This window comes from Polypterus senegalus, chromosome 9, assembly GCF_016835505.1.
Source record: "Polypterus senegalus isolate Bchr_013 chromosome 9, ASM1683550v1, whole genome shotgun sequence".
Lineage (NCBI taxonomy): Eukaryota > Metazoa > Chordata > Cladistia > Polypteriformes > Polypteridae > Polypterus > Polypterus senegalus.
In genome coordinates, this window is record NC_053162.1 from 84684155 (window position 1) to 84785088 (window position 100934).

Sequence of the window (100934 nt, forward strand, 5' to 3'; positions counted from 1 at the left end):
ACCCAGGTCTCCTAACTGCGAGGCAGCAGCGCTACAACTGCGCAACCGTGCCGCCCCATCATTATACATATACAGTATCATAATATATACATATTATTGCACCACTTTTAATCATCTTTCTGTAATGCTAAATATGTACATGCAGCCATCCATTGTTCCTCCTTCATTCCGCTAGGTGAGGCACTAAGATAAATTTTCTCATTTGTGAAGCATAATTTAGGCAGACCAGCCGGCGTGTTTAAATTAACAGTACTCACGTTTTCAGGAACTGTGCAGACTTGATCCAAAAACGCTGCACTGCAATGACGCAACCATACGTGACGTAATATCCCCGCCCACTTTTCGATCATTGATTGGTTTTCAAAGTCAGGGGACACCTCATTGGGTTATTCATATATGCGGATGTGGCGGGTTTTAGGTGAGTCGCTTTCCTTCTTGGTTTATACAGTTGTTGCGTCGTGGAATGTTACTTTTAAAATAGCGTTTTTCACAAAAAAAAAAAATCCTCAATTAGTTACATAATAGTAGGACTCGCATAACGCAGTGGTCTGCACATTCACATAGAGGGCGTTGCTAACGTGTGTTTTCTTTTAACTCTGTTGGAACAGACCTTTGTTTCTTTGTTTTTTTTTTATTTATTTACGTGTTTTTTTATTTCAGGTTTTACAGGAGGTTAAACAACACCCCTCTGACTTTCACGGACTTAAGTGTTATTTCTCATTTAAGGCTTTCACATCTTTGGCTTTCAATGGAATACTCTGTGTCAAAATTTTTACAAAAGACTTTAAACAAAATCCCAGTCTCTGGCTTACGACGCATTTTGGAAGAATGGGACTTCCTAAGCACAGCGCAGCTCCGTTCCTTGGATTCAGCCAAGTACGGTCCGGCTCTACGGCTGAAAGTGCTTGGACTCTGCGAGGTAACAACTTTATATGATGCTTTGGCTCTAAAGATGGAATGTCAACGACCTTCCATAGTTAATTGTGTACATATGTCCATAAATGCTTTATAATTTACTTAGCTGCCTAATGTTTTTTTTTTTTTGTGTGTACGCTTAAATTGTGAAATGTCGAGGCATACAGAAAGCCGTACTGTTAAACAAACTGTTCTTTGTTTTAAGTACATGATAAATAAAACTAATTTTCACCCAGCTCCCTTTTGGACCTTTCCCCTATTGCTTCACGGAAATCCGTTCGTTCATTTTACAGCAGGACTCTATCCAAATTGGACAATTGGGTCCGAAAATGTGGTCATCGTTCAGAATCCCAGTGAGCGTATGTCTGCCGTGAAGAATCGTCTTTCACAAATAGTACTGCCAGAAAATGCTTTACAAGGTAGTAATTGGCGTCTTCAAATCCATGAAACGTTAAACTATATGCGAGTTTATTTGCATGATTTCAGTTTTAGTTCTGAAATATACCGTGGTGTGAAAAACTATTTGCCCCCTTCCTGATTTCTTATTCTTTTGCATGTTTGTCACACAAAATGTTTCTGATCATCAAACACATTTAACCATTAGTCAAATATAACACAACTAAACACAAAATGCAGTTTTTAAATGATGGTTTTTATTATTTAGGGAGAGAAAAAAAAATGCACACCTACATGGCCCTGTGTGAAAAAGTAATTGCCCCCTGAACCTAATAACTGGTTGGGCCACCCTTAGCAGCAATAACTGCAATCAAGCGTTTGCGATAACTTGCAATGAGTCTTTTACAGCGCTCTGGAGGAATTTTGGCCCACTCATCTTTGCAGAATTGTTTTAATTCAGCTTTATTTGAGGGTTTTCTAGCATGAACCGCCTTTTTAAGGTCATGCCATAGCATCTCGATTGGATTCAGGTCAGGACGTTGACTAGGCCACTCCAAAGTCTTCATTTTGTTTTTCTTCAGCCATTCAGAGGTGGATTTGCTGGTGTGTTTTGGGTCAATGTCCTGTTGCAGCACCCAAGATCGCTTCAGCTTGAGTTAACGAACAGATGGCCGGACATTCTCCTTCAGGAATTTTTGGTAGACTGTAGAATTCATGGTTCCATCTATCACAGCAAGCCTTCCAGGTCCTGAAGCAGCAAAACAACCCCAGACCATCACACTACCACCACCATATTTTACTGTTGGTATGATGTTCTTTTTCTGAAATGCTGTGTTCCTTTTACGCCAGATGTAACGGACATTTGCCTTCCAAAAGTTCAACTTTTGTCTCATCAGTCCACAAGGTACTTTCCCAAAAGTCTTGGCAATCATTGAGATGTTTCTTAGCAAAATTGAGACAAGCCCTAATGTTCTTTTTGCTTAACAGTGGTTTGCGTCTTGGAAATCTGCCATGCAGGCCGTTTTTGCCCAGTCTCTTTCTTATGGTGGAGTCGTGAACACTGACCTTAATTGAGGCAAGTGAGACCTGCAGTTCTTTAGACGTTGTCCTGGGGTCTTTTGTGACCTCTCGGATGAGTCGTCTCTGTGCTCTTGGAGTAATTTTGGTCGGCTGGCCGGCCACTCCTGGGAAGGTTCACCACTGTTCCATGTTTTTGCCATTTGTGGATAATGGCTCTCACTGTGGTTCGCTGGACTCCCAAAGCTTTAGAAATGGCTTTATAACCTTTACCAGACTGATAGATCTCAATTACTTCTGTTCTCATTTGTTCCAGAATTTCTTTGGATCTTGGCATGATGTCTATCTTTTGAAGTGCTTTTGGTCTACTTCTCTGTGTCAGGCAGCTCCTATTTAAGTGATTTCTTGATTGAAACAGGTGTGGCAGTAATCAGGCCTGGGGGTGGCTACGGAAATTGAACTCAGGTGTGATACACCACAGTTATGTTATTTTTTAACAAGGGGGCAATTACTTTTTCACACAGGGCCATGTAGGTTTGGATTTTTTTATCCCTAAATAATAAAAACCATCATTTAAAAACTGCATTTTGTGTTTACTTGTGTTATATTTGACTAATGGTTAAATGTGTTTGATGATCAGAAACATTTTGTGTGACAAACATGCAAAAGAATAAGAAATCAGGAAGGGGGCAAATAGTTTTTCACACCACTGTATTTACATTGTAGGCACTTATGTTTATAAAAACTTGAGTAGACAACAATGTAAGAAGATTGTCTTACAAAGAAATATAGACTAGCCGAATGTTATGTAAAACAAGTTATGCCTTGTATACAGGATTCTATATACTGTAAATATTAAGTGGCAGATTTACACGTGCATACGAGTATAGAACAAAAATCTTATTTTAAGTAAAATTGGGCAGGTATGAAGAATGCTTTAGGACAGACTGGGATAACATTCTACTTTTCTCATAGCTTCTTCAGGACCAACATGTTCTTTAATGACAAAAAGGTATTGTGTGTTCAATCTGGATATTTTGAGTTTGTGCATGTAATAAAGCCTTTCTGTAATTATAGCAGTCACATAGATTTACACTTACTTATTTGGCTGACACCTTTATCCAAGGCTACTTACAACATTTATGATACAGTTGGTTACATTTCTTTTGGTTTTCCAATTGGAGCCCATGCAGGTCAAGTGACATAGACACCCAATGTCAGTAGCAGGATTTTAACCCACTACCTCAGTGGTTTGAAGTCCAGAGCCTTAACCATTACACCACACTGCACAGTTACATAATTTAGACATCTCATGCAGCATCATCTGTAGTCAATGTCTAAACCAATCACACCAGTTAATCCTGATGCTGGAGGTCTATGGTAATACTATTTCCTATTTATATTTCCTATTTATAGCTTGATTCTTTTAGTCTGTAAATGTTATCATTACTTCTTCATCACATTTTTTCCAGCCAATATTTTGCTTTCTTAGCATAAACCACAAAATGGGAGGGGAAGGATAAAATCTGAGTTCTGGGTAGTCTATTTTATTATTTTTTTTATCAGTTTTGTTCAGATAATTTATTTGATCAACACCGGTGACTTGCTTTTTCTCAAATAATGGATGCTCTGACATTTCATCCCTTAGTAGTTTATATATCTACTCATCTGAAATCTGCTGCTTAATACAGGGACATCTCTGAAAAAAGTGGCCTGGCATATCCTAGTGTAATCATTGAACACAAAATGGGAAATCCATGCAAATATTTGTGTAGGTACTAAAACACAAATCATTTTAAATGAATCCAGTTAAGTGCTTGGTTTGTTTACAGTCTTCATTCATTCAGGTCCTGAATATTTCTGTAACAAAAACCTGCAGTTACTGGTTCCAGTAGACTGCATTTTCTAGCTTTTCAAGTATAGCCAGTGAATGTAGATCAAGGAAACACCCATTATCCAACCTGCTAGTTTAAAAGTTAAAAAAAAATCCATCAAGATCTCATCTGTGGGATCTTTAAATCATCATTCTTAAACTTTTTCAACTGAGAATGTTCCCAAATAATGTAGTAGTTAAATATTCTGCCTCTGTTTATAACTGTTCACCTATGGTTTGATCTGAAGTTAATCAATTTGATTGTTTACATTTCAAATCAAGCTCTGTATTTACCAGTCTTTTTACATATCCTTAATACTCTACTTTTGACGATGCTACTACTGACTGCAAGGTTTTATTGTTACTAATTGGCACAGTTACAAAAATGCTTTTGCTTTGTGCCCATTTATGTAAACACACAGTGATCTTTTCTTTATTATGATTCACAGGAAAATCATGTCCAAACAAAGCATGTCATAGAGCTTGATATGATATGTAAGTATTAATCTAAATCTAAAGCTGTTTATATTTATTTTCTTAAAGCATCTTCCATATTAATTGAACCTTGTTTATTTTTGTTGTTAATGGAGACATCACTTTAAATAAACTGTGACAGACTAGTAAGCTATGGTGCTTAGAACCTGTTGTACAACCTGCTTCTTCAGCTGTCATAGTCTAAACATTTTCTTAACACACTTTAATTTTCAGAATGTTAAAGAAGACTTTTTTCCTTCTCTATCTGCAAGTAATTTTCACTCCAGCATCTTTTACTGTCTACTTGATGCCCAGTTGTGCTTCATACACTCCAGATGCTCCCATAGTTAGTGATACAGCTCACTGTTGCAAAATTAAAAATTTAATTAAAAAAAAAAATAGCCAGTGCAGTAAGCTTTTAGAATGATAGGTATTTGTTATTCAATCTATATTTCCATTCTGTAAAATTTAGGTTCAAATTCAAAGAATTTTTAAGAGAAACTTGTTTTCTTGGAAAATTGGGGTAATTTTTCATTTTTTGGAACAGAGCAAAGAATTTTGTTCTCCCAAATGATGGACATGTTTGAGCATTTGCAATTGAGATTTTAGTGAGTTTTTGTGTTTGTGAATAATGCAAAGAACAAATGAAAGGCAAAATGCATCTATCTTATTCAGATGTATTTTATTTGAAGAGCTTCCACATGTACTCGGTGGTGGCTATGATCTGTCCACTACTTTCATAGATACAGGCAATGTGGTTTGGTCCTCTTGCAGCTTTTCACAATTTGACTTTGTTTCCCCTGTGGCTTTATCTAGCCTGATAATTGCTTCCAAACCTACAATCTGAATATTAGACCGTCTAATCTTTTTAAGGAACTGTCTCCTGTTTTAATTAGTCCTACTTTTAATATTATTATAGTCACTTTCTATTGGCTCTGCCCTCAGCTTTTATAGCTGACATTATTAAACCACTGCTTAAAAAACCTAACTTGCATTCACAAATTCTGAATAATTATCAACCAATTTCCAATCTTCCTTTCATGTCGAAATTACTTGAAGGGGCCATCACTGATCAGTTTAATGCCTCCTAGTTTGATAGAAATCTCTTTGATAAATTATAATCTAGCTTTCTGTCCTGTCATCCCACAAAAACTACTTGTTTTGTTAATGATCTCCTGCTCACTGTTTATTCTGTTTGTCAGTGTTACTGCTTGTTGACTTAAGTGCATCTTTTGACACCAAAGACATGGCTTGAAGAAGCATATTGGCTTTCTGGGGGTGATACTTTCATGGTTTCACTCTTATTTATCAAACAGAACTTAATGTGTAAATTATGACAATACAATCTCTGAATTTTCTCCAGTAAAGTTTGGTGTACTCCAGGGATCAACCCTTGGATCACTGCTTTTTTTTCTATCTACTAGGGGGCTTCGCTCACCAACCCTTGTGTTTGGTTAATCGGATACACAATTTTATTTATTTTTTTTCTTTGGACTTTTTTCAATTTCATTATTTGCACTTTTACTTTAAAACTTCATTAAAAACAACATTTTTTTGGAGACACATTGAGACAATGCAACGTATTGCCCGTGAGTGAATATTGTTTGTTTCTCTAATAAATAATTTGACTTTTCTCTGTTTGTCCCTGTGAATTATTGATTGTCATAGCAACAGCTATTCTCACAGTAAACTGTAAACATTTTAATATGAATGGCATATCACGATCTCCTTTGGTGTGTAATGTTATTTACGGAATATATAGAGTACCTTTCTTTTTGCCTGTTAAAATTTGCAATGCTTTTCCGTGACCATCAATATACACCTGACCGAATTGTGTATTCTTTGAAATTCAACTTGTCGTTGCTTTAACTGTTGCTGGACCACAGATTCTTATAGCGTATAGTCTATTATTGTGTAAATCCACATTTTGTGCATAAGAATGATGTGAATGCAAAAAGCCTTCTCTTTGCCTTTTATTTCTGACTTCGATTTGTCCTGCTCTTTTTTTTTTTTTCTTCCCCAATTACTTAGTTCTGTTGGTTAATCACCTTTTGTTTTGCGGTAATGTGATCTTTTCTATCTTTTTTTGATACTGTAGCGACTGACATGATAAAGTGTCACAGAAGTTTTACTTGAACAATCGCTGACTTCGTAACCCCAAACACAACTTTCTAGCACCCTCTCCAATCCCTCATCCCCCGCGTCTTGCCCACCGCTTACTGCATCAATCAATACCCCACTGTCAGTCTTCCGTGCTGTACTCCGCCCTCCGTCAATCAGACCGAACAGTCACTTAAAACCAAATAGGCCTCAACCTAGCTGGGACACTACAATAAAGGAGGGGGTCCAGTTCGGTGGCCTTAGAACTGCGTCACTGCATTTTGCTGATGATGTCATCCTGTTGGCTTCATCGGGCTGGGAACTCCAACACGCATTGGAACAGTTTGTGAACGAATGTGAAGCAGCAGAGATGGGGATCAGCACCTCTAAATCTGAGACCATGGTCCTAGGTAGGGAAAAGGTGGTCTGTCTTCTCCAAGTGGGAGATTTGTTACTGCCTGAAGTGGAAGTGTTTAAGTGCTTTGAGGTTTTGTAAAGACCAAAAGACTGAGATCATGGGTGCAAGTTGCTGAAATGAGCTTTATTTTTCAGGATTGGTGGATTCTCCCTTGGAGAAACATCTTTCACAGTGTTTGCCACTGTTCAGCATGGTACCAGTCCTATTCTATGAGAGTCTCTCTTATGTACTTTCTTCAAGAAAACAAAATCAAATTTTTTTTTCTCAGCCACCACTACAAAGAAATTGGGGATAAGTAACCTAATTATGAAAAAATGTATCACTTTTCAGTGGATTATTCAATTAAAGTCTACTATTAATTTAGACTTCTTTTATCATGCATGTGTTAGCAAGAGTTAAACTCAAACATTTACATTTCATACCTACTGCAAACAGGTCTGAGAGAATTACACTGTTCTCTCATGTTAGTGGAGTGGTGAAGAATTACTTTCTTATGTTGAAGGTTTTTTGATAGCTGAGTCTACCTCATAATCAGCAGAAATGTAAATACTGTATTGCACTTTGCTTGGCTATCAGATATTGTGTGCCTTTTTCTGAAGTAAATGGCTTCTTGTTAATGTTTTGAGAGTGCTGTACAAAAATGCCAGCTGTGTTATTCTCTTGGTGGTAACTGGTGTAGATACTATACCAGGTGTTGTACAGATTGTAATATTCAGGTCAAGTCACAGCAGGAGCACAGTAGGAGGTTCATTTTTCACAACTGCACTCCCGTTTGGATTGCTGTGCTGTTCATCAAGGGCAAGTTTTACCCTGTTCTGAAGACTAGTGCATTGTTTATTTAAACTACCTTTTTATTTATTTATTTTTTTATTTTTTTCAGACAACCATGCATATTCCACCAAAAGGAACTGGAGTGTTTTCCAATTGTATGAACAGCAAGGTAATTAATATATGGCAGATGAGCCAAGAAATTTTTAACTAAAAATTGAAGTTGTATAGAATTTACAAATTAAGTAATTAATTGCCATTTGTTTTTATTTTTTTGAGAGACATATTTTTTTTGTTTGACTTATTCATATCTTTAACAGAGCTTACATATACAATGAAGGTGACCGTGTTTGTTGAGCAGTTCACAGCTAATCTGAAACAGCTTACCAGTCACGTAAGTTTTTTTTTTTTTTTTTTTCCCTCCTTCTTCTTAAAAGTCATTAAAGCACAGTTTTCTGGCCATATGTATATAATAAATAGCTCATTATAATGATACACTAGGGGTTTTTTTTATAAAAAAAAAAAAGTATTGTGTCCTTTTTAAAAGGTAAAACATACATAAGTCTAGGTTTCAATGTTCAGTGTGTGTTTATTTTATCATGTTTACTCAAAAAACATGAAAATTGCCTTCTCAGTTGCATCTAATAGTAGACAGAAAGAAATAAAACAAACGGAGATAAGACAGGTTAAGGTAAGGCAGTTTTTGATAGTGGATATTTACACAAAAATGGTTACAGGTGCATGTCAAACTTTTAATAATTTTCTCCGATATTCCTTATTAAAAAATCTAATGGCACTAGGAAAAAATGAATTTCTGTAGCGATTTGTCTGTGATTTCTAAGTGACTATCCTTTCTGATTTACTGAAGTTGAGTTTTACATGTAATGGAGGTCAGTCATCAGTTCAGATGATTTCATGTTTCTTTTAGCATTGTCCTCTGGCACACACTACATCATCTCCATAACTTTAGCTGCATGCTTAGTAATCTGCTGGAGCATTTTTAAATATTGGTTTGTCAGACCACTAAACCAGGCAATAAAACTAAATGTCCTAACAGACTGGATAATACTGTGATACAAAAAGACAACATGGAGTCCTTATCTACATTAAATACTTTGAGTTTATGTAGATGAATTTAGTGCTGATTGCATTTAAAGATTTTTTTTTGTATGACCCTGCAATATTTGTATTCCAGTTAAGATTGTTATCTAGGTTAGTTTATAAGTATTTATATTCAGTCACTATTTCTACCTCCTCTTTCTGAACAACAATGGGTGAACATACAGATTTCTGTCTCTTAAAATGAGATTTCTTTGATCTTGTTTACGTTCAGAGTGAGAGCATTCTTATTGCACCAGTTTACCATACAGTCCACTTGATTTAGATAGTGGCTTTCATCCTCCCTAGATATGCTCCTATGAGCATGGTGTCATCAACATACTTGATAATGGAACCGTGGTCTCAGGTCACTTGTGTATAGAGTAAATAGTAATGGTGATAAGATAAACAGGTGCGGGCTTCCTGTGTTTGAATGAGTTACTTTTGAAAAAGTGTCTTGTACTTGAACTGTATGCGAATGATTTAAAAGAAAGTCCTGAATCCTTAATGTGTTAAATGGGTTAACATTCATATACTGTTTTCCAGTCAGTATGTAAGGCTGAATGGTACTGAACAGTGAAGAAAAATTCCAAAATCGTGCTCTGACATATGAACCAAGCTGATCAAGAAATGTGTAGATTTGGTGCAAGTTAACAAGCAGAGCATCTTCCACACTTATGTTTGCAAAATAAGCAAACTGGTTGTTATCTTAAAAAGATTTGTCTCCATCATTAAATTTTTTTTCACCAAATGTTCAAAGCATTTCATTGGAATAGAAGTGAGTGCCACTGTTCTGTAGTCCTTCAAACAGCTTGGCCTGGAAACCTCAGAAACTAAGGTAAAGATTTATTGTTTCCACAGCTTAGGTACAATACCACAGGTCAGAGTCCAGTTAAAAAACAAATGAAATGCTGGAGAGAGTTGCTTAAAGCAGGACTTTAACAGCCGACCTCGTATATTGTCTGGCCCCACTGCCCTGTTTGTTTTAACCTACTGGTCTTTGTCTACTGGAAAGTACACAATCTTTTTAGAATCCTGTCCTGTTTTAGGTCTTTCCAAACCTGCATTGGATTGTTCTCATTAGACCAGCTCTTGTTACCATAAATCTTATTTTTTGTTTAATTAACCGGTTAATTCTTTGCTGTAAAATTAGATTTTTTTTCTGTCTTATTTTGTTGATGTGCATGTTTTTTTTCCAAAAGTAATGCTTCAACCTCTTTAGTGATCCATGGCTTACTGTTTGGGTACACCTTGAAAGTTTTTTCCTTTATGATCAGACTCACAGAATTTCATATTTACTTACAATGTAAGTGGCCTCATTCATTGACTGTGTGGATGTTAGCCTATCCCAGACAGTACAGGAGAAGCATTCCTGCAATTCCTCTACACTGTCCTTGCACCAGTTTTGTGTTTTTCTTAAGGCAGTTTGTTTTTTTTTTTTTTGTTTTTTTTCTGGTTTCAGTTTTTGTTTGTACGCACCCAGAGCTGCTTTATTATGCAATATGTAGGTACCAGGGACGTTTCCATAACACTTGTCTAGTGTTTTGTCCCCTCTAATATGAATATTCCCTTACTGATGGTAATGTGGTGCTACTGATTCCAGATTGCATAAATTAAAATCACCCATCACAAGTTTGAAAGAGCCAGGTGATTTGGTTTTTAGTTTCTGGACAGTTTCAAGAATCACTTCAGCTGCAGCTCCTACATTAGCATGTGGCGGTATGTAAAACTACTGTCGCAAGTATTTTATTAAACTCTTGTGGTAAATAGCATGGGCGAAGTCCAACAGTGAGGTCAATATTCAGCGTGCTTTTGTTGATATAAAGGCAGTCCCCCAACCTGCCTGCTTACCAGAAACTGGGTTTCCATCTTGCCGAACAGAAACAAATCCATCTACTTCAACAGCTGTATCCGAGTAGGTATTCTTAAACCTGGTCTCCGTAAAGCACATCAGATGGCTTTCTCGGTACTTGTGCAGATGTTCTCGTCTCGTCCAGTTTATTCCACAAGGACTGTCAAAGGTATTTTAAAAGTTCTCCATCTCAGTCGTACTTGAAGTCTACCTCTCTTTAATCTGTTTCTGGGTTTCAAAGCTTTTAATTTGTCCGATATATTAGTAGTAGATGGGGAGTAACTGGCAGCTGGTCTCATTGATAGCGGGGATTTTGTGTGCATATAGTGAGTAAGTGTCCCATTAGATTCCAAAGGCGATAACAATCAACAGTTTTTAAAAAAAAAAGCTTTCATAAATGTCATAAAGCATTTTATAGAAGTAAATACTTACAAACTAGTAAAAGAAAATATAAAAGTGACTTTACACAATTTAAGAACAAAACACAGAGAGATGCACTGAGATCTGCTGTACTGTAGCGACCAGCTATCAATCCTTACAAAACTTACAAAGAATGGATAAATATTTGAGGCACTGTTACAATCTAGTTGTATCCTTTCATCTTATTCATTAGTTCATATACTTTTTTGATGCAGTAGGTCAGTGGCCCTCAGAACTTTTGCCAAATGAGCCGTATTGATAGGAGACGGAGAAACTTCACAAATCAAATAAAGGGCATGCATCTGCTTTTTTTATACCATATGACACAATATTTGGAACACATTACAGTATGCTCAAGTAGCAGTCAACATCACTTAAATGTAGGCCTACTATAATGGAGGAATGAAGTGAATCGTATATATACTATATCTGCTTAAATTGTCAGTGTTGTTTATACTTTATTCAGTCCAGATGTACATTGATCAGCCTGTTCCTTTGTTTTATCTGCTATTTATTTGTTTGTTTTTATTTATTGTGGAATTCTTACTTATATTCAGTCTTTTTGTCATTATACCGAACATCACAATGAAAAGCATTTTTTAGTCACTTTGGCAGAAATATAAAGCAGAAATACAGTATGTGGTAGAACAACAAAGTATACTCTCCTTAATGGAGCATTGACAATAAATAATATGTAAGTCTCCTAAATAAATCAATCAATAGATGTAAGATGTAAATCTACAATATGCATGCACCAGGACAATTACGTGAAATTAGTATGGGTGCAAACATAAGAATGTTGATCACTGGTCAAGCAGGTAATTGTTTCACAGTTTATAATTTCCTGTGTAAATGACTGTCAAATTCAGAGAGTCGGAAGGTATGTCAGTGAATACTAGAAAATCTCTTGCTGGTTTTCGTGGTTCAAACAAATTTTATGCTTGGGTGGGGCAGGTGTGAGCTCTCTTAACAGTGGAATGGGATTTGTCTGGTTGGAATGAGAGCATGGCCAATACTGATTGTTTGGTTTATTTCAGCCATGTTTTGCTGGGTCATGTACTCTGACACAGTGGAATTGCAGCTTTTCACTACATACAGGGGGGTGGCAAAAATAATGAGATTTATTTTCTTTATAAATCGTATATTTCTCAGAACATTTAAAAATGTAATCACCCTCAAAATACTCATTTTCTCCACACTGCATCATGCAATCACTTGAACATTTCAAGGATGCAGTTTGGCTAAATGATACAGAGGGCAGTCTAGTACATACACCTAGCAGCAAACATCGGAATTAATGCCCCTCCAACCTCCAGAAAAAAAATTCTTGTTGTTTTTGTGTCTCCCTGCTTTTGTAGAAATTAGTGATAGTCCCAGGAGACTCATTGACTGTTTTCATTCTTCTCAAAAAAGACCCAAGAAATCATCATTTGGTGTGTATACAGACAACTGTGATAAGGCGAATAACCCAGTTAAGGCAGAAATACGGTTTCTTAAAAATCCGCATTTACTTAGATAAGTATGCCTCTTGAGTTCTCCTTTGGCAAAATGCTCTGACATTCTTAAACTGCGCAAAAAAAGTTAAATGTCATCAGCCACATGAACTGAAAACAATCGTGGAGTATGTGATAAGTTTGTGTTTTCTACTGTAAATACCTTTAGTCCTTCCTGTACTGTAAAGTCAATATTATCCGTCCCCTTTTTATAACCTCAACCGACCTGAGCCACCAATGATTTGTGGTATGAACACTGGATCGCAGTTTTTCAACATTATCTATAACAAATAACTAGATGAAAACTAAACTGACACTTCATTTATAGGTTTCAGTTACTGGATTGCAAACCACACACTTTACTGCTTGACTGTGCAACTGAGCCCCACAAAGGTACAGAAAACATATTTATGTGCTTTTTGCTTTAAACTCAGTTCTGCTGGGATAATGATAATGCAGGCATTTTTCCCTTAATAAAATAAGTAATGCATTAGGTTACGCAGAGAAGGGATAATGCGATCGTCTGAGCATTTGCTTTAGGAAATTTACCTTTGTGAACGCTTTTACCTTTTTCCAATGAAAATATGTGTGACGCTAAACAGGTGAACGCAGAGCAAAGGACCTGCGCAAACTAAAAATTATCCTCAACTGTAACCCGGTCAAGGGTTTACATGCCAAAATAACTAGGTTACTCGTGAAGAAATCTACATCTGTTAACCTGGTTTCTCAGAGACCAAAAACCCAGTTTCTCTGACTGGAGTAAGGGCTTACATGGCATTTTAGAAAGCAGGTTTTGTAAATAACAGGGTTATTAAAGTGCATGTAAAATAGACACTGAAAGAGATCCCTAATCTTGTAAAGGTTTTTCTTTTCATTGCAACCCATTGCAAGTGACTACCTCCAGATCTACTGAATTGATAAATATGCTGTATAGTTGTATTGGCATTGTCACCGCTTGTTGTTAATCTTGGTTTCTTTGTAATTGTTCTAACTACACTCGAGCCATTTGCAAGCTTGACGGTGTTTGTGATAGGTCAGAGTGATGTCAGGTCAGGTTATTATTATGATATATGTTTCCATATCATATGACATCGATACATGTTGATAATTATATGCATTTCCTGATGCTGTTTTGCTGCATTGCATGATGGTGTTTTGAACCCTGAAGAAATCAAAATTGGTGCTGTTATCATTATACTGCAATATGCAAATTAACAGACTTGAACACTAAGTGTAAATCAAGTAAATAAAAATTAGTACTTTGGAGACCTTTTGATCATTGCATTAACAAAAACAGTTATGGCATAATTTGACATGACACAATACTTTTTAATACTGTGCAGGAATGCCTTCAGACAAGAAATGCTTGTATATTCTGAAGACTGCATCAGTGAAGTCTGTAAATGGATACAGTATCTTGTGTGTTAAATCCAGGACTTCAAAATCTGGTGTTTTGGCAACCATGTGCCTCTTTTTTTTTTTTTTTTTTTTTGTCCACTGACAAATAGCAGCTTGCTCTCTTTCTCTAGAAGTCTTCCTAGGTGTGTCTGCCACTACTATGTGCTTAAAAAGGATGAGTTCTATTTGAGCACCTGCTACCTTCCTACTTTTTTTTTTTCACTTCATTTTTTTACTTTGTTGATTAGCATGTTTTTTGCAATGCAGTAAGCAATTATGTGTTTTGTTTGTCTTGAATGTTTTGCCATATGGGGATATTGTAAACAGCAAGGGCATATATAGCCATTGCTGTTTATGACCTGTGTGTGCTGCAGTTGAAAGAATGCGACTTGCAGTTTGGCTGTTACTATTGCTCCCATGATAACTCTGGCCATACATTGATTGTTTCAGGCAAAAAAAGCAGGAGGGTGGTGTTGCCTGTTTTAATTCTTGCACACAGTCTACAGGTTATACAAATGGTTTTGCTTTGTTCTATATTGAGTTTATGAAAACAAGTCCACTCATAGACCCTGCTTATGTTGTGAGTTTTTCTCTAGTACATGCTGTATGCTGTTATAATTTTGTCAAAGAAGTTATTATGGGGTAAATATTTCTTAGATTTTTTTGGATAATATAAAGTCACTTTTTAAAAATGTTATTCTTAAGCAGTAAAACTATCTGTCTTAGTTTTCTTTTATTTTTATGGCGTGATATGGTTTCCTTATTGTAATAATGAACTATGTGATTTAAAATTTGAACTTTGTGTACAGGTTGATCATAAGTAAAATATAGAAGGTGTTAAAAATAACAAAATAAAGTTTTTGTGCTTGTAAAATCTTTTACAGGTATCAGTTGTTATAAAGCAGTTTGAAGATGATGCCCTTTGGATTCGCATCGCTTGGGGAGATAATTTCAAAAGACCCAACCACTTTTTCCCTACATATGCCGTGTATCATCCACACTGTCCTTATGTTTTTATATCTCATTTAGGTATAAAACAAAGACCTCTGCTACTCCAGGTAAGTTTTTTTTTCTTTTTTTTTTTTTTTTTTAAACGGTCAGTTATATTATCTTTTGTAATGTCTTATATATATATTTTATATATATATATTTTATATATATATATATATATATATATATATTTTTTTTTTATATATATATAATAGAGAGATGTATACAGTGCATCCGCAAAGTATTCACAGCGCATCACTTTTTCCACATTTTATGTTACATCCTTATTCCAAAATGGATTAAATTCATTTTTTCCTCCGAATTCTACACACAACACCCCATAATGACAATGTGAAAAAAGTTTACTTGAGATTTTTGCAAATTTATTAAAAGTAAAAAAAAAAAAAGGAGAAAGCACATGTACATAAGTATTCGCAGCCTTTGCCATGAAGCTCAAAATTGAGATCAGGTGCATCCTGTTTCCCCTGATCATCCTTGAGATGTTTCTGTAGCTTAATTGGAGTCTACCTGTGGTAAATTCAGTTGATTGGACATGATTTGGATAAGCACACCTGTCTATATAAGGTCCCACAGTTGACAGTTCATGTCAGAGCACAAACCAAGCATGAAGTCAAAGGAATTTCTCGAGGCCCAAATCTGGGGAAGGTTACAGAAAAATTTCTGCTGCTTTGAAGGTCCCAATGAGCACAGTGGCCTCCATCATCCGTAAGTGGAAGAAGTTCAAAACCACCAGGACTCTTCGTAGAGCTGGCCAGCCATCTAAACTGAGCGATCGGGGGAGAAGGGCCTTAGTCAGGGGGGTGACCAAGAACCCCTCTGTGGAGAGAGGAGAACCTTCCAGAAAGACAACCAACTCTGCAGCAATCCACCAATCAGGCCTGTATGGTAGAGTGGCCAGATGGAAGCCACTTCTTAGTAAAAGGCACATGGCAACCCGCTTGGTGTTTGCCAAAAGGCATCTGAACTGAAGGACTTTCAGACCATGAGAAACAAAATTCTCTGGTCTGATGAGACAAAGATTGAACTCTTTGGTGTGAATGCCAGGCGTCACATTTGGAGGAAACCAGGCACCTGTAACAAAGGCGCTATATAGGCGCCTGATCCGACACAGATGGACACGGAGGCAGGCATCTTCCATGGAGCCCTGCAGGTGGTTGGGGAATCACCATATATATATATATATATATATATATATATATATATATATATATATATATATATATATATATATGTATATATATGTATGTATGTATGAGAGTGCTGTCTGTGATGCTGTTATAATTTAGGTATGTTTCCACATGACGTAGCAGCTTCAGTTTTGCATGTTTCGCACAATACCTCTGTTTAATTGATCAATGTTTCTGTGGTCAAATCCAAGGTATGTACTGAGACAAAGACTTCCCCCTACTCTGTTCTCGTATTGGCAGAATGTATAACCGATTAGCTTATTCTGTCCTCTCCAAAAGTGCACAATACAGTAGACTACTAGTCCAAAAATAAATATCAGAGGGACTGATTAAGGAGTCTTCTGATTAGTATGTCTTTGAGTTCTTCCAATGCATAGTTCATGTTTAGTAAACATGTTGTTTTTGAAGTGAATGAATAAGTAATTCCAATATTGTAATCATTTTGGTGAAATGGACAAAATGAATCACTAAAATAATCATTTTGCATATCACTATAGTGTACTACTGGTAGAAAATCACAACCCTTTTTGTTTTACTAATTGCATTGGTTGAAATTGTAATTTTGATTTGATTAGTCGTGCAGTACTGTGTTTATTTTTATTTATTTATTTTTTTATAATGTTGATGACAATATTATGCAGTTATCCAGAGGCAAACCACATATTAGGCATTTTGTTAATCTTGTTGCAGTTTTATTGGTTAATACCTATCATTCATGGTGGTATGTATTTGCATTTTTACAATCATGTTCAACATTATTAAGGTGATACTCTTGCTGATTTTTGTATATGTTGCTAATTAACAGGCACTGCTCATTGCAGCTAAATATACAGATATTAAGGAGATTCAACTCAAAGGTCGTTGCTTGAAGTCTCTTAGAGATCTGGTGATGCGGCAATTTAAACCTGTAAGTACAGGCAATTTAAGTATTGCTTGCTAAATAATTACTTGAACATTTGCTTTTTTGCACTTTTATGCATTTGATTGTATTTCTGCTGGCATTGCATGGATATCTTTATAATGTAAAATGAGATGTCATTTACCCAAGTTATTTAGTATTTGAAAAATGTTGGAATGCAATCCCAATCCTTCACATTCTGTCTTTTACCAAGCATGTTTTGCAACTTTGATAATATGGCAAAGTGGAAAAAGGTTCACATTCCCACTTACTACAGTATTTTTAATCTATAACAAGAGATGTGTTGAATATATTGTAATCTTTTCTTTTTTTTTTTTTTAGTAAAAAGCTGTTTTCTTTATAATTCCCTGTGATTTATCAAAAAAAAAAAATACATTTTACTTAGTCATCAATCTTTTTGTTCATTAAATATGATCTCTTTATTCAGTTTCTAAAATATGCGGAAGCTGTCCCCGAATTATTTTATAAATAAAGGAGGTGAAGTTTTTGCCCAGGTAGTTCTGTGATTAAGTGTGCCTTTTATTGAAAATTATTTAAATTAGTTTTTGAACCCTTTTTGTGAATGTTGATTATTGTCCAGTTATGTTCATTTTGTCAACTTACTTTCAATGTACCCTGCTAGTATAAGAAACTAAGCGGTCACATAGTTTGAATCTTTAAATGTTTTTCATTTACATGACACCCATTCAGGTTTACACACATACTTTTATTTTAATTAGAATTGCAAATATCAGATTTTAAGATGTTTCCTCAAAATTTGTTTTTTAAAAATAATGAATTTTCTTTCTAAATTTTGGAGAAATGACTAGTGCATGTTCCTATGCTGTCTATTCAGATATCCTGCTCAAAATTTGTTCATTCTCTACTTTTAAACTTGGACAAAAGAAATCAACAGTATGTGATAGTTAAATTTAGTGTAATCTACTGTACATACAAGGTATAACAGAAATGTTTTACCCTGAAATAGATAATGACTTTGGGGAAAAAAGTATATTTTTGTAATCGTGCTTTTTTCATGATTAATTTTTCAGATTCCCCGTCCAAAAACATCACAAGAAATAAGTGCTTCGCGTATGTATTTTCCTCTTTGTCTCATTATAAAAATATTTTTAGTTTTACATTTTCTTATTACTATATTAAATTTAAATAGGATTCAGAAAGTATTCAGACCTCTTCATTTCCTACACACTTTGTGTTGTAAATTTAATTTTAAATGGATACATTTTCCATTTTTACCAGTCAGTCTTCATTCAGTAAACAATGATAGCAAAGTGGAAACATGTTTTTAGAAATATTTTCCAATTTATTTAAAATCAAACTGGAATCTCATTCATATAAGTATTCAGACCTTATTTTAGGTCTTTTTAGAAATGCCTCTGAAAGTAATTACTGCTTCAAGCCTTCTTGGGTCTATACAATCTGGTTTTGGGCATTTCATCCCCATTATTCCTTGTTGAGCCTCTCAGGGTCTATTAGAGTGATTGGAAAGTGACAGTAAATTGTCATCTTCAAGTCTCTTCCTTATGTTCTATGGAGTTTGTCTAGGCCTTGGTTGGACCACTTAAGGACAGCCCGAGACTTGTCCCAAAGCCAATACAGTGTTGTCTTGGCTGTATGTTACAGGTCGTTTTTGTGCTGAATATTTAACTTTCATCCCAATCTGCACTTTCATGCACTCTGGAGCAGATTTTCTTCAAGGACCTCTCTGTATTTGGCTGTATTCATTATTCCCTTAATATTTACCTGTCTCCTTGTCCCTGCTGCTGAGAAGCACCCCCTTAGCATGATGCTAAATCCACCATGCTTAACCGTAGGGGGAGGTATTAGTCAGGTGATGAGCAGTGCATAGTTTTTGCCCAACATAGTACTTGAAATTCTGCCTAAACAGTTACATTTCTTTCTCAACAGGCAAGAGATTTTTTTCCTTATGCTCAGAGTAGTTTAAGTGCAGTTAGGTTAACACTATCGAGGCTGTCCTGTGTCTTTTATTTAAGAGTGGCCTCCGCCTATCCTCTCTACAAGTAATGCCTTACTGATTGAAGTGCTGCAAAAATGGTTGTTCTTCTTACAGGTTCTCATAGCTCAGCATAGGACTTCTGATGCTCTTCAAGAGTGAGCTTTTGGGGTGTTGGTCACCAACCTGACCAAAGCCCTTCTTGCCTGGTTATTCAGTGTGGCTGAATTGCTAACACTAGGCTAAGGATCTGCGTTGGTATCCCGAAGGTTGCCGGTTCGAATCCCCGTCACTGCCAAAAGAGATCCTACTCTGCTGGGCCCTTGAGCAAGGCCCTTAACCTTCAATTGCTCCGGGGCGCTGTACAATGGCTGACCCTGCGCTCTGACCCCAAGGAGTATACGAGAACTAACAAATTCTTAATACAAGAAATTGTATAAGGCAAAATAAAGAACAAAAAAAAAAATTCTAGTGGTTCCAGACTTCTTTCACATCACAATTATTGTGGCCACAATCCTCCTGAGAACACTCAAAGCTTTAGAGACAGTTTTATACTCTTGCCCTGAACTCTCTCTCACCATACTTGGACCACTGAAGTTCACAAACAGTTCCTTGGTTTTTGTTCTGATATACGGTGTTTATTGGGAACCTTATATACAAAGGTATGTGCCTCTTTAAACTTTGTCTAGTCAGTTCAGTTTGCTACCGGTGGACTCCAAGTTCTAGGTACAGCTCAAGAATAATTAAAGCAAACAGGATGCACCAGACCACAGTTTGGAGTGCAGCAATAAATGGCCTGAATACTTCAATGAATGAAGGATTTCCGTTTTTTGATTTTTTTTTAAATAAATTTGCAGACATTTTGAAAAGTTTTCATTTTTGTCTTCATGGGTTATTGAGTATTGATTGTTGGGAGAAAATAAGGTACATTTATTTATTTAAAATTAAATCCACATCGTAATAAAGTATGCAGAAAGAGAAGCAGTCTTAATAATTTATGAATCCACTGTATATACTTTACATTTAAGGTTTTCTGTCGTCTTTGTTAATTTGGTGTTATTCTTGATTAGAGTAAGTATTTCCCTGTTTAGAATTTTTCTAACATACTAAAATGTAATTTGTCTAATAAATCTTGATTTCTCCTCTGACGTGTAGGTGGTAGGTTCAGAATTGGTATTGATCTATCTTGTCTTTCATGTTATTTGTAGTAGCGTAATAGTAAGTAGAATATTTGTATGGCAAACATTAGGCCTCTTAATAACAGTTGAGCATAATTTGAAGGCCGCAGTGCACCTAACATTGTTTCAGATCATGTGCCCACCCTTATGGCCATAGCTTTAGCTTTTTTTTTTTTTTCCTCTCAGATGGACACTTCCAGCAAAAAATTATGCCATGTCAAAAACGCAACTTCTCAAGCTGGTCTTGCTAGCGTGGTGATGACTTCAGTTTACTCCAGTGTTCAGTTTTTAGATCCCACATCAACAGAATTCCTTTGGGAAGATGTATAACAGGGGATTCATAGCATGAATCCATATCCAAAAACTCTGTAGGGGCAATAATGACAATATCAAGTCAGCTTGCATAAAAATCTTTTTTTTTCCAGCACTTCGTTGAATGCATACATTAAAGAATCCATCTGGTTTTTGACACAGATTGTAGGTTCCAAATGGTACTAGTTAAATGTACCTAATAAAGTGGCTAATGAATATATCCTGCAGCCACTGTCGCACTGTACCATAAAAGAAATGAGTTCAGGATGTTCATGGTTGGATCACTGTCACTTTGCATAAAAGTAGACCTACCCTCAGTGGTACTTCTGTGCATACTTCTTCGTGAATGGTAGCATCTTAAATCTATGATTTAATCAATCTAAAAATATGAATGCAAGCTTGACTTGGGATTATTTAATCATGTTTATTAGTCTGTGGTGTAGAATTCTGCAACAGCTGAAGTAGAGAAATACTGTATTTTGTTTATTTTAAACTTGTTGCTAAAGTCACAAGTTTGTTGAAATGTCTAGGAGAAGAACAAAAAATGTGCAAGCCATTAGTTAACCAATGCTAACATCACTACTCTATAATAATATTTTTAGATGCTGAGGTCTTTAGTTGTAGTATTATAAATCTTTAAGTGTTACTTTATTTCCAGATCCAAATATTACTAATGAGCATGCAAAACACCAGGCCTACCTTAAGCAAGTTGCCGATGATGCCTTTGGGGAAGGAACATTGCCACTTCTAGAAACTGCTGTCTTCAAGGTTTGTAGTTTTTGTATACCTATATTTAGGGTTTTCGAGATTTGTTTGAGTAGGTTTTTAATAACCAAAATTTATCATAAATAATCATTTATTGACTAGTCAAATATTTTGAGCCCTTGATAGGGTTTTTTTTTTTTTTTTTAAATCAAAGCAAACACGTGTACAATGCTGTTTATATATCTACTTAGATAACTGGCTAAAAATGCTGAGACATACTGTAGGATGACATGTCTAGTTTGTGGTATTAAACTCCAGTTCAACAGCAAGACAGGCTTACTACTTTTTCAAAGTGATTATTGTAAACAACATACCTTAGCTAGTGGTGCGAGGCAGAAATAAGACACTGGTAGAAATTGTCAACCAAGAAAAAATTGCTGTATATCATTTTGACTGGGTTTAGTATGTCAGGAAGCCCCTTTGTTACTTGTTGCAAAAGTGACGCATGTGTTGCACTGGTGTGGTAGGGTTTCATTACCATCTGACACAATATGGAATATGGTGGTTAAACAACCGAGCAGCTAAAAATGATGTAGAGATGCAAAAAATACAAAAGTATGTACTTCAGCCAATGATAATCATTATGATGTCGGGACAGAGTACTGCGAAATAGAAAATAAATGTGTGATGTGATTTAATGTATGCAAGAGGAGAGTTTCCACAGTATATGATAATAAGGTAGTTGTTTTTTTTTTTAAGTAGGAGAAATCCAATGGGATCCTTAAAATAATCCTTTCCAACTGAGGTTAAAACACAATGAAGTAAGCAGTCTTTAAAAACCGAGTTTTCGGTTACGACGCACGACCGCGTGCACCATAGCAAACTGTTTTACACGCTACATACAGCAATTCACATCCGCTACAGACATGCGTCTTCTTCACTCACGGACAATTATATGTTGCTCTCTCCTGAGTTCCATCTTTTCATTCACTTTCTGTTGTATCCTCAAACCCTCCCTTTTTAGACAACTGTGTCTTTCCAGAAGTGTTCAACCATCAATAAATAAATATGCGTCGTTTGTTATGCCGCAGGTTCACTATTTTGTTGTATTTTGCTCTCTCCAGAGTTCCATCTTTTCGTTCACTTACTGTTGTATTCTCACACCAACCCGTTTTAGACAACCACGTCTTTCCAGAAGAGTTTAGCATTCAATTAATAATTATGCATGAGATTGAGCTTGTGTCTACCCGGCGTAGAGAGGCGTGGGTAAGCCGTTGAACCCCATTCGGGCTGCAAACCGTAGAATTCCCACTAAGTGCGACTCGTACGCTCCCACTGGTTGCGTCCCAACCCTTTGTACACACCCCCCTCCCACCTCACTACTAACGTGGTCGGGTGTCTTGGTGGATTATATATAGAAAAGCAGCCAAAACCGCACAGAACAATGAAAAGTCTATGTGAATCACATGTGCATCTGGACTGTGTAAAGACGACTCAAGTGACGAGTTGGAGGTGGGCACATGAGCGGGCAGTGCATACTGAACGAGAAATCGGCAGACTAGCATAACAGAGGGAGCGGAATGGACGTCCCTCTCCTCTCCTGCCGTTCCACACACACCTGAGCACAGTGCACTCGCATCCCTCCGTCTGGCAGGACAAGGCACGATGGCGGTCCGGCAGTTTTCAGTCACGGACGATTGTGTGTTGGTTCGTTCCGTGCATTGTTACAATGTTGCTTTTCTTGCCGATTTATTACATTACTGATTTTTCAAATGTTAATTTTTTCCCTGTGCTTAAAAATCATTAAACAATTGGCCTGATAATGCGGTGTATGGTACAGCGGGTTGGCTAGTAAGTTTTAAGTAGGCAGCAATAAGCATGATTTTTATGTTTTCATCCATGTACTGTATGTTGAAGTAATGTATCTCTTTAAGATTAGAGAGCACTGGAGTGGAATAAGGCTTTATTTGATACGAAAAATGACTTCATTCGAATGTCTTTTTTTTTTTTTTAAATTGTCCACCAACAATTGTTTATATGGAACACACATTTGTGTGTGTGTGTGTTTTGATTGAATGCTAAGAACTTCTATAAGCTGCTGTTAAAACGCTTAATGTTGAAAGCAAAAGAAGACTTTTTTTCTTGCTTTATTGTTCCTGTCTTTCCAGCTTGAAACAAAATTCAAGGATCCAGTAAATCGAATACTTGAAAACAAAACAGATCCCTTCAGATGTGTGATTAAGTTTTCAAGCCCAAATTTGCTAGAATCTCTGAAATCTTCAGTGGAACTTGGTAAGTTTCCAGAGAAATTCGCTCATTGATGTTCAAGAAAAACAGTTTTATTTTATACTAAATTTCTTTGAGCTACTCATTCATTTTATGTTTGCAATTTTAATTCAGTTATCTTAGTTGAATTTCAAAGTCCCCAAACTGCACAGTCTTTTTTTTCTTTGTCAATTAAAATTAAGCCATGCTATATTGACACAAACATTTGTGGGGGTTTTTTTCCCCCTTTTCTTTTCCCAAAACTGTTTACAGGTGCCGGTCATAAAATTAGAATGTCATGACAAAGTTGATTTATTTCAGTAATTCCATTCAAAAAGTGAAACTTGTATATTAGATTCATTCATTACACACAAACTGATGTATTGATGTAGATTGTACTCTTTTGGAGCTTATTTAAATGTTACTCTTGTTTTGTTCTTAGCATTGGTGCACTCAGAACAGACTTACAGAACACATTTAGGTACTTAATAAGGTACTAAGCATTGAATTGTGCATTGACATGGATTTAAATGTAATACTGTTTTCCTGCCTGACACATGGAGCAAATCAATGCCATTTTGTAGGATGTAGTTCATATTTAATTTAACTTTAATATTTAAATGTTTTATGTTTCAGGGATTGTAAATGGTGCACTATCCCCACTACTGACATCCATCTCCCTAAAAGCAAGGAACCATTTTGTAATTACAGAAAGAGTGCCTCCAAATGCCCCAGGCCCTTAACATCTAAAAATGAACTTGTTGCTGTTAAACATTATGAAAATGTTACACATGGATACTCAAGTATGTTCTGCTTTTGGGCTATCGAAAGTCAAGAGTTAAAGAAATAATGATGGAAGCCTATCCGATATTGGAATTGTGCATCAATCAAGTTATATTGTAATGAGCTGTTGACGTACTACAAAGATTGATTTAAGTCATTGTTTTCAAAACAGTCTTAAGTACATGTTTTATTTTGTCATCTTGGTTGTTTTTTCTTTTTCTCTTCTGGAAAAGCTGAAAACTGCTAGACATTGAGTAGTTTTGTCATAACATTTCTAATTTAAGCAGACGCTTTAAAATCATTCCAGTTACTTGCAATATCTGATTTTGATTCATATTTTTTATGACAATAAGAAGAATCAAGCTTGTTTTCAATTTTCTAATTCTTAATTATGTTCAAAGTACACAAAGCAGCTGTGCAATATTTAATTTTTACCAGTAAATTGTTTATTTAAATTGTCCGTATATGTCCTTTCCTTTAAAGTATTAAATAAATGTATATACAATATATTTCAGTTTAAGAAATGTTCATTTTTGCTTAAGGGTTTAAGCTAACAAGTGTCCATTTCAAATGATCACACTCTATTTTCTAAAAACAGGTTAATTTCTGTCAAAATCAATATAAAGTATGTAAAGTGCAATGCACTTTTCAAATCTGAGCCATCAATTTGAATTATTTAGCATCACTCATTTTCCAGTGGTATGCTATTCTTATCTCTACAATGTCTTTTTGGGGGGCACCACATACTATATTAATATAATTATGAGACAAATTTTGTTGTGTGCTCTGGACCTGTTTTGCTTTGTAGTGTAGAGGAATGCACTGGGCTTTGTTAACTAGCCCACCCATTTTCATTTTGTCTATGTTGCAGCATATGTATCTGGATAGCCCATGTCATTACCAGCAACAAGAGGTGTGAAGCAAGCCACCTTTTAATGTTAACCATCTCTTATTCATTCTAGTTCTTCGAAAGGAATACAAGTCCCTTCTTTACAAAATACAGATTTAAATGTCACTTGTTCTCAAGTTCAGTCATGGGTTCCTCGATGGCTGCTGGTTTTTGTTCGTACCAGTTTCTCAATCAGTTAGTAAATTTTACCTTTAATTAATCTTATTGGTTAATTAGCTGACCCTTCTTTTCTTTTTATGTTGCATTTAGAACAGTGAAGTACTGTCAGATTTATACTAATAGCAGATAAAAAATAATTCATATTTTTTCTGTACAGTATCTTTAAATGTTTACTTTGTTTTGGTATTGTTTAACATACTTTTTCTTTAGAGTTTGCTTTCTTAATTATCTCTGAATTCAGACATTTAATGGTGAGAAGAGCAGCCACTGACAAACATGACTCAGAAAGGAGCAGCTACTTCAGTCTTACCCACTTAATAGTAAATAACTGTCTAACAAATAAATATATAAAAAGAACAAATTCTTGTCCCTCTAACACAAAAAATTCCTGCTTCATTCAGTAAAAAAATATTATAAGCAATGTTTCTTCTTGGTGGATCCATAAAACAGAAACTGGGAATAACAGCTTACTAAGTTAAGGTTGGAGTCTAGTTTAGCCAAGAAGCTGGTTGGTACAAAAACCTGCAGCCGTAAGGAGTCATGAGAACTGAATTTGAGAACCACTGTTGTATTAGACCAGTGAAACAGTTTTGGTTGCTTTTGGGTTTGCTGCCAAATCATGACAAGTCCTAAGGAGACACTTGGGTACACATGGTCCTTGGTTTTGAAGACTGTAGTGGGTTTAGGCCAAATGACTAGCACTTTCCATAGTAGTCAGTCTTCCAGGCTGGCATGCATGACTGATTTGGAACAATATTATGGTCTGTCATTTTCTCCTGCTTATTCTGAGATACTGCTCCACTGCCAGGGTCTGTCTAGCAGTGTTGCCATAGCAGAACAACTTTTCTGTCTGACATTTCAAACATAATGGTACCAGTATTGCTTTGTGTTGAAACCAAGTAGGGAAAGTTTAGTCTCTTTAGTATATAGTATTATCTTCTACTTGTTTCAGTTGCCTGCATAATTTCTGCCTTGAGAGAACCATGCATCAGACTCCTCATATCCAGTAAACTAACAGAGGCTTGGCTTGCATCATGGTGACCCTTGAATGTTTCACAGTCTTTAAAAAAAGAGAGGAAAAAAGTAAGCACATCCCTTAAAAAGGTTTGCATTCTTCAACATGTTTGCATATATGGGTATTTGATCATCATTTTACCAATATTGATAGACTAGCAAAATACCCGCACTTCTCTGCGGAGAAGTAGTGTGTTAAAGAAGTAATGACAAAGAAAAGGAGACATTTTGAAAATAACTTAACATGATTGTCAATGTAATTGTTTTGTCACTGTTATGAGCATTGCTGTCATCAAGGATTTGATTATCATTATTTCTTTCAATCAGGTTTGTATTTGGAGGATGTGTTGTGTTCAAGATACATTCCGTGTTTGTCAACCGTTGTAAAGATAACAGGTTTCATTCATCGAAGTGTTCACTACCCACTCGTGAATCTAAGATGTTTAACAGGCATATATATATATATATATATATATATATATATATATATATATATATATATATATATATATATATATATATATATATATATATATATATGTATGTATATGTATGTATATATATATATGTATGTATATATATATGTATGTATATATATATGTATATGTATATATATATGTATGTATATATATATGTATGTATATGTATGTATGTGTATATATATATATATATATATATATATATATATATGTGTATGTATATGTATATATATATATATGTATATGTATATATATATATGTATATATATCTATATATATATATGTGTGTGTGTGTGTGTGTGTGTGTGTGTGTGTGTGTGTTTGTGTGTATATATATATTGTGTATATATATATGTATATATTTATTGTGTCTTCTATTTTTCTATTCATTTTGTAAAGCACTTTGAACTACATTTTTTGTATGAATATGTGCTATATAAATAAATGTTGATTGATTGATTGATACAGGTGGTGAGCCCATGGGAAGGGGGACACACCCACCCACCTCGACACACAGCTTGGACTCTGAAACCAATCTCCTTGAGAGGGGCTGGACTCTCGACCACTCTGGAGTTGTCCTCTGTGAGAGGCGCAGAGCGGGTGTGGGCATACTTATTACCCCCCAACTTGGAGCCTGCTCATTGGGGTTTACCCCGGTGGACGAGAGGGTGGCCTCCCTCCGCCTTCAGATGGGGGGACGGGTCCTAACTGTTTGTGCGTATGCGCTGAACGGCAGTTTGGAGTACCCTCCCTTTTTGGAGTCCCTGGAGGGGATGATATAGGGCATACCTTCTGGGGACTCCCTCGTACTGCTGGGAGACTTAAATGCTCATGTGGACGACAGTGAAACCTGGAAAGGCGTTCAAGCATAGGGGTGTTCATATGTGCACTTGGCACCAGGACACCCTAGGCCTCAGTTCGATGATTGACTTTGTGGTCGTGTCACCGGACTTGCGGCCACATGTTCTGGACACTCGGGTGAAGAGAAGGCGGAGCTGTCAACTGACAGCTTCGAGGAGATTCTGGTCCGACGTCTGGCGTCTCAGGAGGGGGAAGCAGTGCAGTGTCAACACTGTATATGGTGGGGATGGTGCGCTACTGAGCTTGACTCAGGACATTGTGGGTCAGTCGGGGGAGTACTTCGAAGACCTCCTCAATCCCATTAACATGCCTTCCAATGAGGAAGGAGAGCCTTGGGACTCGGAGGTGGGCTCCCCATCTCTGGGACTGAGGTCACCGAGGTGGTCAAAAAAACTCCTTGGTGGCAGGGCCCCGGGGGGTGGATGAGATACGCCCAGAGTTCCTCAGGGCTCTGGATGTTGTAGGACTGTCTTGGTTGACACGTCTCTGCAGCATCGCATGGACATCGGGGACAGTGCCTCTGGACTGGCAGACCGGGGTGGTGGTGGTCCCCCTCTTTAAGAAGGGGGACCGGAGGGTGTGCTTCAACTACAGAGGCATCACAATTCTCAGCCTCCCTGGAAAAGTCTTTTCGGGGGTTCTGGAGAGGCTGGTCCGTCAGATAGTCAAACCTCGGATTCAGGAGGAACAGTGTGGTTTTCGTCCTGGTTGCGGAACAGTGGACCAGCTCTACACCCTTAGCAGGGTCCTAGAGGGTGCATGGGAGTTTGCCCAACCAGTCTATATGTGTTTTGTGGAGTTGGAAAAGGCATTCGACCGTGTCCCTCGGGGAATCCTGTGGGGGGTGCTCCGGGAGTATGGTGTACCGGACCCCCTGATAAGGGCTGTTCGGTCCTTGTACAACCGGTGTCAGAGCTTGGCCCGCATTGCCAGCAGTAAGTCTAACCCGTTTCCTTTGAGAGTTGGACTCCACCAGGGCTGCTCTTTGTCACCGATTCTGTTCATAACTTTTATGGACAGAATTTCTAGGCACAGCCAGGGTGTTGAGGGTGTCCGGTTTGGTAGACTCAAGATTGGGTCACTGCTTTTTGCAGATGATGTTGTCCTGTTTGCTTCATCAGGCCGTGATCTTCAGCTGTCTCTGAGATTGGTTTGCAGCTGATTGTGAAGCGGCTGAGATGGGAATCAGCACCTTCAAATCCGAGACCATGGTCCACAGCCGGAAAAGGTTGGAGTGCCCTCTCAGGGTTGGGAGCGAAATCCTGCCTCAAGTGGAGGAGTTCAAGTATCTCGGGGTCTTGTTCACGAGTGAGGGAAGAATGGAGCAGGAGATCGACAGGCGGATCAGTGCGGCATCCGCAGTGATGCGGGCTCTGCATCGGTCTGTTGCTGTGAAAAAGGAGCTGAGCTGTAAGGCAAAGCTCTCAATTTACCAGTCGATCTATGTTCTTACCCTCACCTATGGTCCTGAGCTATGGGTAGTGACCGAAAGAACGAGATCGCGAATACAAGCCACTGAAATGAGTTTCCTCCACAGAGTGTCTGGGCTCTCCCTTAAAAATAGGGTGAGAAGCTCAGTCAAGGGGGGGGTTTGGGGGGTCTGGGGCTCAGAGTAGAGCCGCTGCTCCTCCGCATCGAGAGTAGTCAGATGAGGTGGCTCGGGCATCTGATCAGGATGCCTCCTGGACTCCTACCTGGTGAGGTGTTCCAGGCACGTCCAACCGGGAGGAGGCCCCGGGAAAGATCCAGAACACACTGGAGGTACTATGTCTCCCAGCTGGCCTGGTAACTCCTCGGGATTCCCCCGGAAGAGCTAGAAGTGGTGGCCGGGGAGAGGGAAGTCTGGGCATCCCTGCTCAAGCTGCTGCCCCCACGAACCGACCTTGGATAAGCAGAAGAGGATGGATGGATATATATACCTTCCACAATCACAATACTCTTCTTGGCCTGGTGAGCTTTGTTCTACTCTACTTCTGACTGTGGTTCACCAGGCCGAGGAGGAGAGGCTCATTTCAAAGTTAAACCTCCGAGTACCTACAGTGACAAACCCAGCTCCGAAGCTCTTCCAGGTTTGCACCAAGCTACAAGATGACTACCGAGTCTCCCTCATATCTCCTTGCACTGTCTGGCTGCCTGTTAAGACTACAAAGCATGGCCACAGGAATGCTGCTATCCAGAATACTGGGGGAACATAGGTATGTAAGGAGCACTCTCCCATTGTCATTGAGAAGGATTGAATTGCAGTGTGCAGAGTGAAATCTAACAAAAAAAGCCTGGATGGGGCATTCTTGTGAGTGTGTGATCCACTAAGAGCCAGGGTGTTCCTGAAATCTAAGCACCGATGCATTTTATTCCATTTGGTCTTTATTGGTTGTCCTTTTAGTATTCTGGTCTCCAGACTTCCTGGTTAGGAAGCCATTTCATCAGTGCTTTCCATTATTTGCTCAATGCTACTAAAATAGACACCAACCTCCCATGACTCTGTATTGGATTTAGCATGTTAGGAAAACTTAAGTATGTATGTTTGACACAAGACGTGTGGACAACAAGTGACATTAGCATCCCAAATCTTTCACAAGTTCTTGAATTGACCCACTACAGTTTGCTTACTATCCCAACAGGTCAGTTGAGGATGCAGTGAACATGGTTCTTCAATACATTTTGTAGTGTTTAGACTGTCTGGCTACTCATACCAGGAACATATTTATGAATTTCAATATTTAATACAATTGTACAAGAGCTTTTCCACAGCAAACTTCTCAATATGAATGTGGACAGTGCCACATATCTCTGGATCTCTGACTTTCTAAGGAACAGACGACAGACAGTGAAGATGGGCAAATAGCAGTCAGGGCTGTGTTCTCTTCTGTGTTTACACAATTGACTGCACCACCAGTGGTCCATCTGTTTAACTGCTGGAGTTTGCTGAATACACCATCCTTACTGGCCTGATCACAGACAGGGATTAGGTGTCATATTAGAGGGAGGTAGATTGGCTGGCCAATTGGTGAATCCTCAGTATTCTTGACTTGAATTTCCTGAATACAGTAGAAATGAGTGTGGATTTTAGTAGACACTACTCACTTTTTAAATCCCTTGTTCTAAATTGTTTTTGGCAACATGGTGGAATATTTTAAATTTCTTGGTACACCTATCCCTGAGTTTCAGTTATTACCATCAAGGAAATCTCACCAGTCAATAAATACAAGAACTAGTACCCATGCATTAGAAACTGTTTCTTTTTTACTGCAGTCACTAGGGTTAACCACAGTCTCCGATTCATCTGTCTTTTCCTGATTTCTAAACTCGCCCATCCAATCTAAATTATGTTCATTTTGGGATTAATGTTATAAGGATGTATTTTATATATTAGTGGGTGGAAGTGCAATTCTACTTTACTATACTATTTTATATATTTGTGTTTTATGATAAACAATATTTTATACATTACAAATAAAAAAATGTATACAGACGACCCCTGAAATTCACGGGGGTTACGTTCCTAGAGCACCTTTGAATTGTGAAAAACCGCAAATTTTGGATGTGATAAAAAAAAATGCCTATTTTTATAGTTTAAACCCTAAATATGCTCCCAAAACACTTGCATTTCATTTCAAACTCACCTTAATACATTACCTAAAAAAAAATGTAAAGGTAAACCCATATACTGTATAATACTGTACTGCTAAGCACTCTGAGCTACTTTTTGTATGAAAATGTGATATATAAATAAATGTTGTTGTTGTTATGTCTCCTGCAGTGCTAGAATGTAAAATATTGATGTTAACCCTATATGTACTGTAATTCATGCAAGGGTATTTTCTTTGTTATAAGTAGGGTAAATACGTAATAATTTAATTTAAGAAAAAAATAAAGTAAAATGTATGGGTTCTCACCAATAATTAATGATATTGATTGAAGATGATGATGATGAATTAGCTGCATAGTACAATGAAGGTATGTAATAAAGATAACGGCTGCACAGCAAAGCAGAGGATTTACAGCTCCTTGGGTGGCACTTTTTCTTCAGGAGGAGTCATATCTTCTGATAGGTCTTCTTCTGGTAGGATTTCGTGCTGGCTTTTCTTGATAGGTTGTTTCTTCATGGTGGCAAGGACGGTTTTATATGCCTGAATGGAAGCATCGATGCCATTATTAACTTTGAGAGCCCGAACCATATAGGAATCCCGTGCTTCAATCTTCCCTTGCAACTCTTTCACTGTCCTAATAATCTGGGATATACATTACAATGTGAGGCCCTGCTCCTCCTCCTCTTGCTCTGGATCTGTCGCTTCCTCCTCCTCTTCACTGGCAGACTTCGTTAACTCCAACAAATCCCCGTCCGTCGGGGGTTCAGAGTGGGCATCAATGAGGTTGTTGACCTCATCTTGGGTGATGTTGTTAAAATCTTCCCCACCAAGTATCTTTGCCAGTCTCACTGCCTTGTTGACAGCCTCATGCTGAATTTCTTCAGGTGATGAGCCCTTGTGGTCATGGACACACTCTGGCCACAGCTTCTTCCAGCATGCCTTGAGGGTTTCCTTTTTCATCTCCTTAAGAGCAGCTTGGCTGACTGACAGGCATGTTGCTATCATTAAGTTTTGCCAGTAACCCTTTAATGCAAAAATTCATGTCCGTGTCCACTGCATCCACAACGTGTTGGAGAGAATTCTGGGTATAAAGAACCATGGTCTATAGGTTGGGTGAGGGAGGTGTTGTTGGCAGGGAGGAACTCGGTCTGAACTCCCTCGTAATACAAATCTAAAGGGTGGCAGAATCCATAATGAGCAACACTTTGAAGTCCATAACTAAGTCATGGAGGTATTCTTTGCCTTGAGGGATGAAGCACTGGTGAAACCAGTTTGAAGTTAAGATTTTGGTAATCCAGGCATTGTGGTTGTGCATCCAGTGGGTAGGCAGCAGGTTTTTTTTTTTTTTTTTTGAGGGCCCTAGGTTCACTGATTTGTAGATGAGGCCTGGTTTCATCATGTAACCAGCAGCATTGCCACACATAATAAGCGTCACTGTGTCCTGTGCCTTAAACCCTGGAGCTCTGGCTTTGTCCTTCATGATCTAAGTTCTGGATGGCATCTTCTCCCAGAACAAGCCAGTCTCATCCATGTTGAAAACTAGTTTGGGCTTGTATCCCTACTCCTCTATGATGTGCCTAAAGGTCTCGGGCTACTTCTCCACGGCTTCTTTGTCGGCAGATGCTGCCTCTCCATGTAGAGAAATACTTTTAATATTGAAACGTTTCTGAAACCAATCAAACCATCCCTTACTGGCTTGAAAATCTTCAGGCTCCGGTGCAGCTGATGGTCCTGGTTACGGTTCTCCTGTAGCGAGCTGCTTATACGATTTCCATGCTTTGTTGTTCTTCTTCCTGCACTCGGTGATCCACAATGCCAAGGCAGATTCCATCCTGACTATATTCTTATTTCTTACAGTCATTACCTTTTTTGCACTATCACAGACCCTTATTGATATGGTACTCCTAATCGCTGCCTTGTTCTTCTTTATGTAGCGTACGGCGCTTTCGTTGATGCCATAATGGAGCGCTACTGCGGCATAACTTTTTAGTTCCCAGAGCAAATCCAGTAGTTCAACCTTCTCCTGGAGTTTCTTTAACTTCCTCTGGCGCTTAGGTTCATTGCCAGAAACCTTAGAAGTTGCAGGGTGTTTGGTGGCATCTTAGGGCTTTAAGAAGAACAAAATGGAAAACACGAGAACACTCAGCCGGAGATGTGTCACAGGGCAGCAGCCAGTCAGCAGCAAGGAGAAATGAATAACACTTTCGGATTGGCTACTTTCACCATCCCAAGCCACATTTTCCTCTACTGTCGCTTTCTGTTCTCTCTACAGTAAGGTGACCAGAATTTTTTGGGCCAATCCGGGGACATGGGGTATCTAGAGGAGCGTAGACTACATATAAGGCGAAAGCTTATCACGTGATTTCTCGCCAAAGTTGCAGGATGCAGTAAAGCATAACCTCCGTCAAAACACTGCGCATGCGCGCTGAGTTCAAATTATCCTGGTGATGAGATACATTCAAAAAAGTGAACCAGCTGAAACAAAATCTTAAACCGGGGACAAAATGGGGACATGTTTCTGAGTGGGGACAGTTGTCCGAAAACGGGGACGGATGGTCACCTTATCTACAGTACAGTATTGCCACAAAAAAGCCATAAAAAATTGCGGAGGATATTTGCGGTTTCCGCTAACAATTATTAGTTAGGTTCTAAGGAAAAATCTGCGAACGACTGAGGCCACGAACTCTGAAGCGCAACTTTGCAGGGGGTCTACTGTAATTGTATTTACTTTGCTATGTGAAAAGTGTTGGACACCACTGATGGAGTGCAGATCTGGTACTGATTGGATGACAATATTTTCAACCTCTGAAGATTGTCAACCCACTCAAAAGCCTCCTTGATAATCATCTGTAAGCTCCAGCATGCTGACAAAGTTGCCAACATAGTTCTTGACCCAGAAAGCCTTCAGAGGACCATTGAGTCCTTACACTCAGACTGTTCTTGAATGGGCCAGGAAATTAGCACCTTCAAAATGCTGACCCTTCAATTTACCTTCAGGTACATAGAGTAGATCCTTCAATGAACATTGATACTGACAGAAATACACTGGGGAACACTCAGTCATTCCCTTACCTTGGAATCTCTAGTGATGCCTCTGTTACTGAGGAGATTGCTTACTGCTTCCGACAAACCCCCTCTGCATTCAACCGCCTTTTCAAGCATGTCTTCTCTATCCAAAATCTTTGCATAAAAAACATGGTCTTGGTCTTTCACTCAGTGTGTTTATCAACTCTGCTATATTGATCTGAGTCCTGGGTGCCCTACTGCAAGCAAATCTGCATCCTAGAAGTGTTCTTCATACACTGCCTCCAGAAGATCCTGGACATCACTTGGGAGGGCAGGATTTCACACTCTAAACTTCTGGAATGCTGCTGATCAGCCAGCATTAAGGTTGTGCTACTCAGTTATGTCTTTCACTGAACTGGTGATGTTATCTACATGGATGAATCTTGGTTTCTCCAGATAGTTTTTGTATAGGGAACTTTCTGAAGAATCTCTACCTTGGCATGGACTAAAGAAATGCTGGAATGACTAGAAGAAGTGTTCTGTCATGTCCTGTGCCATTCCACAGGGACAGTTTGAGATACTTGCTGGGGATCATGCACTTTCGAGATAGACTGTCATTTCAAACATCAGCAGACCCATCCGCAAGAAGAGAGCGGCAAGACATCGCTATTGATGTTAAATCCCATCAGTCTCGATCCATGGCCACTGGTCATGGGTCGCGTCATGAAGCTGTAAGATATTCATAGTGTGGCATATGGGTTGCCTCTTACCCTGGGTGACCAGAATGACGAGAAGCTAGGAGCTTGTGGCGCCAGTGAAGACCTGATGGTTGACGCAGCTCTGAAAATGCCAATGATCATTTTTAGGGCCACTCATTAGAAATTGGCATATTCCATTCCTCCATCACTTGCACCCCATGAGATTTTGAAATACTTTTTAATAAATGTTTTCAGGTTCCAAATAGTAGACTGTGATTCTTGTTACCTTTCCTACCTGTCTCTGGACCATGGGCAGAATGACGCAGGGGAGCTTCTCCTTCACTGTGTCAAGTGGTGTGCAGCTCCAGTGCCAGTGAGTTATGCTCTGGAGTAAAACCCTGTTCCTGATTTTCCTTGTCCATGTTTACAGCAGGGAGAGACACACAAGGCTTGAATGATAGAAAAGCTTAACTTTTTATTATCAACTTACAAAGTACTTCTTTCACCTTATCAGAAAACATAAGTAGCTATGTGCAATGAATGAGCAAACTAGTTCTTTTGTACTTGTCTTGGTCTCTGAATGAACGTACTGGTACAATGACATTAAAGAAAAAATCTTTTTGAAGCATGCACAGTGCTTGCCACATTTTATATGGCATTTCATGACAGTCTGGAACTATCATCTTAACTTCACTTAAATGGCTGCTGTCTTTGGGAAATAACCTATCAGTAAACTGTTTCAGCAAAGTGGTCATAACGACAACTTGTCAATGACTGACTTGGTAGATGACACAAAGCACCTCCCATTGATCGGTTCACTCTGACTGAGTAACTGTGACCATCGCAGTACATACACAGTACATACATTGGATGAATAGTAATTTTCTCAAGTTAAATAAAGAGAAAACTGAAATTTTAGTGATCAGCAATAATGGATACAATGAGGCTATTAGAAATAAACTGGATACATTAGGATTAAAAGTCAAGACGGAGGTAAAAAGCTTAGGGGTGATTGTTGACTGTAATCTGAATTTTAAATCACATATTAATCAGATCATTAGGACAGCATTTTTTCACTTAAGAAACATAAGTAAAGTTAGACCTCTTTTATCACTGAAAGATGCTGAGAAATTAGTTCACGCGTTTGTTTTCAGTCGACTAGATTACTGTAACGCACTCCTCTCAGGACTACCCAAAAAAGATATAAATCGTTTGCAACTAGTGCAGAATGCAGCTGCTAGAATCCTAACTAGGAAAAGAAAATCAGAACACATCACACCAGTCTTAGCGTCACTACACTGGTTACCTGTGTCATTCAGAATTGACTTTAAAATTCTGCTGATGGTTTATAAAGCCTTAAATAATCTCGCCCCATCTTATATATCGGAATGTCTGACACCTTATATTCCAAATCGTAACCTCAGATCCTCAAATGAGTGTCTCCTTAGAATTCCAAGAACAAAACTTAAAAGAAGTGGTGAGGCGGCCTTCTGCTGTTATGCACCTAAAATCTGGAATAGCCTGCCAATAGGAATTCGCCAGGCTGATACAGTAGAGCACTTTAAAACACTGCTGAAAACACATTACTTTAACATGGCCTTTTTATAACTTCATTTTAATCGTAATTTAACTTAATCCTGATACTCTGTATGTTCAATTCATCATAACAACTATTCATGGTGGCTCTAAAATCGGTACTGACCCCTACTCTCTTTTCTGTTTCTTTTTCCGGTTTCTTTGTGGTGGTGGCCTGCGCCACCTCCACCTACTCAAAGCTTCATGATGCTCCAACAATGATGGACGGATTAAAAGGAAGAAGTCTACGTGACCATCATCATCATCAAGCTCTTCCGTGAGAACCCTAAATCCAAAGAGGACTGTTTCATTTATGTTAGGTAGAATGCCCAGAGGGGACTGGGCGGTATCATGGTCTGGAATCCCTACAGATTTTATTTTTCTCCAGCCGCCTGGAGTTTTTGTTTTTCTGTCCCCTGGCCATTGAACCTTACTCTTATTCGATGTTAATGTTGATTTATTTTTTATAATTATGTCTTTCATTTTTCTATTCTTTAATATGTAAAGCACTTTGAGCTACTGTTTGTATGAAAATGTGCTATATAAATAAATGTTGTTGTTGTTGTTGATACACTGACTGCCTGAATGAACCAGCTGATCTGGAGAACTATTGTAAGTTCGTTCATGAACTGCTGACTAGAGATTCACTGGACAGTACATTGAACTAGTTCACTGAAAGAGGAACGAACTGCAGACAAAATACTTGCAGTACATTGAATCTTGGTTCAGTTCACTGATGATCATTTATGGGAGATTGCATCAGAAAGTTTTATTGTGATGTATGCACTTATCGAAGGTTCTAATTGCACAATTGTTGCCATTTGTATTCTATTTTTTTATTGTCAGAATGCAATAAAGAGAATTATTATAGTTATTATTCTTAGTAGGAGGTTCCCTCCTTCTCGCTTCGGCCAACCTCAAGACAATCCCCCCTCCCCCAGCCAGCCGCTCACATTGTGAAGAGGGGGGCTAAAAAGCACCATAAGGAGACGTGGTCGCTCCTCCAAAACGACCTCTGAAAGGGTGATACAATGGGAAACAAATATAGCTTTTTTTTTTTATTTTGCTGCTGCGCTTCGAACATTTAAAAGCCTATACAGCAGCTGTCCTACTCTTTGTCTTTTATTTCTGGCGTGGTTAAATCTCTTGGCACAAAGTCTCGTCTCGCAGGACGTGAGTTCTAGATATTTTTTAGTTTATAATTTAAAAAACGGAATAAGAATCTGCAAATCTAAAATCATCACATCAGAGTTCGATAAATTCTGAAAATAATGATACCAAACATATATATGTAGGTTTTAACATACGCCGATTTAAAGCATGACAAAAAACGTGACATAAAATCGTTGCACTTTTAGATTTAGGATTTTATACTGTATATAGAGATTAGATTATATGTAAATTAATTATTTTGTTGTTTGCTTTTCACATTTTTTATACTGTTTTGTGATAAAACTTGTTACACTGTTATTCTATCTACTATTTTAGATTTTAAATTAGAATATAATATATACTATACAGTATAATAAATTGTTTTTGAAGTGACCGAATCAGTGATTTAAATCATTTTGGTGAACTGAACGAAATTAATCGAATCACGAATAACCAGCAAACGAATAAACCAACAACTGCCTAATATATATTGAACTCCCCACCCCTCAAATGCAGATAACACCACCCACATCCCATATTTTGAATGATGGGGATGTTAGGCTGCTGTTTTACACTCTTATCCCAACATTCTGGCCAGATTTGCACGAGTTTAAAAGGTGCTCACAAAGCTATCTTCTTTGAACGGTTCTGAAATAGATAAGTGGTTGACGGATGTTATGAAACTCATTTTGAAAGATTCAGAAGAGTTCTTGCAGAAAGGTAAAAGAAGATGGGGGTTTAGGTAGGCGCGCGCGCACGCACGCGCAGATTCTCGCGCGCGCACGCACGCGCAGATTCTCGCGCGCTCGGGATTTTGTCGGAAGTGAGCGCGCTGCGTCGTTGCTGTTTGCTGGGTTGACTCGCTTGACAACAGAAACATGGCTGCCCCTGCAGCAGGCGGAGGAGTTTCACTCTGCCGCAGTGACACCAGCCATGTCTGTTCACTTGGCGTTGTTAGCCAAGGGAGAGAGGTTATCAAGCCTTCAATTACGGAACTGACCAAAGAGGTCCGGACAAATATTCTTTGTACTGTGGAGGGATGTGGCAAAATCCTCCCGAACACCCCAGCCCTCAGTATGCACCTCCTGAAGTCACACCGGATTCAGGTAACGACAGCGTCATTCTGTTTTGGTTTACAGTATATATTTTCCAGAGAAGGGACGGTTTTACAATAAAATACTGAGCGGGACGTTGGCTGTTTTAAAACGTTTCGGATTTTAGTGTTTGTTAGTTGCTCACATACACTACTAGAGCCCTTATATAAAACGTAGATGATGATTTGTCGTAAAGAATGTTAAGTACGGTGTCTGCTTTTTGAGGTTTTGTAGCTTTTGGGCTTTCTGCAGGTTAGGCAGGCATTGCGCTAAAAGCAGGCGTCGTTTAGTAGTTGAGCTAGTTGTACAACGAGTCCAGAGAAAAAGGGCAAGGTCGTAAAGGAATACGCCGGGTACCATAGAGAAAAGTGGCGTGCTACGACAAAGCCCTCATTCGTTAAAAAAATCTCCAACAATGTACCTATAATGATTTTACGTTCCTTTCCAGACTCTACTTTTAGTATTTAAGGAGGTAGCTCGTTTTTGGTATCGCCATTCCTCCCCTTGTTTGGAAATCCGAAGTAACTTTATCGGCGTGAGAGTAACTTGGGCCGCTAAAGCCTTAATGTGGTACAGATAAACAATGCCAGTATCGTGATCAGGCTCGGAAAATGAAAGAATGAATGAATTTTTGTTTCTAAGTTACATTTTGTCAGTTTATAGTAAAATGTTTCAACCTACATATTTAATTATATTTGCATTGGTTTGCTTAGCAGACGTTTTTTTATCCAAAACCGCTTACAAAAGAGGTCATCAGAATCAAGTAAATTAGTCCGGGTGATTGTTTGAGAGTAAGCGTTATAGGACAACGGGTACGAAATGAATCGTCACAAGTGAAGAGCTAAGAGCAAAATACAAACTAGTTACCCCAGGTATGTTGCAAAGCCTAGCAGTTGTGTTAGAAATTCACCAAACCAGAGTCGTTAAACGCTTCTTAAACATGGCGAGGGCGTCATCTTTTTGAGCAGTGGTGGGCAGCTCGTTATACCATTCAGCAGCTACAACTGAAAAAGAGTCTGGAGTGAGATTTCATGACACACAGGGGTGGCATCACCAGACGCATTTCATTTTAAGATCAGAGTGGTCGAGAAGTAGCGTCGGACCTCCCAAGTGTCTCCATAGATGTAGTGCTGACCCACAGTTACTACTCTGTCAGCAAGTATTGAGTACGTGCTGAAAGTCGGCGAGAAGGGTATCGCTGCAGTTAAGAGACTAATGTCGAGTACGAGTGACTTTGTCATGTCATCCATACACAGTATTGCAGCATAAAGGGGAACGAAATGTGGAGTGCAACATATACACAATTAAATAGAAAACATAGTCTAACACAAAACCAGGACAATTAAGAAAGTTTACTATACATAGTAAAGCTATATCACACTATACAAAATTAAAGTATAGATAAAAAAAACTTAGATAATAGAATAATGACAACTCACAATAAGACACAGTAGTAACAGATGTTGTGGTGTGGTATATTATTTGGATTAACTCCTAGAAGCAAATTTGAGGGAAGGTGGACAGCAAAGAGTTTAGATTCCAGACAGACATGGGGTAGAAGCTGTTGCAGAAGTGGTTTGATTGGAAGTAAGACAAAGATGCTGTGGAAAGGATAGGAGCGATCCTTCCCGACATCATAGGCTTTGCAAGTAGAACTCTTGATAAAAATGTTTCCAATGGAGGGTAAAGAGGTCCCAATGATCTTTTCTGCTGTGTGCACTATCTGTTGTAGGACCTTGTGGTCAGAGGAAATGCAGTTTCCAAACCAGAGAGAAGGAATTTATGTAAATCTGCTTTCATAAGATAAGGTTTGCCATAACTTGCACCTTTCCATCCTGTCTGCAAGACTTAATTTATTGTCCAGTTTAATTGGAACTATCTGAGCTGGCCTTTGTAAAATTCAGTCTGGAAGGGGGTGGCATTAAAGATCTTGTTGTGGATCTTAGGCTCGCTGTTCTTAGTCTAGGTTTGTATTTTGGGAACTCTTGCAGTGTATCCTGCCACCTCTGTTTAAACTATATATTTAAATTGTATATTTTCCTTATTATATGTAACACTAGGGGGCTTCACTCACCACGCCTGCACTATGTGCCGGCAACTTGACGTCTCTGTGGATCTCACTTTCACCAAACAGCAAAACTTTTAATTCTTGTGGATAGGCGTCTTCATTGGGAAGAAACACTACTTTTCCCTGATGGCAACAGAAATTAGACGATCTACAAGTCTCCGATTTAAAATTTTAAAGCCAAACAATTTCTATATACTTCTGTCAAATCACCTATGTCTATATATTCAATCTGTTTTCGCTTTCACATTTTCATCAATATCGCATTGAATTTTGATTCTGTGTTTGGAATTGCATCGTGATAACGCAACGTATAACTGCCCATGAGTGAATATTGTTTCTTTCTCTCTACAAGAAATGTTTCTGACATTCAGCATTCACACAAATAAGAAATGATTGAACTGTGTGTGTGGTTATGTGGGCAGGACTTTTCTAAATCTCTTTGCATAAACTCTTGTCTCGCAGGGCTTGAAATTTTCTCTCGTGGGATTTCACTTTCACCAAACAACAAATCTTTTAATTCTTGTGGTACGCCTCTTCATTGGGAAGAAACACTACTTCTCTCTGATGGCAACACAAATTAGACAATCTACAAGTCTCTGACTTAAAGTTTAAATCTTCAAACAATATTTTCGCTATTCCATTATTTCACAAAGAAATAATTTCCGTTTGCACTAATGCAATCTTTACTATCCTTTTTTTTTTTTGAAACTTTTGAATTTTTGTACTTCTATTATCTTTAATCTGCTCTGCATGTGTACCGCACCAATGTTTTTGAATTCTTTGACGTTCTACTTTGTCATCTACTCTTTGTCTTTTATTTCTGGCCCCGGGCGTGGTTAAATCTCTTGGCAAAAAGTCTCATCTCGTAGGACGTGAAAGTGTCTCTCTGAAAAAATCACGTCTCATCTCCTTCCAAGATTTTTTTTTTTTGTTTGTTTTTTTTGTAATAGAAAGGATATGCTGTGAAAACTTCAGAATATTCATGGCAAACTTTAATTTTGACAGCTTCATGTGTGAAAAACTTTTATTTTGAAAAGATCGTCCGACCTGTCAAGTGTGTCCCTTCCTACTTGATTTTCGGCTCCTGGCAGCAGAGGTACACACCTGACCTCAGCTGGTTTAACGCCAGACAGACCCTTGGATTTTGAATCATCTGCAGTGGCTTGGTGACTCAAGCTGGTACTCTAACCAGCAGAGAGTTGCTGTAGTATAGACCTGACACGAATATGGCGTGGACCAGGAATTGTGCTGCATACTCCATCATATATGATCTGATCTTGAGAATATTTTATAAAGTTATTCTGTAAGACCAAGAGACCGTAGCAACATGGGCCCTGAAGGACAGCTGGTCACTGATCACAATTAAGGTCGTGTTTATTGTGGTCTTAACATTTTTGAAAATTTATTTTTAAATTGCATTAGTCAGTGCAACTCAGAGAAGACACCCATTATAATCAGTCAATCTTTAAATTAGAGGCTAATTTGGTTGTCTGATTAAATTATTTATTGGGCTTGAAGAACATGCTTTCATTGCAGCTGAATGTGCAGTGAACTTAGCTGTGGTCCGTTTCTAATACAAAGTGCAATTATTTTTAACAAATGTGAAAGCTCCATTTGAATTTTGATGTCTAGCCAAAAACAAATCCCCATGAACCCTGAAAACGGGAGGTCTTCTACCATTTACAACATCACCCCAGCACATAGAGATTCCAGCTGCCCCTACTGACCATAGAATGTGTGGCTCTGTAAGGAATTGTGGTGCAGTGCCAACGTCGCTAAGTTGGCAATGTTGGCTCACAGTAGTGCCAAGAAAATACAGCTGCTGGGTGACATGTAATGATTCTTACTGGTACAGGTAATGGTACACAACTAAAGCCACTAATTATTTCTTCCTAGACTGATGTCCAGGTTTTAAAATAAGTATAGCGATAGATATATCCCATGTTGCATACAATTCATAATTAATGTGCAATATGTATTTTTAATTTAGTTTTATGCGATATATGTAAAACATATATGTTTAAGTTTATCTATTTTGAGGATATTTTCCAACACGTTCTGGGGCTGAATATTAATTTACAGTTAAGAATATTGTAAAATCAATATAGGATTGGCATTGGTGGTTCTGAAATGTTAACATTGAAACTTTTGTTGAATATCCATAGCCTACTCTTTCTAAGCTTGTGCAAACGAGATGCATCTACATTCAAAAAAAATTCCTATTTTGCTTTTTGAGTTTCTTCCCAATTCAAGGTCATGGGGTGCAGGAGCCTATCCCTGCAGCATCAGGTTAAAGACAGAAATATTCCCTGAATGTGCACTCTATTTGGTCACGGATTAGATGGTCACACAGTCCCAGTTTATAATTTAGAATTGTATCCTAATACACACATTTTTGGGATATGAGAGTTAAGTGAGGGGCCCGGGAGGAGGTGCGTATTCCACAGAGGCAGTGAACAAGCATGACATTTAAATGCAACCTCTGCGAGGCAGTAGAGGAATCACAAAGTGCCACGCTGGCACGTACAGAATAAAGCCAGTTCACTATGCAGTGCAATTTCTTATCATTGGCTGGGTAAGTTTTCTTCCCTATGGGCTCTGTGAATGTGATTTAAAATTTAGTATGCAAATATTTTAAAAAATTACTGTTCTGTTATCAAGTCTAATATTCTAATTCAGGATGACAGGGACCTGTAGCATCTCTTTCCTGATAGCACTAAGTACAAGGCGAGAAACACCCCTTAACAGAACCGTCATCGCAAGATTCAGACTTGTACGTGGTCAATTTGGAATCATTAGTTAACCTAACCCATACTTGTGGGAAGAAAGGTCATGTGACTACTGGCTAATTGGATAGACTTTCCACCGTCTGTGACCAAGTGGAGAATTCAAATCTCAGATGCTGTAAGTAAGGTTACACCACTAACGACTGCAGCCCAGTTATAGCCATTTTGATCTTTTGAAATTGGAATGTAGACATTTAAACTGTTGTTTTCATGATTGCACAACTCGGTTGTCTTTTATCTCCACCCAATAGATATTAATTTGTCATCTATTATACTGTATTCAGTGTATGAGTTACTGTAAATCACATCCTAGTAAAGAGCATTTTTTTTTTTTAAGTTAGGTGTCTAAAGAGTTCTTTGCTGCTGCTTACTTTCATTTATATACAAAGCTGGCAGTTCGGGGAAGAAGCTTTAGCATAAATCGCTACTGTTTTAAATGTTCAGCACCGCACTTTTAATTTTCAGGGTGAGACAAACACTAGGAGGATACTGGTGGCATTTGAAATGGAATGTGTTACTATTAGTCCTGGGTGTTATACCGGTTCATACCGAAAAACGTTTATTTTTGTTATGATATGGATTTTTCTTATACCGCAACACCAGTTTAAATTTAAGGGGGACCTTTTTCATTGCTACACCACTAAACAGGCATGCAACGGAGTACATGCGGTAGTGGAGGTATTGCGCAGTGAAAATGGACAGAGAACATTCCGAAACTGAAGCTGTAGCAGACGATAAAGTTGAACATGATGACACAGAAGAACTTTTGCTGGAAAAAGGAGTCACATCTGTTGTCTGGAGATACTTTGGTTTTAAAAGGTCGGATGTGGACCATTATGTTCAAATGTGTGAATACTGTTTCTAGACTACTGGATAATACTGCAAGCCAAGTTGTACTTGTGTTATTTTTTTCAATACTGTGTAATGTACCTGGGTACTGCGTAATAGTGTGACGAGATGTTGACATTATCTCAAAATTTCTACTTTATTCTCGCCGTTTATGTCAAGATTAAAGTTGACATGCTGACTTTATTCTCGTAATTTGTCATTAAAGTAGAACATCGTAAACTTCATCTTAAAATGAATATTTAATTTACTAGATTTTCTCAAACCCTGTGATAAGTTATGTGGCACATTAAATGCTTTGTGTTAAGTGTTCCTCAAGCCATGCTAATCACTACATGCTTCTTAAACATCATCAGGTCCTTCCATGAAAACCCTAAATACAAAGAGAACTGTTCGACTAATGTTAGGTAGATTGCCCAGAGGGGACTGGGCGGTCTATTGGTCTGGAACCCCTACAGATTTTATTTTTTTTCTCCAGCCTTTGGAGTTTTTTTTTTTGTTTTTTCTGTCTTCCCTGGCCATCGGACCTTACTCTTATTCTATGTTAATTAATGTTGACTTATGTTTATTTTTTATTGTGTCTTCTATTTTTCTATTCATTTTGTAAAGCACTTTGAGCTACATTTTTTTTGTATGAATATGTGCTATATAAATAAATGTTGATTGATTAAACTGACGTCCACTTGCACTAAGAGGAGACGCAGGCAGCACACAGAATACATAAATTTCATGATATTCCTGCACCCTGAACATTTAGAATGCTAAGATACGTATTTGATATAATTTTCACGATGAAATACATTAAAGCATGTATTAATCATGTGAGGGCACGGTAGGGTGGAGGTTGCACTGCTGTCTTGCAGCAAAGGGGTCCTGGGTTTTCCCTGCTTTGAATTTGCATGTTTTTCTGGTGGGTTTACTCAGCGTGCTTCAGTTTCCTTTCAGACATTTAGGATGTGGAGTTTTGTTATGGTATATTAACCCTGCTAGTGTGTATGTGTGTGTTCGTATTCACCCTGTGATGAGCCAGTGCCTCGTTCATCATTTGCTCATGCCTCGCACACAATGCTTGCTGGGATGGGCGCAGTCCTGAATTGATGGCATATTTAAACACGTATAACGAAGATTTTTTTTAAAGTTCTGAACACTCCATGGTCTAAGTCTATAACTTAATTTTAATTTCACAAAGACGTTTATCGTGTGGTGATTGGTTATGTAGAGAAAGGAAAAGGATAGGATATGGGGGTTTGGTACGTTAGTTAGTGACAGCATGCATCAATAAAGAGAGCCCACTCGGAAGAATATCCATTGATTTCCGTGTTCTTGTCTCCAACCACCAGATCATGAACCCAACATTTACACAATATTTAAGTTAAACCTGTGCGATACCCATTTATATATCCAGTTTTTTGAAGCTTCATCACACCTGCCATAAAGTTTACGCTGAATGTACACCTGAGGACCCCTTACTGCGAGGGAGCAGCACTACCGCCTCACTACTGTGCATGTTTAATACCTGCTTTAATGCATTTCATCATGAAAATGATATCAAGTATTTATCTTAGCATTCAAAATTTTCAGAGAGAAGGGATATCATGAAGTGAATGTATTCTGTGCGGCGATCCCTGCCTGCACCTCCTCTTAGTGTGGAGGAAGTCAGTTTAAGACGCGCATAGCAATTAACAACTGGGTTGGGGGAACACAACACAAGGCATTTCATTTGCTACATTAACTTATAACGGGGTTTGAGAAAATCTAGTAAATTAAACATTAATTTTTAGGGTGAAGTTTAGTTTACGTCATTTTACTTTAATGAGAAAATAAACGGTGAGAATAAAGTCAACATGTCGATCTTTGTTCTTGACATAGTTTTTATTTTTTTCTTCACTGTGGCTGTAATACGCTTTCGTAGGGCTATACCACAAATAGCATTATAAATGCAAGTTCCAGTTTTATTATTTATGTATATACAGGTAGCTTAGCTTGAAGCAAGGTCCATATTAATGCAATTTGCCTTAATGATGGTTCAGTTGGTAAAGATGTCTCACCAAATGGTACTTGTTGTGTTTATTTATTGTTATTATTTATTGTTTAACATTAACAGAAAGTGTAGTTGGTTTACAAAAAATATTTACTATTTATTCCTTTGCTAAGACATGTTCAGTGCAATACAACTTTTGACAAGCACCTCTGGATATTTTAATAAGTGTAAATGTCTCTTTGGATGGTTGAAAATATGTTGTCAAAATTTTATCTTAAGTTGTTTGCAAAATTTGTTCAATAAAAAGGTTCTATATTTTGACTGCAACTGTCATGCAATGCTTCCTTCTTTTCATTAGTGCCACCCCCTTGAAAACTATCACTTTGAGGCCATGCAAACCTGCATTAATACTTGTTTGCACATTGTTGTTTTTTTGTACAATGTGCAATGCTCATAACGGTGGAATAGGTTATTCTTAGCCAGTCTTCTGCAGTAATTGCAGTGGAAAATGTGGTTAACATCCACACGTGCATGGGGGGGAAAAAAATACCATTGAATACTGTGAAACCGGTATAATTTTGAAAAATACCATGATATAGAATTTGGATCATACCACCCAGCACTATTTACTAGATCATATTAAGGGAATTCAGGAGATTAAAACAGATTTCCCATTTGTTTCTTCCTGTTAAAATTGTCACTTTTTAATGTAAAACTGCCCTTATTCGGGGTGTTCATAAGAAACGTAATGGTTTACTTCATGAAATAGAACTGCATAATAAATAAGAATAGATTCATCAAATATTAAAATGTGTCCTTCACTTTAAATGTAGTTACCCCGTAACATATAAAATCTAAATATTTTCAATTGTAATAGGAATTTATCATTTTTTTCCTTTGATAGAGGCCTATAAAGGACTAGTTTCATAATGGATATGAAATAAAAATCATCTTCTAAAACGATACCCCACATGCTTTTGTTTTAAAAAATCAAATATCAAAAACATTGTCATATTTTTGATCATCTTGACCGACAAAATATAATATGACACTTCCTAAGCCTATATTAATGATCCACATTTTTTCAAAATTTTGTGAAAAGGAGTAACTTTAACATCTTGTATCGTGTTGGGGGATGAACTCCTGGAGTTGACTGACCATTTTTGCTGAAGACCACAATTTGTTTACTCTTAGGTGTAAGTTTCTGCACAAAACGGGGTCCACAAAACCCTAATTTTTATGAACACGATAGATTACTTCTAATAAAATGTCAGCATTTTTGTGTTCAAAGTAGCACTTTCACTGTCTGGTCTGGGGCAGAATTTATATCCCGCTGATATATAGATAGACTAGCAAAATACCTTAGTGATGTTGGAAAGTTCAATATGGCAGCTGACGTTGTTGACCATTATGACCATTACGCGTAGAATTTCGAAATGAAACCTGCTTAACTTTTGTAAGTAAGCTGTAAAGAATAATCCTGCCAAATTTCAGCCTTCTACCTACACGGGAAGTTGGAGAATTAGTGACATTGTAAACTTCAATATTTTAAAAAAAATATTTTTAAAATTCAAAAACTGAAATCTTCCATTCATGTGAATAATCAGATTCTTAACTCAGTTCCTTGTAGCACCCACTAAAGCACCTGTTACAGCTTCAAGTCCTCTTTGGGTAAGTCTGTACAAGCTTTGTGCAATTAGATTCAGGCAGTTTATCTGCTTCATCCTAGCAGGTCTCTCCAGCTTCATTATATTGGTAGGAATCCTCTATATACTGCCATCTTTAGGTCTCTGCACAGATGTTCTGTAGGATTTAAGTCTGGGCTTTGGTTGGGCCACTCAACAACAATCGAACATGTGCTAAAGCCACTCTAGCATTGTTTTGGCTATATTGTTCAAGTCCCCAGTCTGAGTTTAGGTCCATTCTAATGCAGGTTTTACTCATTCAGTCTATACTCAATCCTGAGCTGATTTCCTGTCCCTGCCTTTCTGATGCACCTTCATGGCATATTGCCTCCACCATGCTTCACTGTAGGCATTGCCTGGTTTTCACTAGTTGTAGTACTTGGAGTTTTGTCCAAAGAGTTGAGTAGTTGTTTCATCGGACCATACAATCTTTTTCTTCATGCTCATGTTCCTTTTTACTAAAGAGTAGCTTTCATCTATCCATTTTGCTATAAAGGCCTGATTGATGTAGTGCTGTTGCTGATAGAATTCCATCTAAATGGTTCTCTCATCCCAGCTAAGGACTTCTGAAGCTCTGAGTAACCAATAGGGTCTTGGTGACCTCCTTGCCCATTTACTTGCTTTGGCTAGACTGCTAACTTTAGGAAGAGTCCTGGCTTTTCCAGACATCTTTTGTTTCACAATAGTTGAGGCGAGGGAACACTCAAAACTTTAGAAATGGCTTTTTACTCTTGCCATGACTTATTCCTCACCACACTTTTATGGCAAAGGTCGGCAAGAGAGTTCCTTGAACTTCATGGCTTGTTTCAGTCAATTCAATATACCGCAGGTGGACTCCATTCAAATTTAGAATCAAATCTACAACACAAAAGAAATGTGCAAAAATGAAGGGGTCTGAATAGTTTCTGAATACACTAAATTGTTTTGAATTGATCGATTTTGAATCACAGACATACGTAAAAGTGCCCACCAAAAGTTTAATGTTTGTTTTCCTAAACATCATTGTACATATTTTATACAAAAGTATTTATATACAGTCAAGTGAAAAAGTACACCCCATGAAATGTTTTTTTTTTTAAATATATGTGGACATATCAATGTTTGGCCTTCATTTAAACAGTTTCTCTAGATAATTGTGATATAGCAGAACAAACATCATGCCACATTTACATTGTGTAGTCAACAGTATAATTTGACTACACACAGATTTGCATGTGGGAAATGGAAGCACTCTTTTTGATTTATCACTGCTTCAGATAAATAAAATTATAATCCTGAGCACCAGGTCAAATGATTAGAGCATCATTTGAGAGGATTTTGGTGGAACCTGTCTTATGTAACCCCCAGACATTTAGTTTAGTTTGTGTTGAAGTGAGTGTCATCACCATGCCTAAATCAAAAGAGCACTCTGAGGCCTTCAGACAGATGGTTCTAGATGCATATGAGTCTGAGAGGTTTTTTTTTAAAAAAAAAAAAAAGCTCTCAACTGGAAATCAACCATTCCATTGTCTGGAAGGTCTACAAATAAAGATTTCAAATAATTTCCAATTTGTACAAGTCAGGCTGCCCCAGCAATATCAGCCTGAGACCAGAATGCTAAAAGAAGTCTCTAAGAAGCCCAGAATTTCATCACAAGAACTATAGCTAGCTCTTTCCACTATTGATATTAAAGTCTGAGATTACCATTAGAAGGAGGCAGCACAAACTACTGTAGATCTAGATAGATACTTTATTAATCCCAAGGGGAAATTCACATATGATAGATATGTGTGCCAGGAGGAACATTAAGGCAAGACTGAAGTTTGTCCTTGAACACTTGGGCAAAGATGAGAACTTCTGTAACGTGCCCTTGACAGACAAGGCAAACATCTTTTAGTGAAAACCAAAGACAGCCTTTGATCAGAAGAACCTGATACTAATTGAAAAGCATGGTGGTGTAAATGTTATGGTTTGGGACTGTTTTCTGCATCAGGACCAGGGCAGATAGCTCTCATGGAATCCACTAGGAATTCTTCATTGTACCAGAAAGTGCTTGTAGATTATGTGAAATAATTTCTTAGATTAAAGCTCCAAAGAAAGTGACTTTGTAACATGAAAGTGACCCTAAACAAACTACTAAATCCACAAAGGAGTGATTGAAAAGAAAGATATCGTGGGTTCTGGATGGCCAAGTCAAAGCCAACATGTGAATCCCATTGAATTGTTGAGGGGTGAATTTGAAACAAGCTGTGCAAGCTATACACCTCCCAAAAATTACACAGCTGAAAGAAGTGTGATTTGAGCACTGGAAAACATTCTCCCAGTTAATGTCAGAGACTGGAAGACGATTATAGGAAACACTGACTTGTTTATGGTAAAGGGGGCTAATATCTGCTATTAGTTTCAAGGGTCTACTTACTTTTTCCACAGATGAAATTATATATCTGTTAATTTTTTTTGTTTAATAAATTAATTGCAAAGTCAAATTTTCATTTTTTCCCCAGTTACATTACCTTTTCCATATATGTCAAAAAGGAAAATATTTTGTTGCAATTTTCCACATTTACTTTTGAGTGTTTTCAAAAGTTTCATTGATTTTTGTAAACAAGCACCCCAACACTTCTCATTTATTATTTAACAAAACACAGTGATCCTTTATCCTCACCCACACTATTTCATCTCAGCTCATTCCACTGCCTTTCCCTCTGTTGCCCCTCATTTAGAAACCTTTCTTTGAAGCTAGATTTTCTAGTTGCTCTGCATAGCTTATCTTGGTTCACATATTTATTTTCAAAAATGACCCTCGCAGCATTCAAGTGTGCATTTCACAATATGCTGTCGGCTAATTAATGTTGACACGCTAGATCACTGAAAGAAAATGAACTAAAACTGTCTTTTGATTAACTCTAGTTTAATTCAGTGCACCAGTTCAACAGCTGAACGTCCTTACACCTTTATTATGCTTTGAATCTTTTTTTCTAAATTCATGACTAAACCAGACAGTAGCATCATTTTTTACACAGCCCTCAATCTATATGGTTTTTTTTTCTTCTTCTTTGAATGATTGTTTGTTTTGGGATGATCACTTCCTCATCTCATGAAAAGTTGTCATTAGTTGAAAATTGCATGGTCACATCTTTAATTCCTTATTGGAAGGCTTTCATTTCAACAAGGAATATCCCTTCAAGAAGGGCTATGCTGTAAAGGTTAATCACAAATTTGCTTCTGTTTGTTTTATAGAAAGCTGGAGCTGCTTTTTTGTTTCTGAATTAGGATCAGTGATCAACAGCACAGAATGAGCAGAATGTACCTACATTTGTTTTCAAATTAACTGATGTTTATCTGTATATGGTATAACTTGCTTTAATCTTGCACATGCACACACCGACTACATATTTAAATTGACTGTTTATGATTGTTGCCTATCTTGCATATTTTAAAATTTGAATATAACAATGAACTATTTATATATATATATATATATATATATATATATATATATATATATATATATATATATATATATATCTATATTTGCACACATCTGTTGTTGTCATACTTGTGTCATAATGTCACGATACTGAGTATATTTTACTTCTGTGGACACTGAACTTCGCAATTTCGTCTATCTGTATATGGTTGAGATTACAATAAAGTTCACTTTGACTAGTCAGCAACTTGTGTATTGTGGGTGTTTTTTTATTTTTATTTTTTATTTTTTGCATTGTTCTCCATGGTGAACTCATGATTCTCATTAATTTACAATGGTGCACAAATTAATTTTTTTTTTAGGGTCCTGTCATGGGCTATCATTTGTGTCTTAACAGATTTCACTAAACCTATCCATGAAGCTGGTTTTAAATTTAACGTCATTGAAGTAGTGAAAGAAATTGGTAGCTGCGCTGCTGCAACAAAATTCAATGCGTCTGAGAAACTGATGCGAGATTGAAAAAAAAAAAAAAAACAGGCATATGAGACAGGATTTTATGATCAGTTTTTCGGGTTTCAAGACCCAAATTTTACGTGCGTATATACGGCATGTTTATCTTGTCTGAGAAATGACATTAATAGAGCTGTGTTACAGAATTTTTTTTGTCCAGTCAGGTACTGGTGCGTGTTGTGGTGTTCATCTGTAGTTAACAAACTTTGGCACAAATAATGACCTCTGCAAAGGAGCCATTCATTGTTATTAACACGCTTATATTAACTTCACCCGTTTGTTGTCTCTGGTACAAATCTTGTAATCGATATTTAACCCACTTCACATTGTCCAAATGACTTGAAATTTTGCACACTTACTCACTTCCGATGACAATACACATATCAGTTTCACTAATTGATCAATTAATCCATGTTAATTCAGAAATGAAATTTTCATATGAAGAATAGTTCAAGATTTCACCAAAAGATGGTGCTAGTAACTGATAGAAATATTAAAGAAAGTGTTAAAATATTGATTACAAAATTATACTAAAACAAGCCCAAGACTAAAAGGATGAAAGTTATATATATATATATTTTTTTTTTAAAAATGACGCTTATATTAAGGTAAAAAGTAAGTCTCTCCTACATCACTCGTAAAATAAAAGTTTTTCCTCTTGCCTGGCAGCTCTATCATTAACATCCTTTTCCCAATATACTCAGAATCTCTTATCTCTGCACGTGTCCAAACCAATGCAATCTCGCCTCTCTGACTTTGTCTCATAACCGTCCAACTTGAGCTGACCCTCTAATGTACTCCTTTCTAATCTTGTTCAACCTCATCACACCTAATGCAAATCTTAACATCTTTAACTCTGCCACCTCCAGATCCATCTCCTGTTTTCTGGTCAGTGCCACTGTCTTCAACCCATATAACACAGCTGGCCTCACTACTGTCTTGTAGACCTTCCCTTTTACTCTTTTTGATACCCGTCTTGTCACAAATCATTCCTGACACTCTTCTCCACCCATTCCACCCTGCCTGTATTCTGTCTCCTCTCTTCCACAATCCCCATTACTCTGAATTGTTGATCCCAAGTATTTAAACTCATCCATCTTCACCAACTCTACTCCCTTCATCCCCTTCATCCTCACCATTCTGCTATCCTCTCTCTCATTCACACACATATATTCTGTATTGTTCCTACTGACCTTCATTCCTCTCCTCTCTAGAGCATATCTCCACCTCTCCAGGGTCTCCTCGACTTTCTCCTTGCTCTTGCTACAGATATTGTCAACAGCAAACATAGTCCACGGGGACTCCTGTCTAATCTCGTCTGTCAACTTGTCCATCACCATTGCAAATAAGGGCTCAGAGCCAATCCCTGATGTACCCCACCTCCACATTGAATGCATCCGTCACTCCTACTGCAGTTCTCAGTACTGTCACATTTCCCTCATACATATACTGTACCACTCTTGCATACTTCTCTGCCACTCCCGACTTCCTCCTACTATACTACAACTCCTCTCAAGGCACCCTGGCATATGCTTTCTCCAGGTCCACAAAGACGCAATGCAATTCCTTCTGGGCTACTCAATACTTATTCATCAACACCCTCAGAGCAAACATTGCATCTGTGGTTTACTACAGCTCTGCACATCCCCCGTATTCTTACAAATCAGTACCAGTACACTTCTTCTCCACTCCTCAGGCATCCTCTCACTTTCCAAGATTCCATTAAACAATCTGGTTAAAAACTCCACTGCCATCTCTCCTAAACATCTCCATGCTTACACAGGTATATCATCTGGACCAACGGCTTTTCCATTCTTCATCCTTTTCATGGCTGTCCTTCCTTCCTCCTTACTAATCCATTGCACTTCCTTATTCACTATCTCCACATCATCCAACCTTCTCTCTTTTTCTCTTCATTCATCAGCCTCTCAAAGTACTCTTTCCGTCTGCTCAACACACCCTCCTCATTTGTGAGTACATTTCCATCCTAATCCTTTATCACCCTAACCTGCTGCACATCTTTCCCAGCTTGGTCCCTCTGTCTAGCCAATTGGTACAGGTCCCTTTCTCCCTCCTTAGTGTCCAGCTTCTCGTACAACTCATCATACACCTTTTCTTTAGTCTCTTCCAACTCTCTCTTCACCTTGCGCCTTATCTCCTTGTACTCTTGTCTATTTTCTGCATCTCTCTTGACTATCTCACCCTTCTTCTTGTCACTCTTACTACTTCTGCTGCAGTTGTCTTGTAACTCTTCAATGCCACACAGTGCCTCTTTTTCTCCTCCCTAAACTCAACCTTGCAGTCTTCCTTTTTCAGCTTTCACCATTTCATCCTTTGCTCTGCCCTCACTCTCCTCCTCTTCTTCTTTATCTCCAACATCATCCAACAGACCATTATCCTATGCTGTCTAACTACCTTTTCCCTGCCACCATTTTGAAATGTTTAAACTCCTTCAGATTGACACTTCTGCATAGGATATAATCTACTTGTGTGCCTCTTCCTCCACTTTTGTACGACACTCTATGATACTCCCTCGTCTTAAAATACATTCAGTGGTGTGAAAAACTATTTGCCCCCTTCCTGATTTCTTATTCTTTTGCATTTTTGTCACACAAAATGTTTCTGATCATCAAACACATTTAACCATTAGTCAAATATAACACAAGTAAACACAAAATGCAGTTTTTAAATGATGGATTTTATTATTTAGGGAGAAAAAAAAAATCCAAACCTACATGCCCCTGTGTGAAAAAGTAATTGCCCCCTGAACCTAATAACTGGTTGGGCCACCCTTAGCAGCAATAACTGCAGTCAAGCATTTGCGATAACTTGCAATGAGTCTTTTGCAGCGCTCTGGAGGAATTTTGGCCCACTCATCTTTGCAGAATTGTTGTAATTCAGCTTTATTTGAGGGTTTTCTAGCATGAACCGCCTTTTTAAGGTTATGCCATAGAATCTCAATTGGATTCAGGTCAGGACTTTGACTAGGCCACTCCAAAGTCTTCATTTTGGTTTTCTTCAGCCATTCAGAGGTGGATTTGCTGGTGTGTTTTGGGTCATTGTCCTGTTGCAGCACCCAAGATCGCTTCAGCTTGAGTTGACGAACAGATGGCCGGACATTCTCCTTCAAGATTTTTTGGTAGACAGTAGAATTCATGGTTCCATCTATCACAGCAAGCCTTCCAGGTCCTGAAGCAGCAAAACAACCCCAGACCATCACGCTACCACCACCATATTTTACTGTTGGTATGATGTTCTTTTTCTGAAATGCTGTGTTCCTTTTACGCCAGATGTAACGGACATTTGCCTTCCAAAAGTTCAACTTTTGTCTCATCAGTCCACAAGGTATTTTCCCAAAAGTCTTGGCAATCATTGAAATGTTTCTTAGCAAAATTGAGACGAGCCCTAATGTTCTTTTTGCTTAACAGTGGTTTGCGTCTTGGAAATCTGCCATGCAGGCCGTTTTTGCCCAGTCTCTTTCTTATGGTGGAGTCGTGAACACTGACCTTAATTGAGGCAAGTGAGACCTGCAGTTCTTTAGACGTCGTCCTGGGGTCTTTTGTGACCTCTCGGATGAGTCGTCTCTGCGCTCTTGGGGTAATTTTGGTCGGCCGGCCACTCCTGGGAAGGTTCACCACTGTTCCATGTTTTTGCCATTTGTGGATAATGGCTCTCACTGTGGTTCGCTGGAGTCCCAAAGCTTTAGAAATGGCTTTATAACCTTTACCAGACTGATAGATCTCAATTACTTCTGTTCTCATTTGTTCCTGAATTTCTTTGGATCTTGGCATGATGTCTAGCTTTTGAGGTGCTTTTGGTCTACTTCTCTGTGTCAGGCAGCTCCTATTTAAGTGATTTCTTGATTGAAACAGGTGTGGCAGTAATCAGGCCTGGGGGTGGCTACGGAAATTGAACTTAGGTGTGATACACCACAGTCAGGTTATTTTTGAATAAAGGGGCAATTACTTTTTCACACAGGGCCATGTAGGTGTAGGTTTGGATTTTTTTTCTCCCTAAATAATAAAAACCATCATTTAAAAACTGCATTTTGTGTTTACTTGTGTTATATTTGACTAATGGTTAAATGTGTTTGATGATCAGAAACGTTTTGTGTGACAAACATGCAAAAGAATAAGAAATCAGGAAGGGGGCAAATAGTTTTTCACACCACTGTATTCACCACAGCCATTCCCATCCTTTTCACAAAATCTACTATCCTCTGACCTCCTTCATTGCTGTCCTTGATACCATACCTGCCCATCACCTCCTCGTCTCCTCTGTTCCCTTCACCAACATGTCCATTGAAATCCGCTTCAATCACCACTTTCTGTCCCTTGGGTACACTGTCCATCACCTCATCCTTCGAACATCCAAATTGTGGGGCATATGCACTAACAGTCATCATTACACCTTCAGTTTCCAGCTTCATAATCATCACTCTGTCTGACCCTCTTTTCACCTCCAAAACACTCTTGACATACTTCTCCTTTAGAATAATCCCTACCCCATTTCTCCTCTCATCCACACCATGACAGAACAATTTGAATCCACCTCCGATTCACCTGGCCTTACTCCCCTTCTATTTAGTCTCTTGTATGCACAGTATATCAACCCTTCTTCTCTCCATCATATCGGCTAACTCTCTTCCCTTACCAGTCATACTGCCAACATTCGAAGTTCCTACCTTCAGTTCCACTATCTTTGCCTTCTTCCTGCCCTTCTGCCTTCGGACACATCTCCCCCCTCCTCTTCTCCTTCGACCAACAGTAGCCCAATTTCCGCTAGCACCCTGTTGGCTAACAGTACTGGTGGCGGCCGTTGTTAACCTGGGCCTCAACTGATCTGGTATGGAAATTTTTATCGTTGTCCGCATATAGATCTGCCAACATTTTACACCGGCTGCCCTTCCTGGCGAAACCCTCCCCATTTATCTGCGCCTGGGACCGACATCAAGAAACACAGGTTTGTGCATCTGTTATGGCTGGGTTACCATGTTATTATACTAATTAATTAAAAAAAAAAAAAAGTTTGTATTGGTTTTGCAAATCAGGTTATATTAACAAAAGGAAGATTACAAACCATTTTTGAGAAAAATGCAAATTTTCAGACCTACACATGGTATATCTACAAAATACTCCAAAATATTTATTTTCCCCAGAGCTAGTTATAAGTTATAATAATATTTTTTGTCACCATGGTTTGGTTCCTGAAAAGCCTCCAGCCACTCGTTCATGAGAACACTTCCCTATATACAGTAATCCCTTGCTATATCACGCTTTGACTTTCGCGACTTCACTCTATTGCGGATTTTATATGTAAGCATATCTAAATATATTTCTCCAGACAATGGGTCGTCTTATTTCTGGTACATGCTTCCTCAGTTGGTTTGCCCAGTTGATTTCATACAAGGGACGCTATTGGTGGACGCCTGAGAAGCTACCCAATCAGAGCACGCGGTTAAGTTCAGGTGTGCTGATTGGCTCAGTGACGGAGCGCTGAATTAGATTCCGCTGTGTTAACCAGGAAATCTCATCTTGCTCATTCGGCATCAACATGTTTTGCTGTGTAAAAAGTTAGCTTTTGTGTTTATCTTTGTGCATAGTCAAGCCCTTCGCTATGTCTCCAAAACGATCTGCTCCTGCTACTGGGGCCATGCCCAAGCGCCAATGTAGGACGCCATTGCGGCAACAATGAGTCTACGGTTCTTTTTATTTAAAAAGGAGGAAAAGAATATAAGATCTATGGCCGCAGTGTCCTTTAACCAGGGCGCAAAACGAGTTGTAAGTGGATGCAATAAGGCGGTAGTCCGGATGGAATCTGCTTTAGGGATTTCGATTGAAGACTGCCGGAAGAACAACGGCGGTGCTACACAGTTGCTTGAAGAGGCTCCTTTAGAAGAGCTGTAAGGCCGGAGTTGTACTTCACTCGACGCGACTCATGCTGCAGTGGACGCTCCTGCTACGCAAGCGTTGTAGTGTTCATACTTGCACGCGTACTTTACATAAATCTGGAGGAATCCACCAGGTGGCAGTGCGAGATGTTATCAAGGTGAGAACATGTTCGGCTTCTCTGTGTTGTGAATTGCCTAGAACACCTATTAAATTCCGATGACACCTTACCGCAATATCTCTGAAAAGGATGTTTGTTGATTATTATTGATTATTGTGTCTTCTATTTTTCTATTCTTCATTTTGTAAAGCACTTTGAGCTACATTTTTTTGTAAGAAAATGTGCTATATAAATAAATGTTATTGTTGTTGTTAAATCCACCAATCCAGGGATATGCCCATTCCAGGAAGCATTGGGCACGAGTGAGAAACAGTCCCTGGGACGAGGCCTCAGCTCATCGCAAGGTGAATACAAGCACTTGCATACACTAGTGTCATTTTAGTGGCACCAAATACCCAAATCTGCATATCTTTGGAAGGAAACCGGAGCACAGTGTGGAATACAAGCAGGAAATACCAGCAACATAACTCCCTGCGAGACAGCAGTGCTAATGCTCCACCACCGTGACACTCCCATGTGTGTAATTTTTAACATTATTCATTATTTAAACGAAATTATATATAAAATGTAACATACACACTTTAATCAATTTCATCATGAAAGTGATATCAAGTTTAAATCTAAATGATTCTAAATGTGCAGAGAGTTGGAATATCATACATTTAATTTGTTCTGTGTCACGATCTATTGCTGCTTTCCGCTGCTGTCGGGTCCTAGAAGCTCGTATCGATTAAAAACTGGGATGGCGTTTACGATGGTCTGCATTAATGATAAAGTAAACTACGAGGTTAAAGTGGACATTTCGAGATTAAAGCCAAAATTTCCACTTTAATCACAAAATACACATTTTTATTGTGTCCTTTATTTTTTTTCTCAGTGGCTGAAATATAACGCTATACATTATGTTGCTGTTGTTAAGCTGCAAAAATAAAAAAGACGGCACAAAAGATGGTATGTGAGTCTTTTAAAATGTATCGTGTCATTACGATCAGGAATATGCGACGCTTGAATATCAAAGCACCACGAATACATCTGTATGTCGGTATTTTGCTTCACCACATCGAAGCATTCATCCCGTTGGATCTGCACAGAGGCTTTCTGTCACATTTAGATAGTAAACAGAGACACTGATGTCACGTTCCGACTTTTAGCAAACTGCCCCCCCCTGACTTTTTGCTGGTACCACAACTCGCGCACGCGTCACGTTAATTTCTGAGGACCTGCTCAGAGGACGCGCGAAATGAATGCTGGGAATGCGTGGCAGCCATGATGCGGGCACGTACGCGTTCTGAGCGTGAAGTATAAATCGTCCCTAACGCTCTCCTTTGTTGTGCAGTAAAATTAAACTCATCGTTATCGGACAAGTCGTCGTGTCATTGTTGGTGAGTAACCATAATTAATTTTCAACGTACAGTACTTAGTACATGTACATACGTTTATTGTCACTGTACACATTTTACTGTAAACATTTTTTCTTGCATTCTACATATTCATTGCTGGTGGCCTGTCTATTGTAATGGCTGTAACATATGTAATATTGGAGACGCTCGATATCTTTAAAGTAATATTTAGGTTTTACTGTATATAAGCAGTGTTTTTACATACATAATTTCAATGAATCTTACCTAATATCTAAGAATACAAAGGGTTTATGCTGTATAACTGTGCGTGAAATGTTTATAAGAGTGTGAGACAGTTAATAAGGGCTTAAAATATATAAAAATAACCATATAAACATATAGTTTTTACTTCACGGATTTTCACCTTTCGCGGGGGGTTCTGGAACGCAACCCCCATGAACGAGGAGGGATCACTGTATTAGAAAAGATATTCATAAAGGGTTGTTGGAGTGGTTCTATGTGTGACTAAAAATTTTGGATTAAAGTATAGGTTGTCTTTCATATGATGATCGTCATTCACTTGGCGGTACATTTATTTTTTTGATAATTTTTTATTTGTGTAAAGAGAATGGCCTATTTATATTTTACCCAATGCAATATCTGCTTTACTATTTCAAACAATAATCTCCTCTCCAGAATAGCAAGTCCATTGATAATGTGTAACTGTAAATCATAAACCACAAAAAACATGCCTGCTTATTAAAGTGGAATTTGCTGTTTTAGTTAAAGTGACTATGCCTAACTTCTGTGATTCAATTAAAATTAAAAGGACTAAAATTACGAATTGTTAAGGATCCAAATTGCACACTGGGAGCTGCTGAAGCTTAATCTGTCCGCCCATCTGTGAAGGATCAATTAGCTAATGAAGAGAATCAAATCTCTGCATGTGCTGCTAAATAGTGTAATAGTCACAGTGTTATTTAAGAATTGACAATTTTTAAAAAGTCAGAAAAAATGTACTTTTCACCATTTAATTAGAAATGGTCCTCAAAAGCCTTACACCTTTTTTAAAATCTAATTTACATATTAAACTGCCAGTTCATAATTGTATAAAATTTTTAAATATTTTTGTATTCTTAGGATTTGGAACTTATGGTTGCTATTGTTGATTTCTCAATAATTAGTTGGTGAACAGGAGAAAAGTGTTTCAATTGCTCTTCATAAAAACTTTTAATACCAATTTCACAGTAAGTGTGAATTTCAGGAAGAATATATGCAGAATGAAACCTGTACACTAAGTGTAAAATATAAAAAAAATATAAAATTTTAGTTACCCACACAAAATGCACTTGTGGCTAAAATTAAACACCGCCACCAAAAGGGCAGTGGAAACGAGTTCAAGCATGATTGTGGGAATGTTATGGTCTGAGGTTCCTGTACTACCCATGGTCAGCCCTCTAATGTTGGGTAAACTAGGATTTCAGTGTCTTAAGTGTTCTGGAGTACATTCAGCTCACTGTAAACTGCATATCAGTGGCATCAGTGTGTCTTTAGCATTACAGCAATTCAGCAAGTACAGTATATTTAGGAATAATCTGTTAAAACTACACGTCTCAGTTGAAAAGAAATCTTGTGTCAAGCCCCAGTACACAATTTCTGTTACGCATGTTTTTATTTAACATTTTGTGTGTTTCATTTGAAAACTCTTCAATAAATATTGAAGGTAAAATTTCTTTTAAAAGTGTTTAACCTAAAGTATGAACACTGAAGAGATCTTTTGAGCAGAGCTTGAATCAGTTATAAGTTTTGTGTATTCTCCTTTTATATTGGTTCTAGTGCTGCATAATTAATCGAAGTAAAATTGAAATCAAAATTTGATGTTGCAGGATGGCAAAGTGAATACATAAGAAAATCACTGAAAAGAAGCAAAAATAGATTTGTCTCTGCATATAATACACCAGTTGAACACATGATTTAATTATTTATAACTCTTCAAGAGAGGTTTGTTTGTTCATTTTTAGCTGTCTTTTGGGCCTCTCATAGTTTTCCATGAAATGACTGAGAACATATCTTCTAGTATACACCAATATTCAGTTAAACACAAATAAATTCATTATATCCATACTTGTGTATATGGATGTTTTAAAGTATATGATATCTGCATTTCTGATAGCAGTATAGCTAATGTCAGGCAGTTGTCCAAGTGCTGAAATGTCAGTAGCCTTGTATATTTACATTTTGTTGTTTCTAAATTTGAGAAAGTTAATGTTGCAAATTTTAGCACAAGAGTATATTTTTAGGAGCCATTGTCCGTGACCAACCAAAAGCAGTTTTTTCATTTTTCAGCCGCAGCATGAAAACATGCTAAACATTAACACTGTTCAGCTATTAAAAATAAAAAGATGGCGAATTTAAGAATTTTTCAGCCAAAACTGAAGTTATTTTGTGTCAACGAGAATCCAACAATGTTATGATTGTAAATGAAATGTAATTTATGGATGTTTGGCATTATACATTCAAATACTTAAAACTTTTCTTTTCAGAAAGGCATTTAAAGTAACTTGATATTCTGCCTCCTCTTTCAGTCCCCCTTTCTGTCTAGATGCTCAGTATAATTTTTGCTTGTGTGTTACATCACAAATTATGTTATTTACTAGATTTTTCTTTTAGTATTTAGTATTTTACTCTGGTTTATTATCTTTCATTTTTGTTAATGCTTTTGTATATCCTGTATCTGTCTTAGTGTTTTGTTCAAGAAACATTTGTATACAATGTTAAATGTACGTGCTGTTTCTTTGAGACTCTGTGGAGCGCCTTGATCATGGGAAAATTGCTATATAATTGAAATGTTATTATTAAAATGGGATTATTTGAAAATGATCCAATTGTAGAAAGCATTTAATTTGTTCATCTGGCGTATATTTAAAACCGTGCTTGAATTAGCTCTGTACCTTGATTTATTCCCATTACAGTAGAAATTTCTTAACTTCCATCATTCAACCTGAGAGTACATAATACCTAATGAAGCAGGTAAATGGCTTATATGAAATGTCTTCCCTAAATGTAGTGCTTGATTTTGAAAGTAAGATCAAAATGTTGAAGGTCTTTGTTAGATATTGATCTTTAAAATTGAAAATGTTTCTTGATTATGTAATAAATACCTTAAAATGGTTTCCTCCATGCATAACACTTTTTAAAGAACTATGAATGTATTCTTCAGGACATTTTATTTTTTTTCAGTACCACAAAACAAAGAATTGGCTATTTGATATTTAGGTAACACTTCAGTTTAGGTACTAAAATAAAGGCTCCTATTGGTCTGAATAACACTTACAAAACATTAGTAGGTAGGTTATTCATCTCTCAGTGTGGCATATTGACATGATTGTAAAATTACTTGTTAATATGAAGGATTCTCAGATTTAATACTAAATGTATAATATCAAGAGAAGTATGTTTTAGTTAAACCACCTCAGACCACACCAAAATGATATACATCACATTGCAGAAATGAAAAAACACATTAGTAATGCTTTAAGTGTTATAAAGACCCAAAGAAGTATATAAGGTTCCTAATGGTAAATGTGTAATAGTTGCATTTTTTCAGTACCTAAACTAAAGTGTTACCAATATTTATAATTATTCCTTTAACACTAGAATCCCTGTAGCCTACGAAAAAACTTGTGATGCTGGGCCACCTTAAATTCCTTTGCACTTCTCCATTCGCGTGTTTTGTTTTGCAGATGTGTCGATCATTACGAGCAGTGAACAGACTGCTATATCTCTCCCCCCGCCCCCCACTACCTCAGCTCTAATTGGACAAAAACTTCTCCCAGTTCAAGTCTGTTTAATAGGGTGTGAGGTGCCTGGAGTTGTATAGGGTAAATAATGTGTTGTTATTTGGATCACGTGCTTTTCATGTGTGTTCCGTGTCAACAACAATCTGGGTAAATGTAGGATGACAGGAAATGCGAGACAAATGTTAAATAACATGCCTAAAACAGAAACTTTTTTCATGTTATAGTACTGATTACATAATTTTGACATGAAGTGTATAATGTGCAAAGACTGAAGTCCAAATATCAAATAAACACTTTCACAAAAGGAGCAAGTATAACCTATTATTCAAGGATATAACCAAAGAAAAAGAAATCAAAGAAATTGGGTTAGGTTACAAAACTGGCACGACTGCTTGGGTGGTGCATCGGTAAGAGTTGCAGACTCCTAATCAAGGGGTTGTGGGTTCAATTCCAGCTGCTTCCTGTATTTACCGTTTTGAGTAGTGAGCTACTGTTCTTGTTATTATTGTAGAATAAAAACATACATTTTATTTGAGTCTGTAACAGCTGGTGTAAATTTGTTAAAGCTCTAGCAGTGTTACATTTTTATTTTTTTGCAAGCTTTTTCTTTGTAAGGTGTAGCAATGTTTTGTTTGGTTGGTAAATTTTCTCTGTATTATGTTTCAGGATGGAGTAATTAATCCCACAGTGCGGAAGGATATGAAGACATCACAAAAGCTTTACTGCTGCCCAATTGAGGGTTGCCCTAGAGGACCAAATAGACCATTCTCTCAGTTTTCTCTGGTTAAACAAGTATGTAAACATTGTTTTTTTTATTATTGATAGTCAGTCATCGTTGCTCATTGTCTGTATTTAATTATTTTCCATTTTTAGCTTTTATTTATACTTTCCATCTGAAATAGTACCAACAAATGAAGAATAACAATACCTCTATACCAAATCCATTTGGTAGATATTTTTTGTCATGTGGCAGTTCTGAGCCTTAAACGAATTAATGTATCAACTTGCCTTAGTAATCATTCAGAAAGCCTCACTAAAACCATGAAATCTTGTCCACTTTGAAGAAATTCTTATTTTCTTACTTTCTTTCTTGATCCGACACTCCTGTTGTACACACTCTTGTTGCTCTCCAATAACCCCTCTTAAACCACATACAACTATAAAGTATAGCTAAGTAATACCGAAAGTGACAACTTTCCTCAGCAGCTAAATTTCATAATTGCGTAAGGTTTTCCTGCTAGTTTGAGTAAATATTTAACTTTTATTGAAAAAATCTAGTAAAAAGTTCAAACCAGGAGAGATAATATAATTAATCCATACCTGAAAAGGTTTCACTGTAATGGTTGTGTCTGTCCAAAGCATATAAAGGAAGGCATTAGGTGAAATAGCCATGATATAAATAAGCAGTATGAATATACTAACATTCAAACAAAAATAATGGACTAATGTAGTTTATAGCAGATGCTTTAAACCGGCAGACTAGGGCCCTCTGTAGACTTTGTGATGGGCTGCAAGATGATTTAAAAATGGTAAAATAGCAGTAAAAAATTCTCAAATCACTAATAACTTTGACTACACTACTGTAGCCTATAGCTTGGTTATCTTTTTAAAACAGATTGCTCCATCTGTATCCAATCTATTATAGCATCTTATCCAAGAGGCAGCAAGGTGGCTATAAGACACTTCAGTATGGTGAGTGAGGCAGAACACACCACATAGAGCTGCTTGTCATGAAAATACAGGAAATACACAAAAGACTGATACTGTGATTGAGTGAAATGAAAAGGAAGGACTGGGATGGAGTGCGATGCTTTCCTTTTGGAAGGGTTGTCAGTTGTAGTAGTGAATACATGAGTCAGATTGATATGGTATGCAGTCTGGGTGATTTATGTCTGTGGTGAAGAGAGTAGTGGTGTCAATATTGACTGCGCGGTGGTGTTTAAACTGCGGTGTGTGTTAAGAGAGTGCGCACTGGTAGTAGCGACATAACCTGGGGTCAGTCACCAAGCCAAGACCATAAGTATATCTGATTTGTAGTTACAGTGCATCCGGAAAGTATTCACAGCGCATCACTTTTTCCAAATTTTATGTTACAGCCTTATTCCAAAAAGAATTAAATTCATTTTTTTCCTCAGAATTCTACACACAATACCCCATAATGACAACTTGAAAAAAGTTTACTTGAGGTTTTTGCTAATTTATTAAAAATAAAAAAATTGAGAAAGCACATGTACATAAGTATTCACAGCCATTTCCATGAAGCTCAAAATTGAGCTTGGGTGCATCCTGTTTCCCCTGATCATCCTTGAGATGTTTCTGCAGCTTAATTGGAGTCCACCTGAGGTAAATTCAGTTGATTGGACATGATTTGGAAAGACACACACCTGTCTATATAAGGTCCCACAGTTGACAGTTCATGCCAGAACACAAACTAAGCATGAAGTCAAAGGAATTGTCTGTAGACATCCAAGACAGGATTGTCCCGAGGCACAAATCTGGAGAAGGTTACAGAAAAATTTCTGCTGATTTGAAGGTTCCAATGAGCACAGTGGCCTCCATCATCCGTAAGTGAAAGAAGTTCAAAACCACCAGTACTCTTCCTACAGCTGGTTGGCCATCTAAACTGAGCGATCAGGGGAGAAGGGCCTTGGTCAGGGAGGTGACCAAGAATCCGATGGTCACTCTGTCAGAGCTCCAGAGGTCCTCTGTTGAGAGAGGAGAACCTTCCAGAAGGACAACCATCTCTGCAGCAATCCACCAATCAGGCCTGTATGGTAGAGTGGCCAGACGGAAGACACTTCTTAATAAAAGGCACATGGTAGCCCGCCTTGAGTTTGCCAAAAGGCACCTGAAGGACACTCGGACCATAAGAAACAAAATTCTCTGGTCTGATGAGACAAAGATTGAACTGTTTGGTGTGAATGCCAGGCGTCACGTTTGGAGGAAACCAGGCACCGCTTATCACCAGGGCAATACCATCCCTACAGTGAAGCATGGTGGTGGTAGCATCATGCTGTGGGGATATTTTTCAGCGGCAGGAACTGGGAGACTAGTCAGGATAAAGGGAAAGAAGACTGCTGCAATGTACAGAGACATCCTGGATGAAAACCTGCTCCAGTGCGCTCTTGACCTCTGACTGGGGGCGACAGTTCATCTTTCAGCAGGACAACGACCCTAAGCACACAGCCAAGATATCAAAGGAGTGGCTTCAGGACAACTCTGTGAATTTCCTTGAGTGGCCCAGACTTGAATCTGAACATCTCTGGAGAGATCTTAAAATGGCTGTGCACCAACGCTTCCCATCCCAAATTGACATCTTTCTATAACCATTTTCTTCTTCTGCTGCAGCTTCTTCCCCTAACCCAGTATTGGGTTGCTACAATGTTTCATACAGCGTTTTAACACTAGAATTACCAGAGCCTACGAAAAAACTCGTAATTCCGTCCCACCTTAAATTGCTTCTTAAATCCCTTCACACTTCTCCGCCAGCGTCCTTTGTCTTCTAAATGTGCTGATAAAGAGAAGCTAGGAGCAGCCGACTATTCCATCCTTCCACCAATTTAGAACGTGCACGAACTTCTCTCGGCTCATGCCTTGATTGAGTATCTGGGAGTGAAGTGGAGTTTTAGAGTGGAAATAATAGATCGTTATTTGGAACACACGCATTTCATGTCTGTTCCGTTTCTACAGTAATCAACACAATGTGTCAACACATTGTTGAAACAGAAACGTTTTTTTATATTCTAGTAGTAGATGACAAAATGTAGGCATAAACTATATAATGTATGAAGCCTGAAGTCCAAATAGCAAAGAAACATTTTCATAAAAGGTTCAAATATAACACAACAATTGCGCTTTTATTCAAAAATATAACTGCAAAAACAAAAACCGCCTTAACATGCGACATTGACAGCAGGTGGTTATAAGTTCTTCCGTGGTGTAATAGAATCAGCTCTCGCCTTGGAATCAAAAGGTCGCGAGTTCGATTCTGCACTACTCCGTTTTGAGAAGTAAACTGCTCTTAGTCTTACTATTTTAGAATAAAAGCATACATTTGATTTCAGTCTGTAACAGCTGGTGCAATTTATGATCCTTGTGAAGAGCCTTTTTTTTTTTTTTTTTTTTAATTCACTTTTCATTCTCTCAGTCGCGTTCAGAATCAGACCCAAACTCATCGTTTTGGGTCCACCTTTAAACCCTCCTCAGCTGACTCATCGTGGTGGGGGCATTGCCACTGTTTTTAAAAGTATGTTCTTGAGTCAGAGACTTACAAGGGGTCCGTTTAGTAGCTTCAAACTGCAACTTTTCGAAGTGTGCAGCACCCCTTCTTTATTGTTTGCTGTGGTTTATAGAACTCCTATAATTAATGATATCTTCATTTCTGAATTCTCTAATCTCCTGGCTGATATTAATTACCCTCTCCCATGACAAAGTATTTATTGTTAGTGATTTTAACATACACATTTTTTGTCAATCGAAACCTTTGGTTAATGACTTTTTATCACTATTGGACTCATTTGATTTTATCCAGCATATTAATACGCCAACTCACTCTCTCGGTCACACCCTTGATCTCGTTCTTACACATGATATTTCAGTTAATAATATTGATTTATGTGATGTTTCTTTTACTGATCACTTTTCTGTCATGATGGATTTGAATATTACTGTTGATGTTCCTACTACTAGTTGTGCTCCACGCTGTTCTCGTTTTTTAAATATTTATTCGATTTTAAAACCATATTCTCTAGTCTTTATGTACATAATCAATATAATGGTATCAATGATTCTGTTTTAGAATTTAATTCTAAACTTCCACTTTTAGACTCAATTGCCCTACTCAAAATACGCTGTAATAAGGGAAGACCTGCTCCCTGGCTAAATGAAACTACGTAACCTCTACACCGCACCTGTCGAACTGCGGAACGGCATTGGAAAAAAGCTGGACTGATTTTTTTCTAAATAGATTTTTAGGACTTCTCTATTAAACTTCCAGGTTGCAGTTAAGAAAGCTAAACATGATTTCTTCGCTGATTTAGTATCCCGTCATTCTAAGAATCCTAGAGTCTTATTTAATTCAATTAATTATTTAATTCAATTAATGTGGCCAGTCACCCTCATTCTGTGAAGGGATTAAATAGTACTGTTCTTTCATGTGAGCAGTTTCTTTCATTCTTTGTCAGTAAAATTGATACAATCAGCTGTGGTATTGTTCCAACTGGCTATGAACTTCCTACTGTTAATCATGGCATTGTCTTGGAATCTTTTGATCTTGTCTCGCTTTCACAGTTAAAAAGTACTATTGACACCCTTAACACTAGAATTACCAGAGCCTACGAAAAAACTCGTAATTCCGTCCCACCTTAAATCGCTTCTTAAAATCGTTCACAGCTTTCCACCAGCGTCTTTTGTCATCTAAATGTGCTGATAAAAATCAGGCTGCAAGCAGCCGGCTATTCCATCCCCCCACCGACTTAGAACGTGCACAAACTTCTCCCAGCTCATGCCTTGATTGATTATCTGGGAGTGAAATGGAGTTTTAGAGTGGAAAGAATAGATCATTATTTGGAATACACGCATTTCACGTGTGTTCCGTTTCTACAGTAATCCGTGTAAACACATTTTTAAAACAGAAACGTTTTCATATTGTAGTAGTAAATGACAAAATGTAAGCATAAACTATATAATGTATGAAGCCTGAAGTCCAAATATCAAACACTTCCAAAAAAGGTACACATATAATAGAACAAGTATGCTTTTATTCAAAAATATAACTGCAGAAAAAAGCCACCTTAGCATGCCATATTGACACATACTTACTACGATAGCATAATGGTATCAGCACTGACTAGTATCCAAAAGGTCATGAGTTCGATCCCACATGGTTCAGTTTTGAGAAGTAAACTGCTCTTATTCTTACTATTTTAGAATAAAAACACGCATTTGATTTCAGTGTGTAACAGCCAGTAATTTATGATACTTGTAAAGGTTAGTTTTTTTTATTCACTTTTCATTCTCAGTCTCAGTCGTGTTCAGGATCCTTCCCTACCCCCATCTGAGAATGCTGTTTTCACATAAAGATGCGCTGTAGCTCTGCAGCGTACTTGTGACTGCATTCTCGTACCAATGCTTGCGAACTGAAGTGCCTGCGTGCACTTTTCGTGGCATTACACGTCTATTTTTTTGAGCATGCCCGTGTCGCTCAAACACAGGAACATATGTTGGTGTACAAGAATAAAAAACAAGTGCACTTTTATTCTAGACTATAAGTGAAGAAAAATAAAGCAAGTTACAGTAGGCGGTTGATACGACAGCTTGCGTGGTGCAATGCTAAGAACTGCTGATTTCAGATCCGTGCTATATAAAATCATCACATTCAAATATTAACAATTTCCACACACCCTTCCTACATTCACGACATGTGTACTTGTTGCAGTGTACACATCTCTCTGCTATGGTTCCTATTACACTGAATGAGCACCTGACATTGTACTTTCTTCCCTATATAAATCACATTCGAGTATAGCGTCTCCAAATAAATCACATTTGAGTTATAGCGCATCTTTATGTGAAAACAGCATTGTCAGATTTGGGGGGGGATCGTGAACGCGACTGAGAGAATGGAACTGAATAAAAAAAAAGACTGAAATCAAATGTATGTTTTTTATTCTAAAATAGTTAAGTACATGCAATATTATTTGAAAGCGAACAGCGTCAGATCGGGTTTGAATACACGCTGACGCTGACCTCCCTGTCTATCTACATAGTAATAACAGTAATTTTATTATTATATAGGAGCTTCCCTGTCTGCCTATCATATAGTGCCTTTCCTTCCTACCTATCTATATATCTATCCCCTTAGCTGTTTTTTATATATCTATTATACAGTGCCTTCCCTGTTTATTTATATATCTAGTGCCTTCTCTGCCTGTTTGTCTGTCTGATTGCATATAGCGCTGAACTTACTGCTCTGTACTATTCTGTCCTCTGCATGTCCTGGAGTACAAAAGAAACAGCACCATACAGCAACATGTGCGAACTGGCAAGATCGGGGAAAAAAACACGCGGTCACTGATTACAAACCGCAAGATGAATGAAAGAGACAATATATGTAAAAACATCATCGCACTAATGCAATATTATTTGAAAACGAACAGCGTCAGATCGGGTTTGAATACACGCTGACGCTATTACAGAAGGCGTCAGCTTATTCATTGCAGCAGTTTCAACGCACAGTACATGCAATATTATTTGAAAGCGAACAGCGTCAGATCGGGCATATTCAAACCCGATCTGACGCTGTTCGTTTCAAATAATATTGCATGTACTTAACTATTTTAGAATAAAACATACATTTGATTTCAGTCTTTTTTTATTCAGTTCCATTCTCTCAGTCGCGTTCACGACTGGGGGGGCATCATCAATCTGGCAATGCTGTTTTCACATAAAGAAGCGCTATAACTCAAATGTGATTTATTTGGAGACGCGCTATACTCGAATGTTATTTATATAGGGAAGAAAGTACAATGTCAGGTGCTCATTCAGTGTAATAGGAACCATAGCACAGAGAGATGTGTACACTGCAACAAGTACACATGTCGTGAATGTAGGAAGGGTGTGTGGAAATTGTTAATATTTGAATGTGATGATTTTATATAGCACGGAAATCAGCAGTTCTTAGTATTGCACCACGCAAGCTGTCGTATCAACCGCCTACTGTAACTTGCTTTATTTTTTCTTCACTTATAGTCTAGAATAAAAGTGCACTTGTTTTTTATTCTTGTACACCAACATATGTTCCTGTGTTTGAGCGACACGGGCATGCTCAAAAAAATAGACGTATAATGCCACGAAAAGTGCACACAGGCACTTCAGTTCGCAAGCATTGGTAAGAGAATGCAGTCACAAGTACGCTGCAGAGCTGCAGCGCATCTTTATGTGAAAAGATCATTCTCAGATGGGGGGTAGGGAAGGATCCTGAACACGACTGAGACTGAGAATGAAAAGTGAATAAAAAAAAAACTAACCTTTACAAGTATCATAAATTACATTGGCTGTTACACACTGAAATCAAATGCGTGTTTTTATTCTAAAATAGTAAGAATAAGAGCAGTTTACTTCTCAAAACTGAACCATGTGGGATCGAACTCATGACCTTTTGGATACTAGTCCGTTGCTGATACCATTATACTATCGTGTAGTAAGTATGTGTAAATGTGGCATGCTAAGGTGGCTTTTTTCTGCAGTTATATTTTTGAATAAAAGCATACTTGTTCTATTATATGTGTACCTTTTTTGGAAGTGTTTGATATTTGGACTTCAGGCTTCATACATTATATAGTTTATGCTTACATTTTGTTATTTACTACTACAATATGAAAAACGTTTCTGTTTTAAAAATGTGTTTACACGGATTACTGTAGAAACGGAACACACGTGAAATGCGTGTATTCCAAATAATGATCTATTCTTTCCACTCTAAAACTCCATTTCACTCCCAGATAATCAATCAAGGCATGAGCTGGGAGAAGTTTGTGCACGTTCTAAGTCGGTGGGGGGATGGAATAGCCGGCTGCTTGCAGCCTGATTTTTATCAGCACATTTAGATGACAAAAGACGCTGGTGGAAAGCTGTGAACGATTTTAAGAAGCGATTTAAGGTGGGACGGAATTACGAGTTTTTTCGTAGGCTCTGGTAATTCTAGTGTTAAACCTACTTTCAGTCTTCTTGATACTGTACTACCACACCTCTTAGTGGAAGCCTTTGATGTTTTGGGTCCACCTTTACTAGCCATTATCAATGGTTCTATTAGTGAGGGGGTTGTGCCCTCATTTCTAAAAAAAAAAAAAGGGCAGAATTAGATCCTGGAGTTTTAGCCAATTTTCACCTGATTTCCCAATTGCCATTTCTGGCTAAAATATTAGAAAGAATTATTTATAATCAATTGGTTGATCACCTTGCCTTCAATAATTTCTTTGAGATCTACCAATCTGGCTTTAGGCGTTATCATGGTGTTGAGATGGCCCTTCTGAAAGTATTCAATGATGTATCTATTATTACTGACTCAGGTGGCGCTGCAGTCCTTGTCCTCCTTGACCTGTCCGCTGCCTTTGACACTATTGACCATGAGATATTGCTGTTGCGGTTTAAAGGGGCTGCTCTTAACTGGTTCAGGTCATAGCTAATTGGTAGACACTTTTCAGTGACTTTAAATTCCTCTTGTTCATTTTATTCTCTACTAGCAAAATACCCGCGCTTCGCAGCGGAGAAGTAGTGTGTTAAAGAAGCAATGAAAAGAAAAGGAAACATTTTGAAACAAACATATATACACACAAATACATATATATATATATATATATATATATATATATATATATATATATACATACACACACACATATATAAACATATATATACATATATACACACACAGCTATTTCGTATCAGTGCAATACGCAATGTTAAAACGGTTGACCCCCGCTCTTACGTGCAATAACAAATCAAATCATTCAGTTGTCTTTGCTCATATGTCATTTTAGAGCTGGACGCCTGGCATCTTTTTGGCCACAAGTTCGCTTCTGTTTGGTGTGAGGTTCTGTGTTGTGGAGATTCTCAGGATGGATTGCAGGTGCTCATCAGTGAGGCTTACTCCTGTGTGCTGTTTTGTTAGTCTTTATCACTGAGAAGAGCTTCTCACACAGATATGTGCTACCAAACATGCACAAGGTTCGAGCCGCATGTAGACGGACTTTTTTTGTTCTTCAAAGTCACCAAAGCGCCGTGCAAACTCGGTGTGCAATAACTCTAGTAAGCGGTAAGTGTTCGGCAAGGCAGCTGAAGCGCTGCATTATGGGATTTGTAGTTTATTGTGTTACCAGCGCTTCATATACCCGGGCTTTAATAACAATAATACAGTATATAAAATGATCTCGGGCGGATATAATTACACGGGCGGATGTGGCCCATGCCCTTGAGTTTGACACATATGGACTAAATAGAACTTGAAAAGATATATTTTTTCAAATGTGATCGCGCAATTCAGATAGAGATGACGCGCACTATAGCCTGCATGCCTCAATGAGTCATCCTCCCCTCGCTCTTACTTTTTACCGTTCATCTAATGAATACACTGAGTATGGCTTTACCAAAACAATCATTGATGGCGAATAAAGTATCCATTATTCGAGTATGTAGAGCGGGATATATATATATATATATATATATATATATATATATATATATATATATATATATATATATATATATATATATATATATATATATATATATACACATGTATATATACCCGCGTATCACAGCAGAGAAGTAGTGTGTTAAAAAAGGTAGAAAAAGAAAAGGGAACATTTTAAAAATAACGTAACATGACTGTCAATATACAGTATTTGTTTTGTGAGTGTTACTGAGTGTTGCTGTCATCAAGGATTTGATTATCATTATTTCTTTCAATCAGGTTCGTATTTGTAGGATGTGTTGTGTTCAAGTTACATTCCGTGTTTGTCAATCGTTGTAAAGATGACAGGTTTCATTCATCGATTCGTTTCTTACTGCATCAATAAACAGCTCGTCTTCTTCTTTATCTGAGACCTGACACACTGCATGCACGGGTTTTTTTACACTGTCTTCCTTTAGCGGGACATTGACTTTTTCCACCGTGTGCTTTGTTTCCACAGTAGCTGCATTTATGAATATGCTTATCAGACGCTTCATATTTTTGCTGCCTTTTCAATTGTGTAATTCGGTTTTGTTCAGCTCTTTGGAACTGTTGCTTTTATCTGTGCACTGCGTCAGTTCACGTGAGCCACTCGGTGTACTTGCATCGAAGGTTCCCAGCTGTGCTGGTGCCATCTCGTGCTATGTCCATAGCTTTATTTAATGTTACCTTAGTCCTGGCACTTAAAACTTTCTCTCGCAGTTTCGCTGAGTTTGTGTCAAACACCACCCTGACCATCTCATCTTCCTCTCCATAAGCACAGTCCTTCACCCGTGAATATTTACCCGTGGCAGTTTGCTATTGGATTGCCGCTGACGGACGGCCTTATATGGGCAGGCACTAAATTACAAACGCCAGTGGCAGCCTGTCTATGAACTTAATTTAAAGTGTAGGTTTACATCATGCTTTGTTTCCGAAGTAGCAGAACTCATGAATATGGTTGTATATGTCACTCGCTCGCTTCTTATTGTTTCGCTGCCTTCTCAATTATATAATGCATGTTTTCTTGAGTGCTTTTTTGAGGTCTTCCTGGTTTTCTATTTACTGCGTGATTACGTGGGAGGCGTGATGATGTCACACGAAACTCCCCACGGCGTTGAAGCTCATCTCCATTACAGTAAATGGAGAAAAACTGCTTCCAGTTATGACCATTACGCGTAGAATTTCGATATAAAACCTGCCCAACTTTTGTAAGGAAGCTGTAAGGAATGAACCTGCCAAATTTCAGCCTTCCACCCACACGGGAAGTTGGAGAATGAGTGAGTGAGTGAGTGAGTGAGGGCTTTGCCTTTTATTAGTATAGATATACCATCACCCTATTGGAGCTATTTTTAGGAAATGTAACATTTCTTTTCACTGCTATGCTGCAACTCTGCAATGAATCAACTGCACAATTGTGTTTATGAACTAAGATCCTGGATGGCTAATAATTTTCTTGATCTGAATCAAAATAAAACAGAGGTGCTTATAGTAGGTCCATCAGCCAAAGCCCATATTGGTCTTGGACTTCTCGGCTCTTGCTCTTTGTGTTTTGCAAACCTCAAGTCCGCAATCCTGGTGTTATCTTTGGCAGTAACCTCTCTTTTGAGAAACAGGTTAATTCTGTAGTCAAGAGTTTCATTTTCCAGCTTCGTCTATTAGGTATGATCAAGCCATTTTTATTTTCTAGGTTTCTTGAGAAAGCTACTCATGCTTTTATCTTTTCTCACCTTTATTACTGCAACTTGCTGTATTCTGAGATTAGCAAATCCCTGATACACAGGTTACAGTTAGTCCAGAATGCTGCCGCTCACTTTCTGGTTGTGCCAAGACAGTCTGATTCTGTTTCTCCAATATTAGCTTCTTTACACTGGCTGCCTGTCAGTTTTCGAATTGATTTTAAAATCTTACTGCCTATTTATCTGAATTGTGTGCTTTACACCAGCCATCTAGAGTGCTTAAATCTTCTGGTCAGTTGTCTCTTCTTGTCCCTTGTACTAAGTGTAAAACTAAGGGGGACAGGGCTTTTGCAGCTGCGGCTCCTCTCCTGTGGAACTCTTTACCTTATTACATAAAGGAGTTGTCTACAATTGAACTGTTCAAAACGAGATTAAAGACTTATTTCTATTCACTTGCTTTCCGTGATGTTCAGTAATAGTGATGGTTCCTCATTGTGATTATGTAATCTCACTTCTGTTTATTTACAGTATTTTATTTTATTTTATTTCTATTTATGTTAACTGTATGTTTTTTTCTTCTTTTATTGTAAAGCACTTTGGCCACAGCATTCCTATGTTGTTTTAAATGTGCTATATAATTAAATTGACATTATTAAGAAATAATGTACACTTTACCATCATACTCCTTATATATAAAAGGAAAACCTCACAAGAGAAATATATCTGCCAAAGAAAATGATGGGGTACTTTTCAACCAATTTATCAATCATAGGCATCCCACAGTATTTAGTAATGTCTTAGTTTAGCATTCTGTTTGAAGGAGGATGAAAATCTCAACTCCAGATAATCTGCTGAGCTAAAATTTCTTCCTTCTCAATAATCTTGCAGTGCTAACATTGAATAGGAAGGGAAAATGTTTGCTTCATCATTGGTATCAGAGTGTCTATTTTTATCAGAATGCTTGTACTGTACTAGGTTTTCTTTAACTGCCTTGCCCCAGTTTGTATTTCTATCTGTGTGATTGCAGCCGCTATCATTGAAATGTCTGTAGTTGTACTTTTGTTGGATCGGTACAAACATTTTGGCTTCTATATTAATACCAGTTTTCAGACCTCGGTACCAAAATAGAAGCAAATAACAAATACCATAACTCCCTAAGTAGAACTGGTCCTTATTGTCCTTTCCATTGTTCTCTTAACCAAGTATGTTTTGTTTGCATCACAGTACATTTATTTATTCTCAAACTATAGTAAAACAAAATTTTATGGAAACCATCCTGTATGAGTATTCTGATTTAACCCTGACATCTGCAACATGTGTTGTTGAAGTTCTAGCTGTTTCTGACTATTCTAGCAATCCTGTTAAATTTTGTTCTTTCATTTTAGCATTTTATGAAGATGCATGCTGAAAAGAAGCACAAATGCCCAAAATGCCCAAACTCCTATAGCACAGAATGGGATTTGAAACGTCATTCAGAGGACTGTGGAAAGATATACAGGTGCACATGTGGATGTCCTTATGCTAGCCGGGCAGCCCTGTTATCTCATATCTACAGGACAGGACATGAGATACCACCAGAACACAGGTGAGTGGGGCATGGGTGTAAATTGAATTTATTCTTTGGCTGGACCAAAAGTAACATTGCATTTGTTTTAGACAGTTTTGCCATTTTTATTTATTTGTTTATTTTTGCCCCTTTCTAATTATTTGCTGAATTAGTTCAGAATAGTAATTGGTCAGAGTATGGTTGATGGTGGGAGGGTTAGTGTTTGTTATTAAATGTTTTAGCTTTTATAATGTCTTAATTTCCACTTAGGAATAAAGTACTAATAATTTTATTGTCTGGTAGCATCGCATCTTCTGATTTTTGTTGCTGTCATTTGCATTATGCAGTTTATGCTGATTACATTACCCGATATCTGTTTATCCTGCTTTGTTCTTCACATGTCTGACTTGCATGATCCTGTGTAATTATTTACATGCAAGTTTAAAATTATTCCAGTTCATAAGTGCGTTGCCTAACATTGAGACAAAGTTATGATGAGAACTGGCTTTGTAGCTGGGGAAAAAAAACAATGCTCATAAAGTTGAAGAAATCTGACATGCACAAAAGTCAGTTACCTCAGTTAAAGATCTGCCAGACATCACATTCCCCCCACCACATTCATTTTTCAAGAGCCCTGTCTTCAAAGGCTTAAATTCACTTGCACATTTCACTTTTATGCACTACTATTATTTTCCAGAAGTATTTAACAGCATTTTAGCAAAAAATACTTTTGTTTTAGGCATTATGATCATATGACTGAATAACTGACATATGGATTATGTAACACTAGCAAAATACTCGCGCCTCGCAGCAGAGAAGTAGTGTGTTAAAGAAGTTATGAAAAAGAAAAGGAAACATTTTAAAAATAACGTAACATGATTGTCAGTGTAATTGTTTTGTGAATGTTATGAGTGTTCCTGTCATCAAGGATTTGATTATCATTATTTCTTTCAATCAGGTTCGTATTTGGAGGATGTGTTGTGTTCAAGATACATTCCGTGTTTGTCAATCGTTGTAAAGATAACAGGTTTCATTCATCGAAGTGTTCACTACCCAAATCGGTACTCGTGAATCTAAGATGTTTAACAGGCATTTCCGGTATTAAGTTGTGGATTTGCCTGCGAATATTTAGCGGCAGCGTGTCTATGAACTTAATTTAAACTTGAGCTTTACACCTTGCGTTCCTATTGATATGTCTACAAAGGCTTGTTCAGCTTCAGAGGGTTGTTCCTTTCTTACTGCATCAATAAACAGCTCTTTATCTGAGACATCACACACTGCATGCACGGGTTTACCTTTCCAAGTCCTGCAAACTTGTAACGGCCAACCCCTTTACCCAGCCGGCAGCTACACCTCCAATACCTGTGGCCTGGATAATTTACTGAAAAATAATCTATTAAGCCATACTTCTAACCAATTAAACTTTTCCCCACAGTCGACGGTGTAAATGTAAGTACACAAAAACAGAATGTAAAATTAAACGGATTAAATGTATTAAGTGAAACAAGACATGCAGAAAACAGATATAAATATCCCTCCACCCCAGCAACAACAAAACACCACCAAATATAAATACAACAAAAACCCTCCCTTGCCCCGTAACATATAACACACAACACGAATAACAAAATTACTGATAAACTGAATGATTGTGAACTTGAGTCCGGTTATAAAACTGTCCTGAATACGGATGACTGAACTAGTGGTAAATGCGTTGTTTGATTTTCCCGGCGTTTGGAGCAACCTCACCGTGATTAATAGGCGTATGGTGGGGTCTCGGCAGATGGAGGTTGAAAGACAGTCCAGCAAAATGAAAAGCAAACTGGTGAAAAGGCACGATGTGAAAAAACAGCAAGCAAGTTGAAACGTGGTCTCCTTTCTCCTTCTTCTCTCCTTCCCTCTCTTTTCTCTTCTCCTTCCTGATTACTTAAATAGTCTATGTGACGGCTGTGATTGATTAATTAAGAACAGGTGTTTTCCAGGTTTGCGGCTGTGGTCTCCTTCCATCATCCGTCCTCCTTTACGGTGACGGCATTAACTGATACACATACAAACAGCAAACGAGACAATGAAACGAGACGCACTCAGAACTGACATTTAACACTAACTATGTGGCCCCACTACAAACTTTAGCGAAGTGGTTCAATTTACCACATTTTTTTTACACTGTCTTCCTTTAGCTGGACATTGACTTTTTCCACCGTGTGCTTTGTTTCCGCAGTAGCTGCACTTATGAATATGCTTGTATGCGTCACTCGGTTCATATTCTTTTGCTGCCTTCTCAATTGTGTAATGTGTTTTTTGTTCAGCGCTCTTTGGAGCTCTTGCTTGTTGTCTGTGTACTGCGTTCACAGTCAGTTCACGTAAGCCGCTTGGAGTACATACATCAAAGGTTCTCAGCTGTGCTTGTGCAATCTCGTGTGATCTTGCGATGTCCATGGCTTTATTTAATGTTAGCTAAGACCCAGCACTTAAAAGTTTCTCTCGCACTTTCGCTGAGTTTTTTTGCCAAACAGTAGTCTATCCCTGACCATCTTATCTTCGTTTGCATAAGCACAGTCCTTCACCAGCAATTTTAACTCTGTTACAAAGTGATCAGAAGTCTCGTTTATACCATGTGTCTTCTCATTAAACTTGTATCTCGCGAATATCGTATTCGTCTTAGGCATGACAAACGCCTCAAAACGGTCATAATAAGTTTTCAGTACCTTGGCTTCCTCCTGGGTGAGAGTCTGTGTTAAATGTCTCTTCCTTTTTCCCCAGTCCACAGGAGCAGGTAGCTGCATTTCTCACTCTCGTCTTTGCCTTTTAGCGGGCCAGAAAACATCAGCTCCACGTGCTATCGGAACTTTTTCCATTCTCCCGGCAGGTTAAGAGAATCCCAGTCAATTCGTGGCGAGGGAACTCCAACAAAATCCACGACTGTCCTCTATTCTGAAACCATGTCTTGTTTTCACAAATTGTGAAAAATGAAATGATGCCGAGACTTTTTTATAGTATGCAGGGGAACTTTATATATTACAGCTCTTACATTCACGGCATCTGTGCTCTAAATTAACTTCCATAATAGTAACCTTAAGGTCCCTTTTTCTGGTGCCTTCCTGATGACATAGGTGCCTAAACCATGCCTGATAATAATACATTTCAATGACATATAAATATTACAGTGATCTCCTCAATAGACATCTCACCACCCAAATCGCTACTCGTGAATCTAAGATGTTTAACATGCATTCCTGGTATTAACTTTTTGAATTTGCCTGCAAGTATTTAGTGGCAGCGTGCCTATAGGATTGCTGCTGACGGACGGCCTTATATGGGCAGGCACTCAAGTACGTGGGAGGCGTGGGTATGGGGGACGCAATATAGGCAGGCAGCCAACTACGTGGGAGGCGTGGTGATGGGGGATGCACACGACAACTGAGCTGCAGGCTATGGTCGTATATATGTACGTAAGTAGGATTCAGTTATGAATGTTACGCGTAGAATTTCGAAATTTTGTAAGGAATGAGCCTACCAAATTTCAGCCTTCTACCAACACGTGAAGTTGGAGAATTAGTAGTGAGTCAGTCAGTCAGTGAGGGCTTTGCCTTTTGTTAGTGTAGATTAGTAGGCTGACATTGGATTGTTTTCTACTGTTTTTAAGCAATGGAGTAGGTTGAATTAAAAATATAATTTGTGGGAGGAATAGTCCTTAAAACATTATATTCAAATGTATGCCTGTGGGTTGTTTAATATAATTCTTTACATAAAAAGCATTATTTTTGTGTTTTCACTTTTAATAGATATCCTCCCGTTAAAAAGAGGAAGATGGAAGGGACATTTCCTGAAACTAAACACCCAGGATTTGGTGAACACATGTTTCAGCTTGTTAATTTGGAGCAAGAATTAACTGAAGTTGGTGTTTCTTCAGATGTTACCAGTCTACCTAGTGCTGACAGCCAGAAATCCACCGCTAAAAAGTTTCTTTTGCCAAAGCCTAAGGTTGCCTTGGTTAAGGTTCCTGTTATGCAGTTCGCCCACCTGCCAATAATTGTTTCTTCAGCTGATTGTTCCGTAAAGCCTGTTGTATTGGCTATGGACAACCGTGGATCTATTGTAAGCACTGTGCACTACCTTTCTCAACCTGTTGGAACTGTGATACCAACATTGGATTCAAAAGCTGTGACACTTAGAGATGCAACGCCTTTGACCAGATTTCCCTTGGAACCTGTGAATACTGGAATTCAGGTTAATCTGGAACCTGTATCTTGTAATCGCACCATTATAGAGGATATCGGACAAAGATCTAAATGTATTTCTACTAATATTCAGACTGAAATATCCTATCTTTTAAAGGGCTCTCTCCCAGACACTGCATGCACTTCCAATGAGAATTCTGTGTCATCATTTTCCCAAACAGACTTAAGTTTTAGTTCCCAAGTGCTGCTGCCTGTTAGTGTTGAGACACAAACTTTTCCTTCTTCAAACAAGGTAACATCATCTATAGGTGCCCAGACTGATGTATTAAGACAGACCTTTTCCCCTTTCTATGGTGTTTCCAGAGAAACCCAAACTAGCACCAATCAGCTCTCCTCTGAAGACCGAGTACAGATTGACCATGATATTTTATGCACAGATCTTTTTGGCAATGGATCAATGCCATCATACAGTGTGTCAACACAAACTAGCTTTAAAGGAAACACTTTACCAGCTGAAAGAAGTGACCAGCATCTTGTATCAAGAGTTAATCATGATCTTTTCAATGAAAAGGCTAATAATGATATTTGTTTTGGTACACAGAGTGATCTCCTTCCACAGCATCATGCCGCAGACAATCAAACCCAAACAATAAATTTGTTCAGTGATTTAGAGAATATTTTGTCAGATAGTATAAGTGGGCATTCATTGGATAGTCGTGGAACTTTGACAGATACTAGTGCAGACTGCGAAGGAGCAATCACATCTGTGCAAGAGCAAAATACAGGAATTGACTTTGACTTTGAGGAATTTTTGAATGCAACTCATATACAGACTCAGACTGATGAAAGTGATTTAGGAACTTTGAACTCTGAACCAGTTTTAGAGTCTCTCGATATTGAGACTCAGACGGACTTTCTTTTCTTTGGTAACCCTGCACCAAATTATTCTAATGGTAAGGGCCAGTCAAGCTACTTGGGTCTTGAAATGTTCGACACCCAAACACAGACAGACCTTGATTTTTTGTTGGATACAAGCAGTCATATACCATTAGATAGTTTTCTGAAGCAAGCTAGTCTTTCCATGACTGGTGAATCTTCAAATACTGAAACACAGACTGAAGTTCCATCCATTCTCGGGTGCAGTTCTCATCATGAAAATCAAGTGAAGCTAAGCAGCACAGAGACACAAACAACTACCAGCTCCTTTGAAGGTATTGGTCATTTATTCTTAACCAGCAATGAGACACAGACTGTAATGGATGACTTTCTTATGGCAGACATTGCATGGAACACGATGGAATCTCATTTCAGCTCAGTAGAAACTCAGACCTGTGAAGAGCTGTCTTCTTTCTTCCAGGATGCTGACAAAATCCAAGATTGAGATTGTGGTCAAGTCTTACTACATAAGTACATAAGGGTGAACGGCTGTTGGTTTTATATAAAGGTAAACTGGTACATAGCTTTGTTCGAGTCATTTCTTCACACATGACAAACATTTTCCTTGTTGTCCACAAAATAATTATTGCCACTTTAGATTCCAAGGTTTACAGGTGCTAAATCTTTCAGTTTATTGACTTGAACGAAATCTTAATCAAACTGCAGTTCATAATTATTACTGATGTATACTTAGTTTCCTAGTGATAATGAAATACATTTTATTCATTTTGGCTTACAAAACTGAGCAGTTGACAACTGCTAATTGGTATAGTTACTGTGCTAGAATCATAGGGTCCATGCGTACTGGATGCCAATATTTTCCTTTCAGTGACTTACCACTGTGAAAAAATTCTGCTTATCTATTTGTGTATGTTGCACATTTGAAATTCAAAGTACACTGCTAAGTAAGATGTTATACATGATCTACATTGTTACTCTACTTGTACAGTCTTTATTGTTATTATTATTATAATATTAATCCTGGCATTACTAGAAGAGGTTAGGTATTAATAAAGCTGAGTTAATTGCAATTAAAATATTTTCACAGCCAGGTCTTTGTATCTGTCTTTCACAATAGTATAGACTATGCTGGGGCTTTTGACATCTTCTTTCAAATGAAGTCGAAAAATGTAACATTTGTATATAGTAGTATTCTTATACCAATTCCAAGGAAATCACAACTACAGAAAAGGGTTTATTTTGAGTAATGAGTAAAACAGTTTTAAGTTTTGCTGATTAAAAATATTCTGAGAAACAAAACATGTACTGAAGAGAAGCTTTATTTTTTTATTTTAAAAGTTTTTGAAGATTAATATATTATTTGATGTTGTGTTATTTATATTGTATGGTATATTGCTTTGCATTAAGTTTAGAATTTTTGTAAAATAAGACTAACAAATTACCAAAAATATTTGCTCTCATTAGCAAAAAAAAGAAAAAAGTCCCAATTCCGGAGGAAAATTTAGCAAGTAATCTGTTGCCCTGGTGTGTGTGTGTGTGTGTGTTTTGCATTCGCAATTGTTTTGTTCTTTTACATGGTTAATTTTTGAGTTGATAAATTTTGTCTATTTAATGTTTGTGACTCTTGATTTGACAAAAAGGGAAATATGACTGTTGGTTTATAGTTTTAACCTCCAAGAATTTAGTGCCTGAAGTGCAACAGTAAGCTTTTGAAATCATATTAGGATATTGTATATTTGCCTGTTAAACTTAAACCGGTTAATGCACCAGGACTTACCTGTTAATCACAGTAAGTCATAAGTAGTAATAAATAGTGGTTTTAAAGATTAATAAGTAAAATGCAGTATATACTGTACAGCAAACACATTAAGAGATAAATTGGACCTTGCTGTAATTTTTGAAAGCATTTAACATTAATGCAGTGGCAACAAAATATATAATTACTTTCTATGTGTGTGTACATATGTACTGTGTATGTATGTGCCTTTATAAAATGTGTGTGTATATGTGTGTATGTATATATATATATATATATGTGTATATAATATATATATATAATTTTTTTTTTCTCTGTATAGATGTATTTGGGGGGCGTGTAATCCTATATTGATAAATTGTGTATAATAAATGTGTGTATGTATATATCTATTTAAGCTCAAAGACATTGCAGCTTTTTTTAACCTCTGAACTTGGTATAAATTATTCATTTTTGTCTTTCTTATTAACTTCTAATTTAGTTAATGACTACTGATTGCAGGAAGCATCATATCCCTGTCATGGTTACAGTGGCATTTGTAATATAACTTCCTACTGATGCATTGGTGTTAATAGTTCTGTAGATCTTCTCTGTTGAAGGACTGGTATTTTCTTTTCTGCTGCTGCTATAACATGAAACTCATGTTCTCATTAGCCAGATGTTTGTTTTTGTATGTATGTGTGTGTATATATATATATATATATATATATATATATATATATATATATATATATATATATATATATATATAATATTTCTGTATATAGTATACTATAATTTCAGAGGCATTCAAAATGTTCAAGTGCTTTTTACTTACAAAGTTGTTCCTAATAACTATATATATATATATATATATATATAGTGCATGAAAGTAAAGAAAGCTCTCTGGTTCTCTGACAAGACAATCTTGCGACTGAAAACATTTTTTTCCCTTTGCCAAGATAACTTTTTTCATTTATTTCTAATAACTCCTGCTGTTGTGTTAAAGCTATGCAGTACAAATGTTAAAAATAAAGCTGCACTTCTACTGGAATATTTGTGACTTTTTGTCAGATTACCTAAATTATACATTTTGCAAAATTTACTGTGCTCCAGTTATATTATTTGAAGTTTAAATAAGTAAATATTAATTTGGTTTTTTTTGAGCTTTGGTATAACTATTTTGATTTGCATGTTACAGTTAGAAAAAGTTTTGACAAACACACTTCTCCTACAAAAATACAAGAGCCCTGTGGATTTTTGGACCATAGCGTAAACACAAAACTATATAAAATCTGGATCACCACTACTGTGCCCATTTGTATTGCTTATGTCAGAACTCAATCAATTCAAATTTGTCATTCAAGTTGGACAGGGTACCGCTTTCATTTTAAACTTTGCATATTCCTTTGCAGATGTCTGAATTTGAGGAGTTACATTTATCAGATGTAAATTTATTTACTTCAAAATGCAATGATCCAAGAAGTCTTGTTAATGGATTTATTTTTCCTCTCCTGTATGATGTGCCAAGTACTGAATTCATGTTGACTTGACTGCTTCTCTCAAATGTTACTGTAATGTCTGTGTGGAGAAACAAACCAAAAAAAGAAAACAAAACAACTTTAAGAGCTAATTTTAAAATGTAGCACTTAGCCTTCAGTGCAAGGTAGAAAGCAAAGCAAAAGCGCATCATTTTATGCCCCACACTGCGGCATTGAGATTGGCGTACGCTGTCTGCGGTATATGAGATGCCATTCTGATTTCTTTTTGAAATATCGTTGCTAGAACAGCAAAGCTGAACTGGTAGCCAGATCTTTAAAATTTTTTAGACTGTGAATATTTATAGGAATGCATTATGCCATCCAGTCAAAATAGATGTGATTTCATCCCTTTTACTTGATCAGTAAGATTGCAGGTAGGAATATCACAGTATTTGGGGGGGAAGAGAACCTGAAGAGGGCAAAGTAAAACAAGTCTACCTTTATCAGTTTAGAGTGAAGTGAGGCAGACCAGGGTGGGGCTCAGCCAGTCCCATTTAGCACATGGTGACCTGAAAGAAGCTCAAGTATTGAAAATTAAACATTTAAAATTTTAGCAGAAAGTTTTTAAGTATAAAATATAGGTGAGTTTTTACTCCCACTTGTTGTGTTCATTAGCTATGAAGGCAGTTGACTGCATCCTTATAACAAATTATTACAGGTTGGCTATTTTTTAATTTTAAGGTGAACACTATCTAAACTGGCTAATTTTGGTCAGGGTTTGACTAATGGCTGTTGTATTTGTGATGGGATAGGGGCTGAACCCGATTTCACAATGATGTATGGCTGTCTTCCTAATATCAACACTCTGTAGCACAATCTGTAAACTAATGTATGTGCAGGTGGATGCAGAAACTTTGAGAATCAAACTGACCAATGCATTCCCTTTCAGCCACCACAGTTTCATTTGAGTAAAGCAGTGTGAAGTGTCTCAGCGTCTCAGTGAGAAAACAAAGAAGCAGGCAGTGCAGCGTCTCTTGGGCCGTAAAAAGCATTGTCTGGCAGCAGGTCCTAAGAAGGATGCACGTTCATGGAATTGCAAAAGCATTTTTTGGTTTTATTACCTTAAGGGAAAAGGACCACATGCTTGGTGCACAGACATCTGCAGTCTCAGCATCGGCCAGGGGCCCGAGCAGAAATGCAATCTCCATTTACTGCAAAATGTTTTTTCAGAGATTAATTATAGCAAGTTGGAGGAGTCGCAGATTACTAGCTGTGAGGGCTGCCATCACATTTCTTGCCTACAAATACTCTTACCAAAAGAAACTGAAACTATTAAATATTTGAGTAACCTATTAAGGCTGAAATTAAGCCTACACAGCACACAGGCTACAAAGATGGTAGGTTACTGTTGAGGACGGCTCCTTTTTTTCATAATGCACAATGTGCTACTTGGATACAATTCAAAATTGCCTGCATGTGCAAATTGAGTGGTAAAAGTGCAGAATTCACTGGTTAGGGTGACACAACGTTTGTCTCGCCTAAACCTGATGCCAGTCCACCTATGGAAGGCAGTGGTGTGCAGTCGGTGAGAGACTTTCTAACATCTACTGTAAACCCATCCGCCACCTGCCTAATACTGTGTAGGTCACTCTTGTGCCACCAAAGCAGCTCCACCCTATGAAGGCACAAAACCTCTGAAGGTGTCCTGTGGTATGTTATGAAGTGAGGACACATTTTATCAGACTTGTTTTTCCAGGATATACCACAGATGCTCAATCAGATTGAGACATTGAGTACAACACCTTGAACTCTTTTTGTTCAGAAATGGTTTGAGGGACATGACAATTTGTGCGGTGTGGCAAGACATTATCCTGTTGAAGGAGGGAATACGTTTACCATCAAAGGGTGTACATAGTCTGCACAGATCTTTAGGTAAGTGGTGTGTGTCAAAGTAACGCCCACATGAATGCCAGGATGTGAGGTTTCTTAGCTGAACATTGTCCAAGCTTGACACTGCCTCTCCTGGCTTTACTTTTTCCCATAGTGCATCCTGCTGCCACTTCTTCCCCAGGTAAATGACACATGGACCTGGCCGTCTCTGTGATCTGTGTAAAAATGTTATTCATCTGACCAGGCTACCTTCTTCCATTCAGCCATGGTTTGGTTCTGCCACTCATGTGCCCATTGCAGGTACCTTTGGCGCATTGGCCCTAATCAAAGTCGCTCAGATCCTTACACTTGTCCATTTTTTCTGCTGACATCACAATTCACTTGCTGCCTAATATATCCCACCCTTTGACAGGTGCCAGTGTAATGAGGTAATCAATGTTATTCACTTTGCTTGTCAGCTGTTTTAATGTTGGGGTTGATCAGGAACCTTTACCAGATAATCCATGGAATGTTTCATATCTCTGGATAGTGCAAAACTTTGAATTTCTGCTAGTGTGAGGCGTGTGGCCATCATGTACCTGCTTGTTTGGCTGAGCAGCCATTACCTTAGGACATCTGGTTCTGTACCTATAAATTCACTCATTTTCATGTACTTGATAACACGCTCTTATCACTACATTTTTAGTCAACTACTGCATCAGTACAAGAGTCGGAGGATACCATGGCTATGCTGACACTGCCCGGCTTCTCTGGTCTAATCTCTTTGTGTAGAATGGGATGCCAGCAAGTCGCAAACCATTTCTGTTGAGTTTAAGTGCATCATCATCATTTATGCTCTGCTTATCCAGGCCTGAGTAATTTTAGTCACACACTGACCAGGCTACTGTACCCTCAGCAACTTCTTCCTGCCCAGCTGAGTGAGGTCATATATATTCCTCTGACATGTCCCTTGTCTGCCGTCCAGCCTTCTCTTAATGTGCCTTGCTTTGTACACCTGTTACTACAAACTGCTACCTCACCTTTCTTCTCTCATTCCAGACAAGCAGTTCCTCTATTCCAAGGTCCTCCTGTATTGCTGAGAAGTTCATCTTATGACAGAGAATGAAGTGAGCACACCAACCCTGCAGGAGACCCTTATTTCAGCCACTTGTAGTCACACTCTCATTCTTTTAGTCACTACCCTGAGTTTGTGACCGTAAGTGAATTTGAGGGTGTAGACTTAATGCCCACTGTACCTCTGTGGTGCAGGACAGTGTCCCAAAAACTATTGCTGCACCAATTTGTTAGATGATTTTATGATCTCTTTCCTCTTGCATGGAAAAAAACCCCCACTGGTACTTCTCCACTTGGTGTAGTTGCTTAACCTGTAGCCGAAGAGACCAATCCAATGTTTATCTGGGGAGAGGACCATACCCTCAGTATTGGGGGTGTGAAGTCTCATTACAGTTGCAGCATCTGATGAGACTAAGAGGACATCCTCATCTGTAAACAGCAGAGATGCAGTTCTTGGGTTCCCCAATATCAGCCATATCTTGATGAAAATCGAGAAGAAACCATTTCCCACCTCAAATGGACTTAACGCCACATACACAAACCCCATAACTTTGAGAATTTCCTAGAAATGGTTGATGGTGAGCATTTTCAAACCCACAAAGTGCCTTTAATAACGTATTCATCACCCCTGGAAGTTTTCACGTTTTATTATTATACCGTACAGTGCTGAATCCCAGCAGATTTAATTGAATTATCTGACACGCTGATCAACAAAAAAAGACTCTTTAAGGTCAACGTGAGAGCAGATCTCTGCTCAAAAAGATCTGAAGTCATGACCAAAAAAGCCAAATTTAAATTCACTGAGATTCAGTGCTGTATAACAATAAAATGTCAAAACTTACAAGGTGATGCATACTTTTTATATACACTGTATAATGTAATTCTCAACTTTCTGCACACTCTACTGTGTTGCAGATTTAATTTTAAATAGATAAATTCACCATTGTTGCCCATCAATCTACACTCGGTAACCCATAATGACAAACTGAAAACCCTCATTCATGTAAATATTCAGACCCTTAATCTGGTGCTTTGTAGAAGCCTCGGGTAACAATAACAGCTTTGTGTCATCTTGGGTAAATCTTTACAAGCTTTCCACACCTGAATTTGGGCTGTTTGTCCCATTCTGCCTGGCAGATCCTCTCTTTGTTCGATTGGGTGGGAGGCATCTGTAAACTGCCATCATGGGGTCTCTCCACAGATATTCTTTGGGGTTTATGCCCATTCTTTTGCTGCACCACTCAAAGATGGCCAGATACTTGTCCCAAAGTCACTCCAGAGCCGTCTTGGCTGTATGCTTCAGGTCATTGTCACGCTAGTCGGAAGTTACATGCACTCTAGAGCAGATTTTCTTCAAAGATCTCTCAGTATTTGCCCGTAATCAGTCTCCCTTTCCCTGCCACCAAGATGTGCCAACATAGTGTGATGCTGCTACCACTGTGATTACCACAGGGAAGGCATTGGGCAGGTGATGAGCAGGCCTGCTTCTTCACCAGACGTAGTGCTTGGATTTCTGCACAAAGAGTTCAGTTTTTATCTGCCCAGAGAATCTTTTTTCCTCCTGCTGTCGGGCTCCTGTAAGCTGTCATTTCTTTCACTCGGGAATGGCTTTTGTCTAGCCACTCTACCATGCAGGCCTGATTGAGGAAGTGCTGACAAGTTGGCCATTATTCCAACAAGTTCTCTCTTATTGTGACCTTTGGGCTCTTGGACACCTCCCTGACCAAAGACCTTCTTGCTCAGTTACTCAGTTTAACCAGATGGCAAACAATAAGAGTCGTGATGGTTCCAGACATCTTACATTTCACAATCATTGAGGCCACTGCATTCCTGGGAACACTCAAAGCTTTAGAAGTAGTTTTTATACTCCTGCCCTGTTCTATGATTTTCCACAATTTGATCATGTTCCTTGGACTTCATAGCTTGGTTGTTGACCTGACATGCAATGTGAATTGTGGGACTTGATATACGCAGGTGTGCGTCTTTCTTAATGATGTCCTGTTAATTCAGTTTGCCATGTGTGGACTCCAGTCAAGTTCTAGAAACATCTGAAGGATAATCAAAGCAGGCGGGAGGCACCTGACCACAATTTAGAGTCCCACAGCAAAGGGGCTGAATACTTAGCTACAGTATTTATAATAGCTACAAACCTGGTAGACGGTCCACTTTCCAGTAGGCTAGCATTGGCTATCCTGTGGAGCCATGGATGTGCGGTCCCTCTGTAACTGCAGCACACATTCTTGTCTCCCTTTTAAAAAGGTCGACAGTCCCTCCACTCCGCTAGCCCCCAAGCACTGTCCACACCTTCTGCGAAACACTGAAGAATCGTTTTAGCTAACACCCCACCCACAATATCCAACTGTGCTGATGACAGCCTGAGTAACATCCCGCCTACTCTTTCGAAGTTTTTGAATGGTTTGCCAGGAACTTTTGGAAGGCTGTGCAGAAGTCAAACTCCACCAGCAGAAGGACTTTCACTTTAGACCCTGCTATATCTGGTGCCATTCTGGCCTTGCTCTAAATTCACTCTGGAGACCCTTCTGCTAACATTGCATTTAATTTGGTAGCCTCCTGTACCACTAGTGTTCAAAGTTTGCCGCCATGATACTCCGCAATAACCCTTTCCTCCACAGTTCCTTGCAGCTTCCTCGACTCGTACTGATCGGACTGTAACTCAGTCCGATCAAACCTTATGCTCCTTATCTCTTCTGAGATTTAAGAAGAGCTATCTCTGAGGTGAGTTTTGATCCAAAACAAAGACATCTGTTGGATATTTCCAGCAAACCCATTTCAACCATAGTATGAATGTGGGCCTTGTGTGCCTCAGCGACCCTTAGAACCAAGACCTCTAGAGATGTGCTTTCTTGATGTGCTTGTCCATGGCAAATCTGTGAAAGGTAAGGGACGGGACAGTGACCGTTCCATTTAAGGCTGTCATGACAGTCTCAAATAAGATCAACAGAAGCTTTCCTGGAACAAGAATACAAGGTCTGTTCTTAGAGCCTGTGAGTGGAATTTGCCAGCAAGTGCCTGGTGGCAGACAGGTCCAGGTTAATCATGTGGCACTGCCACGAGTGCCATCTCTTATTTGTATTTGTCTTTTCTCACTAAGCGCACTGGAAGGTGACACTTCAAGAGGCTGTTGCTCAGGAATGCTGAAGTTTTGTGACAAGCTTTCCTACATGTTGTAGAGTTTTTTGGCCATCCATCCATCCATTTTCCAACCCACTGGATCCGAACACGGGGTCACGGGGGTCTGGTGGAGCTAATCCCAGCCAACAAAGGGCATAAGGCAGGAACCAATCCCGGGCAGGGTGCCAACCCACCGCAGGACACACACAAACACACCCACAGCACACACTACGGCCAATTTAGAATCACCAATCCACCTAACCTGCATGTCTTTGGACTGTGGGAGGAAACTGGAGCGTCCAGTGGAAACCCACACAGACACGGGGAGAACATGCAAACTCCACGCAGGACCCGGGAAGCGAACCCGGGTCTCCTAACTGCGAGGCAGCAGCGCTAACACTGCGCCACCATTACTTCTAATTTTGTTGATGAACCCATAATTTCCCGGCCAGTCGATGAATGTGCTGTTGGGGGTTTTACTTTGCTGTTTTTGCCCTGTAGGTTTCCATGAAGTTCAATTAACATCCCTCTGCTCCATGTATTCAACAAGCTTTGCGCTCGTAGGCAGGGCTGTGGAGTCGGTATACAAAACCTTCAACTCTGATTCCAACTCCACAATTTCTGGTAGCATCAACTCTAAATCCTCAAATTCTGGTACCTACAACTCCAACTTCTCTATTTGTAATTAGACTCGTATATTTATTATGTTGATTGAAAGCACCAAATTTCAGTCAAATCCCTCAAGGTGTTGTTGAGATTTTGGGGTATTTAGTTTTTCTGTTGTGGGGGTTACCCTTTAATATTGATACAGTATATCAAAATGTCCTTTCTTAGCCGATATCTACGGGCCTAGATCAGTGTTTCCTAAACTTTTTTTTTCTTCCGATCCAAACTTGCCCTTCCTAGTGTTTTTGAGATCCAGTACATAGCGGTCATCAGAGGTGGGGTAGGTCCTCCTTAGGGAATTGAAGCTGAAAGTCATAACACAGCAATGTCGATTTGCTGATACTGCCTGCGGCAACCCATTGCAACACACTTCACGAACCGTATGTGATCCTTTCCTGTTGAATACGATGTTGAGTCATGGCTCTGAATGACCCAGAAGGCGGCGTCTTTTTTTTTTTTAAAGAAGTTTAAGAAACTCTGGCCAAGATCTACCATCCTGACACATTTCAGCTTTTTAACAAAAGAGGTAACTGTTTTTGTTGATAAGGGAGTAAGTGAGCAGGCACACTTTATTGGGTACATTAGTTCATCTGCTTATTAATGCAAATATCTAATGGGCCAGTCACATGGCAGCAGCTCAATGCATTTTGGCACGTAGACATTGTCAAGATGACCTGCTGAACTTCAAATCGAGTATCAGAATGGGGAAGAAATGTGATTTAAATGACTTTAAATGTGGCCTGGTTGTTTCAAACACTGCGAATCTGAGATTTTCATGCATAACCATCTCTAGGGTTTACAGAGAATAGTCCAAAAAAGGGAAAATATCCACTGAGTGGCAGTTCTCTGGGTGAAAATGCTTTGTTGATTCCAGCGGTCAAAGGAGAATGAGCAGACTTGATAGAAAGACAACAGTTACTAATATAACTGCTTGATACAACTAAGACATGCAGAAGAGCATCTCTGAACACACAACACATTCAAACTTGAAGCAGGTGGGCTACAGCAGCCGGAAACCACACTTGGTGCCAGTCCTGTCAGCTAAGAACAGGCAACTGAGGCTACAGTTCTTGTGCGTTAACCAAAAATGGACAACAGAAGATTGGAAATGCATTGTCTGGTCTCATGAGTCTCAATTTCTGCTGCAACTTTTGGATGCTAGAGTCAGCATTTAGCTTCAATAACATAAAAGCATGGATACATCCTGCTTTGTATCAACGGTTCAGGCTGTAATGTTGTGTAGGATATTTTCTTGGCACACTTTGGGTTCCTTAGCACCAAGTGATTATCATTTAAATGTCACATCGATGCCGACCAGGTCCATCCCTTTATGAGCACAGTGTACCCTTCATCTGATGGCTACTTCAGCAGGATAATGTGCCATGTCACAAAGCTCAAATCATCTCAAACTGGTTTCATGAACATGACAATGAGTTCACTGAACTCAAATGGCCTGCACAGTCACCAAATTTCAATCCAATAGAGCACATTTGGGTTGTGGTGGAACAGGAGATTCACATCAAATCTGCAGCAACTGCGTGATGCTATCATATCAATATGGACCATCTATGCCTCGGAGAATTACGACAGTTCTGAAGGCAAAGGGGGATCCAACCCGGTACTAGCAAGGTGTACCTAATAAACTGGCCAGTAAGTTTGTGTGTGTGCACGTGTGTGTGTATATGTATATATATATATATATATATATATATATATATATATATATATATATATATATATATATAGTAAGAGGTTTTGGGGCAGCCACACGTATAATTTTTCCCGGGAGCAAAACTGATGCCAAAGCTCAGACATGTTCATACAATAGAGTCCAAAACAAGAACTGCTCTATTTTTTTTTTTTGTCTAAATTCCATTACTGAGAACAAACACTGTTTTGCTTGTCCTTTTTTCACTTACATTTAATTTTTTTGTTCCAGTGTCTTAGCTTTTAGCACACATACACAAAGTCTGGGCAATTTGCTAATTCACTGTTACCCTTCACCATTTCACCACCGTGACAATATATTTTTTTTTTTTTAACTTTATATTAAAGATCTTTACCTTTTCTCTATGTACTTTTATTCTTTTCAGCTTCTTCTTTTATCTTCCATTCCTCCTGTATCTCTTTTTCACATCTTCACAGTCTTTGTATTGTTATTTTCTTGTTATGTATTACCAATTCATTCCTCCACCACCACATATTTTCTTTTATGACACTAACCATTTTCCATTGCCTTATTGGCTTTTTTTCATTTAGCTTCTTTCCTACCAAACCATATAGTACACCTTCTTTTGTAATTTCTTCAAACCCCAAGCCCCCTTTCCATTCCATTCCCACATATCTCCACACCTCTTGTGCATATCTGCAGTTCCAGAATACATGCTCTGCAGTCTCTGCTTCTACACAATTATCTCTTGGACACATTTTACTTTTAGCCACCTTTTGTACATAACTGTATTCGTCGGTACAATTTCATTTACTACCATCCATCCCAAATCTTTTTGTCTGTTTGTTAATTCTTTATTTGACGTTTTGTTGCCACACTTTTCTTACTTGCACCTCCATTAGTTCTTGAATTTTTCTCATTGTTTCCTTTTTTCCTATGTATTTCTTTAATTCTCTTATTTTCCCCCACATTTTTGAATCTCCTCCCTCCCATTCATACCTTTGTAAACATATTTTTATGATCTTAAAGTGTTTTGGCACGTTCAACGCCACAGGTCTGTTATTATTTATTTTTAACAGTTTTGTTTTTCTTAATTCTGTCCCTAGTAAATATCTCATCATATCTGCAAATTTCCCTGTTTTATTTAGTGCCATGTTCACCACTGTTGCTGTATGTTTTAGTTCCAACTCCTTTTCAATGTCTGGAAATCCTTTTCCTCCGTTTTCTTTGGTCTTTACTACCTTTGTTCTAGCCAGTTTTTCACACTTCGAATTCCATAGAAATACAAAACAAGTTCTTATAATCTTTCTTAGTATTTTCTTTGGTGGGTAATAAACAGTTGCTAAATATGATAATTTCGGTAGGATGATTGCTTTAACCAGCAATATTTTTCCTTCCATTGTCAAATGTCTCAAGCTCCAAAACCCTATTTTTTGATTAATCTGATTTAACATTCCCTTCCAATTCTCCTTTTCTATATTGTCATCTCCAAAGGTAATCCCAAGTACTTTTACTTTATTCATCAGTCTTATCTTTTCTTTTAGTTCTTCTTTTACATTTTTTTAAGTTTAAATTTGACCCTGAGGCCCTACAAAAACTTTCCGTGTGCTCTATTACTTGGTTTACACTCCAAGCATCCCTTATTAATACCGTGACGTCATCCATATAAGCAAACAACTTTATCTGCTGCCCTCCACTTCCCGGAACTTCAATTCCTCTTATGTTATTGTCATTTCTAATCATATTCAGCAATGGCTCAATGCTCATTACGAATAAAACTGCTGACAACGGACACCCTTGCCGTACTCCACATTCAACTTTTATTTCTTCAGTCAACCTATTGTTTACTTTAATTTTACTTCTTATTCCTTTATATATTGCCTTTAGCCATCCCAAAAATTCTTCTGGAACTCTCATTTTTTGTAATACCTTCCACATATAATTATGTGCGACCTTGTCAAATGCTTTTTCCAAATCTAAGTTAATTAACCCTACGTCCAAGTTTTTTTCTTTCATTACGCTAATGTAATCTCTTATCAAACACAAATTTTCTGCAGCACTCCTCTCCTGTACCACACATGCCTGCTCTTCTTTTATTATTTCCCCCACGTATTCTTTCAATCTGTTTGCCAAGACTCTTGCCAGTATTTTGTAATCCTGACAAAGTAATGTAATTGGCCTCCAGTTTTTTACCTCCTTTTTGTCATCCTGCTTGGGAATAAGCGTTATTACTCCTCTTTTCATTGTACTTGTCATTTCTCCATGTTTTAAAATTTCCAAAAACAAGACCAGTACATCATTTTTTAAACTCTCCCAAAAAGTCAAATAAAATTCGATCGGTAATCCGTCTATCCCTGGTGTTTTTCCTCTGCTGCACATTTTAACCGCTGCTTCAACCTCTTCCATTTTTATTTCCTGACAATATTTTTCTTTGTTCTTCTGTATAAAATCGATCTATTGTTTTTTCTATTTTGTCGATATACTCATTCTCAATCTCTTTTTTTCCATATACGTCTCTATAATGATTTACAACTATTTCCATTATTTCTTTATTTCCTTTTTTGATGTCTCCATTTTTATCCATCATTTCTTCCATTCTTGATTTTTTTCTCCTCTCCTTTATTTTCTTAAAAAAAAATCTGGAGCACTTTTTTTCCTTCTTCTTGTTCTCTAACTCTACTTTTAAATTTTATTTTTTCTTCTTTTTTCCTAAATAATTGTGCTAGTTCTTCTTTTATTATCCTTATCTCTGTTTCATTATAATCCTCTCTACTGTACTCTCGTTCGAGATTTTCCTGCAATATTTTTATTTCTTCCTTGTCTTTTTTGCTCTGTTCTCTGCCTTTTTTTTTGGAAAAACTCTTTTGTGTTTCTCTTCATTAGCTCCCACCACTCTCTTTGTGTCCCACACCATTCTTTTAAAGTTGTCCATCCTTTGTAATATTGCTGATACTCCTCTCTTATTTTCTTGTCCTCTAACAATTTTATATTTAACTTCCATTGGAAGTCTTTGGTCTCGTCATCACTCCCTTTTTCTACTTCCACCTTCAACATACTATGATCCGAAAAAAACACTGGCTGCAATTTACATTTCTTTGGTTCATAAGTCTTGTCCGTAAATATATAATCTATTCGGGAGGATTTTTTACTTGCCCCTCTCCAAGTAACCCCTTTTTCTTTACCTTTCAGTTTTCTAAATACATCTATCATTTCACAATCTTTAATGATTTCTCCTAGTTTTTTTGATGTTTTGTCCATTTGTTGTTCTTTATTTTTTTGTTCAGTTGAACAATTAAAATCACCAACCACCATTAAGTTTTTTTCATTTGCCATTGTAATTTCTAAGAATCTTAACATTTCCATTCTCTCTACTGGTGTTGTTGGTGCGTATACATTTATCAAATTCATAATATTATTTCCTTTTACCGGTTTTACTTTTATTAATCTCCCTTTTATAACTTCTTCAGATCCTTTTATTTCTATCTCCTTATTCTTTATTAATACTCCTATACCTGCATTTTTATTTTCATTCGTTCCTGAAAACACCGAGTTACCTTCTTTCCAATCCTTTGCGTACTTTTCATACGATTTTTCATTTGGTAAACTACACTCTTGCAAACAAAAAATATCTGCAGGAATGTCCTTCATAAAGGAGAAAACTATTCTCCTCCTCTCCTTTCTCTTAATACTCCTTACATTTATTGTTACTATTTTTACTTTCATTTTTTCTTCCCGGTATTTTGTTCTACCTCACCTCCTATTTTTCCTCTATTTGCTGCTGTTACATTCTTTTTTGCTTTTTTGGCTGCTTTCCTCTCCGTTTTCCACTCCTCCACTCCTTTCATCCCTGTTGTTGTAAGAAACCCTTCCATGTCTCTAGATTCCAAATAGGAGGGATTTGCTCCCCATTCCTGGCTGTTTTCGTCCCCTTCGTCACCCTTTCTAGTGTTACCTGGTGACAACAGGTCTGGGCCCCTTTTTTTTTTTGTAACATTGGGTTTACTTGTGTCATCCCAATATTTTCTTCCATATCATCCTGCCCTGTGCTTTTCATTTGCACCTGCTGAAATGATGGGCATAAAAGTGCAGATCCACTTAAGATCTCCATGATCTCTTCCGTATGGAACAATATGTTTTGTGAACACTGCTCCATTCTTCTCTCTATGTCTTGTTCTGTCTTTTCTTCTATAAGTGCTAAAATATCACTCTCTTCTCCATGTTTCGTCCCTTCTTCTTCCTCTAATCTTCTCTCACCCCTTTCTTCCAGACTTAAGGCCTCTGTTTCTTCATATCAAGCTATTCCCTGGTGTTTCATTACTCTGCACTTCCTCCTTTTCTTCTTCTGATTCTTCATCTAACAGTGCAATAACTCTGTCTCTCATATTATTTGCTTTTACAACATTGGTGTAGGAGGCAGGACAATCCTTAAAGGCATGTGCTTCCTGTCCACATAAATTGCATATTATTGGTCTTCTGCACTGTCTTGTGCTGTGTCCCTCCTCTTTGCAATTTCTGCACTTAATTGTTTTACAGTCTATCGCTTTATGACCCTCCTTACCACACCTCCTACATAATTGGGGTTGTCCAGGGTAAAAGACGTGTCCTCTTACCACACCAATTTGTATAACCGGTGGCACGGGTACAACTCTGTCTGTTTCACTCTCCCTCTTCAGAACTACGTCAAACTTATACAGGCCATTTTTTATCCCATCCTCATCTGTCATTTGCATGCTAGTTTTAACTTCACAAAACTGCTTAACCACGTAGATATATCTTGGATTTTTACCTTCTCACTATACATAATTACATTGACTTTCTTATCTAGTCTGTCACTCAGAGGTAATATCAAAAACCTTTTCAGGTTCTGATTCACCTCTTTTTCTTTCTGCACATTTCTGACACACTTGTCATATAAACTTCTATTCTTAAAAACTTCAAAAGTAGTCTTCCCAGGGAAGGCAAAAAGAAAGTCTATCTCACCCGGACTGAACTTCAACGTTTTTTGTAGCACTTCCTTGCTAAATTCCCCACGATCCATCTGTTCTTCTTTCAACTCAAAACGCACGACGTTCTTCCTCTCCCTTCCATCGATAGGTATCCGTGATAAAGGTCTCTCTCCGCCGTCACCACCAGGTTCAAGTAGATCAGCTTGCTTGCTTTCCATTTCCAGTCTGCCACTCCAACTGCCACAATCAATTACTTCCGCCATCTTCTTTCTGTGAAAGTATAATTCGCCGTGCACCAAGGGAAACAGAGAAATTGGGTGGTGGACAAGCCAACCTACCCAGCTCTGAATCTGAGGCCATGAGGCGCTCCCTACACCTGACAGAGAAGAACCAATGGTATCTCCCCTGACAGGTAAGTATAGAACTGCTCTATTATCGACAAGATGGCGGCTTTAAAGGCTAGTAAGGGAAGTGATGTCATCAGGACTGGAACCAGAAGTGACGTCGTTAGCTTCCCCAGAGCGGGGTGGGATTTCCCTAGAATGGCCTGCAAGAGATCGAGAGAGAGAATTAGTGCACTTCGCCACCCCCTGGTCTGGTGTGAAATTACATGTGTTCAAGCCCTTTAGTTGTCTCCTAAACACGCGTGTGTCACATATATATATATATATATATATATATATATATACTGTATATAGTGACACACGTGCATGGGAGGAAGCTAAAGGGTCTAAATGAGAGTAATTCCATGCCAGACCAGGGGGTGGCGGAGTACACTGACCTTTTTTCTCACTTTCCTTCAGACTGTTCACAGGAAATTTTGCCTGGCCCTAATGTCGTCACTTCCGGCCCTGCGTTACTTCCAGTGAAGAACCTATGACCAAAGAGACTTCCTGTTCTGGCCCTTTTGATGATGTCACGTCCGGGTCCGAACCTACGGAAGAAGACCCTTTCGCTTCAACCTAAATGACTTCACTTCCTTTTCTGGCCTTTGAAGCTGCCATATTTGACTAATCAGTTCTGTTTTGGTTTCTGTTCTGTGCACATCAGTGCTAGTAATTTACTTATTTGCAGCTAGGGAATATTATATGAGTGGCTGCCCCAAACATTTTTATGACTCTTGTGTCTGCTTTGTGAATATATATATATATATAGCCACACACATGTGCATGGGAGGCAGCTAAAGGGCCTGAATGAGAGTAATTCCATGCCAGACCAGATGGTGGCAGAGTACACTGACTCTTTGTCACACTTCTTTGCAGACCAGTTACGAAAAATTCCACCTGGCCCTGATGACATCACTTCCATTTCCACAACCCCCCCACAATGATGTCACTTCCAGTCCCCAGAACTGATGATTTCACTTCCAGTTCCTGGGCCCATTGATGACGTCATTTCCTCTGTTTGCCTTTAAAACCGCCATTTTGACCATCTCTAATCAGTTCTGCTCTGGACTCCAATCTGTACACATCAGTACATTAACTCATCCAATTTTGCAGCCAGGAAATAATATATATGGGTGGCTGCCACAAACCTTTTTGTGGCTTTTGTCAAGTTTGTGACTATATATATATATATATCTATACTAATAAAAGGCAAAGCCCTCACTCACTCACTCACTGACTCACTCACTCACTCACTGACTCATCACTAATTCTCCAACTTCCCGTGTGGGTGGAAGGCTGAAATTTGGCAGGTTCATTCCTTACAGCTTCCTTACAAAAGTTGGGCAGGTTTTATATCAAAATTCTATGCGTAATGGTCATAACTGGAAGCAGTTTTTCTCCATTTACTGTAATGGAGATGAGCTTCAACGCCGAGGGGGCGGAGTTTCGTGTGACATCATCACGCCTCCCACGTAATCACGCAGTACATAGAAAACCAGGAAGACCTCAAAAAAGCGCTCAAGAAAACATGCATTATATAATTGAGAAGGCAGCGAAACAATAAGAAGCGAGCGAGTGACATATACAACCATATTCATGAGTTCTGCTACTTCGGAAACAAAGCACGATGTAAACCTACACTTTAAATTAAGTTCATAGACAGGCTGCCGCTGGCGTTTGTAATTTAGTGCCTGCCCATATAAGGCCGTCCGTCAGCGGCAATCCAATAGCAAACTGCCACGGTAAATATTCACGGGTGAAGGACTGTGCTTATGGAGAGGAAGATGAGATGGTCAGGGTGGTGTCTGACACAAACTCAGCGAAACTGCGAGAGAAAGTTTTAAGTGCCAGGACTAAGGTGGCATGGACTTAAATACAGCCATGGACATCACATGAGATGGCACCAGCACAGCTGGGAACCTTCGATGCAAGTACACCGAGTGGATCACGTGAAC

The 100934-nt window shown here is 38.1% G+C and overlaps 2 protein-coding genes across 2 annotated transcripts; both read left to right on the top strand.

The window, feature by feature from the left end:
* Window positions 1-329: 329 nt before the first annotated feature.
* On the top strand, window positions 330-25001 carry cenpn (centromere protein N). The gene is made up of 11 exons (XM_039763374.1): window positions 330-418; window positions 661-919; window positions 4651-4696; window positions 8074-8133; window positions 8282-8355; window positions 15107-15280; window positions 17226-17327; window positions 18371-18410; window positions 21442-21551; window positions 23657-23780; window positions 24390-25001. The coding sequence occupies exons 2-11, from the start codon at window positions 749-751 to the stop codon at window positions 24494-24496; spliced, it is 1008 nt and encodes a 335-aa protein (XP_039619308.1). The 5' UTR covers window positions 330-418; window positions 661-748; the 3' UTR covers window positions 24497-25001.
* Window positions 25002-38814: 13813 nt separating this feature from the next.
* atmin (ATM interactor) lies at window positions 38815-83502 on the top strand. The gene is made up of 4 exons (XM_039763375.1): window positions 38815-39086; window positions 64175-64300; window positions 76783-76982; window positions 80729-83502. Exons 1-4 carry the CDS (start codon window positions 38859-38861, stop codon window positions 82503-82505), a joined length of 2331 nt encoding a protein of 776 aa, XP_039619309.1. The 5' UTR covers window positions 38815-38858; the 3' UTR covers window positions 82506-83502.
* The last annotated feature ends 17432 nt before the right edge of the window (window positions 83503-100934 follow it).

Coding starts and splice junctions, on each gene's coding strand:
- cenpn (XM_039763374.1), top strand. CDS start 749: ATGGAATACTCTGTGTCAAAATTTTTACAAAAGACTTTAAACAAAATC. Junction 8,356..15,106: donor TGAAACAGCTTACCAGTCAC/GTAAGTTTTTTT, acceptor AATCTTTTACAG/GTATCAGTTGTTATAAAGCA. Junction 15,281..17,225: donor AAAGACCTCTGCTACTCCAG/GTAAGTTTTTTT, acceptor GCTAATTAACAG/GCACTGCTCATTGCAGCTAA.
- atmin (XM_039763375.1), top strand. CDS start 38,859: ATGGCTGCCCCTGCAGCAGGCGGAGGAGTTTCACTCTGCCGCAGTGAC. Junction 39,087..64,174: donor TGAAGTCACACCGGATTCAG/GTAACGACAGCG, acceptor ATTATGTTTCAG/GATGGAGTAATTAATCCCAC. Junction 76,983..80,728: donor GAGATACCACCAGAACACAG/GTGAGTGGGGCA, acceptor CACTTTTAATAG/ATATCCTCCCGTTAAAAAGA.